This window comes from Hoplias malabaricus, chromosome 7 (assembly GCF_029633855.1).
Source record: "Hoplias malabaricus isolate fHopMal1 chromosome 7, fHopMal1.hap1, whole genome shotgun sequence".
Taxonomy (NCBI): Eukaryota; Metazoa; Chordata; class Actinopteri; order Characiformes; family Erythrinidae; genus Hoplias; species Hoplias malabaricus.
The window spans coordinates 39,096,298-39,239,389 of NC_089806.1; the positions used below are offsets into that span (position 1 = coordinate 39,096,298).

Sequence of the window (143,092 nt, forward strand, 5' to 3'; positions counted from 1 at the left end):
GGGGAAGAGAGCAATGCAGGGAGAGAGTGGAACTGACCACACAACTTTTTTTTGTTTATTATTATTTTTTGGAAAATATACACTCAACTCAATTGGAATGTAACTCAGTTTCCTGTTCATGGCAGAGGGGTACATTGTAAAGCAATATACCGTACCATTTTGCAACACACCCTGTTGAGATATTTGTTTATTATCAACATTATTATATAAACATAAACAGAATTTGATTCACTACTCATTATATAGGTCAGTTATGTTTTGTAAATGTGTCACATCAGTCAACGGTATTGTCTTTGTCACTTCCCACTCCACAGAGTGTAGGAAGTCACCGGGGTTTAGGATAACTCCAACCTTAATGCGTTCTTCATTGTGTTTCGTTGTGTACTCATCTGCTAGCCTCCAATCCCCATCACGTCTCTGCTTGGGTAAATTATCGGGATTTAGAAATCATATACCTGTTAATCCAGGGTGTAAACAGGCTGTAAACGTGCAGGTGGTCTTTGGAGGTATGCAGCGAAGTAGCTTGGATGTTTTTATAGTTAAAGAGCTATTTATTTTATCAATTAAATGCTCCTATTAATAGTTTGAGGAACCTCCACATGATCTGAAGGCACCTTGCTAATTAAAGGCTGTACATTCAAGACAAGGACCAGTTAGAGCTTTGTATCTAAGACTGGAGCCGCTGCTGGAATAGGTGTGGAAGGGCCCTAACCTAAACCCGCAGTGAAACTATGCGCCGTTGAGGCGCGTGAAGAGGAACTTGCGTGATTCTGATGAGCGAGCACGTCTGGAAAACAGCAGTTTAACCAGTCGACTCCAATCCTGTTTGGTGACCCAGAAAATAGCTCCTAAATGAATACAAGGTAGTTGTGACAGCTTGAGGTGCAGATGGTGGATGGCAGTGTGTGTATGAGAGAGATGTGTGTGTGTGTGTGAGAGAGAGAGAGATCTCTGGAAGATGGTCTACACTATCTTTCATCTTCTTGCTTGTTTTTTTTTGCCAGTGCATGCTCCTATTACTGTGCCTTTTTTCCCCCTCCCAGCATGCATCCCGTCACCAGCTGGCCTGCACAGAGGAGCTCCCTCACCGGGGTTCTCCCTCGCTCTCTCTTTCCGTCTGCCTTTCCCTGAGATTTACAGCCCTGCCTCAGAGCCTGTTCATCTTTGAAATGTGGAAGAGGGGGAAAGAGGTCCCCCCCGGCCGTTTTTCAACCACGACTTTATGTGTTCTTTTGAATGGCGGGGGATTCGCAGCAAGGTTTTTAATCCGGTCGCATCTGACTTCTCTGAGGTCTTTTGAAGCTTTCCTATCTCACTGTAAATGATTGAGCTCTGTCCCCGTTCCCGAAAGTGCTGTATGTCTCTGATTTCAGTGAGGGCCTCTCTTAAGTCTTACCCTTATTATTTATTTTTCAAACTCGTCCAAGGTTTTAGACACGGTCTCTTCCAACTTTATCCACCTTAAATGTTGCAGTAGTAAGGTCAGGTGCTAGACTGGACTTCTCTCTCCGTTTAAGGTGGAGCTACTCTAATTCTCAGTGTTTTTAATAGTGGTGTGAAGAAAGAAACAGGCAGACATCAGATATATTTTATTTTATAATATTGTAAACATTCAGAATTTGTGTTGTTGTATAAATTGTGTCATGGTATAAATGAATGGACAAAATATAGGTCACTTGAAACAAAGTTTGAAAAACCCTGGTCTAGAGACTGTACAGTTTTCTGTGAGGATTTGATTGCATTCAGTAGTTGGTGCTGATTTTGATGATATCTGGTACTCTTAGTACTCCAAGTCAAAGTGTCATTGACATTTCTACCTTAATTTGCTTCTCCAATTCAGGGTCGCGGTGGGTCCGGAGCCTACCCAGAATCATTGGGCATAAGGCAGGAACACACCCTGGAGGGGGCGCCAATCCTTCACAGGGCGACACACACTCACACAATTACATCTACAGACACTTTTGAGTCACCAATCAACTACCAACGTGTGTTTTTTGACCGTGGGAGGAAACCCACGCAGACACAGGGAGAACACACCACACTCCTCACAGACAGTCACCCAGAGGAAACCCATGCAGACACAGGGAGAACACACTACACTCCTCACAGACAGTCACCCGGAGGAAACCCACGCAGACACAGGGAGAACACACCACACTCCTCACAGACAGTCACCCGGAGGAAACCCACACAGACACAGGGAGAACACACCACACTCCTCACAGACAGTCACCTGGAGCGGGACTCGAACCCACAACCTCCAGGTCCCTGGAGCTGTGTGACTGCGACACCTACCTGCTGCACCACCGTGCCGCCCTTTTCTATCTTAATGTGTCAGGAACTTTCTCAACACACTTCAGCTCTATTCAGTCTTGTGTTCCCACCTGTTTGCAAGGTGTGCTGGCCACATGCTGCAGATCGTCCATGACTGATTTAGTGCACCTTTGGCATAGGTCGATTGGAACCAGACAGAATGTAGCAAACCTTGAACCCTAACGTAGCTCTTTATTTCATGTTTGCTGAGGCTGAGGGATAGGGGCAGGTGCTTAGGGCTGGTTTACAGATTTAAAGCTTGGCTTTGAAGATTGACCACACACTAAAAAGCTCAAATATTCTTAATTTCAGGCCTTCTTCGGTTTACCTGACGGAGACGTAAATGGAGAGAACACTGCAAAGACACTGAAGAGCTATTACTTTCGTTTTAGTGTATGATTCAAGCATAATTACTTAATTACATTTAATTACACGACATGTTCCTCAGTTAACCACGTATGCTGTTGATCTGTGTTCAATATCTGCAGCTATGACTTGGCAATTCTGGCTTGTCCTATGTTTTTCTCAGTCTCTATTAAAGACAGACATGCATTGCACATTAATGTGGAGAGCCTACCAACCCCCAAACTGTAAAACAAGACCACCCAGTCTGTTTTGTGAGTTGCTTTGGTCAAAAAACATGGGACAAAACAAATATTTGTGATTTTGTTCTTATCTAGGCGATTTAGGATTGCCCCGCCCCCTTGTCTGAGTCTGTCCAATCACAGCTCTGGACCCATGAGCGCAAAGGCAAGGTTAAACAGAGCAAAACACATTCAATGAGGGAGGAGAAATAAGAGTACTGAGTAAGAAGAAAGAGCACCAAGCAAAAATGGCTAAAATCCAGAGCTGCTTCTCCTCGCTCTTCACTCCTGGGCTCTAGTGGTGAAGTCAGCTGTGGCTCGTTCTTTCTTAAAGGCACAGGCACGAAAGCAGTGGCTCTGAACAGGGGTTAGTTTCATTAAGATCCAAGGACTTTAAACGTAATTGTAATAAATGTGTAACATGCTTAATTTAGTGCTGATTATTGAGGCCTGTCAGAAGCTGAACGCTCAAAAACGCTGATTAACCAATTTAATGTTAATTGTAGACGTTGGTTTTACACTTGTTGCATTTATTACGAGAGTTGAAGAGATAAATATCTGGATCCATATTTAGGATGAAACTGTACAATTACCATGATTTAAATGTATCTCTAATTAAAAATAGAGCCCTCAAGGGATTAATGGAGAATTAACTCAGTGTATCATTCCTTCTCCTTTAATGTGTGATATTTTAGCAGTTGATGGCTTTTATTTTGGAGAGTGTTGGGGATTCCCTGTTCTGGGTGGCTGCACATGCGCAGTGAGGAGTGGGTACACAGTCGACACAAGGCAAATTACACCTGGTGTGTGTCTGAGAGAAAGAGAAATGTTAAAATTACACACACACACATTAGCACCCATTAATTATCATGCGACTAGGTGTAGCTTTGTGAAGAGTCATATCCTGGCCCTGCATTTTAACCATTTTATAATGTAAAAAATAGGGGTGTACATATGTTTTACTGTTAACGCTGAGTGGCTGTGGATGAGAGGAGTCAGCAGGTTGAAAAATGAATGGGAAAGCTTGACCTGCATGGTGTCTGTTTACGGGGAAAGCCCGAGATTTCAGTAAAAGGCCGACCTCCTTGTGAAGGTTTAGGTGGAAAAGACCCTTCCTCTCAGGGGAAATATGTGCAGAAGAGAAAAAAATACACATTTTACAATCTCAAAAATACAGAAACACTATTTGTTTCAAAGTTCCCAAAACCGCAGAAGATAAGAATGTAAGTCTTAAGCGGATGTAAGTGCCAGGGGTCTTAGCCAAGGTGACTGAGGGAATAGACTTTCTTTAAAGGACCTAATAAATACATTTCACATATTTAGGATTATTAGTAAATAGTAAAATCATGGATTTTAAAGGGTTAAAGGAACAATAGGTAGTATTTTACTTTAAAGGCTAAGCACCACTTAGTGGACCTCCATGAATATTCCACATTATTGTAGTTACTGACAGATATAAGTATGAATTAAAATGAAAATAGCAGCTTAATTTGCTTTAAAACTGACAATTTTATTAAATTGACGGAAAAACCCGAGTTCGCTACGGAAATTCTCGAACGCAACCGTGACGTCACTGGTGGACAACAGCTGAACAACGCCGCGGTAAAACACCGTTATGACTGACTGTTATGACAGTATCTAGCTAAATAACCAACATTATTCATGACAATAGCCTAGCAATAAGCTAAACTCAAATGTAGAGGTACCGTTATTCTTGTAAATGTGATCGAAGTCGAACTCGAATTCATCCGACACTATAAACCTCCGTAATGCAGCTACGTAGCCGAGTATAATCTGAGACACCGAGTTTAGCGAGTCAAGCTAACGTTAACTAACACCAACTAAAACAGGCGAAGTGAGTGTCCTTACCCTGTTTACCTCCATGTTACAGAGGCTCTTGAACACCTTTCGTTGGTGTCCTTACATGCCCATATTGTTGGAAAAGCGCCAGTGAAATGAGCTACATCAGCTGACTATCAATAAACACAAGTTAGGAACTCAAATTCCACTGTATTTATTTGTTTGACACTTTCATATCGCTGGTGCTTAGCCTTACTTACACTGAGGTGTAATAGTGAGAACAGAGCCTCTATGGTTGCTACTCAGGACACTGCACATCAGAAACTGCACTATAACTTGTGGAGGGAAAGAAATAACCTCCCTCCCCCTCTCCCTCTGCCTCTTATTTTCAGAACAGTGCTGTTAAAGTGAACTACACTCGACAAATATAGGGGGAGCCCAAGAGCAAAAATCTTACCTAGTGTTTTTCTTTAATTTTCAACAAATAAGTCTTCGCTTCTATTCTGAATCATGTTGAGTTTGAGGCATGGTGCCATTTTTTATTTTCACAGTTACTGATATCTGATTAACTATTAACTATTACACCGCAAAATGGATTGCTGCCGGAGCTCATGAGCATTTGGGTTTCATTGTTTGACATCTCTCTCTCTCTCTCTCACTCTCTCTCTCTCACACTCTCTCTCTCTCTCTTCTTTCTCTCTCTCTCTCTCTCTCTCTCTCTCTCTCTTTCTTTCTCTCTCTCTCTCTCTCTCACTCTCTCTCTCTCACTCTCTTTCTCTCTCTCTCACTCTCTCTCTCTCTCTCACTCTCTCTCTCTCACTCTCTCTCTTTCTCTCTCTCTCTCTCTCTCTCTCTCTCTGTCAGGCATGTAAATTAAGAAAAGTAAGTAATGAGGCCATTTATCACGTTCCTGTAATGGACCCCTGTCCTTCCCTCTCTCTCCTGTCAGATCTCATGTTGCCCTCTTCCTGTAGAGTGTCCCATGAATTCCGATGCCTCCACAGATCTCCCCACTACCCTCCGTTACAGGAATCCTGAGTTCAGGGTGTAAATATGTAATCTGATCTGTGGCAGGCGTGGGGCAGGGAGACGACTTCATTCACCCACTGTCATACAGCGTTTCAGTTACTGTTCTGTTACACAATCTGACCTGCTTTAAGCTGCCGCTACATTCACAGGACTTTTTTTTGCTTTACCACAGGCTGAACAGCTCTGTAAGCTTTCCTGCAGGCCCAGCTGGGTCCACTATGGAGATAGCAAAGTGAGGACAGAGACAGCTTTACAGAGAATTTCTGTCCTTCTTTATTTTGTTGTGTTCCACAGATCGAGTTGGATGTACAGGGTGGGCCATTTATATGGATACACCTTAATAAAATGGGAATGGTTGGTGATATTAACTTCCTGTTTGTGGCACAGTAGTATATGGGAGGGGGGAAACTTTTCAAGATGGGTGGTGACCATGGCGGCCATTTTGAAGTCGGCCATTTTGGATCCAACTTTGGTTTTTTCAATTGGAAGAGGGTCATGTGACACATGAAACTTATTTCACAAGAAAAACAATGGTGTGCTTGGTTTTAACGTAACTTTATTCTTTCATGTGTTATTTACAAGTTTCTGACCACTTATAAAATGTGTTCAAAGTGCTGCCCATTGTGTTGGATTCTCAATGCAACCCTCTTCACACACTGATAGCAACACCGCAGGAGAAATGCTAGCACAGGCTTCCAGTATCCGTAGTTTCAGGTGCTGCACATCTCATACCTTCACAGCATTAGTGACAGTTTTCACGCGTCCACATTTTGGCAAATCCAACACTGAACCAGTTTCACAAAACGTGGCAAGCAGTTTGCTAACTGTAGCATGGGAGATGAGTGGTCTCATAGGGTGTCTTGCATTGAAATCTGCTGCAATGACCCGGTTACTGCGTTCACCAGACTTCAACACAATTTCTATCCGCTCCTCACATGTTAACCTCTGTGACATGTCAATTAAATAAAGTAAATAACCCATGAAAGAATAAAGTTATGTTAAAACCAAGCACACCATTGTTTTTCTTGTGAAATTCCCAGTAAGTTTGATGTGTCACATGACCCTCTTCCCATTGAAAATACAAAAATTGGATCTAAAATGGCCGACTTCAAAATGGCCGCCATGTAGAGCGGAACGTGTTCTAAAGGTTTTCATTTTGACATTTCTTTAGTGGTCTGTTCAATCTTTAGGGGGTTTCTTCATGAAATAATTCAAATAAGCGCCATTTTTGACAGTTATTTCTTGAAATATGTCAGTTGCTAAAAATGTAATGTGTCTCTAACTACTAAGGCCTGTCACGATAATCATTTTTGTGGTTGATGTATTGTCCCAGACATAATTGCGATAAACGATATTATTGTCATGTTAAGGCCAATTTATGCCACTGTTATAATGAAAATAAAACAGATTAATAAGGCAGTTCCATCCAATGCGATATTCAAACATTAGAAGTGGAATATAAAAAATTATGAATAAATGTTAAAAATAAATAAAACGTCAATAAAATGAATCCACCGTTTTCAAACAAAACAGCCTCAGAACCGAGGGACCATTGAAAACCAGAGAACAGAACAGAGCTAAAGGATAAAATATTGGTGATGTTCATGCTTGTGTAAAAAAACATTAAAGCTATGTATAGTAACAGGGATGAAGAGTAAAATGCGCCTGCGGGTTGTTTATTTTTTATTCTTATGGCTCATTAGCACCCTCTATGTTTGCTCATGTTTCATTGTTAGTGAATGTCAAGCACAGCTGTGATCTTTCTCTTTCTCTCAAGCCTGTATTTCCTAGAACTATGTGTGTGTGTGTGTGTGTGTGTGTGTGTGTGTGTGTGTGTGTGTGTGTGTGTGTGTGTGTGAGACCAGCACTTCTGCCGAATCCAGAGATTTAGACCAGTGCCTGTAACTGTAGCCTTTAAGTGAGAGATCAGGTAACACTTCCTCACAGGAAGAGCCGAGGACTGATGTCTGTGTGTCAGAGGGGATTATACATTTGCACAACACACACAGACCCAGACTATGGAGTCAAGTGTTTGCTAATGACAGCACAAATCTCTACAACTCTGTTTCCAACACTTACAGCTGAAACACTGACTCGTAAAATAATAAGCTTTAGGTTTAATGGCACCTCTGAAACATATCGTCGCTGTCCAATTAAAGACATGTATCTCCCTAAATTTAACATCCCACACTTTACAGAAGAAGGAAAAAAAGCCTACCTGGAATAATTGGGCGCAAAGTGGGAATACACCCTGGAGGGGGTGCCAGTCCTTCACAGGGCAACACACACTCCTCACAGACAGTCACCCGGAGGAAACCCACGCAGACACAGGGAGAACACGCCACACTCCTCACAGACAGTCACCCGGAGGAAACCCACGCAGACACAGGGAGAACACGCCACACTCCTCACAGACAGTCACCCGGAGGAAACCCACACAGACACAGGGAGAACACACTACACCCCTCATGATATTTATCCTATGTTCTTGGATAATCAATATCATAAAAGATAATAATCTTGAAGGGTGTACGTCTAGCTCTTGTAATCTTATCTAAAAGCTATAGTACATCCAGCTACTGACTCATGGCAGGATGTTATTTTACCTCACTTCAGGTATAGATCAGTTGCCCTGAGCAGGAAAAAAATCTGCGAAACCCCACAATAGCCGCCACAAAGATAGAAAGCCAGTGGCGTGGCTTTCGCCGTCAGGTGTAACATGAAGAGCCCTGTTTGGCGGATGACTCACTTTCTGGACTTTACCTCCGTCTTTTGAAGACAGGCCGTTAAAGACCCACATAATTTGCAGTGCCAATTGATGCTACATTTTGTAGTGTGTTCTTCAGAGCAATGTGTGCATATTAACCCTTGTAAATGATTAAACCGTTTAAAGTCTGTAGAAATTGCATAAAGATTGGGCAGTTAATCAAATATCAATAATCAGAACTTCAGATGGACATAACCATGCCTAAATTGGTTGTATTGATGTTTGTTTTAATTTGTTCCACTGCGTGTTCATGAACTGTCCACTTAAAACCACACTACCAAGTCACATGATTCTGCCCCATCCAATCAGCCACATGGAAGTAATGTGCAGGAGAACCTAAACACTGAAGTCAACCGTGCGACTCGCGCAGCTTTGAAAAATGCTTTGCCGTTTGAATCTGTTTCCCAAGTCAATCCCTGCAGCCTGTTTCAACTTTCGCTGTCTTTTTCACTCACTCCCCCAGAACCCACCCCATGATTTACAAATGAATCACTGTGAAACGCAAATCAGAAGGGATTCCCAGATCACAAAATCTTCCCAGAATCAAACTACAAAGTGAAAAATTGGCCTTTTTCAAGAAGTTAATGCTTTTACTGAAGGTCTTTGACTGTCTCCAAAAGTGTCTCCAAAAGGGAAATTATTAAATGCCCAGAAAAGGAAGTTTAAAAACCCCCAAAAACGTCCTGCTGAGAGGTTTAGCCCCCTGTTGTTTTCTTGTTATACACTATCCACTGCACGGTCTCGAAATCCTCAACTGAAAAAGAGATTAAGATTTAAATTCAGCAGCCGCAGATGGTGAAGGCAGAAGCTGAAATGTTTAAACCTTTCTGACTGTGCGAGCATCCTCAGGCAGTTTCTGCTTTTTCCTCTGACCTCTGACTGACCTCTCTTAATGGCCGCCTACCCACCCAGGCCCACGGCACGGCCACACCTTTCAGAGGAGCTGACACACAGTGATGGAATGGGTGTTAAATATAGACCTCACGTTTGAGTAAATTTAGCCATTTTGTTTAACATAAAACAGAGGTAAAATTTATTCATGATGGAGAGATTAAGTTATTTCTATAGTGCACTATTTCACCATTTCACTTCACTCTCAAGTAGAAGTTGTAATTATGATGGATCACTTAATAAGGCACTTTTCCGAGTGTTTTATGGGTGCTCACAATCCTACACAATTGGATGTTTCATTAAAAAAGAAGTCAAACGCATTAGAGAAGTGTGTGACTCCTATTTAGAGCCATGAGTTGGATCCAAAACCTCATGCTGAATACATGCTGAAATGGTTCTTCAAATTGTTGGAGTATGTATGGTTCTATGTAACCACTTTTAGAAAAATGTGCCTTTCTGAAAAATGGTTCTGTTCTGTGTTCTCCCTGTGTCTGCATGGGTTTCCTCTGGGTGACTGTCTGTGAGGAGTGTGGTGTGTTCTCCCTGTGTCTGTGTGGGTTTCCTCCAGGTGACTGTCTGTGAGGAGTGTGGTGTGTTCTCTCTGTGTCTGTGTGGGTTTCCTCCGGGTGACTGTCTGTGAGGAGTGTGGTGTGTTCTCCCTGTGTCTGTGTGGGTTTCCTCCTGGTGACTGTCTGTGAGGAGTGTGGTGTGTTCTCCCTGTGTCTGTGTGGGTTTCCTCCGGGTGACTGTCTGTGAGGAGTGTGGTGTGTTCTCCCTGTGTCTGTGTGGGTTTCCTCCGGGTGACTGTCTGTGAGGAGTGTGGTGTGTTCTCCCTGTGTCTGTGTGGGTTTCCTCCAGGTGACTGTCTGTGAGGAGTGTGGTGTGTTCTCCCTGTGTCTGCGTGGGTTTCCTCCGGGTGACTGTCTGTGAGGAGTGTGGTGTGTTCTCTCTGTGTCTGCGTGGGTTTCCTCCGGGTGACTGTCTGTGAGGTGTGTGGTGTGTTCTCCCTGTGTCTGTGTGGGTTTCCTCCGGGTGACTGTCTGTGAGGAGTGTGGTGTGTTCTCCCTGTGTCTGTGTGGGTTTCCTCCGGGTGACTGTCTGTGAGGTGTGTGGTGTGTTCTCCCTGTGTCTGTGTGGGTTTCCTCCGGGTGACTGTCTGTGAGGAGTGTGGTGTGTTCTCCCTGTGTCTGTGTGGGTTTCCTCCGGGTGACTGTCTGTGAGGAGTGTGGTGTGTTCTCTCTGTGTCTGCGTAGGTTTCCTCCGGGTGACTGTCTGTGAGGAGTGTGTTGTGTTCTCTCTGTGTCTGCGTAGGTTTCCTCCAGGTGACTGTCTGTGAGGAGTGTGGTGTGTTCTCCCTGTGTCTGCGTGGGTTTCCTCCGGGTGACTGTCTGTGAGGAGTGTGGTGTGTTCTCTCTGTGTCTGCGTGGGTTTCCTCCGGGTGACTGTCTGTGAGGTGTGTGGTGTGTTCTCCCTGTGTCTGTGTGGGTTTCCTCCGGGTGACTGTCTGTGAGGAGTGTGGTGTGTTCTCCCTGTGTCTGTGTGGGTTTCCTCCGGGTGACTGTCTGTGAGGTGTGTGGTGTGTTCTCCCTGTGTCTGTGTGGGTTTCCTCCGGGTGACTGTCTGTGAGGAGTGTGGTGTGTTCTCCCTGTGTCTGTGTGGGTTTCCTCCGGGTGACTGTCTGTGAGGAGTGTGGTGTGTTCTCTCTGTGTCTGCGTAGGTTTCCTCCGGGTGACTGTCTGTGAGGAGTGTGTTGTGTTCTCTCTGTGTCTGCGTAGGTTTCCTCCGGGTGACTGTCTGATTGACATTTGCCATCTCCACGTCATTGCATTCAGTTTTTATTCACAATTTGTTTTGTGTCCCAACTTTTTTGGAATCCGGTTTGTACAATGTCAGAATCTTGGTAAGATACGGTTGTTTACAAAATAAGCAGATGTTTACACATGTATTTATTTTTCTCAAAAATTTCTTCTGAATGTTTGAAATGATTAGATTTGTAGTAAAAATATAATGTTTTTAAATATCATTTAAATAAGAAATTATATATTAGTAATTTAATATAATTAATGTTTATATAACATTTATTTTGTTGCAATATTATGTTCTTGAAATTAATAAATATTCTGAAATATGGTGATATTATTAAAGGGATATATCGCCCCACCCCTAGTGAGTAGGGTTTTTTTTTCATCTCATTCCACTCTGAATAACAGTAATGTTAACTATGAGAAGGTCTTCCTGTGGTGTGATATATGTTTGCCATAAGGATGCTTTCCTTTTCTTTGCATTACATTTAAATAAAAGTAAAATATCACCTCACTTTTGTTACTGACGAATGATGTAGATTTCAGCAGTTTCTTGCTTGTTTATAAGTCGCTTCTTCAACTTAAACATGCTCTAAACGTTAATTCATGGTCAGGGAAAGCGTGGTCAAACCCAGGCAGCTCCTCTGTCTTCACATCGGTCAGTGTCCGGCACTAAAAAGCAGTCCAGAGCTGCGTGTCTCCAGCAGAGAGAGGGCTTTAGCTCTAAAGGGACGGTCTGGGCTCGCTGTGGTTGCTCAGGCAGCTCATTAATTCAGCGCCTGTCAGGATCTGCCACTCAGCCTGTAGATATGCTAATGACGCCCGGCTGGGACTGGACGAGGACTCCGCTGACACGCTGAGCCTCATCATTTCCAGACCTCAGCCAAGGAGGACGCGTTCGTTCTCCGTCTCTTCCCCACAACCACTCACTGAGGAACTTTTGGTGAGACGTTCAGTTAGCCTCAGGCTGACAATAGCCTCAAGACTACCCAAGCAAGTGGGATTACTTTATCCACCGAGGAGCTACTTTGCCCAAGGACTGGGTTTGAGCGAAAAGAGCAGGCCGCCAGCTGTTTCCTCAGGTAGGAACGCACTATTCCTGGAACATACCATTCCTCTTACACTGATTTACTGCTGGTGCATTCTAGAGATTACTTTGAAGGAAAGGGTCTCAGTGATGATGGCATTGAGTTGCATTATGTGATCAGTAATAAAGCACACGTGCAGTCAGTAGATGTATGAGAGAGAACTATAACAGAGGGAGGGAGGGTGTTCCATAAGGAAACAAATAAAACACTTCCCAGAGCTGAAAACAGTTGTATCTGTATCGTGAGTGGTGTTCTGCTCTGTCAGTTTAACAGCAGAATCGTGGGAAGTAGCAGGAATTCTCAGTGGCAGGATTGGAGCCGTTATTGTGGGAGTCAATTGGTCAGGGGTAATTACCACAGTCGGAGCCAGAAGTGAGCTGAAAATCCCCTCAGGTCAAAACCAGACGCCATCTCACTGGACTCTTCTCTAAACTCACAGTGCACTGCATTCTTTGATTGTTTCACGCCCAGCTTTTTATCTGCCAGAAGAGAGAGAGAGAGAGACAGAGAGAGAGAGAGAGAGAGAGACTCAAGGTGTCGGGAGAGTGATATCCTCACTGTCCTATTATGAACATGTATCTGTATTTTTGTGGATTTTTAGTTTGCTACTTCATTTGAACACAACAGTTGTGCTTCACGTCATATAAAAATTTCAAGATGAATCGACCAATAGAAATGCTCCAAAATTAATTAGAATGAAATCTTTTTACATTCACTTCCATTGAAATTTATGACGTTTATTTTCCTGTAAAGTTACAGTTTCTAATTGGACAGCGATGATATAAAACACTAGATTTTTTTTCAGTTAATAATATAATTAGTTATTTTGCAGTCCAGGGACCTGGAGGTTGTGGGTTCGAGTCCCGCTCCGGGTGACTGTCTGTGAGGAATGTGGTGTGTTCTCTCTGTGTCTGCGTGGGTTTCTTCCGGGTGACTGTCTGTGAGGAGTGTGGTGTGTTCTCTCTGTGTCTGCGTGGGTTTCCTCCGGGTGACTGTCTGTGAGGAGTGTGGTGTGTTCTCTCTGTGTCTGTGTGGGTTTCCTCCGGGTGACTGTCTGTGAGGAGTGTGGTGTGTTCTCCCTGTGTCTGCGTGGGTTTCCTCCGGGTGACTGTCTGTGAGGAGTTGGTGTGTTCTCCCTGTGTCTGCGTGGTTTTCCTCCGGGTGCTTCGGTTTCCTCCCAGAGTCCAAAAACACACGTTGGTAGGTGGATTGGCGACCCAAATGTGTTCGTAGGTGTGAGTGTGTGAGTGAATGTGTGAGTGTGTGTCTCCCTGTGATGAAATGGCACCCCCTCCAGGGTGTGTTCCCGCCTTGCGCCCAATGATTCCAGGTAGGCTCCAGACCCACCGCGACCCTGAACTGGATAAAGGTTACAGATAATGAATTAATGAATTTTGTTTAGGGAAAATATTTGTACCTCATTCTGTAATAAAATACTATTTTAAGTTGCATTTTTTTATACGCCCCATTTAATCCACCACCCTGTTCCTCAATGGTCAGGAGCCCCACAGGACCCCCACTCTCAGCAAGCTCTCATCACTCAGCCATTTAAGCATTGTAATCTTTCACTAAACTGCAGTTGTTGAGACATCAGCTGTATTTTGAGCTAAAGCTGGTGTGGAGGATATTTAACCTACTTTTACACCGAGGGAGGATTTGTCATTTTTAGGCCTCCACTTCGAAGAGATGATGTCATTCAGAGGGGGAATTAGATCAGAGAGAACTGTGCCATTCGTGCTTTAGCTCTCCATCATGCTCATGTTTCTCTAATGGAGCAGAGTGGCTTGTTTGAGATAGTGGTGCACTTTATTTGAGCTCCCCCCTGATTTTATTTTATTTTTATTTATTTAATAATAGCGTATTATATTCATATTGTATAATTTATGGGGTCTTAGAACAAACATCTACTTTGTAAATACAGGTGGGTGTCTGTGTATGTCTGCGTCTGCTGTACTCCCTAGGGATTAGTGGGGCAGCGGAGATCAGGGGGCAGCAGGTGTGTAATGGGTTAATGATGGCTGCTAATGGACGCAGGAGCAGAAGGTCTAATGCACTTCTACAGCAGATCCCAGAGCAGATACAAGCTGCTGAGACGACTGCTTTGATTACTGTTGTTAACATGGGGGTGGGGGCCTGGAGGGTTTTGAGAGACACTATACAATGTCTCCTCTACGTAGGGGAGGAGGGGCAGGGCAGCTGGCCAATCAGAAGACATTCACTTTGCTTTCTGGCTGTCTTCACGAGAGCGTGTCTGTTTCTCAGCAGTCGGAGGGGGAATGATAGTTAAATGTAATTGTAGATTATAGGGCAGTCTGATTATAGCCTATGAATTGGTCACAGTGGTATTTGGGAAATACAGACGTCATTGTCAGATGTATTAGTCATTCACTGTCCATCAACAAACTGGAAGCACATTTCGCTCTTCTGCAGTTAGAAATGCTGGGGTTTGGTTTTTACTAATACTTAATAATTATCGCTTCACCTATATATCAGTTGGCAGATAATACCGGCTGATATTGGCGACTTACACCGATCATTTTCTGATCATTACCTTTTTATTTCGGCCAGAAGAATCTGAACTTGATCATTTTCTGAACATTCATTCATTGTCTGTAACCCTTATCCAGTTCAGGGTCGCGGTGGGTCCAGATCCTACCTGGAATCATTGGGCACAAGGCGGAAATACACCATGGAGGGGGCGCCAGTCCTTCACAGGGCAACACAGACACACACACACACACACACACACACACACACTCACACCTACGGACACTTTTGAGTCAACAATCCACCTACCAACGTGTGTTTTTGGACTGTGGGAGGAAACCAGAGCACACGGAGGAAACCCACACAGACACAGAGAGAACACACCACACTCCTCACAGACAGTCACCCGGAGGAAACCCACGCAGACACAGGGAGAACACACCACACTCCTCACAGACAGTCACCCGGAGGAAACCCACGCAGACACAGGGAGAACACACCACACTCCTCACAGACAGTCACCCGGAGCGGGAATCGAACCCACAAACTCCAAGTCCCTGAAGCTGTGTGACTGCGACACCTACCTGCTGCACCACCGTGCCGCCCTCTCAAAATAATAGCTTTATTTATTTATTCTGTTTATAATTTAATGTGATGGAGGTCTCTCTTCAAAGAAACATGACATCACTAACATTTTGGCCACTGTGTGGTAAGTGTTTGTTTAGAGCGTTACCCAGGAACTCCTCATAGTCACAGCTTTTAAAGTACAACCTTTTCTTTTATAGAATAGAAGGAGCTTTTTTCCCCCTGCGTGATTGGTCAGGAACAATGTCCTGAGATCAGTGGTTAAAAACAGATTTAGCCAAACCCCTCTCACACTGTGGATTAGAGACTTTTGAATGCACAGTGGAGCAGTAAACAGCACTGCCTTTGTTTTGATGTGCTAGAAAAAAAGTGTGAAATCCTCTGTAAAGGACCTCGTTCCTCAAAATTGATTTCTCTGTGATTTATAAAGAATGTAAATCCAGAGACCTCTTTTATTGACTGGTGTCTTGAAGATTGAGTCCCTGCACACTACACAGCGCAAGGACAGAGCGGATATACACACGCAGGCAGACGGCATCTGTGTTGTAGGTGGGAGTCTGTCTGGAGCGAGGGTGGAGTTTGAACAGCTTTTCTTTCCTGTTAGTAGAGGTTTATTTGGTTATTATTATCTAACTGTGATGTTTCAGACCTATGTCTCAACTGCGCTGGGTTGTGATTGTGATGTCATAGAACGTGAGCGTGTGGTTACATCTGGTTGGTCGAAATAATCTCCTGGCGTTTCATACATTTTGTTTTATTTGATGACATTCCACAATTTAACACTTTCTTATAATATTAATTTTAGAATACATGTGTGTATGTTTGTGTTTAGGTGTGTGTGTGTGTGTGTGCGCCAATCCATCAGCCGAGAAAACAGCCCTGTGTTCAGAGGCAGCTCATTATTCTGGACTGTGACCCCTCAGTGACCTACGGCTTCAGGGCACATAGAGCAAGGTCACAAATTACACACACCGCAGGCAGAAGGTGTGTGTTCAGATAGAGTTGTATGCAAAGGTGTAAAGGTGTGGGAGTGTAGTCACATTCATTCATTCATTCATTCATTCATTGCCTGTAACACTTATCCAGTTCAGGGTCGCGGTGGGTCCAGAGCCTACCTGGAATCATTGGGCGCAAGGCAGGAACACACCCTGGAGGGGGCGCCAGTCCTTCACAGGGCGACACACACTCACATTCCGAACAGGTAACTGATTTTCTAAGTGAATGAAGTACATAAGCTCATGAGACGTCTTGTCTGTGCCGTCTCTGCTCAGTTACTGTTTATTTGCTGGTGACAAAAAGCACATTTTCGCACATTTTCTGTCTTAGTTCTTTGTTCAGTTTATTGATCATTTATAGTGAATGATGCAATAAAAAATGCGTAGAAACAGTTAAAAGTTGTGTTTTTAAATTTCTTTAGAAACTTGAATTGTGTGTATTTTGATTTTGGTAAATGTTTTAAATAACGTGTTTTAGGTGAGGTGTGTGTGTGAGTGTGTGTGGGTGTGTGTGTGTGTTTGTGTGGGATCTGTTAGTGTGTCACAAAGCTGAAATACATCTGAGGATTAGTGACAGGGAAAGAATTTGATTTGTGATTGCCCCTCGTTCTATGGGAGGCATTGTGTGTGTGTGTGTGTGTGTGCATGAGAGAGAGTGAGGGAAGAAATGAGAGGCAGGCAGATGGCACAGTTGGAATAATCCAAAACTGGGTTCTCTTTCATCCTCCCTCTTCCCATGAATCACTGCACTTTCACCCATCACCATAGTAACCCATCCACCCATAACATGTACACAGGTTATCTCCGGTTATATATTGGTGGTACACTGCTGTACAAGTCATTTCCTTTATTGGTGTAACATCATTAATGTTGATATTGCAACCTGCCGTACTCAAGCTATTGGCTAATGAACCTTGTCCAGGTGTCCACTGGCAAGACACCCAACCCTGGCCTCTTAGCCCCTGAAGCAGACCTAACATTGTGTAACATTAGCGAATGGTTTATGTAAGACATCTCCACTCCTAGTATTCCTGTCAGTCCTGTGAGGGATCATTTACAGTGACGCCCCCAAGCATTTTAAACAAGAGAGATTTGCCATTGGCTTATTCTCAAAGCCCCGCCTCCTCGTCTGAGTCTCTCCAATCACAGCACTGGACCTGTGTTTATGTGACAGCCCACATATGAACAAATCTGTCACACTGAGTGCAGAGAAACAAGATTACTTTAACTGGTCATTTGTTTTGACCGGGAAGAATTCTGCTGAGGTGTTTGATCCTTGCCATATTTTGACCAAATAGTGTATTATACAGATATTACAGTTGCGTCAGATCACATAATTAATAAAATAGCCATCCTCCACAGTGTGTTTATGCCTCTACAGTATCACATTGTTATACCTAGAGTAAAGCACAAAAACTCAAGTAAGATGAAGCGCTATCAGTGCTAGCATGCTAGCCAATGCTTGGCTCAGGTGAGTAACCCATATATAAAGGCAGTTTGTGTAAATATGAAGCAGTAGTTGAATGAAGTTAATGAAGTAACCTTACATAACATACCACTCCTACAGTTAGCTTCTCCCTGTGTAAGCTTCTGATGTGGCTTAATGTGATTTTATGTCTTGTGACTCCTCAGTGACTCAGGATCCACTTAGCGAATAAAGCCGGGACCCTTTGCGCTAGCATTCAACGCTAAATTTAAACCCATCTGCTTCGAGGTGGAAATCCCAGCACGTGAGATAAAGGAGTTTTCTTCTACTCTTTTAATCATCGATCGTCTTCACTGATAACGGGGCTGTGTTGGGCGTGTGCTTGGGTTTTTAAAGAGCCAGGCACTTACAGAGGGATTGCTCGCATAGCTAACATTTTTCTTGGTGTTGTAAGACAGACATCTGCTAAGATATATCACTTGTAGATTCTTGCTGGGTCAAGTTTGTTCTTTTCTTTAAAGGGTCTCTAGGTAAAGTCAGTGAAGCATCACAATGATTTTGAAGCTGTGATTTTAGGGCAAAAACACTGCCTAGTGTTTCTGTACATCTCTCACTCACCATGGACACAAAGTGTCATTGATTCAAAGCACGATAGCACCCCCTTGTGGAGCAGTCTCTAATTGTGAGTTAGCGTATGAGAAACACCGCTCCTGGCTATGGATGTACAGCGATCAGCCATTTGTTTATGACTGCCTCCTTGTTGCTACACTCACTCTGTAATTGTATAACTAGAAGCGCTCCTGTATGGTCAAAAAGGCGGTGGCCTCATAAGGATACAGCTGATAGGTATAAAAGTGTGAGAGAGTAACAAGCCTGTTCCATGAGGTGCTTTGCATTTAAGAACTTTAAAATTTGCCCAGTGTATTTCTAATTAATGTACTGAGGCATGTACATTAATATTAATTTAAAACATAGTGACCATTGCCCATAAAACCTAATATTACGTGTCCTATAGATATTTTGGTGGCTCTTGAATATCCCTGTTATTTTTTTCCAGCCAGAGACTGTTCTTTGACTTTACAGTCGGCCTAAAAGCCAGACGTTTCCCTGGTTCTGAGTGCTCCAAAGTTGTTGGTTTTTTTTTTCAGGTTTTAACAAAAGCCTGGTTGCCTAGCTGCATCTAAGGACTCTAGGCCTTCTGGTTATTGTGTGTGTGTGTGTGGGGCTCTGTCCAAATGAACAGACCTCTTAGAGAGAATACCCAAGAATGTGAAGGGAGGAGGAGGAGGAGGAGGGGAAGGTCCTCTCTTAATCTTATTCATTTTTCTTCTTGTAAGGAGGGGGCCTTTTCAGTGTGTTACCATGGTGAATTTCAATTGATGTAGATGTAAACGGTGTCTCAGATGTGAGAAAAGAAAATTAGCCTTTGAGGTTCTAGACGTTCTGTGTGGCTCTGAGAAACACACACAAGTCGCGAAGCTTTTTAGGGATGTTTTCTGAAATCAGAAGCCGGTTTAGTGAGGAACATCTCTGCTAGTGGCCTGTCTGCTTTTAAGCCTAAATAATGTATTCGACTGGGATCTGACTAGTTTTAGCACTTTACTAGCACCTATTTACTGTGGGCTCCGTGGTGTTCAAGCTAATATTTAACTGTATTTTCAGGAATTAAAGTTTTCATATTGGAAATACAAGTACAATACAGGAGGTCCTGGGGTTACGTCAGTCCAGAGTTACGATGTTTTCGTGGTTACGACACATCTCCCATTTACTGTATACAGCCTTGTTTTGACTTCAGTGGTTTTGCGTGGTAAATGTCGTAACGTGAACTTCGTGTTTGGTGTGCACGGCGGAAGAATACACGGTTTCGCGGCTCGGGACCGAGGAGGATAGGTGTTAGGATAGGATAAGTGCTTACAGTTTGTTATTTACGTACAGTATGTTCCGACTTACACCGAAAATCGGTTTACGACGCGACGTAGGAACGGATCAACGTCGTAAGTCGAGGACCCCCTGAACTCCCACACCAGTTAAGGTGGTATAGCGCTTTTCCACTGCATGGTACCTACTCTACTTGGCTGTACATGCTTTTCCACTACAATGGCTTCCCCCGACAAAATGTAATAAAAAAACAGTCTCAGCTGATGTTGTTTGAGACTGAACACAGCTCTGCACATCAGTTCACACAGATCAGCAGAGTTTATCCATTCCTTGCTGCACCATCCAGCTCTCGCTGGATTATTTTGTCGTGGGGTTTGAACCACTTAAAATCCCACAGAATAATTTTACGAGATACAGTTGTGAGTCGGGTAAAAATAAATGTGACCTCTACTGTAGTTTTGAGATTTTACAAATCGTATGGTTGGTACTGGATGTCTGCATTTCGTCATGTTTGAAAAGTGTCTCTGGCCAATCACAGTTTAGCCCCTGTTCAGCTCACATGGAACCACAAGGTATAAAATTTGCTAATGGAAAAGCAAAAAAATGCCAGTAGACAACTACAGGAGGTCCTCGGGTTACGTGAGTCCTGAGTTACGATGTTTCGTGGTTACGACACATCTCCCATTTACTGTATAAAGCCTTGTTTCGACTTAAGTGGTTTTGCGCCATAAATGTCGTAACGTGAACTTCGTGTGTGTTGTGCGCGGCGGAAGAATATACGGTTACGCGGCTCGGGACCGAGGAGGATAGGTGTTAGGATAGGATCAGTGCTTACAGTATGTTATTTACGTACAGTATGTACGTATGTTCCGACTTACACTGAAAATCGGTTTACGACGCGACGTAGGAACGGATCAAAGTCGTAAGTCTAGGACCCCCTGTATATGTTAGGCTAGGGCTGGACAATAGCTCGGTATCAATATATATCGCAATATATGTTTCAATAACAACAATATGATTTTTAAACACATTTTCAATAGTTGAATATATATTATTTACAGCGTCTGTCACTGACTGACATTAATTACAGAGCCCTGCTGTCAGTTCAAGGCACTCGCATTATGTTTAAAAATATTAATATTGACGAAGCCAAGATGTTTATTTTTGATGGTGATGTCATGATTCTTGATTGTTTTGGCAGTTTTTTAGTGGAAATTGTATTGTTCATATCGATATCGGAAATATATCGACCGAAACTAAGAAGTATATTGTGATATACATTTTGGACATCTATCATGTGTTAGGCTCTGTGTACCACTGTGTATGAAGTGCCTGGGCCTGCCCAGTGTCTAATGAAGTGGTGTTCACTTTGTGACCTTCAGCACAATTAAATTATATCCATCCAATAGTTAAACCTTTTAATGTAGACTCGTTATGAGCAAACGATGCAAATCTTACATGTACCCAGTTATGAATTTGGAGTAGAACAGATGTGGGTCCTCATTAGTACAAAACCCTCCAGGGCTACGTTTATCGGATGTAGTCTTTCCTCCACGGCAGAACCATCAGAGGCTTGGGGAAAAATACGTCTGACTGTTTTCACAGCTCTTCCTTCCTTTAGAGGCACGACCCTGTATCAGAGAAACACAGTTTAGAAAGCTTCATGCTGGACGTGCTCATGATTCTGCACAGTTTGTGTTGGTCGTCCTCTAGTCCTTCATCAGTGGACACAGGTTGGTGGACTGTTCTCAGTCAATGAAATATGACCTTCTTTCTTGTATTTACACTTGTCACTAATTGTTTATGACATCTCATAGTGGCTTTCTAAGGAGTATGGTGGGGTTTAAACAGGTTTTAAGAAAAGTTGGTGTAAGCTCCACGGTGCTGAGTCACCCTCTTGGATCAGGCATGCCCCTGGATTAGGTGCTACTGCAGGGATCCGCTCTCTAATCAGCCCAGAGTATTACATCCCACCAATCAGCATCCTCTAATCCTATTGATCACGGCCAGGCCTCGAGCCCTGAGCTGTGGGAAATGCCATTAGACACATGCTGTGGTGCTCAGTACAGCGAGAATGCCTCTGGACCCTGGGGTGACAGCCGTTAATAGTCAGTAACCCTGACTCAGTATGTGCACATACAAATGACGCTGGTGTAACTGTTTAGAAGCTTCTGCATTTGAGTCTCTGAGTTCCCTTGAAGCATTGAGATGGTGTCTGTTTCTTCTGTTTCTCCTCCACTAAGTTCTGAAGTAAACTGGAGTTGTGTCATAACACTAACACCAGGGGGCAGCCGAGAACTGGGCGTGTAACCGAATGGTTGCCGGTTCGTTCCCCAGAGCTGTCAGGTCATGAATGAAGTGCCTTTGAGCAAATCACCAAACCCCCCCAACTGCTCCCCAGCTCCCATGGCTAGCGCTCGCAGGGTGTGCTCACTGCCCCCCTAGTGTTCACTAGTTTATGTGTAAACGTGTGTTTCACTGCACGGATTGGGTTAAATTCCTCTGTGTGCAAGCACCGTGGCCAATAAAGTGACTCTAATTCTAATTCTTCTAATGCTATCGCATTGTGATCAGTGCCATACCCTGAATACTGAAGTACACTGAACTAGTTTTATAATCGTTTTAATTTACATCAACTCAAATTACAATTACAGTTCAGTATATTTCAGTTTTCACACGGAATCAGACCAAATATAAATAACAAATACTCCAAATAAAATGTTGAATCCTTATTCCAAGTAAAATTTAAGAATAAACAATGCTTTTGAGAAAGTTTACATAATTACAATAAAGTGCCTGATGACTTGTAGTTGCGGTTGACTTCACTGTTTTTCTTCTCTCGCGCCACAATATCGTCAACCCTCCTCCATTCACTGCATTTACCGCTAGCTGATTGGCCCTTTTTGCTGGAGGGTGGGACTTTATCCATAACCAACATCCTGATTGGCTCTTTTTGTTGAGGGTGGGACTTTATCCGTAACCAACATTCTGATTGGCTCTCTTTGTTGGAGGGTGGGATTGATCCATAACCAACATCCTGATTGGCTCTCTTTGTTGGAGGGTGGGATTGATCCATAACCAACATCCTGATTGGCTCTTTTTTTTGGAGGGTGGGACTTTATCCGTAACCAACATTCTGATTGGCTCTCTTTGCTGGAGGGTGGGACTTTATCCATAACCAACATCCTGATTGGCTCTCTTTGTTGGAGGGTGGGATTGATCCATAACCAACATCCTGATTGGCTCTCTTTGTTGGAGGGTGGGATTGATCCATAACCAACATCCTGATTGGCTCTTTTTTTTGGAGGGTGGGACTTTATCCGTAACCAACATCCTGATTGGCTCTTTTTGTTGGAGGGTGGGATTTATCCATAACCAACATCCTGATTGGCTCTTTTTGTTGGAGGGTGGGACTTTATCCGTAACCAACATTCTGATTGGCTCTTTTTTTTGGAGGGTGGGACTTTATCCGTAACCAACATCCTGATTGGCTCTTTTTGTTGGAGGGTGGGATTTATCCATAACCAACATCCTGATTGGCTCTTTTTGTTGGAGGGTGGGACTTTATCCGTAACCAACATTCTGATTGGCCCTTTTTGCTGGAGGGTGGGACTTTATCCGTAACCAACATCCTGATTGGCCCTTTTTGCTCCAGGGTGGGACTTTATCCGTAACCAACATTCTGATTGGCTCTTTTTGTTGGAGGGTGGGATTTTATCCATAATCAACATCCTGATTGGCTCTTTTTGTTGGAGGGTGGGACTTTATCCGTAACCAACATCCTGATTGGCTCTTTTTGTTGGAGGGTGGGACTTTATCCACACCCAACATCCTGATTGGCCCTTTTTGCTCCAGGGTGGGACTTTATCCGTAACCAACATCCTGATTGGCTCTTTTTGCTCCAGGGTGGGACTTTATCCGTAACCAACATCCTGATTGGCTCTCTTTGTTGGAGGGTGGGATTTATCCGTAACCACAAATCTCTTTTGGCCGAAGGGTAGGTGATGGTCTCCTTATTTACAACATTTCTGGATTCACCGTACACAACACGTCTTCCCAAAAGTTCTCCACAAGAGTTTTTATCTCATACGTGGGACAGGACCCGTGTCAGGGGCCCAGCCCTGTGTGTGTCATTCATCATAACGCACAGATCCCATTGGCTGGTTAGAATCACGTGTGATAGTTACAACGGATGTGATCCACCAGTTAATATAAACACTACTTTCAAAATAAAGCAGTTCTCAATAGATTATTATTTACAGGTCCAGGTTCGTACCCAGACAGCAGTCCGCCTGTTAGTGAACCCTGCTCCAGTATATCACTCAGTGCCTCTGTTCATAAGGGGAACTGAACCTCAAGCTCGAGGGAGAACACAGCCAGACCTTTCAGTCCCACCCTTCAGTCATCCAGAGTCTGTGTGATGAGCAGAAAGGAAAGTAAAAGCTAATGCACGTAAGGTATTCTAACTGCAGCTGAACATTCAGTCGTCCGTGGAATGAGCAAAGCAGACTCTGCTAAATATCCTCAGAGCAGTGCTGAGTTTGTGTAGGGGGGGATTAAGGAGGTATGTGGTGGTCTAACCACAAGCTGAAGCCTTATCATCATCCGTATGATTTACAGCTGCCTGTGATTGTGTCTGCGAGAGTACGAGAGGAATTCTGCCCTTCAAAGTATAAGGACTTAGATCACAGAGGAGGGCCCCTAGCGCACACACACACACACACACACACACGGCTCTGTCACATACACACACACACACACTCTCCTGGTGCCTCCTTTGGTATGGTAATATTGCTGAAATAAGCATGAGAGAAATCTTACACCATTGATGTGCACTGGACCGAGGAGTATTTTTCAAATCCTAGATTCAAGTCCGTAATTATGACTCTTTAAATGCTGCCTCAGCTTCCACACAGAAGAAATGATGGGATGAGGCATGATGGGGCTTGGGAGGAGCGGATTAAACATGAAAGACCCCAAACATTCATGGCAACATCTTTGTACTGGTTTGTCCTGTTGTATGACGTCGAGTTGTTTTGCAGTTGGCTGTGATATCAGTCAGTGGTGGCTCACACTTGGCAGAACATGATGATGCCTTACTGTGTTCCTCACAGGAGAAGACCACAGATTTAGATTCATATTTACAGCATTTACCAGACTGTATATTACTGTTAGATAAATTTAATAAAAATATACTGTCCACGGGTGTGTGAGTGACAGGGTGAATGTGTGAGTGACAGGGTGAGTGTGTGAAACTGTTCACAGGTGTGAGTGACTGGGTGAGTGTGTGAAACTGTCCACAGGTGTGAGTGTGTGAGTGACAGGGTGAGTGTGTGAGTGACTGAGTGAGTGTGTGAAACTGTCCACAGGTGTGAGTGTGTGAGTGACAGGGTGAGTGTGTGAAACTGTCCACAGGTGTGAGTGTGTGAGTGACTGGGTGAGTGTGTGAAACTGTCCACAGGTGTGAGTGACTGGGTGAGTGTGTGAGTGACAGGGTGAGTGTGTGAAACTGTTCACAGGTGTGAGTGACTGGGTGAGTGTGTGAAACTGTCCACAGGTGTGAGTGTGTGAGTGACTGGGTGAGTGTGTGAGTGACTGAGTGAGTGTGTGAAACTGTCCACAGGTGTGAGTGTGTGAGTGACAGGGTGAGTGTGTGAAACTGTCCACAGGTGTGAGTGTGTGAGTGACTGGGTGAGTGTGTGAAACTGTCCACAGGTGTGAGTGACTGAGTGAGTGTGTGAAACTGTCCACAGGTGTGAGTGTGTGAGTGACAGGGTGAGTGTGTGAAACTGTCCACAGGTGTGAGTGACAGGGTGAGTGTGTGAGTGACTGAGTGAGTGTGTGAAACTGTCCACAGGTGTGAGTGTGTGAGTGACAGGGTGAGTGTGTGAGTGACAGGGTGAGTGTGTGAAACTGTCCACAGGTGTGAGTGTGTGAGTGACTGGGTGAGGGTGTGAGTGACTGAGTGAGTGTGTGAAACTGTCCACAGGTGTGAGTGTGTGAGTGACAGGGTGAGTGTGTGAGTGACTGAGTGAGTGTGTGAAACTGTCCACAGGTGTGAGTGTGTGAGTGACAGGGTGAGTGTGTGAGCGACTGAGTGAGTGTGTGAAACTGTCCACAGGTGTGAGTGTGTGAGTGACAGGATGAGTGTGTGAGTGACTGAGTGAGTGTGTGAAACTGTCCACAGGTGTGAGTGTGTGAGTGACTGGGTGAGTGTGTGAAACTGTCCACAGGTGTGAGTGACAGGGTGAGTGTGTGAAACTGTCCACAGGTGTGAGTGTGTGAGTGACTGGGTGAGTGTGTGAGTGACTGAGTGAGTGTGTGAAACTGTCCACAGGTGTGAGTGTGTGAAACTGTCCACAGGTGTGAGTGACTGGGTGAGTGTGTGAAACTGTCCACAGGTGTGAGTGACTGAGTGAGTGTGTGAAACTGTCCACAGGTGTGAGTGTGTGAGTGACAGGGTGAGTGTGTGAAACTGTCCACAGGTGTGAGTGTGTGAGTGACAGGGTGAGTGTGTGAAACTGTCCACAGGTGTGAGTGTATGAGTGACAGGGTGAGTGTGTGAAACTGTCCAAAGGTGTGTTTGTGAGTGACTGTGTGAGTGTGTGAAACTGTCCAAAGGTGTGTTTGTGAGTGACTGTGTGAGTGTGTGAAACTGTCCACAGGTGTGAGTGTGTGAGTGACAGGGTGAGTGTGTAAAACGGTCCAAAGGTTTGTTTGTGAGTGACTGGGTGAGTGTGTGAAACTGTCCACAGGTGTGAGTGACAGGGTGAGTGTGTAAAACGGTCCAAAGGTTTGTTTGTGAGTGACTGGGTGAGTGTGTGAAACTGTCCACAGGTGTGAGTGTGTGAGTGACAGGGTGAGTGTGTGAAACTGTCCACAGGTGTGAGTGTGTGAGTGACAGGGTGAGTGTGTGAAACTGTCCACAGGTGTGAGTGTATGAGTGACAGGGTGAGTGTGTGAAACTGTCCAAAGGTGTGTTTGTGAGTGACTGTGTGAGTGTGTGAAACTGTCCACAGGTGTGAGTGTGTGAGTGACAGGGTGAGTGTGTAAAACGGTCCAAAGGTTTGTTTGTGAGTGACTGGGTGAGTGTGTGAAACTGTCCACAGGTGTGAGTGTGTGAGTGACAGGGTGAGTGTGTGAAACTGTCCACAGGTGTGAGTGTGTGAGTGACTGGGTGAGTGTGTGAAACTGTCCACAGGTGTGAGTGACTGGGTGAGTGTGTGAGTGACAGGGTGAGTGTGTGAAACTGTTCACAGGTGTGAGTGACTGGGTGAGTGTGTGAAACTGTCCACAGGTGTGAGTGTGTGAGTGACTGGGTGAGTGTGTGAGTGACTGAGTGAGTGTGTGAAACTGTCCACAGGTGTGAGTGTGTGAGTGACAGGGTGAGTGTGTGAAACTGTCCACAGGTGTGAGTGTGTGAGTGACTGGGTGAGTGTGTGAAACTGTCCACAGGTGTGAGTGACTGAGTGAGTGTGTGAAACTGTCCACAGGTGTGAGTGTGTGAGTGACAGGGTGAGTGTGTGAAACTGTCCACAGGTGTGAGTGACAGGGTGAGTGTGTGAGTGACTGAGTGAGTGTGTGAAACTGTCCACAGGTGTGAGTGTGTGAGTGACAGGGTGAGTGTGTGAGTGACAGGGTGAGTGTGTGAAACTGTCCACAGGTGTGAGTGTGTGAGTGACTGGGTGAGGGTGTGAGTGACTGAGTGAGTGTGTGAAACTGTCCACAGGTGTGAGTGTGTGAGTGACAGAGTGAGTGTGTGAGTGACTGGGTGAGTGTGTGAAACTGTCCACAGGTGTGAGTGACAGGGTGAGTGTGTGAGTGACAGAGTGAGTGTGTGAGTGACTGGGTGAGTGTGTGAAACTGTCCACAGGTGTGAGTGACAGGGTGAGTGTGTGAGTGACAGAGTGAGTGTGTGAGTGACTGGGTGAGTGTGTGAAACTGTCCACAGGTGTGAGTGACAGGGTGAGTGTGAGTGACTTAGTGAGTGTGTGAAACTGTCTACAGGTGTGTTTGTGAGTGACTGAGTGAGTGTGTGAAACTGTCCAAAGGTGTGTTTGTGAGTGACTGAGTGAATGCGTGAAACTGTCCACAGGTGGGAGTGACAGGGTGAGTGTGTGAGTGACTGGGTGAGTGTGTGAAACTTTCCACAGGTCTGAGTGTGTGAGTGACAGGGTGAGTGTGTGAGTGACTGGGTGAGTGTGTGAAACTGTCCACAGGTGTGAGTGACAGGGTGAGTGTGTGAGTGACTGGGTGAGTGTGTGAAACTGTCCACAGGTGTGAGTGACAGGGTGAGTGTGTGAGTGACAGAGTGAGTGTGTGAGTGACTGGGTGAGTGTGTGAAACTGTCCACAGGTGTGAGTGACAGGGTGAGTGTGTGAGTGACAGAGTGAGTGTGTGAGTGACTGGGTGAGTGTGTGAAACTGTCCACAGGTCTGTGTGAGTGACAGGGTGAATGGGGGATATCCAGGTTGTGTTCCTGCCTTGCACCCAGTGATTCACAGTAGACTAACAGACTTTCTGATCTGGATGAAGTGGTTACAGAAGACGAACAAATGAATGAATGAATGAATGATATGTTATTCGTAGCTCCTTAATATCAGCATCTGTATCAACCCCAAAACATTAACGACAGTGCTCTTTAATAAAGTATAAACTGCTGTTGATTTTTAATATAGTCACGAGTATTAGCCTCAACTGCTAAATCTTTAGCATCACCTTCATTTGGAGTTCAGAAAAAGCTGTGTACCTTTTGGATCTTTCTCTGAGATATCACTTTAATTTCATGCACTGCCCTCACCTGGAGCCAGCTTAGGAACCCCTTTGTAATGGTGATTTCATGCCGAGTCCCCAAGCTGTGAACCCCTCTATTATTCCTCCAGAGGTTTGTCTAGATCCAGCATGCCCACCCTTAGCGTGACCACCACTTGGCACAGGGCCTTGTGAGGAAACAGAATACATCTCCACCTCATGTAAACGCAGTAAAAAGCCTTAGAGCCACAATCCTGATGCGCTACAGACTGACTGACACTGTCTTTATTGGCCCCGCTCCGACTGAGTCACCGGAGCCCTCCGTACAGTGTTGACAGCCTTTACCTGTTGATGTGTGGTAATGAGAGAGGATGCTCGGCAGAAACAGCGCCTCGAGCCTGCGGTCGTCTCAAATCTCACTCGTCCGGACCCTGGTATTGTGCTCTCCAGCCTGTGGTTGGATCTGCTTTATCGGCGAGTTCTGAAGTGTTGAGTACGTTGCTGACGGCAGTGATGCGGCCTGTTTGTGTTCAAGCGCATTGTGTTTTGACACGCCGAAAATATATCGCCGTGTCATTTTGCACCTCAGGAAGCCTTGAGGTGTTAAAAGGAAAACTTTACACAACTTTTCCTCTTACCGCAGGTGTACTCGATCCGCCAAGACATGCCTAGTGGCTTTGCTTTTGTGGTTTCGCTTTGGGGTTGTGTTGCTAATGTTTTAAGCAATGAAAGCATTCAGCATCGTGAAGATCACCACACAAACTGCATCCAGATGTTATGTAAACTCAGGTAGACTTGTTTATGTGATTTCTGACACTTTATGACTAGGGAGTACATTAATTCATTCATTCATTGTTTGTAACCCTTATCCAGTTCAGGGCCACGGTGGGTGCAAGGCAGGAACACACCCTGGGGTGGGTGCCAGTCCTTCACAGGGTCCTTCACTCACAAACTCACACCTATGGACACTTTTGAGTTGACAATCCACCTACCAACATGTGTTTTTGGACTGTGGGAGGAAACCGGAGCACCTGGAGGAAACCCACGCCGACACAGGAGAACACACCACACTCCTCATAGACAGTCACTCGGAGGAAACCCACGCAGACACAGGGAGAACACACCACACTCCTCACAGACAGTCACCTGGAGGAAACCCACGCAGACACAGAGAGAACACACCACACTCCTCACAGACAGTCACCTGGAGGAAACCCACGCAGACACAAGGAGAACACACCACACTCCTCACAGACAGTCACTTGGAGGAAACCCACGCAGACACAGGGAGAACACACCACACTCCTCACAGACAGTCACCTGGAGGAAACCCACGCAGACACAGAGAGAACACACCACACTCCTCACAGACAGTCACCTGGAGGAAACCCACGCAGACACAGAGAGAACACACCACACTCCTCACAGACAGTCACTCGGAGGAAACCCACGCAGACACAGAGAGAACACACCACACTCCTCACAGACAGTCACCCGGAGGAAACCCACACAGACACAGAGAGAACACACCACACTCCTCACAGACAGTCACCCGGAGGAAACCCACGCAGACACAGGGAGAACACACCACACTCCTCACAGACAGTCACCCAGAGGAAACCCATGCAGACACAGGGAGAACACACCACAGTCCTCACAGACAGTCACCCGGAGGAAACCCACGCAGACACAGAGAGAACACACCACCCTCCTCACAGACAGTCACTCGGAGGAAACCCACGCAGACACAGGGAGAACACACCACAGTCCTCACAGACAGTCACCCGGAGGAAACCCACGCAGACACAGGGAGAACACACCACACTTCTCACAGACAGTCACCCGGAGGAAACCCACACAGACACAGGGAGAACACACCACACTCCTCACAGACAGTCACCCGGAGGGAACCCACGCAGACACAGGGAGAACACACCACAGTCCTCACAGACAGTCACCCGGAGGAAACCCACGCAGACACAGGGAGAACACACCACACTCCTCACAGACAGTCACCCGGAGGAAACCCACGCAGACACAGGGAGAACACACCACACTCCTCACAGACACAGGGATGGGTGGTATCACCATGTGAAAGGTTCATTTTAGCTGAACGCAGCCTGGCTGCACACACCGAGACACTTGTTGATGATATACGTTGGGCGGCACGGAATGTGTGAGTGTGTGTCACCATGTGAAGAACTGGCGCCCCCTCCAGGGTGTGTTCCCGCCTTGCGCCCAGTGATTCCGGGTAGGCTCCGGACCCACCGCGACCCTAATTCGATTGGATAACAGTTACAGAATGTATGAATGTTACTTAATGCATGTTTTGCAAGGCTGAGCCCAGGCAGGGGCGCTGTTCTCCCGGTTCCAGGTCACTGGAGAGTCACAATGATTTTCAAGCTCTAATTTTAGGGTGAAAAATGTTATCTAGTATTCCTTTAAGTTCCAGGAGAACAACTGATAGTTCCCAGCTCACACACTGTCCACGTCAAACCCGCTTCGTCCTCATATTGACATAATGACTACCCTTTTCCTCCTCCACACACACACACACTCTTCCTGTTTTTACACCTCTTTTACCCTGGCTCACACTTCTGTTCCATGTGTTTCCTGTGGCTGTGCAGGCCTGCTGGAGGACATGCTGGTTCGATCGCTCCAGCGGTGGACAACTCTGGATCTCTTCTCCTCTCTCCTCTCTATCCAGCCCTGCCCTGAGATGAGTTAGTGTGGTCCGACCCCTCCCCTTCTGCCCTCCCCCTCCCCAAGCACTGGACCCTGGACCCCCGCAGGCCTCCGTCTCTGCTTCATGAGCCAGCAGGATGCGGCGTGGGTGCGCACACTCTCCGAGCGGCTCCTCGTAGCCTCACACAAGGGCCAGGCCGACCATGTGGTGCAGCTGATCAACAAGGGAGCCAAAGTAGCCGTCACCAAGGTGAGTCCAGCTGAGCCGCTCCGGCAGGCTGCCTTTAAGCTGTCAGTGGGAAGCTGTAAAGCCTGGAACGAATGGATGAAAGTCTTACAGAGATGTATTCAAACGTGCAAGGCGTGAAATCAGATTATTTTTAAACCACTGTTTTCAGGTACGGGTGGCACAGTAGGGGAGCAGGTAGCGACGCTGCCACAAAGCTCCGGGGTCCTGGTATCATGCTCAAGTTCAATCTCCAGCTCAGGTCACCGTCTACGAGGAATTTTTAGTGTTCTCTCTGTGTCTGTGTGGGTTTACTCCAGGGGCGTCGGTCTCTGCCCAAATTCCAAAAACACATGTTTGGAAGATTGAGTGGCTGTGTGTAAAATTCCTTCTGAATTGAAGGCTGTTATTAAGGAGAGTGACTCCGTTTACTGCTCTTCTGGGAAGCCTTTAGACTACACAGTGGAACACTGCTGTGAGGATCTGATGGCATTCAGCCTCATAAACGCATACCACACAGTTATTCAATGATGCGACTGGACAAGCTGTGAAACCGAGCCATGTGTTCAGAGCAGACACTAGTTAGAATTTAATAGTTGTTTATATTTTAAGGCCTCCTCTAATCAGCTTGAGATTCAAGTCTCCACATAAAGCTTTAGGAAAGCAATAATCTTCCGAGAACGCATTGGGAGGATATTGCACACGAGGTGGAGGAACGTACGAGCGCTTCTCCTCCGTTTGCCAGCGGAGTGACGGGAATAGAATGGGAGAGATTAAAGGCAGAAAAGAGGGAGAAGAAAGTGAAAATGACTCTGAGGAGAAGTTGCTCTGATGAAAGGCAGGAACAAGGCGGAATCCAGGTCAGAGCCTCGGCCCTAAACAGCTTTAATCTTTACGAGGGTGACGAACAATAAGGAAGAGCAATTCTTCAAAGAATAGCCGCTCTTCCTTTGGCGGTTCCTTCCGAGGCAGCTCTGCGTAGAGGGAATGCATTATTCATGCGCTCTGAGCTGCACCAGATGCAATTTTGCTGTTGTAAAGTTGATAGCTGGTGATATAGGGATATATTCCTTAGAAGCATTGGTTCCGTGACAAGTGAAGGATTTGCATTTTGTATCTGAGTCAATAGATGTGTTTCATAGCTTTTATTATGGTATAAATTCTTCCAGACCATTTCAGGTGGCACTAATACACTCAGTGTTCATTCGTTCATGTTCTGTAACTTCCGGGTAGGCTCCGGACCCACCGCGACCCTGAACTGGATAAGCGGTTGCAGATAATGAATGAATGAATGCTCTGTAACTGCTTCATCTTGATCACAGTGGGTTCCAGAGTGTACCCAGAATCCCAGGATTATTGGGTAATAACACACTCTGGGCAAGGTGCACTTAGCCCAGCCTCCACCCCCCCCCCCCCCCCCCCACCCCCTGAACAAACACACACTAATGCTACTAGGGGCAGTGAGCACAAATAAACACACCCTGAGACATGGACAGCCTCCCCCAGCACCTGGGGAGCAGTTAAGGGGGGAGGTTCCTTGCTCAAGGACACTTCAGCTGGTGACGGTGAGGGAGGAGGCAGTGCTCTTCTTTCACGCCCCTCCTTCCCGGTTGGAGGACATCGAACTAGTGGCATTCTGGTCCCAAAGCCGCTGCTCTAAACATTAACATCTGAACACTGTATGCAGCTCATGGCCACTTGAGGTGTCCTTTACGATGCAGGCCCCTGCTCATTCATTCATTCATTATCTGTAAGCGCTTATCCAGTTCAGGGTCACGGAGGGTCGAGAGCCTACCTGGAATCATTGGGCGCAAGGCAGGTACACACCCTGGAGGAAACCTACGCGGACACGGAGAGAACACACCACACTCCTCACAGACAGTCACCCGGAGGAAACCCACGTGGACACAGAGAGAACACACCACACTCCTCACAGACAGTCACCCGGAGGAAACCCACGCAGACACAGGGAGAACACACCACACTCCTCACAGACAGTCACCCGGAGGAAACCTACGCGGACACGGAGAGAACACACCACACTCCTCACAGACAGTCACCCGGAGGAAACCCACGCAGACACAGGGGCAAAACACCACACTCCTCACAGACAGTCACTCGGAGGAAACCCACGCAGACACAGGGAGAACACACCACACTCCTCACAGACAGTCACCCGGAGGAAACCCACGCAGACACAGGGGGAAAACACCACAGTCCTCACAGACAGTCACCCGGAGGAAACCCACGCAGACACAGGGAGAACACACAACACTCCTCACAGACAGTCACCCGGAGGAAACCCACGCAGACACAGGGAGAACACACCACACTCCTCACAGACAGTTACCCGGAGGAAACCCACGCAGACATAGGGAGAACACACCACACTCCTCACAGACAGTCACCCGGAGGAAACCCACGCAGACACAGGGAGAACACACAACACTCCTCACAGACGGTCACCCGGAGGAAACCCATGGGGACACAGGGAGAACACACCACACTCCTCACAGACAGTTACCCGGAGGAAACCCACGCAGACACAGGGAGAACACACCACACTCCTCACAGACAGTCACCCGGAGGAAACCTACGCGGACACGGAGAGAACACACCACACTCTTCACAGACAGTCACCCGGAGGAAACCCACGCAGACACAGGGGCAAAACACCACACTCCTCACAGACAGTCACTCGGAGGAAACCCACGCAGACACAGGGAGAACACACCACACTCCTCACAGACAGTCACCCGGAGGAAACCCACGCAGACACAGGGGGAAAACACCACAGTCCTCACAGACAGTCACCCGGAGGAAACCCACGCAGACGCAGGGAGAACACACCACACTCCTCACAGACGGTCACCCGGAGGAAACCCACGCAGACACAGGGAGAACACACCACACTCCTCACAGACAGTCACCCGGAGGAAACCCACGCAGACACAGGGAGAACACACAACACTCCTCACAGACGGTCACCCGGAGGAAACCCACGGGGACACAGGGAGAACACACAACACTCCTCACAGACGGTCACCCGGAGGAAACCCACACAGACACAGGGAGAACACATCACACTCCTCACAGACAGTCACCCGGAGGAAACCCACGCAGACACAGGGAGAACACACCACACTCCTAGGCCCTATATTATGTTCACTATTTCCGTGCAGTTATCTGTTTATCAGTTTATGGCTGTGTATTTACCCCCGCAGCACTCTCTTGTGCTGTGTTTCTCTTCAGGCAGAGGGAGGGTAAGCCTGCTGTGTGTTTATGTTGGCATAAGTACGTCTGAGAATAGAGATACGAGAACCTACGAAGAAGCAGGGAGAAAAAGCCTTGGCGTGGATGGTTGGGGAGGGTCTAGTGGCTGGGTGCGAGGGCAGACTCAGCTGCAGAGTGAATATAAATGGGGCAGAGATAGTGTTAAGTTTGTAAGGGTCACTCCAGGTCACAGCGCTGTAACTATGGCAACCGTGCGCTTGGAGCTCATGAGAGGCCTTTACCTGAAGTGTGGATGTGGCAGCCCTCCAAACCAGCACCAAACGAAACCCGACCCAGCCGACCGTGTGGAAACCGAACAGCTCCCACGGCTCGCGGACACACCCTGAAACCCCACACAACATGGCCCTCAGCCCATTCACCGCCTTTACACTGAAGCAGTCGGCTTCTGCATCTGAATCCACACACTGGATTCCTTCAGGGAACGTAGCTTCTGAAATACCACGGCTCTGGAAAATGGAGGGAGATAGACAGCGTCCTGAGGAATGAGGGTTCATGATCGTCGCAGTCACCGTCTATAAACCGTCTAAACTAAAACACACGTGTGCCTTTGGGTACAGTATTATCCCCACGGGCAGAACAAATCAGCGCTTTTTCCTGATAGAATCATAACAAACGCAGTAACCAATAAATTCTTCTCACTTGCCATTTTCAAACGACTTAATTTTAGGTTAATTCTTGTTCAGATAAATTGTGATTAAATTACAGTTATATTACAGAGGGGTGGTGAGAGCTAGCAAAGTCAAATTCAACTCCAGTTTCAGATCTGAAAAAAAATCTTCGTCTCTGTGCATTATTTTTCACTGTGACAAGACAACTCAACACTGTGGGTCTGTAAGAATGTGGAGCTGTCAAGAAGAGGATACTGCAGAGAAAGAGACAGAAAAGAATGACATTAACTGATTGACTCCCAGAGTGGGTTGGGTTTACTTGCCACATGAGGAGTAAAAAAAAAGTAATTCATTCATTATCTGTAACCCTTATCCAGTTCAGGGTCGCGGTGGGTCCAGAGCCTACCTGGAATCACTGGGCGCAAGGCGGGAACACAGCCTGGAGGGGGCGTCAGTCCTTCACAGGGCAACACACACACTCACACACACACACGATTTCCTCCGGGTGATTGTCTATGAGGAGTGTGGTGTGTTCTCCCTGTGTCTGCGTGGGTTTCCTCCGGGTGACTGTCTGTGAGGAGCGTGGTGTGTTCTCTCTGTGTCTGCGTGGGTTTCCTCCGGGTGACTGTCTGTGAGGAGTGTGGTGTGTTCTCCCTGTGTCTGAGTGGGTTTCCTCCGGGTGACTGTCTGTGAGGAGTGTGGTGTGTTCTCCCTGTGTCTGCGTGGGTTTCCTCCGGGTGACTGTCTGTGAGGAGCGTGGTGTGTTCTCCCTGTGTCTGCGTGGGTTTCCTCCGGGTGACTGTCTGTGAGGAGTGTGGTGTGTTCTCCCTGTGTCTGCGTGGGTTTCCTCCGGGTGACTGTCTGTGAGGAGTGTGGTGTGTTCTCCCTGTGTCTGAGTGGGTTTCCTCCGGGTGACTGTCTGTGAGGAGTTTGGTGTGTTCTCCCTGTGTCTGCGTGGGTTTCCTCCGGGTGACTGTCTGTGAGGAGCGTGGTGTGTTCTCTCTGTGTCTGCGTGGGTTTCCTCCGGGTGACTGTCTGTGAGGAGTGTGGTTTGTTCTCTCTGTGTCTGCGTGGGTTTCCTCTGGGTGACTGTCTGTGAGGAGTGTGGTGTGTTCTCCCTGTGTCTGCGTGGGTTTCCTCCGGGTGACTGTCTGTGAGGAGTGTGGTGTGTTCTCCCTGTGTCTGAGTGGGTTTCCTCCGGGTGACTGTCTGTGAGGAGTGTGGTTTGTTCTCTCTGTGTCTGCGTGGGTTTCCTCCGGGTGACTGTCTGTGAGGAGTGTGGTGTGTTCTCCCTGTGTCTGCGTGGGTTTCCTCCGGGTGACTGTCTGTGAGGAGTGTGGTGTGTTCTCCCTGTGTCTGAGTGGGTTTCCTCCGGGTGACTGTCTGTGAGGAGCGTGGTGTGTTCTCCCTGTGTCTGAGTGGGTTTCCTCCGGGTGACTGTCTGTGAGGAGTGTGGTATGTTCTCCCTGTGTCTGCGTGGGTTTCCTCCGGGTGACTGTCTGTGAGGAGTGTGGTGTGTTCTCCCTGTGTCTGGGTGGGTTTCCTCCGGGTGACTGTCTGTGAGGAGTGTGGTGTGTTCTCTCTGTGTCTGTGTGGGTTTCCTCCGGGTGACTGTCTGTGAGGAGTGTGGTGTGTTCTCCCTGTGTCTGCGTGGGTTTCCTCCGGGTGACTGTCTGTGAGGAGTGTGGTGTGTTCTCCCTGTGTCTGCGTGGGTTTCCTCCGGGTGACTGTCTGTGAGGAGTGTGGTGTGTTCTCTCTGTGTCTGTGTGGGTTTCCTCCGGGTGACTGTCTGTGAGGAGTGTGGTGTGTTCTCCCTGTGTCTGCGTGGGTTTCCTCCGGGTGACTGTCTGTGAGGAGTGTGGTGTGTTCTCCCTGTGTCTGAGTGGGTTTCCTCCGGGTGACTGTCTGTGAGGAGCGTGGTGTGTTCTCCCTGTGTCTGCGTGGGTTTGATCCGGGTGACTGTCTGTGAGGAGTGTGGTTTGTTCTCTCTGTGTCTGTGTGGGTTTCCTCCGGGTGACTGTCTGTGAGGAGTGTGGTGTGTTCTCCCTGTGTCTGCGTGGGTTTCCTCCGGGTGACTGTCTATGAGGAGTGTGGTATGTTCTCCCTGTGTCTGCGTGGGTTTCCTCCGGGTGACTGTCTGTGAGGAGTGTGGTATGTTCTCCCTGTGTCTGCGTGGGTTTCCTCCGGGTGACTGTCTGTGAGGAGTGTGGTTTGTTCTCTCTGTGTCTGCGTGGGTTTCCTCCGGGTGACTGTCTGTGAGGAGTGTGGTGTGTTCTCCCTGTGTCTGCATGGGTTTCCTCCGGGTGACTGTCTATGAGGAGTGTGGTATGTTCTCCCTGTGTCTGCGTGGGTTTCCTCCGGGTGACTGTCTGTGAGGAGTGTGGTTTGTTCTCTCTGTGTCTGCGTGGGTTTCCTCCGGGTGACTGTCTGTGAGGAGTGTGGTGTGTTCTCCCTGTGTCTGCGTGGGTTTCCTCCGGGTGACTGTCTGTGAGGAGTGTGGTGTGTTCTCCCTGTGTCTGCGTGGGTTTCCTCCGGGTAACTGTCTGTGAGGAGTGTGGGTTTCCTCCCACAGTCCAAAAACACACGTTGGTAGATGGTTCAGTGACTCAAAAGTGTCCGTAGGTGTGAGTGTGTGTGTTGCCCTGTAAAGGACTGGCGCCCCCTCCAGGGTGTATTCCTGCATTGCGCCCAATGATTCCAGATAATGAATGATGGAATTGTATAATGTGGGAGGCTGTTGAAATATTCTACCTTTGTATAGGACTCAGCAAATCTTATCTCAGATCAGCAGTTGAAGGCAGTAATAACAAAAAGGTGCTGGAGTATTATTTTTCCCGCATGTCAACACAGCTAGAGTTTAAAAACACTGGGTGTAAGCTGTTTAAACAGTGGGCAGTAGATGAGTGTGGGGAAACACATTGTGGGCTCATTCACTGGGCTTTAGTTACATAAACCAAAAGCCTCTTATAGCTTTAATTAACAGAGCTTAGAAGTAGTCAGTGATACGGATGGTGAAGCAACCTCCATCTCAACCTCCTTCTCAACCTCCATTGTACTGTGGTTGGGATATTTGAAATAATTTGATGCTTCTATTCCTGTACATGTTACATGGGTCTGAAGGCATTCAAGGATCCACTGCATCTCAGAACAATGGACCGGCCGCTACAGAGCCTCACAGCTCAAACTCACAGCTCTAACACTGGCCTGCTTCGTGTCTAAAAGTATGAACTGAGTTTGTTGATCTTGCTTTTGTGGAAAGGTTTATTATTAACACCAGGATGAATACACAATACAGGCTTCATTAAGAAGATTTTAACAGAGCTAGCATTACAGTGAGGGGCAGAGTGGACCAAGAGGTCACTATTGTGAACTTGCCCACACACTTCTTAAAGGAACAGGAACCCATTTTCCTGGCAATCTGCAGCAAGTCGTTATACATAAAGTCATCAGAGTACACACTGGGGATAAGTAGTATACAGAGTATACACAGTGGGGATAGAATTAGACATTTCAGAACGTGATGGGGACACACACATTTTAAACTTTAAATTAAATTAAACTTTGCTGTCGTTCAAGAATTTGGCAAAATCCAGTTAAAGAAATCCACAGTCTCAAAACATAGTTTTCAAAGATTTATTTTAGTACAAGAACACACACTGTGAGCTTGACCAGTGTTTTATAGCCCTGCTCCGGGTGGCCGTCTGTAAGTATTTGGTATGTTCTCCCTGTGTCTGCGTGGGTTTCCTCCGGGTGACTGTCTGTGAGGAGTGTGGTGTGTTCTCTCTGTGTCTGCGTGGGTTTCCTCCGGGTGACTGTCTGTGAGGAGTGTGGTGTGTTCTCTCTGTGTCTGCGTGGGTTTCCTCCGGGTGACTGTCTGTGAGGAGTGTGGTGTGCTCCCCCTGTGTCTGCATGGGTTTCCTCCGGGTGACCGTCTGTAAGTATTTGGTATGTTCTCCCTGTGTCTGCGTGGGTTTCCTCCGGGTGACCGTCTGTAAGTATTTGGTATGTTCTCCCTGTGTCTGCATGGGTTTCCTCCAGGTGAATGTGGGAGTGTGTGTCGCCCTGCGAAGGACTGGCGCCCAGTGAATAAAAGATATAGTAAAAGTGTCATTACTCTCACCTTTAGTTCAGAAATGAAGACCATATCTTGGCAACTAACCTGACACAAGTAGCATTTCCAGACGGTTCTTGAATGTAATTCATAAATAAATACTAATATGATGTTCGGTTGTACGTCAATCCAGTTTATCCTCCTCATACACACAGATGTGAGAAGCTCTTATCAGTGCCTTCGCAAGCTTACAGAAGCCAGAAGCCTCATAATCTCAGCGCACTGATCCTATCTGTCCCTCGGTGTGTGTTTGGACTGAAGCTGCTTGAGCGCTGGGGTTAGTCCTCCGGAAGATTAGATCCGTCTCTGGTCCTGGAGATGTGTCTCTCATCACCCTTTAGAAGACGTCTTTTTCTCCTCAGCGTTCACAATGAGCTGTGGCTTATGAAGTTCAGTTGGGTTTTAATTCCTGGAATTAAACATTTGTACACAAATGGGGTCTTGTATTTTGCAGCAGATTGCGTTTAACTTGCCGCCTGTGTGAGATTTGGCTTTCGGACACTCGGACAGTTCAACAGATTCTGCCTCGGTTCTCTCTGGTTTCTACGCTTCTCTGATTTCCCTCTAGACTGTGGGAACGAGGGTTTATAACCGCTTTCTGAGAGTGTGTGTTGTGTGTTCACAGTATGGCCGGACTCCTCTGCATTTGGCTGCCTACAAGGGCTACATCGAGGTGGTGAGGATTTTGCTGAAGGCCGGCTGCGACCTGGACATTCAGGATGACGTGAGTAGAGGGTTCACTGTTTATACACAGTACGTATAAATCAGTGGTGAGTTAATAGAAGTTAGCTTTAAGCCCGATTTGTGGAACTGTGTGATGACTGCAGAGTATTTCTAAGCAGTTATGAGTTCCAAATTAGTTTATCAATTTCTTATACTAAGGCAGGTTTTGGCACAGATTTAGCAGCAGCATTCAAGACAGTACAGATGTAATACACCCTGCCGTACGTATTTACAACATAAAATTACAACATAAATCAGACAAAATTGAAAGATTACACTCACCAGTTTCACTCTAAACGATTTGGGGAAATTGTGATTTATTTCAGTGATTTCTATCTAAACTGTGTTTAAATTCTATGAATTAGGGACAAGGCATGTTTTTGTAACTAAGAAGCCCAAGAGGATATTCATTCATTCATTCATTGTCTGTAACCCTTATCCAGTTCAGAGTCGCGGTGGGTCCAGAGCCTACCTGGAATCATTGGGCGCAAGGCGGGAATACACCCTGGAGGGGACGCCAGTCCTTCACAGAGCAACACAGACACACTCACACATTCACTCACACACTCACACCTACGGACACTTTTGAGTCACCAATACACCTCCCAATGTGTGTTTTTGGGCCATGGGAGGAAACCGGAGCACCCGGAGGAAACCCACGCAGACACAGGGAGAACACACCACATTCCTATTTATGGTGTTTTTAAATTAAATTCAATATAAAACAAGAGCTGGGGATATTTATCTCCTGTAACTGAGTTGGAACAATGAGCGGCAACCAAATACCACGCTGTGTTCAAGATAACAACCACAACTGGATGACAATACAGCACTCTATATGCAGCATTTATGATTTAAATATCCTCTTGGGAGCGGCACGGTGGCGCAGCAGGTAGGTGTCGCAGTCACACAGCTCCAGGAACCTGCAGGTTGTGGGTTCGATTCCCGCTCCGGGTGACTGTCTGTGAGGAGTGTGGTGTGTTCTCCCTGTGTCTGCGTGGGTTTCCTCCGAGTGACTGTCTGTGAAGAGTGTGGTGTGTTCTCCCTGTGTCTGCGTGGGTTTCCTCCGAGTGACTGTCTGTGAGGAGTGTGGTGTGTTCTCCCTCTGTCTGTGTGGGTTTCCTCCGGGCGACTGTCTGTGAGGAGTGTGGTGTGTTCTCCCTGTGTTCGCGTGGGTTTCCTCCGGGTGACTGTCTCTGGGGAGTTGGTGTGTTCTCCCTGTGTCCGCGTGGGTTTCTTCCGGGTGCTCCGGTTTCCTCCCATGGTCCAAAAACACACGTTGGTAGGTGTGATTGTGTGTGTGTGTCTGTGTTGCCCTGTGAAGGACTGGTGCCCCCTCCAGGGTGTGTTCCCGCCTTGCGCCCAATGATTCCAGGTAGACTCTGGACCCACCGTGACCCTGAACTGGATATGGGTTACAGATAATGAATGAATGAAGGAATGAACACCATACATTTTCAGCCCTAGTCTTGGCCCATTCCGATCTACCTCCGTAATACACATACAGTGTCTGTTTTTTTTTTTGTTTTTTTAACTCCGATCAGAAATTGCTGAGCACATCAGGCAAAGTATATTCCACTATAAAACAAGATTAAATGTGTTTGTAATTCTATGTCCTGACACATTACTGTGCTGCACAAATCATCCCTGACCTGCTCGGTGTTGTCAGTAATGCTTTTACCGAATCTGTGAGGAGCCTCAGAACTGTTACATCGTGTGGAAATATGATAATAGTTTGTCATTAATGGGAAATGAATAACGATTGGTTTAAAGTCTTCCTTGAATATTGACTGTAGTTTAACAACCACACTGAACTACACCGGACACAGCTCGTGTGGACAGACTGTGTATGTCATGAATGTAGTATTTTGGAGATTAGTGTTCTACAAGTCAAAAGATGCACAAGAAAAACACAGTACTTACCTACACATAGGTCAAAGCCAGATCCACGGCAGTGGAACGTTATAAGCAGTGACGTATCTTCTTTGGTTTGTACAGTGGAGGGATTGCTGCTGCTGTTGCTCGGTTTCCAGTTGTTTAAAAATACCACCAAAACACTGATAAGTCTATTAAGCCCAGTGTGGCCTGTACCAAGGGAACCACACCCCAAATACGAACACACCCTTAGTCTGTGACACTTTTAAACACTGTAATGTTTAATAGATCTGATGTGAATGTTAAGTCTCATGTGAAAACAGAGCTGTAAACAAATTAACAATAATATTTTGAGTTGAATATTTCTCTTACTTTGTGTCTTTTTCTTTCTCAAAGCTGCTTTAGTGGTGTTTCCTTTGTTTACACTGCTCATGACTGCGATACTAACGCTGCAAATAATGATTCTAGTTAACGCTCACTTCCCTCAACACTTTCATGACGTTCAAAGGAAAAACTATCTTCTATTTTTGCACGGCATGCTTTGGCTGGCCATTAGCGAATGTGACCTGCTACTTTTTTCTGCGTGGTTTGTGTCTGCATGGGATCCATTGTGAGCTGAAGGCTGTAATAACACCTTGTAAAACGGCCAGCGCTTAATTACCACCTGCGGGGGATAACACTGCTTTGTAGGGGTTTTCTAAGAGCACCCGACCATTACTAGCACTGCAATGGCGTCCTCCAGTGGCTTGGAGTGGGATTATTACGACTGGCAGGAGGAGGAATCTCTTCCCAACCCTCCACTAGAACCTGAACCAGAGCCAGGGCTAGACACAGGTCCGGGAGCCCAGACACCCGAGCAGCCAGCGCTGGAGGTTTATCTTTCAGCCTGGTCCCTGAGCTCCCCCTCTCTCGGTGGACACACCCTCACACAGCTGAGGCGATTGAGGGAGGGCAGGAGGCCGTGGAGGAGAGCTGGGAGGGAGAGAGGAGAAACAGAGGAGAGGATGAAGGAGGTTAGAGAAAGTTGCTCATTCTTAAAAAGACTTGCTGCACACAGGCTTGGCATTCTCCAGAGACCAATGAATCCCACTTTGGAGCGGTGGAACTCTCAGGGATGGGAAGAACGCAAGCTTTGGTGGTTGGGAAAACGTGGGTCAGTCCAAACAAGACTTAAAGGAATGTTTTGGCGAAAAATCAAGTAGAAAAATATTTTCTTTTTATGAGAAAAATAAGAAAACACGTTCCCCTCTCACTATATGTGTTTGATAGCAATTGTTCACTGATGTGCTACTAGATTAATGTACAGGGGTGGGCCATTTATATGGATACACCTTAATAAAATGGGAATGGTTGATGATAGTTCCTGTTTGTGGCACATTAGTATATGGGAGGGGGGGGGACTTTCAAAGATGGGTGGTGACCATGGCGGCCATTTTGAAGTCGGCTATTTTGGATCCAACTTTTGTTTTTTCAGTGGGAAGAGGGTCATGTGACACATCAAATTACTGTGAATTTCACAAGAAAAGCTTGGTTTTAACGTAACTTTATTCTTTCATGAATTATTTACAAGTTTCTGACCACTTACAAAATGTGTTCAAAGTGCTGCCCATTGTGTTGATTGTCAATGCAACCCTCTTCTCCCACTCTTCACACACTAATAGCAACACCGCAGGAGAAATGCTAGCACAGGCTTCCAGTATCCGTAGCACACCATTGTTTTTCTTGTGAAATTCCCAATAAGTTTGATGTGTCACATGACCCTCTTCCCATTGAAAAAACAAAAGTTGGATCCAAAATGGCTGACTCTTAAAATGACCAGAAAATCACAGTAACTCGAGCTGTTTAGTTTTGTAGCAGTTTTGGTCTGCGTTTGCTTTCATGGAAAGACATCAATCCAAGTCAGTTCCACCTTAAATTATGTAATACGTCTAAAAGAGCCAAAATAGGTCAATATAACCCACCTTTGGAACTGGAATAGAACAACATCCTCAAACCTTTTTGTGCTTTTTTTTTTATCATTTGGAGGTCTCTCCACCACCCTCTTGCCTCCAGGTGCCATTTTTTGGCCGTGGCACACATTTACCAAGCTTTGGGTTTTGTATAACCACAGGACATTTTCCCAGCATACAAACAGACTGGAGAGCTAGCAAAATAGTGAGGAAACATACTCTCATATCACCTTTAATATTTGAAATGTACATATTGATATTTCAGCGGTCACTGAATATTTAAGGGCTTGGATCCGTGGGAAGAGCATAAAATATCAGACGAGGCCATTTTTAAAACTGGATTTTTCGCCTAATGTCACTTTAAGAGAGTCCCATCTATCCTCCACTTCTTCTCCATATTCTCTCTCCTGCTTTGCAGCCTGGCAGCAGCCTTATCTGGCCTCTTCCCCTCAGCTCTACCTCTTTCTGCAGCATGAGCTCACTGACCACATGGTGCCACTGAAATATTCAGACTTCGTCTGGGGTCCCGATAGGTCTGGGTTACATTCAGGGCTTCTGGGAAAATAATTTGTGCAGTTTAAATGAGTACTGTTCTGTTGGCTGTGTGTCTCTGTAGATTCCTAATTCGTTTGTATGCTTAATGCCAGCTAAGGTATGGGGGGACAGCTGGGCTAGTCGACTTAACCAGACTGGGACAAAGGAGCTGTACAGGGGGGTGGATAAAAGTAGTTTGTTCTCATTCATTGTCTTTCATGCCATTTTTGGCCTCATTTGCCATCCTCCTTTCCCATGTTTGGGTCTCGCTGGGAGTCGTTGACCGCTTCTGCTTCAGCAGTATTCCTCTGTGTATTCGCTTTTTCACACACAACTGAAACACAGCAGTTTAAGCTGAAAATCACTGCCTGCATTTTAATTGCACGGTGGCTTAACTGATTCCACTGACCAGCTTTGTGCTCTGCTGCCGTCTCCAGGGCGACCAGACGGCCTTACACCGAGCGGCTGTGGTGGGTAACAGTGATGTCATCTCGGCTCTCATTCAGGAAGGGTGCGCACTGGACAGGCAAGACAAGGTGAACGAACGCATACACACACACACACACACACACAGTATATATTACAAAATATTACACAAATCTATCTATGTTTCATAATGTAAAACATGTAATGTGTGAGTGACTGGGTGAGTGTGTGATGCCCTGTGATTGACGGGCACCATGTGACCACAAAAGGAAGTCAGTTCCAGCCTGTTTCCCTCTAATGGCTGTCCGTGACCTACAATAGAGGTGTCCAATAAAGATTCTGATCGGCGCGGTGTGTCGCAGTCACACAGCTCCAGGGACCTGCAGGTTGTGGGTTCGAGTCCCGCTCCGGGTGACTGTCTGTGAGGAGTGTGGTGTGTTCTCCCTGTGTCTGAGTGGGTTTCCTCCGGGTGCTCCGGTTTCCTCCCACATGTTGGTAGGTGGATTGGCGACTCAAAAGGTGTTCCTAGGTGTGAGTGAATGTGTGAGTGTGTGTTGCCCTGTGAAGGACTGGCGCCCCCTCCACGGTGTATTCCCGCCTTGCGCCCAATGATTCCAGGTAGGCTCTGGACCCACCGTGACCCTGAAATGGATAAGGGTTACAGATAATGAATGAATGAATGAATATGTACAGTGTGATTACTGAGTTTTTTGGTGTCTGTTTGAATTCACAGGATGGAAACACAGCACTTCATGAGGTGTCATGGCATGGATTCAGCCAATCAGTCAAAATTCTGGTTAAGGCAGGGGCCAATGTCCACGCTAAGAACAAGGTAACTTCAATATCCAATAGCCTTAATTAGAACACGACCCTCACTCGTCTGTATCTGTGGTGTAAAATGTGCATGTAAATAATCTGCTTTAATGACTCACTGACCAACGTCTATAACCATGAATTTACACTGATGGCGTTTAACAGATGCTCTCATCCAAACTGACTCTTTCCCAAGGACTCCTAATGTCTTACACTGTATGGTTACTCGAGTGGGGAGTCGAACCTCACTGTGCCCGGTGGAAAGCAGACTCTGCACTGTAACAAATGAAAAACATAGTTGGTAAATGTGTAAAAATGCTGGCCGTCCTTGCAAACCTTTCAGTAGAGCGTTCAGATGGATCTTCTCCCTCGTAGCCCCATGTTATATAATCCCATAAACACCAATCTACATATGGATTCTATTTTCCGTCTTGTTCAAACTTAATGGAGCACCGGACCAGATTATCCTCAACAGTGGCCTACATACAGTGTATGTTCAGCCAGGATGTGACCAGTGGACCATACAGAGCTTCATCTTCTTCAGTGGAAATGTGTTGAATATACGTTGCATGTGTTTTTAAGTCTTATAAAAGGAGGCTGATAGTTACTGACATTCATGTCCACTCTACTATTCAAATGTAGCTAAATACATATTTACATGAATGAAGAGTGTTACATGGCTTTGAAACTGAAGCCCACACCTGACCCATATCTGCAGCTTTGAGACCTGGTCAATCTTGAGTGGTGTGGAAGACTAGAGTGTTTATGATGTAATAAATAAATTAATAAATATATCAATAATCTTATACATTCATACTAAATTAATTGGATTAAACTTTGAAGGGTGGCACAGCAGCTCCAGGGTCCTGGGGTTTTGGGCTCAAACCTGCCTCCAGTAATTCCGTGGGAAGTGTGTGTTCTCCCTGTGTCTGCACTGGTTTCCACTGGACGATCCAAAAGCATGTGTTGGTAGTGTGGATTAGCTCTGTGGAGATTGTCCACAGGTATGAGTGTGAATTACATTTCCCATGTTATATTTTTAATTTCCACTTTTACAGTTGGCATATTTTCAAAGCTATTTACTTCCTAACCACTTTGTATTTCGAAACAGTGCCTTTCAGAATGTGTCCATCATTGATCTCGGGGTGGGCTGGGCTTTGCTTGTTGTTCCTCTGTGGGCCAGACCGAGTGAACAGTCAGTCTCCCTGCTTCTTACAATGGGCTATGAATGTGGAATATTAAAGCCTGATCCTTGTGAGGGATTGTGTGAGAACTCTGTATGAATCCAGAAGACTGGACGCAGTGAGAGGGATCGTAAGGTCCTGGTGAACAAGGCGAATGCAGGTCTCTTCGGCCCGAGGACGCTGGCGGTTTGAGACCGTTCTCTCTCACTGTGTCGGTGTTTCTCAGCATTAAGGCGGATGTGTTAAATGTTAATGTAGAGACAGCGCTGAGGCTCTGGAAGCACTGAGACCGCTCGAGGCTCGGCTCAAACCCGACTGCTTCCTCACAAAGCCCTTTAAAAAATGCATTACGCCACTTTTTTCTTCCCTTTTACGACTGACTGCTGAAACGAATGATACAGACAGAGGAGGAAGGACACTGCTGTTTGAAGTTTTCATCTTGTGTTGGAAACTTGAAAAAAGTGTTGATTAACCCCTCTTCCTCTCTCACACTCTCTCACACTCTCTCTCTCTCTCTCTCTCTCTCTCTCCCTCTGTCTCTCTCTCTCTCTCTCTCTCTCGCTCTCTCTCTCAGGCTGGTAACACAGCTCTACATTTGTCCTGTCAGAACGGTCACGCTCAGAGCTCTAAAGTCCTGCTGCTGGGAGGAGCACGCCCCGACAGCAAAAACAATGTGAGTCTCTCTCTCTCTCTCTCTCTCTCTCTCTCTCTCTCTCTCTCTCTCTCTCTCTCTCCCTCTCTCTCTCTGTCTCTCTCTCTCTCTCTCTCTCTCTCTCTCACACACACACACACACACACACACTTTGCATTCTGTCTAACTCTGTCTGTTTCTCTCTTTTGCTACTCCTGCACCCCCATGTACCCTTCTCTATCTCGCCCAGAGCAAGTACCCCCTCCTACTCTGGGTAAATGTAGTCTGCAAGAAAGCAGACGCTTAATTATGAAACAACATAACAACATACTCCACATTTCAAACACCGTCTTCATGGCTCACTTAGCAGCGTTAAAAAAGGCAGAGAGAGAGGGGGGGAGGGGGGGGGGGGAGAGTGAGAGGGAGAGAGAGAAAGGGAGAGAGTGAGAGAGAGAGAGTGAGGGAAAGAGAGAGAGAGAGAGAGTGAGGGAGAGAGAGAGAGAGGAGGGTAGAGTCTTCAGTAATTGGCTCTTTCTTTATTCTGCATGCTTAAGTGCTCGTGGGTCGGCATGAAGCGGAAATGTTAAATGGAACAGATGACTGTGCAGTGATTCCTGCATCTACTCCAGTGTCACTCTTTCCTCTGTGTGTGTGTGTGTGTGTGACGGTGTGTGTGTTCATCTCAGGTAGGCGACACGTGCCTTCACGTCTCCGCTCGCTACAACCATGTGTGTGTGATCCGTATTCTGCTGGGTGCCTTCTGTTCTGTGAGCGAGAGGAACCAGGTGAGTTTATACTCTCTCTGTAAACAATACACATTTCAATCTGCTTTAAAATCTTTTAAAAAGCTTAAACCAACATCTCCAGCTACCAACATTAGGAGATTTAACAGCCTTACAGCCGTTTATCAGCGAATGTTGAGTGAATTAATGTTAATTAACATTTTCATTGGCACACCTCTGAAGAGGAAGTATGTGTTTGAGAGATGTTTTTGATGTTATGATTGGTTTATTTATTTTAAAAGTCTTTAAAGGGGAATTACACAGCTTTATAACAACTTTCTGCACTTTTGGATCAAGTCTGAAGGGGGTGCAGTTTCTAAAATGTATAGTAAAGGCAATTTAAATAAATTAGTTTTTACATGTTTAGACCAAAATGTTTCCTCAATACAGTGTCAGACACAAAGAAAGTATTTAGAAAAGAGTCAAATTACTCTTCAAGGAAAACTCTCACCCGGAGGAAACCCACGCAGACACAGGGAGAAAACACCACACTCCTCACAGACAGTCACCCGGAGGAAACCCACGCAGACACAGGGAGAACACACCACACTCCTCACAGACAGTCACCCGGAGGAAACCCACGCAGACACAGGGAGAACACACCACACTCCTTACAGACAGTCACCCGGAGGAAACCCACGCGGACACAGGGAGAACACACCACACTCCTCACAGACAGTCACCCGGAAGAAACCCACGCGGACACAGGGAGAAAACACCACACTCCTCACAGACAGTCACCCGGAGGAAACCCACGCAGACACAGGGAGAACACACCACACTCCTCACAGACAGTCACCCGGAGGAAACCCACGCAGACACAGGGAGAACACACCACACTCCTCACAGACAGTCACCCGGAGGAAACCCACGCGGACACAGGGAGAACACACCACACTCCTCACAGACAGTCACCCGGAAGAAACCCACGCGGACACAGGGAGAAAACACCACACTCCTCACAGACAGTCACCCGGAGGAAACCCACGCAGACACAGGGAGAACACACCACACTCCTCACAGACAGTCACCCGGAGGAAACCCACGCAGACACAGGGAGAACACACCACACTCCTCACAGACAATCACCCGGAAGAAACCCACGCGGACACAGGGAGAACACACCACACTCCTCACAGACAGTCACCCGGAGGAAACCCACGCAGACACAGGGAGAACACACCACACTCCTCACAGACAGTCACCTGGAGGAAACCCACGCAGACACAGGGAAAACACACCACACTCCTCACAGACAGTCACCCGGAGCGGGACTTGAACCCACAAACTCCAGGTCCCTGGAGCTGTGTGACTGCGACACTAACCTGCTGCACCACCGTGCCGCTCCATTTAAAAATCAATGAGAATATTAAAATTCTAGTTCCCGTATGGTAAAAGTCTAACCATGCAGATTGAGTTCAATCCCCAGGAATGGCACCACAATCCCTGTCTGGGGGCCCACAGACCTCCCTCGCTTCTGGCATCACTTAGCCCAGTGCCAGTCAGTGAGGGCTTCTCTTAGCTGGTGCTACAGTATTGGTGGTTAGTGTTTTTGAAGCATATTAAGTCTGTAGAGAGTTGTGAAAACACTTCAGATCTTCTCAGTGGAAGCACAGCTGGGCAGCATCAGGCGAGATCTCGCTAGGTGGTGAGAAATGGCCATGACTGACTTGGAGGGGGGGATAAATCTTCTCTTGTTTAGCGCTTGAATATATGATGTGAATGTAAAGTGGCCTGTTTTGTTGGCACTGCAGGCGGGGGATACGGCGCTGCATGTGGCAGCCGTTCTGAATCATAAGAAGACAGCGCGTCTGCTGCTGGAGGCTGGAACTGACAGCAGCATCCGGAACAACGTGAGCTCCACACACACACATACACACACACACACACACACACACACACAGCCTTGCTCGTATACAGATCTTATTCAGTGCTCTGGGATAATGCTTACCCTGGCTAACATTTTTTACTGGCTATTTTGACATGAACAGACACGTGCCCTCCTTGCCTCTAGTACCTCTTCTATCTCTGGGCTTTTACACTCTTTGGGACATTAGGGAGTCTCCCCAACTACCAGCAATGTGCAGCAGCCAATCCACACCAGTAACTCCACACACAAGCGGTTTGGTACAGAGGCAGGAAACACACCCAGGACAGCATCACACACTCTCCCAGTCACTCACATCCTCAGAGCTATGGGCAATTTCACAGAGCAAACCCACTTACCAACGTGTTGTAGGGCAGAACCCCTTATTAATGTATTCGGCTAAGCACCACTTAATGGACCTCCATGAATATTCCACATTATTGTAGTTCCTGACAGATATAAGTATGAATTAAAATGAAAATAGCAGCTTAATTTGCTTTAAAACTGACTATTTTATTAAATTGACGGAAAAACCCGAGCTCGGTACGGAAATTCTCGAATGCAACCGTGACGTCACTGGTGGACAACAGCTGAACAACGCCGCGGTAAAACACCGTTATGACAGACTGTTATGACAGTATCTAGATAAATAACCAACATTATTCATGACAATAGCCGAGCAATAAGCTAAACTCAAATGTAGAGGTACCGTTATTCTTTTAAATGTGATCGAAGTCGAACTCAAATTCATCCGACACTATAAACCTCCGTAATGCAGCTACGTAGCCGAGTATAATCTGAGACACCGAGTTTAGCGAGTCAAGCTAACGTTAACTAACACCGAAGTGAGTGTCCTTACCCTGTTTACCTCCATGTTACAGAGGCTCTTGAACACCTTTCGTTGGTGTCCTTACATGCCCATATTGTTGGAAAAGCGCCAGTGAAATGAGCTACAGATAACGGAGTGAGCGGAGGGTCCTTTCCAAAGTGTCCGTTTAAAGTTGACAAATTTAGTCCATTTTCTGGATATTTTGGGATCTTTGGGCCATTTGTTCACAGATGTCCCACTGTACATTGAATGATTGCAGCCAAAAACAACACACCTTTTCGTCATTGTGCATTAAATTAAGTGCAGCTTCTAGAGTTGTTGTCCACCATCTACGTCACAGACAAGACGCCTATTAGAGTTTCCCAACACCGTGGGGGGGGGGGGGACCAACGGTCTTTTAAACCTTATTCCTTCAATTAGTAAGAAATAACATGTTTTCTGACTCTCAATAAACATAAACACAAGTTAGGAACTCAAACTCCACTGTATTTATTTTGTTTGACACTTTCATATCGCTGGTGCTTAGCCTTTAAGGTGTAGTCATTGCTGCCACAGAAATATAATCTCAGTAGAAAGCACTGCCACTAAAACAGGATGCCATGCCTCATGCCAAGCTTTGACTTGAGTGGTATAAAGCTGGGCTGTAGAGCAGTGGAACTGTTACCTGGAGTGATGGCACAAATTATAGCACAACTGACATCACTCGTAGTCCTTGTAGTCAGCTCCTACACATCAGTTTGCTTTTATTCGAGTAATAACTGTACAACAGCAAATTGTTGAGATGTTTGTTGGGAAAATACACACTCCAGAAGAAGGCCTGCATTTCTCCCTACAAGCCAGAGACATGTATGAACTCATCTGTCATACCTGTGTGTGTCGGTGTGTCTGGAGAGGACTGTGTGTTAATCTGTGTGATACGTATGGTGTGTGTGTCTATCCAGCTGCTGTCATTTGTGTGTGTGATATTATTGATGCGAGCTAAGAGCTGAATTCCATCTGTAGAAAGGTGGTTTCTCTGTGTACACACACACACACACACTTGTCATGCCACAGTATCAGCACCTATAACAGTACCTCTGTCGTTTTGTGTGTTCCTGTGCTGTAGACCGGGCAGACTGCACTGGACCAGGCCAGAGAGCACAACAACCCTGAAGTAGCACTGCTACTGACCAAAGCCCCACAGGTGACCACACACACACCGTGATATCTACATCAGTCATTTCATCCGGTGTTAAACCTAGCGTGTAGCGTGTTCAGTAATTTCCAGATCCATGGCGCCACTATCAGCTTCAGTTCATCAGAACAGTTCTTTATCAGCTCTAGATCTGAGTCTGTGTGGAAAACTGAAATCTAATACAAGTGCAGACAGAGACAGGCAGGGCACGCTGGCATCATAAACCGACCTTAGTGGGTCAAACTGAAACCAGAGAAATGCAGGAAGAACAGTTCCACTTACGTAGTGCAATGGGTTTTACTAAATACAACAATAAATACAGTAGATTAGTCTGTAATCTGCTTTAGATTTGACTTTAAACGTTTAAGGCCTAAATACGTAGCAGGTCGGACAAACCTTTACACATTTACGTCGCTTCTGAGGGCTCCAGACGTAGCGCTGAGATCCGCAGACGTGTTCAAAACAAAACTACAGTGATGTGGGTGGGTCTTAGTTGGTTAATAAACATCGCAGACAACTTCAGAGACATGATTGGCTCAGGTTATTTTCATTGTGTTCTCTACACAAAATAGAGTTGTTTTACTATGCAATTAATTGATGTTATACCATATTTCAAATGGAGTTGTGTAATTCTGTGAACTATTTGAGCTGCATTTATGTGTGTAAGGTTTTAATATAAGAATAATAATTATATTATGGCTATAACCTTATTATATTAATTGTTTATTTGATTTGGCAAATGACAAAACAACAATTCTCAAATTCATTAGACCCTGAGGTTTATTTGAGCTGCAACAGTGAAGAATGGTAACACTATGCCATGGCAGACCTTGGGTATTTAACCCACTGCAGTCGAAGAACTCGCCGACGCATCAACGACCATTCGCGATGTGTCTACGAATATCTTAGCGATAGCACAGCGCAGAAATACCGTTCAAACACTGTGTGAATGTGCAGAAACTGCTCTTTCGATGCATGTTATCGCCACTGTACTTGATATTGTACATCCCGAGTTACGAGCCTATGTAAAAGCCTGAGACACGCCTCCTCTGCCTCTGTCGCTTGTTTTTAAGACTCTGATAAAACTATTTCAGTCACCAAAACAATCCATCCACACGAGTAAAGGTGTCACAATTGAGGCAGGACGCGGACGTACACGTAAGGAATATTTAATTAAGCGAAACCAAATCAAACAGAACTTAACTAGGACAGGAACATAACAACTGTGAACTGGTGGCAGTGTGTAAGACAGTGTGTAAGACAAAGAAACACATCTACACACACAAGAACCGACCAGGGAACACTGAAACACAGAGCACTGACAAGGAACACCTGGGGACAATAACGAGAGGGCGGAGCTAAGGCAGGACTAGAGCAGAGACAAGAACAACAACCAGAGCCATGTGCTACATGAGCACATGGTGAGGAAAACAGACAGGAAGTTACAAAAGGGATGTTTTCATAAGAAATATAAAGATTTACTAAAATCGGATTTAAGTTTTTTCAGGGTTAGAGACCGATCTAACTATCGCTAACGGATCTATCTCTTCATAAAATGCACTAGGTCACATGGGCCTCTCTTAACGGGAGAGCTGAGATTGTTCTGAACATTTTGATATAAAACATGTGGGGAATATATTATAATACAAGTGCTTTAAAGACGAATTTCAGAGAATTCTGAAAAGGGTTAAAAAGGTAAATATGGACATGACGATGTATTTATCATCGCTGAAAATAAGTGCTGTTTGTAAAGGGTTAATTATGGGTTCCATTGTAGCATCTTACTTTCACAAGCTGAGCCCTGGTTGGATATTTTTTGGGGTGGATGCTCCGACAGTGCAGTGGATTAAATTAAAGTCTGTCCGAGTAGAAAAATCAGTAATAATTAATGCATTTGGAAATTATTAATGACTTAAGGAATATGTTAATTCCCTGAGCTAGATTCACGTTCACGTTCGAGCCTTGATTCACATGCGGATGAAAAATTCACTTCACACCGGAGCATCCAGGCAGCTGAGGATTGGTTTGTTTACTGTTTTATTTTGGGTATCAAGCTTTGTACTCGTCCCTCAGTGAGGTTCATCCTCGTGTTAATTGCGTCTGTGTTCAGATTCAGAGCTTCTCCCGCGGGAGGAGTGTAAGGAAGAGGAGGGACAAGCTGAAGGCTGAGGGACGAGCCCAGTCCGTCCCGCGGGATGAGATGCTGCCGAGTAAGGTAGAAAAGAGAGAGACCCCCCCCCCCCCCCCACACACACACACACACACACACACACCTCACCCTTTGTTGTTCCTCTCATCCATAACTTAACACACTCACACACACTCCCAGCCAAGACTGGGACACAGAGAATAGAAAATGAACGAATGAAATGCTCTGAGGGAGGGCTTCACAGACACACACACATCCTCGTTAATCTTTGATCAGTGAGCTGTGCAACAACATCCTGAGGGGTTTCAGGTCATTGATGGTTCAGGAACCTAGTGTAAATGCATGCAGGTAAATCCACGACCTTACACACACACGTTTATCCAAATACATCACATGTACGTATCGACTGGAGGAAGCATTACAATCACAGCAGTACGTCTTTGGTGCTTTTCCACTGCATGGTACCTACACTACTTGGCTATACTCTGTTTTTTCTATTAGGTACATTTCAAAATGAGCCAAGCAGGGGACTAAACCCTGAATTGTAAGGGTTCAGAGCTGATTGGCCAAAAGGTGTTGGCACTCTACATAAGACATGGATGCAGACATCCAGCACAAATAAGCTGTTTATAAAACCTTCAGGCTACAGTTGAGATCTCATTAGTTTTTATCTGACTCGCAGCAGCAGCTCATACAATTATGTCATTCATTCATTCATTATCTGTAACCCTTATCCAATTCAGGGTCGTGGGGGGTCCAGAGCCTACCTGGAATCATTGGGCGCAAGGCAGGAATACACCCTGGAGGGGGCGCCAGGCCTTCATAGGGCAACACAGACATACACACATTCACTCACACCTACGGACACTTTTGAGTCGCCAATCCACCTACCAACGTGTGTTTTTGGACCGTGGGAGGAAACCGGAGCACCTGGAGGAAACCCACGCAGACACAGGGAGAACACACCAACTCCTCACAGACAGTCACCCGGAGGAAACCCACGCAGACACAGGGAGAACACACCAACTCCTCACAGACAGTCACCCGGAGGAAACCCACGCAGACACAGGGATAATACACACCAACTCCTCACAGACAGTCACCCGGAGGAAACCCGCACGGACACGGGGAGAACACACCAACTCCTCACATTCACTCGGAGCGGGAATCGAACCCACAACCTCCAGGCCAGCTACATTTGGGGCGGAGCTGTAGGAGGGGAAACCTAACCAGTTACCAGTATGAGTCGATTATTGTAGGTACCATGCTGCTGAGAAGTGCCAGTCATGTACTGATGCTGCTGTCTCTTTCTGCAGCACTCTCTTGTGGCCACACCGCCAATGTAATGGACATGGAAATGGAAATGTTTCTTTAACGTTGTCATCACATTAACAGGAGCTCTGCTGTTTGGAACTCTGACATAGAGCTGCTAATGAGCAATGAGTGTTGAAAAGGGAGCTGTAAAAGGGACCCCCTGCTTTAAACCATTTCACATCTCTCCATAAAAACTGAAACCCTAAGACAAAACAACTGTAGTGTATCCAGGTGTCACAGTTTAAAAAAGCATTTACCTAGAATACCCTGTAACTCCATTTTCCTTCCAGGAGAGTGTGTCCCCAGCTGAGGACACCCCCAGCAGTGAACAGACAGCACGAAGGAGAGGGGAGCACAGGAGTGAAAGCCCCAACACCAATGAGGAGCGCCCCAAAAAGAGCCACGGCAAGAGCAGAGTCAAAGACAAGGTGAGCCCTGGAATGTTTATTATTAAAAAATCCTAATTCATTTTAGTCTTGTGTTTGACTCAGGCGCTACGCATTGTTAGGATTTCCGTGGCCAGATCTCACCGCTGCTGTGTATGTGTCTCTCATTTCAGCCGTCGCTGTCAGACCCTCTCTCCAGGAGGGAGAATAAGCAAACTGAGCAGAGGAAAAAGAGCAAACTGAGGCCTTCTCCTCCTATAGCCGTCCCTCCACCACACAGCTACAAGGCGTACCAGCTCTACACACTCTACAGGGACAAAGATGGCAAGATCATGCAGGTCATTATCACCCTTATCAGGAACCTCAGTTAATGGGATCAGGGACCAATCCGGTGCTGTAAATAGCCACATCTGTACAAAAGCTCATACTAAACCTTACAGCATACAGTTAATGGTTGTGTTAAGTAGATGTGGGTGGATCGATCCAAATATCGATAATATCACTCGATAATATCACTCAATGCTCGATACCAATGTTGGTATCGATATTGAGCAATACTCGTGTAAAAAGATCGATACCTGCATGCGGATTCATCAAAGCCTACTTCCACCCCCCGGGTATCGATATCAGCGATACTGGCCCTGCATTTACTTGCTATTGCCCACCTCTAGTTTTTTTTTTGTGCTCACTTGATAAACTGATAAGTATGCACTGAACGTAATTACATAACAAATAACTACACTGCTTCATTTTTATAAAAACGATTTTTTGTGTGGTGTGGTGTGTTCTCCCTGTGTCTGCGTGGGTTTCCTCCGGGTGACTGTCTGTGAGGAGTTGGTGTGTTCTCCCTGTGTCTGCGTGGGTTTCCTCCGGGTGACTGTCTGTGAGGAGTGTGGTGTGTTCTCTCTGTGTCTGCGTGGGTTTCCTCCGGGTGACTGTCTGTGAGGAGTGTGGTGTGTTCTCTCTGTGTCTGTGTGGGTTTCCTCCGGGTGACTGTCTGTGAGGAGTGTGGCGTGTTCTCTCTGTGTCTGTGTGGGTTTCCTCCGGGTGATCCGGTTTCCTTCCACAGTCCACAAACACATGTTGGTAGGTGGATTGGTGACTCAAAAGTGTCCGTAGATGTGAGTGTGTGACTGAATGTGTGTCTGTGTTGCCCTGTGAAGGACTGGCGCCCCCTCCAGGGTGTGTTCCTGCCTTGCGCCCAATGATTCCAGGTAGGCTCTGGACCCACCGCGACCCTGAATTGGATAAGCAGTTACAGATAATGAATGAATGAATGAATGAATGATTTTGCCTACGTTTGAATGTCCCCTTGCGGTCATTGATTAAAAGTTTAACAACTCAATTCTGTTCCAAATCTAAGGTTATTTTTCCCTGGTGCTTTCAAACCAGTTCAGATACAGATCTACACATTCGCTTTGATTCAGTACGTGCCCCCGCCTCTATCTGCTCTCACTCCTCTGCTGCTTGCCTGCAGCTGAAAAGTCCTGCCCTGTAAGCTGTCGGGATCGGTTTCTTACGTTTATGACAAAAGGAAACCTGGCTGTCTGAATCTGTTGGATTCTCATGGTGTTGGATTATTTCAAACACCACACGGACAACGAGGTTAACGAGTTTAAACACAAAGACTAACAACGTAGAACACTTGAGTTTCATCGGAGGGGGGTCTTTATTTGTGCTAAATCACTACAACAAACTGACGTTCCTCTCACAGCAGTTTTTTTAAGCAATCTACTGTCGTAGAGTAACAACACTGATGAAATACAAACAAGTATCATTTTTATTATTTTTTGTATTGCACCTTTTTACATAAATGCAACTCAAAAGCACTGTAGAGTTTCTATAAAACTGAAATGATCACACGGTAAACAGTGTAACCACAGTCATCATTTAAAATGAAGGTGAAGTAAAAGTTAAGATAGGATCAAATGTAAATAAACAGGAAATATATATTTTTAAAGCTATTAAGTACGTGATAAAGTTCGTACAGTGTTAAAGTGACCAGAATGACCCAGTTTAAATGATGATTTAAATGTTTTACAGCTCTTTTTGAAGGTGTTTAGAGATTAAATGCCTCTGAGCTCCTCAGGAGTCGACCTTACACTTAAAACTTAGTGAAAAGAATTAAACAGTGAGCTATGAACTTACTCCAATGCCATTATTTGGAAGTGACATTTGTGCTTAGGAGGGATTCTTTATTGCTTCCTGTTTCCAGCGTCCAGTACTGCACCTGACACTATTGTGTAATCCTCTAAAAGAGTGACTTCCTGTTTGTGCTGTAGGCCCCTCTCAACGGCTGCAGGTGTGAACCCCTCATCAATAAATTAGAGAACCAGCTGGAGGCCACCAAAGAGGAGATGAAGTCAGAGATCCACACAGTACAGGAGCTCATGAACAGCAAGATGGGGCAGCTGGACCGCAAGAACAAACACCAGGTGCAGGCACACACACACACACACACACACAGTGTTAGAGCTCATCTTCCATAGACCAGATGTGTATTTCTAAATGAGTATCTTACAGTACTGTTTGCACAGATTTGAGTGTAACAGAGCTTTGAAGATGTGCAGTTTGTTGTAGGAACTGTGGGTGTACTCTGATTTTATCTGTGGCATTTTTTTTCCCTTGTGCTTTCAGATCAAAGCTCTGGATAAGATGACGGTAGAGAGGGTATATGCTGAAAGGACAGAATGTTTACAGCGCATTGACCAGAGAGCCAAACAGGAGCGTGTGGAGGGTGAAAAGAGACAGGTAGACATTCACACTCGTTACATAGACTGAGGAGCTTCTGAAAATTCAATTTCTAAATGAAGGTGATGTTCGTAATTTTAATTAAAACCCCACTTTTTATAAAATTCAGATAATGTTTCCTCACCAGTTCCTAGCTCTCTGGTCTGTTTTCACGCTGGAAAAACCTCCAGTGTTTGTACACAGCCCTAGCTCAGCAAATGGGGGGGGGGGGAATGGTCTGTAAGTTTTATTCACTGCTCAATTCACCACAGAAACTCATTTGTAACTCGAGCTGTTTCAGTTTGTAGCGCTGTCAGTATGTGTTTACATTCATGCAGGTAGCGGTCTCCCAAATTTGGCATCAGTTCCAACTTCAGTAATCTGTAACAGCAAAAGTAAGGGTGTTACCCACAAATGGAGCAGGAATAAAGCAACATCCTCATCCCTTTTCATGCTTTTCAGTGTTCTGAGCTGAACTATAGACTGAGTGAAAATATCAGAGGTCATGCAGACTGACTGGAGAGCTAGCAATTGGTGAGGGAACGTTCTCTAAATTTTATAAAAAGTGTTATTGATTAAAGTCATGAATATCACCTTTAAAAGCTAAGCACCACTTAATGGACCTCCATGAATATTCCACATTATTGTAGTTACTGACATATATAAGTATGAATTAAAATGAAAATAGCAGCTTAATTTGCTTTAAAACTGACAATTTTATTAAATTGACGGAAAAACCCGAGCTCCCTACGGAAATTCTCGAACGCAACCGTGACGTCACTGGTGGACAACAGCTGAACAACGCTGCGGTAAAGCACCGTTATGACTGACCGTTATGACAGTATCTAGCTAAATAACCAACATTATTCATGACAATAGCCTAGCAATAAGCTAAACTCAAATGTAGAGGTACCGTTATTCTTGTAAATGTGATCGAAGTCGAACTCGAATTCATCCGACACTATAAACCTCCGTAATGCAGCTACGTAGCCGAGTATAATCTGAGCCACCGAGTTTAGCAAGTCAAGCTAACGTTAACTAACACCAACTAAAACAGGCGAAGTGAGTGTCCTTACCCTGTTTACCTCCATGTTACAGAGGCTCTTGAACACCTTTCGTTGGTGTCCTTACATGCCCATATTGTTGGAAAAGCGCCAGTGAAATGAGCTACAGATAACGGAGTGAGCGGATGGTCCTTTCCAAAGTGTCCGTTTAAAGTTGACAAATTTAGTCCATTTTCTGGATATTTTGGGATCTTTGGGCCATTTGTTCACAGATGTCCCACTGTACATTGAATGATTGCAGCCAAAAACAACACACCTTTTCGTCATTTTGCATTAAATTAAGTGCAGCTTCTAGAGTGTTGTCCACCATCTACGTCACAGGCAAGACGCCTATTAGAGTTTCCCAACACCGTTGGGGGGGGGGACCAACGGTCTTTTAAACCTTATTCCTTCAATTAGTAAGAAATAACATGTTTTCTGACTATCAATAAACACAAGGTAGGAACTCAAATTCCACTTTATTTATTTGTTTGACACTTTCATATCGCTGGTGCTTAGCCTTTAAGTAATAAGGAAAACGTAGATCCAGGTTTAAATTGGAGATGTTAGTCCTCCTAGAGCAGATTCATCTCCATACAAACCCTGAGTACCTTAGCAACCTTGGTAACTCAACACACACACATCAGGAAAACTGTAATGGCCTCTGTTCTTCATCTGTGGGATCTTTAAGCAGGCCTCAGTGGTGAACGAGCTGAAGAATTGGTGCCTGTCGAAGCTGCAGCGGATGGAGGCGCGTCTGACCTCAGACCCTCGCGGCACCACTCTGCGTCGTTCCTCCTCCCACGCGGAAACACTCTCGGAGTGTGATCCAGACGAGTGCGTGACCTCCGAGGTTCACCAGGGCAGTAGTGGCCACTGCTCTAAGGAACCAGGGGAAGGAGGGGCAGCAAGCGACCTGCGAGAGGAGGGGTCGGCCAATCATTATTTTGTGGTTCAAGTGGACAGCTCTCCAGGTAGGATTCTCACACTGGTAAATATAACAGGCGTTTTGCTTCATCACACACACACACACACACACACACACAGAGTGATTGTACAGTGCCTAAGCCCTTTGCTCAGTCCTCACACAGATGAAGGCTTATGTAAGAGTTATATAATGAGAGTGTATTATTCCCAGGCCACATCTTCTGTGGGGTAAATAAGGGAAAATTACCAAAATAGAACAACAGCTTCACACTCCACCGGCAGCAGCTGTGCTCCCTCTGCCCCCTCAGGACCCCCCACCAAGCCATTGTTTTGGCACAGATCAAGGCTTTAACATTTATAAGTTCATAGTAGTTATTTAATGGCTATATTTTTGTTGTGACCACTGTATTCTGTACATTTTTCTAAAATGCTCCATTCCACACCAAACCTCTTAAAGTAATTAGCAGCATTCACTTTAATGTTAAGAGCTGAAAATATTAAATATAAGCCTTAATTTGGTGGGGTTATATACTACCTTTATTTCTATGGAGTCATGCTTGGTGTTTTCTCATGTTGCTTGTGTTTAACGTGCTGTTCAACTCACATGATCATGTCTTGTAATTATATAAGCTACATATTTTAATAAACCTCCTGAGGAACTCTTGGTAGATTGCCTGCCGTTCGGTTCATTAACTATGCCTCTCCATTTTAAGACGACAAGCGGAACGTCCAAGACACATGCTGCCCCCTGGCTCAGGACAAGTCCGTGCCATCCTCCCCTCTCGTGGTCCGGCCTAAAGAGCGTCCCCTGCTCTCGACTGACCCCCGCAGGACACAGAAGGAACTGGAGGACGGCTGTCAGCAGGAGCCTCGGAGAGCCTCTAAACCAAATCGCGCCTGCAGCCTCTCACCGGCCACGGAGCGGCGCTGCAGCGGCCGGCAGGACCATGACAAGGACAGACCAGCCAAGGAGAGAGGCAGGCATCATAAGAAACATACTCAGGCCAGGACTAAAGGCCGAGGAGGCACTAAGACCCTGGAAGTGTTCGGGGAGCATCTCGCAGAATCTAAGCCCACGTTCCAGCAGGAGCGTGCTAACATGCACGCGGTGGAGGTGACGCAGTACTTCTTCGAGGCAGTGTCCACACAGATGGAGCGCTGGTATGAGAGGAAGATCCACGAGGCGAGGATCCACGCTGACCAGCGAGCCCAGGCCGACCGGGCTGCACTGCTGGAGAGGATCAGCATCCTGGAGGATGAGCTGAAGATGCTTAGGACTAACAACCATGAGGACAGCTAACATAGGCCACAGTGGATCATTGCTATAAAGCCTCAATGATTTTTTTAAGCTCAAGTTTTTAAAAACACTAGCATTCGGAAACCACTTTTGACATCAGTTCTTGAAACTGACCGACCGCCATCTTGTTTTCTCGTGTCAAAAATGAGGTTGACCAGAGCTACAACATTCACTCACACCACACATTCAAAAAAAGCCTTTAAGAACATTTAGAACACTTCATTTGCCTTCTTTATGAAGTAAGGGTATCTGCATGTCTGAGACACACTGAAAAAAAGGAGAGAATGAATCATTGGACTTCTCATTTAACGATTTTAAAAAATAAGTCTTTTCTGTGAAGGTATTGTTGCTTAAAGTTAAATGGCACCATTTTCTTTGTCCGTAGAAATTGGTAAAAGGCTGTAGGCACGCTGGAGTAGCTACTATTATATGAGAGGTAAACTAACACATGCTGCTAACCCTGAAGTAGAGGACGAAAGATAAGCTAACACACATTGACAGAGAAAGGGAACGAGAGAGAGAAAAAAAACTAACACTACGTTCACGTTACAAATCTTATTTTTTGGAGAGCCAAACTGTTAATAATAATATTAATAATACAATTTACTATAACGCACTTTACATTTGAACAAATCTCAAAGTGCTACAAAATAAATCACTAACATTAAAATCAACAAATTAAATTAAGAATCATAAGCCAAATTTTTGACATGTAGAGCATTGTAAGGCAAAATACTTCCTGCGAAACATTTTCTCAGATTTGTCATTGTAAACATTACATTCATTCATTCATTAAATGTCTGTAACCCTTATCCAGTTCAGGGTCACGGTGGGTCCAGAGCCTACCTGGAATCATTGGGTGCAAGGCAGGAACACACCCTGGAGGGGGCACCAGTCCTTCACAGGGCAACACACACACACACCTACGGACACATTTAAGTCACCAATCCACCTACCAACGTGTGTTTTTGGACTGTGGGAGGAAACCGGAGCACCCGGAGGAAACCCACACAGACACAGGGAGAACACACCACACTCCTCACAGACAGTCACCCGGAGGAAACCCACGGAGACACAGGGAGAACACACCACACTCCTCACAGACAGTCACCCGGAGGAAACCCACACAGACACAGGGAGAACACACCACACTCCTCACAGACAGTCACCCGGAGGAAACCCACGGAGACACAAGGAGAACACACCACACTCCTCACAGACAGTCACCCGGAGGAAACCCACACAGACACAGGGAGAACACACCACACTCCTCACAGACAGTCACCCGGAGGAAACCCACGCAGACACAGGGAGAACACACCACACTCCTCACAGACAGTCACCCGGAGGAAACCCACGCAGACACAGGGAGCACACACCACACAGACAGTAACATGGAGGAAACCCACGCAGACACAAGGAGAACACACCACACTTCTCACAGACAGTCACCTGGAGGAAACCCACGCAGACACAGAGAGAACACACCACACTCCTCACAGACAGTCACCCGGAGGAAACCCACGCAGACACAGGGAGAACACACCACACTCCTCACAGACAGTCACCCGGAGGAAACCCACGCAGACACAGGGAGAACACACCACACTCCTCACAGACAGTCACCCGGAGGAAACCCACGCAGACACAGGGAGAACACACCACACTCCTCACAGACAGTCACCCGGAGGAAACCCACGCAGACACAGGGAGAACACACCACACTCCTCACAGACAGTCACCCGGAGCGGGACTCAAACCCACAACCTCCAGGTCCCTGGAGCTGTGTGACTGTGACACCTACCTGCTGCGCCACCGTGCCGCCCTAAAGATTACATAAAAATATTAATTAAATCTGGTCAGTTTGGATATTAAATATGATGGCCATGTGTTCATGTCAAGTTCCCATTTAACGTCCCACTTCTCATTAAATCACTGAATAATTGTAGCCCTGTGGGGACTAGGGTGGTTTATCCAGGGGACTTTTCTGTTTAAATATTTAACACATCTCCTTAGCGATTAAACTCATGGATTCGGACTGCACTAAAATTAGTACACGACAAGCAATTTTCCCACAACCCCCTGCTGCCCCTTCAAACTTACAGCCAGCACCTCGTTGGTATTCTCAAAACTCAAAAGCTTTTTTTTTCTCCAAAACACAATCACACATCCAGCTCCAGAACATGTTCAAACAAGTGCTGAGCTCAGTGTAAAACAGTAAGTAATTTGGCCTGTTATTTTCTCAGGGGCGGAGGGTGATAAACACCAAAAATGTCAGATCCTGATGGAATTAAGAGAGAGAGGAGTGCCTGGGACCCAAGAAATTACAGCAGTACCCTTTAAAAGGTACTCTAATAGTCCTCATTACAGTCAAATGGCCATCTATTATGAGGTAACTAGGAGCTGGGCTGATTTAAAATGATGTGTTCACAGTTTTAAAAGCCTCAGAGTGGTTTGTATCTATGGTGTGTTCATTCCCAATGTGAACACAGAAACAGTTTCATTTGCCACTGATTAATTTACGGCTCTCGTTTTGGACAAACTAAGGGTGAAGGTGTTGTCAGAGATGTGTGTTTACCTTTAAAAAAAAAGTCTTACACTGATAGTCACTCATCTCTATGAAAGAGCATGGGTTTGAGTAGCAGAATCAAAAGCTAACGTTGTGTATAAGCTGTAAAGGGAGTAGGTATGTCTGCTTGCTCGTGTTATGTACAGACACTGCCCTCTTTGGTGGTGGATGTACTTTGTAATATTTTTTTTTACTGACTTTTGGTGCCAGTGTGAAAGATGAAAGTCACAGGTGATGATTTTGGAAACACGCCCAGCCGCTTTACTTCAGATCTGACGTGCCAATGCTCAGCTGTGCCCACCGTGAGACGCTTAAACAATACAAAACCTCCTCAGAGCATCTTCATTCACCTCATCTTATAACAACACAGTCCTTTACCTGTCTCAGTTTATGCACGCAAGGACATAACCCGGGTCAGTAACTCACGGGACTGTGGTCTCATGCAGAAGCTCATTCCTCGATTCCGTGATATGCTTCTGTCTGAGGGTCCATTCCACATCATTTCTCATAATTACAATGACGTTAGACAAATAGAGCAGCTATTCTTAAAGTCTTAAGACCAGGAAGCTGACTGTAGCGTAAATGTTGGAGCAATGTGACAGATGTACGTTGACCCTGGCTGAGTGTAATAAAGAGACTTGAAGGGAGGAGATGAGCAAAAATACTGGCATTTCTTGACTTTAGAAATTAGGCAAGCCTAGTTTAGCCGGACCGCCATTAGGCGTATAGCCATAGTCCCAGAGGTGTTATAAAAACAGGAAAAGCCCAAAATACATCCCTTTGTCATTCGAAGGTTAGGAGCTTTGGTGCCTTATATCTGTCTTTGTTTACAATAATAAGTAATAAATTGAAGTATAAAATTACCTGTTTTTGAACATTTCTAAGAAAATAAAAAATCATAATAATAAGCACCTTAACATTTTATCAGCCTAGTAATCTACACTTGATAAAGGAACAGGGCCTTGTTGGAAATAGATGTTTATTACTGACTTAAATTTCTATAAGGGTCTGATAAAACAGTGCTGTAACAATTTCACAGCCTCGTTTATTCTGAATATGACCTTGCTCTGGTGTTCTGGCGTTAATAAGCCGGGGATTTTGTCCGTTTTCGTGTAAAGTTAAACAAAAAGCTGTGCAGATGTATCAGTCTTTCCCCTAATTCCGGCCACTGCCGTATGTGGTGCAGTTCCACTCTCTCTGTTCGCCAGTCGCATTGGGTAAAAAAAATTAAACATAAGATCAAGCCTTAGTAGGGCATTTAAACATCAGTCTGGCATGAAATCACACATCTAAACAATATTTAAGTATCTCTAACAGTGTTGTAATTCTTTGTGTGCAAAACTGCAAGTGGAACACAACACATTTCCATTTCGCGACAGATATTTACCTCAGTGTAAAAGTTAGCTTAGCGGTTAGCTTCCTTTTCTCTGAGGGGAAAATCTACCGCCACTGTAATCCTTACATGTAGAGTACGGATACCAACACAGGACAAACGTAATCTCATTGTGAACCTCTCAAAACCACTGAATGTGGGAGCAACTGTCACAAACAGGGGAGGTGGCCGAAGTTATCTAATAATCTTAGCAGTATTGGCACCTACTTAAACAAAAGCATTTTTATCGAAAAACATATTTTCTTTCAAAGTCAAGCAAGTCTTGGACATAAATCTACACACATGACTAATGTTGTTGACAAATGTTGATTTGAGTGAGTAACGTACTTCTATTTATTTACAGTTAGGTAAGATTTCCTATATTGTAATTAAAGTGGCCGGAACTTGGGGTAATTATTTTTAGACTTAAAAAAATGTCCAGGCGGAATTTCACAAACGTCTGGGATTTTGTTTTTCTAGAGCTTACATAGAACGTCGAGAAGTTTCGTTCACAAACTAGTCCCGCCCTCCCCTGCTCCGATTGGTTTGCTTGAGTGAGAAGGGGGCGTGGTGAAGTAGCCTAAAATCTTCTGATTGGACGGTCTGACTGTAGAGCTACCGTTATTGGTCGATAACCTTCCTGTAAACATTTAATTGGTCAGTCTGCCTCTTCACACATATGCCTCTTCTAGGGCGGTCCGGCAAGTACTACCAAGATTCAGTAAGCTACAGACCGTTTTAGTTTTCCCCGACTGGTCTGCCAAACCATGTGTAATGGAAGCCTTTAACGCAGCAGTTCTTAATGTGTGAAGTGAACACCTAGATTATTAAACTCCTCTGTTAAGGAATCTCACATAGGCTCACTTTAATGATTTCTGACACTGTGATACACTATTCTCTGCTGAAAGTGACCATAATCTTATACTTTTTATATAAATTAGCTGGTCTTACAGCACCACGTCTCTTATTTCACAGATCTACACAAATGTAAATCAGTTTTGTAACAGTTATTAAGCATTTTAACTGCATCATGAAATGTTTAAATCATATAAAAAGAGCCACTGGAATTTTCCAGCTTTGTCAAAAGAGGGAAACCCCCGATGATAAGGAAGTTAACAGACTATGTTTTCTATAAATGAAATTCTTAAAGAATTCTGTTTTCCTTGTTTCTAAACCATCACCTCGGCGTGGATCCTAGTGGATGAAGACATTAAAGATCTGTTTAAATGTGGGACTTGTGGTGGGGATGAGAATGAGAATCTGTTTCGAGTCGTTTGACGAAGGGAATCATTTTGCAAAGGTTTTCTGGACAAGGAAACGCAGACAAGTATTAATCATGTGGAGGTGTGAATAACTGCTGTGACGTGGCATTCGTGTTTTTTTAAGATTGTTCATTGTTGTGACACTTGTCTGTGGAAGGTCAGTGTTGTATGGGATTGTGCTGAATTTTAAGAAATAACTTGCTCTGTTCAATTCAATGAAATCCATATTTTATAAAGAAACTGAAAATGTGTTTTTTTTCCCCACTCCATCTCCTCATTATTGGGGTGAAGTCTCAAGACTGTAGACTGTAGACATGAGGCAAGACATAACGAATGAATGATTATTACACAGTCTGTACTTTCCTAGACGAAGGGGTTTCCAGAAGTGACCACAGTTGCAGATTAAAAGGACATCAGGGTCACAACCTGAATGACCTTATAAAGGAAATACTCTGGGGTCTCAGACCTGAGAGAGTCAGGACCTTGACGGACGACCTCATTTGTTCACATTAGCTTTGGGAGCCATATAGCCCACAGGAACAGTGCCCCCTTTTGGCCCAACAGCACCACTTGCAGCAGGCACCCTGAGGTCTCCGAGTCCAGCCCCAAATGTGCTGAGCTTCTGTGGATTTCCAAGTTCCGGAGTTCAGGTGTTTATGCTGCTGACCCAAGCCGTGACCTCTAGACTTGTAAAATGCTTCATATTTTAAGGACATCAGGGAGGAGCCTCAACCACCACCAACATGCAGCAATCACCTGGATGAAGCCCAGAGGCTTCAGAACAGAGGGTCTGTTCTGTTGAGGAACATGTGTAGCGTGCTGTACAGCAACATAGGCCTCAAAGAAAGGGTCTTTATTGATTGATATTACTACGTACTACTACTATTTACATCAGAATTTTGAGATCTTTGTGGAACTGCCCTGAGGAAGTTTAATGAAATGAATATACAGTGATCAAAGCAATCAAACAGACCTGAATTTGATCTTAGACGTGATCAATTGTTGACAGATATAGTGCAGACATAAGGTAATGTTTCAGTAATAATCCAGAAGATGTGTGGAGGGGGGGGGGTGTCCATTAAATGGTCAAATCAAGTCCAACTAAAGTCCCTGCAGCAGGGAAAGTGTTAACTTTGAGCCAAAGCGAGAGATCTCCTCAGCTCCTCGAGATGATTCTTGGCTTGTGTGATCATCATGCGAATAGCATCCTGCAGGAAACATGGAGAAAGGGTGAATTTGACAGAAAAAAAGTGCATTTTCTTTTTTATAGCATATTGCCTGACAAAATTAAATTATATATATATATATATATATACACACACACACACAGGGGTTGGACAATGAAAGTGAAACACCTGGTTTTATACCACAGTAATTTATTAGTATGGTGTAGGGCCTCCTTTTGCGGCCAATACAGCGTCAGTTCGTCTTGAGAATGACATACACAAGTCCTGCACAGTGGTCAGAGGGATTTGAAGCCATTCTTCTTGCAGGATAGTGGCCAGGTCTCTACGTGATGCTGGTGGAGGAAAACGTTTCCTGACTCGCTCCTCCAAAACACCCCAAAGTGGCTCAATAATATTTAGATCTGGTGACTGTGCAGGCCATGGGAGATGTTCAACTTCACTTTCATGTTCATCAAACCAGTCTTTCACCAGTCTCGCTGTGTGTATTGGTGCGTTGTCGTCCTGATACACGGCACCGCCTTCAGGACACAATGTTTAAACTACTGGATGCACATGGTCTTCCAGAATGGTTCGGTAGTCCTTGGCAGTGACGCGCCCATCTAGCACAAGTATTGGGCCATGGGAACGCCATGATACGGCAGCCCAAACCATCACTGATCCACCCCCCATGGTTCACTCTGGGCGTGCAACAGTCTGGGTGGTACGCTTCTTTGGGGCTTCTCCACACCGTAACTCTCCCAGATGTGGGGAAAACAGTAACGGTGGACTCATCAGAGAACGATACATGTTTCACATTGTCCACAGCCCAAGATTTGCGCTCCTTGCACCAGTGAAACAGACGTTAGGCATTAGCATGAGTGACCAACGGTTTGGCTGTAGCAGCCCGGCCGTGTGTATTGACCCTGTGGAGCTCCCCACGGACAGTTCTGGTGGAAACAGGAGAGTTGAGGTGCACATTTAATTCAGCCGTGGTTTTATGTTTTTTGGATACAATCCGGGTCAGCACCCGAACATCTCTTTCAGACAGCGTCCTCTTGCGTCCACAGTTAATCCTGTTGGATGTGTTTCGTCCTTCTTGGTGGTACGCTGACGTTACCCTGGATACCGTGGCTCTTGATACATCACAAAGACTTGCTCTCTTGGTCACAGATGCAGCGGCAAGACGTGCACCAACAGTTTGTCATGTTTTGAACTCTGGTGTGTCACCCATAATGTTGTGTCTGTTGCAATATTTTGAGCAAAACTCTGCTCTTACTGGTGCAATGTGCAGTTAATGAAGACTGGCCACCAGGCTGCTCCAATTTAGCCATGAGACCTCCCACACTAAAATGACAGGTGTTTCAGTTTCACTGCCCAACCCCTGTACTTATATATATATATAAATATAAACACACACACACTCGTTCACCTTTAAGCCAAAATGGAGAAATAAATTAGGCAGACACCATATAACATTACCCTCCATTACTCTCCACAGGTCTCTTACAAGACAGAGGGGTCCCTGCAGGACAACAGGACAATGCTGGGACACTGGTACCTGGTTGGTGGCCTCCTTGTTGCGTCTGAACTCCTCTCTCGCCCAGTCTCTCAGGTATTTACGATCTGCTTCATCTGGAACCTGGCGGATGGTCCTCAGCATGCTGCGATACAGCCCTAATATCCTCTGTCTCTGTAAAAACTGAACAAAACAGCGTACTGAACTTCAAACCCCTGAACACCAGGCGGTCCACTATCTCTGAAGTGTGCTGAGGACGTCGTTACAGCTGCAGTGTGATGGAGCACTTAATTTACAGCCCACACTCAGAGAGCTACAATCGTTTCTAGAGCGGTTTTAACGTCCTACACAAACATACAGCGGCATTGGTGCCTCACAGCTCTAATAGGCTCTTCAAAGGTGTGTGTGTGTGTGTGTGTGTGTGTACCTGTCTGAGGGTCAGCGCAGTGGTCGGTATTTTAGAGACACCCATCTCAGAGGCATGTTTTGACCCAAAGCGTTCGCTTACTCGTCACTTCTGTGTGTCCTCGACTCCTGGAGGTCCTCTGCTGCCCCCTTCTGTTCCGGAGTGGACTGAACTCCAGCAGGCACCAGTCCCCCCGCATGTACAACTGATAGCATTTAGGTTCATCTTCATGAGAGTTACACCGAGCAATACATGCGCTCCAAACGATAACCTACGTTCCTATCAGCTTCTGAAAGTAAATATATTTTTTTATTTATTTATTTAAGACACCACTCACTGATTAACCAATCACCTTCTGGTCTTAACAATTTCTGAAAAAATAAAATAATAAATAAATAGCAAATGGAAAAACAATTAGATTATTATTCTTCAGAAAATTATTTAATAAACTAAAACATGGATACATTTATGAATATATCAAACATTTCCCCTCGCTGAACCTATGTTTGCTTTTAGGTCCTTTACACCTTTATTTGCTCCACAAAACATGGGAATTTCTTTTTTAATTCATCCGAGAACTTACATTTACGTTTCGGCATAGCTGCTCGAGATGAGGGTAGGTACATGAGCTTTGTCTGAAGTAAACAAGGACTACTGACGTGCAGACTGACCAATTAAATGTTTACAGAGAAGGTTATCGACCAATAACGGTAGCTCTACAGTCAGACCGTCCAATCAGAAGATTTTAGGCTCCTTCACCACGCCCCCTTCTCACTCAAGCGAACCAATCGGAGTAGGGGAGGGCGGGACTAGTTTGTGAACGAAGCTTCTCGAAGTTCTATGTAAGCTCTAGAAAAACAAAATGCCGGGCGTTTGTGAAACATTTTTTTTAAGTCTAAAGAAGAGGACATGTCCGGGTAAAAGAGGACGTCTGGTCAGCCTAATATACTCACACTGAATAGAAAACAATGGGGTATTTAAGTTGTAACAGTGTGTAATTTTGAATATCTGTGTAAGTGTCAGCAGAAAGAGATATTAAAAAAAAATGTATAAATTAACCAGTAAGATAAAGTAAATAGTAACGTAGCGATAGCTAATTTTCTAAATTACTCTTGGGGCTAGCATACATCTTTAACTGAATAAAAAGGCCAGTAAGAATGTGACGAATGAACTAATGTCAAGTTTGGGACAGTTTCTTATTATTGTAAGTGTAAAACATATCCTTTAAAATACATGTTGGTTTTTTTTATTAAATAGCACATATTTGTGTATAGCAATGTTCACTGTACCACAAATAAATAAATAAATAACGTTTTAAAAAGGTAATGACACATTTCTCAGCTAGGAAAGATGTATTTCAGTATTTTAAAAGCTATATTGAAGTTTTTTTTTAATATCATCGTACTGTATATGAGCTTGGGGCCAGTGGACTACAGAGTGATGTACCAGTGCAGAACTACAGGGACGTCCATAAGCGAGGTGTGATGACATCACAGATCAGCCTGATGACAGTTAGATTGTTATTTAAACGCTGAGGAGGGTGTTTGGGACAGTTTTGTTCTCGACCAGTTCGAAACAAAGCGCTTTTTTCACTCAGTGATAAACTTTGGAGTATTTCATCATGAGCGACTACGTTTGGAGCGACGAAGATTCCTCGTTGGATCGGGAGCAGCTGTCCGGCCCGAGTTATATTTATATTTATGTCTGTATCTCAATATTTAAACAAAAATATGCTAATACGTTTGATTCTGCATGAATTCAATTGTGTTTGGGTTTCATAGATATATCACAATTTTATGGGGAAATAAATACATTTGTTTAAATTTACACTGAATATATTTGTAAAGTCAAAGTCTCGAATTTAAAATTTATTTGTAAATTGTTGAATCTGCGTTTGTGAATCGAGTCACTCGCGTTTTTCGTGACGTGCATTTGTCGCGGGTTTTTGGATTTTGAGACTTTCCTCTCGCATTTCACCCGCTCCAAACACAAACGGAGCCTGATCCACAAATGTGGCCAGCAGGCGAACAAGCCTCCGCTAGGGGGCACTGTTGTTTTAGGACGTGGGGGGACAACTTAAATGGAGACGCATTTGCGCAATATTTAATGTGGAAGTTCGAACAAAATGCCCCCAAGCCGCTGAATTCAGCTTCATATCACAGACAGTTAGGAGGGGGATCACTGGGGAACGCTTTTGAAGGTGCCTTAAATTTAACGTGTTTCGTATTTTTGCGATTGGACTGTTAAAACTAGTGATTTGTTTCAGACAGACCCCCTCGGACGGAGGGAGGGGCGGGTACCCCACGGCTCCTAAACAGAATACGCGCTTCTCATTGGTCACTTTTATTCAGCCAATCAGCAGCCAGAGTTAGCTGTCTACGGCAGCCAATGGAGTCACAGTCCCGCCCACAGAGGGTTGTTTTGCTGCGGCCCTGAGAGCAATTGGTCAGTTCTGAGACACTGGGGAAACAACAGGGCCCCCTAGCGGTGGCTTGTTTGCCTGCTGGCCACAGTGAAACATATTTGTGACTTGTGTTTCATTTGTGGATTAACATTTACGCATTTGTAAAGTATCTACTGAATGTGTCCAATGTTATAAAGGGCTCCTCAGATTAACCTCTGTGAACTTTACAGGTCTGTTCCACCATCAGCAGATCCACCACGACGGTCACTCACACACACTCACCCAGTCATTTACACACACACCTGTGGCTCATTTCTCACCACCAGTTCACTAAGAATAAGTGTTTTTATAGCAGGAGGAACCCAGAGGATCCCACGCAGACACAGGGAGAAGACCCCACACCCGTCATGGGGAGTGACCCGAGGCGTGGACTGAACCCAGGACCCTGGAGCTGTGTGACAGCGATAACGGCTACGACACCATGCCGCCACATATTATTTTATTTTGTTTTTTTATCTTTTTTTCTTCTTATTAGTCTTAAATATTTTGCGTTGAATTTATTTGGTTTTTATTATTTTATTATAAAGATTATTAGAATTAACCGCAGTAGTTTCTGTAGAGTAGAGTTTTCTGTTAATTTTGTTTCACCTTCATTAGTTTTATTATATTGTTTTGTTAGTATCTTGTGTGTCATATTCATTTCTTTCTTTTTTTTATTAATTTGGACGTTGGTGTGTTCTGCTGTGGATTTAAGACACAAACGTCATCAATGGAATTTACTGTTATATATTAATTTAATGTTATTGTTATTAATATGATTTTTAATACTTACATTTTTCTTTTTTAAAAGTCATTGACGTCGTTTAATCCTCAAACTATTATTTTGTCAGTTTTCTGTTGCTATTTCATCTCATGTCCACATTTTCTTTTATTTATTTTAACCACTTGTATCTACTGTTTTACATTTAAGACACTTGTATGATTTATTATTATTATTATTATCAATAAATCAGTGTTTTATTATTGTTATTACTGTGTGAAGATCTTGGTCCTTATCTCACACTTCCTCTGAAATTAAGGTCCTATGGTATAAGTGACCACTAACCAACACAGTCCCCCCCAGTCCTAGAACCCCTGCAATAACGCTGTTGCACCTGCAGAGGGAGCTGTCCACTTCTCACACAGTAACGCTATATTCCTCAGCATGATTCAGCGCATCAGATACAGTGCAAATGCAATAAGTAAAATAAAATAAGTGATGCACAACAGGTGGAGTCGCTGTCTCACAGCTGCAGGGTTCTGGGGTTGTGGGTTCAATCCCTGTGAGGAGTTTGGTGTGTTCTCTATGTGTCTGTGTGGGTTTCCTCCCCGGTCCAAAAAGACACGTTGATAGGAGTCTGAAATCGTCCTCAGGTGTGTGAGTGACCGGAGGAGTGTGTGAAAATCTGGGTACATGATTTACATGAAACTTTATTTCAATTGATGGTACCCTGATTACCTCGTATCTGGCTGCTGCACTCTGCATATTAAACACCCCTACACCTTCCACTGTGTATGCACGTGTTCATATGTGTGTGTGAGAGACAGAAACTACAGAGAACACACTATGTAAATAATAGCTGATGGACTTGGAGCATGTAGGCAGTGTAAAACAGATATGGGGTCACCGACGGCTATGGTCTTACTCATACAACCTTTAAACAAACTAGCCCCTAAAGATTAGTGACAGCTGCCAGAAAAACCGAAAAGACAAGGCCCCTGCTCCACTCCCGAAACTCAAGGTCTTGCTTGATTCGAGCCAAATCTGCACCTTTAGGGAGCACTGAGCTATAAGAGCAACTGAAGCCCAAATAGAACTTAGCCTCAGGAGACTCTGGAATGAGAGGCAGGCAAAAACAATCAAACAATGAGCTTAGTGAAACAAGAGAGAGGAAGGGAGCTTGCCCTTGGGTTTATTTCCTACACCAAATGAACTGAGAATGAAAAACAAAACCAAAAATAAATGTACAAAAATGTACACTGCATAATTTATAAATACAATTTTGAGTGTATAAATTAGGAAATACACAGGAGGCTAAAACACAACTCACTCAACTCTCTCTATGAATAAATCTCGCTCAAACTACGTGTCAGTTCAATAAACGGCTAACGATGCTGCTTCCCCTCGTGTGTGTGCGTGTGTGTGTATATATTTGTTTGTGAAAGTGTACAAGGCACAGCAATAAGGAGTTAATCAATCAACCAATCCCTGTGAAGCCCTATTGAGGCCAGTTCAGAACGAGAAGAGACCTAACCTCAATCATAAATTAACATGTCATTCGTGAAGGCTAATTCCCCCCCCCCCCCCCACTAGTGTCCTCTATAACAACAGTTTAAATAAATTAATGCTCAGAACGACTCGGAATAGTGTTGGAAAAGTAGAACGTCATCATTAAAATTCTCATTCTCTCAGACTGCACCGATACAGAGAGCAGTTTGAACGGCAAATAAATTATACGCTCACATGTAGTGTAAAAGCAGACTTAAAAATCGTACCAATAAACGAGTGGGAGGCTGTACACACGTGTAGTGACTAGGTTTTGTTTTACGGAACTAAACGTAGACCAAGTCTCGCCCCTGCCCCGCCCCCTGTCCCTGAGCGGGGTTCTCAGGCTCCTCCCCCTGCTCGTCGTACTCGTACTCGATGGGTTTGGGGGAGCTGTACGGATGGCCGTTATCGTCGAAGAAGCGTCGGAAGGTGAACTCGTAGAAGGCGTGCTCCGGGTGCTTGCCGTTTTTGAACCAGCCGTTCAGCGTGTCGTTGTGGTTGCCGTCGTCGTCGCTCCACAGCTTGTCGGGGTCGACGGGGTCGAAGTTGGACGTGTCCGTGCAGTGTGTGATTTTGGGGATGTAGGGGGCGGGTTGGTGCTGCTGCCGCAAGTCAACGGAAAAGTCAATGCTTTTGAAGAAGGGGTGGGCTTTAATTTCGTCTGCTCCGTTTTTGCCCAGTCGGTCCTCCGGCCCGCGACACAGCTTCACGATCAGGTCCGACGCCACCGGACTCAGCTTGGCCTGCGGAGGGATGTGCAGCGTTGTCTGCCAATTGATGACCTGAGGAGGGAGGGACACGTATCACAGGACTGTCGTTATAAAAACAGACTTTTCTATCGATGAGAGTTCTCACTCTACATCAACACACACTGGATATAAATCAGCAGCTCATTCTCATAAACCAGCCATACACCAATAGTCCTACTCCAGTTTGAAAACGTAAACACACAGCTCCGCCTACGAACCTTCATCTGGGTCTCCAAGGGAGTTGTGGCCAGGAAAGGAGGCTGACCCACCAGCATCTCGTACAGAATCACCCCTACACTCCACCAATCACACAACTGTGTGTAGCCTGCCACAAGACAAACAAAGATACAAATCAGCTCAGAGAGAACGGATTATCACGTGACAACCTGCAATAGAGGCATGATGGTTAAACTAAAAGAAGTGTGTGTGAGGTACTGAGTGAATGTGTGTGTACTGAGTGTATACAGGCATACCTGTCCGTAGCAGCACCTCTGGGGCAATGTAGTTGGGAGTGCCCACTAAGGAGTGAGCCAGGCAGCGCTGGTGTTGCCTGGCTGCTCGCCGTTCCAGCGGTTTGAGCCGGTCTCCACAGCGGCAGTTTGCCGAGTCCTCCCACTCCTTACTGAAATCCATACTGTCCTGTCGCACGTGATCACCTGGAAGACCATGAGAAGGTCACTGTGGCAATTACACAGCTCTGATATTAAAGCAACACATTGTAATAAGGAGAATAGAACCTTGCTCTAGAGTCTACTCTGGGCTCAGCACTACAGAAAATGCACTGTGTGTTGCTTTAAAGAAACAGTGTACTTAAGTCCACAACACTCACCGCTCTGGTAGTACTTGGAGTCATGTGTCCAGCGGAAGCCTGTACATAAGCCAAAGTCGGTGAGCTTAATATGCCCATCGCGGTCTATCAGGATGTTGTCTGGCTTTATGTCGCGATGAATGAAGCCCATCTTGTGCACGCTCTCTACGGCGCAGGTGAGCTCTGCGATGTAAAACTGTGCCAGCTCCTCTCCGAAGATGCCCAATCGAATCAATAAGCTCATCATGTCACCGCCAGGGATGTAGTCCATAACAAAATACAAGTTGTCTTTGTCTTGGAACGAATAGTAGAGCTTGACCACCCATTCGTTATCCGCTTCAGCCAAGATGTCTCTTTCAGCCTTCACGTGGGCCACCTGGTTCCTCAGGAGCACGTCCTTCTTACGCAGTGTTTTCATAGCGTAGAGCGCTCCCGTGTCCACCTTCCGCGCCAAGCAGACCTCCCCAAACGCCCCGATGCCCAGCGTCTTTATCTTCTCAAACATCGACTTGTCCATCTTGGCGCGTTTGAGGCGGATGTAGTTGGACTCTTTCTGAGACAGCATCATGCGCATCTGCTCCTGGGCGTCCTCGGACAGTCCCACCTGTAGAGGAGTTACAAACATTGCTGAGCACTATAGAGAATCTCCTACTCACAAAGAAACTCCGTTTTTACAACACACAGCACAGGAAAAATGGAAACTCCACAGTGACAAATCCTCTTACATGCCACAAAAGTGCATACATCACACACAAATTTGGATCATAACTCGTGCACAACAAAACGAAGTACGCCACTAACGGTCATTCCAATGACCTGCAGAAACTGCACTGGAAACCACACTCAAAAGTGTCCGTAGGTGTGAATGTGTGTGTGGGTCTGTTTTGCCCTGTGAAGGACTGGCGCCCCCTCCAGGGTGTATTCCCGCCTTGTGCCCAATGATTCCAGGTAGGCTCTGGACCCACCGTGACCCTGATTTGGATAAGGGTTACAGATAATGAATGAATGAATGAATGAACTCTAAGGGGAGCTCAGGAGCAAAGAAATACAAATAATCTTATCTAATGTTCCTTTAATATCAAAAAGGTAATAAGGCAACAGCCACAAGTGTTTAATTGGAGCAAAGCATGCATCATGCATCTCAGTTTCCTGCAACATCTGAACAGCATAAGAACACTGTAAGCCGTGTGTATTCATGCTGCAACATTCGCATGCTGTTCAGTCACCGCTTTTCTATTTTACAGTGCCTTACTTTGTCAGCTGTGTGTGCAGACTATTCCGCTGCCAGATGAAACCTTAAACTCTCAAAACCAGCTGAGAAAAGAGAGAGACAGAGAGAAAAGAAGCACACCAGAGTAGAACCTCCCATTGATAGCATGAGGACGGAAAAAAGGGAAAACCCCAAGGGAGGTTTGAGAATATAAGGAGAAACAGGAGGCGTGCTAACCCGTTGCATCTCACTCTCCAGCTGTTTCTTGCGTCGGATCCTTTGCTGGTGATTGTTCAGGATGTTCTCCACATGCTGCTCCATGAAGAACTTGAAGGCCTGTGGTGAATAAACTTGCACCCTGCCATCTCCTCGCCGCTCCTCGTCTCGTTTGTTCCTCCTCACTGGAACCGGAGACGTGTTGATCAGTTTCTTTTCCCGCTCTGTGCTCACAGCCGCCTCTGGGCCCTCGGCACGCTCGCTGGAGCAGGTGCTCGCATTGTCTGTATCATCCTCACCCCCCTCATCTTCTTTCCTGCCGTTGGGGTTGGACTCGCACGTTGGACAAGGAGGGGGTGGCTGCTGCGGCAGGAGGTGCTTGGGGTAAGGAGGTGGAGGTCCCTGATAGCTGGGGACTTCAGAGACAGCTGGCATTTGGGTCACGGCAGGCCCAGGTCCTGAAGCCTCCTGATAAGAAGAGAGAGGAGGAGGAGGCTGTTGTTGTTGCTGAAGCCAAGGTGGATGAGTTGGGGCCACAGCTGTGTGGAGCTCTGGTTTTTGTACTCGCATACTCTTCACCGGCTGCAGAATGGGAGCCTGTGTGATGGCAGTCACAGTGGTGGCAGAGGGTTGGGAGCTGGGCGGAGGGGGACATGAGCGTCCACCTGACGGTGTGTTAGTGAATGAATTAGAGCGTGCTGGGATGCTGTGAGGCCAAGAGGGTGGAGGGACTTCTTGGTTACTGCTGTTTCCAGGGGAGGAGCCAGCTTGCTGAGGCGAAGGTCTGGACTGGGGCAGCATCCCCAGGTACATGTCCAAGTTGTGACTGTTACGGTTGGGCACCAGCATGGATGGTGGCAAGTTACCTCCGTTAGAATACGGCGGAGAAGGCGCAGGGCCACTGGCCTGCATCTGTTGAGCGGTAGGGCTGTGCCTGCTCGTTTGACCCAGTGGATATGGAGGAGGAGGCTGCCTTCCGCCACCAGCAATGCTCATGTATTCTGCCTGAGCGGAACCATTTTGGGGCCACGCTGGGGGAAAGTTGAACTTGTTTCCCCCTGAGCCCTGCATGATAATGGGCTGGCGGCCCACGGGCACCGGGCTGATGCCTCTCTGAGCCTGGGCCGGTGGAGTCACAAAACTATCAGGCCACGGTCCCTGGGGGACAGGAGAAATGCGATGCCCGAGGTAGTCCATGTTTCCAGAGTACCGCTTGGTGGCAGGGTTTGAATCCCAGGAGGAAGGGGGGGGCGTGACACTACGCACCTGAGGTGGGAGCGGTGGATTTGCCCGTTGGCTGCTCACCACAGGCGCATGGCTCTGGGGGTAGTTGGAAGGTCGGGGCAAGTCAGCTTGAGGACCAGGGCTGTTTGAACGATATATAATGCCATCAGACATAAGAGCCCCGTGCCACTGCGGAGCCAGAGATTCCTTGGAGCCCTTCCAGCTTGGCCTCCGAAGAACTGGCTGTTGGATGTGAGAGGGGCCTGCGCAGGAAACACACAAAAACACATTATTAACGCATTAAAACAAGCCTTTTTGGAAAAAGTACAAGATGCATAGCTACTGCTTCCATACAAAATTAACAATCCATGAATACAAATCTAAAATGCAGATTCTCTAAATTGGACAAGGCACGCTGAGGGAGTCACACCCACCAGATGATTTGATGGCTGCGTTAGTTGGACGCGCTGCTGCTGCTGCCATCTGCTCTCTCACCGGGTCCTGGTAGCTCATCTTACTGATATATTCTATAGCTGCCCCCACACTGCGATTGTTGGTATGCTTCAAAGCACTGATCACCATCTCCTACACACACATTTAAAACAGGCATGATTTTAACAAATCAATCAATATGAAATAATTCAGTTCTGCATTCCACAGCCATAGGCTCTCACACGTATCAGCAGGGGTGTGTCAGTAGAGCCTGAAGCCGTCTGAAGTTACATCTTTCAATAACTGTATAAACCTAGAGCTCACATTACTAAACTAATGATTTACAGGCTTTTATATGTAAATGTGCAAAGGATGTTAAATTCAAATGCAGCTTCTTATCACCATTTTGTTGCCGTTTAAAAACATGCGTCTCCAAAAGAGCTAACTTTACAGGAGGAGGTAAAAACTAGCCCAACTTTCAACAGAAGTCAATGTAAAATGATTTAATACCAAATCATTTCATGGTGCATTCACCACAACATTTCTGAAGGGCAGCTGCTGTGTTTAAACGATTCAAACTAAAAACAGATACATGTTTTTCTTTGGACAATTTACCGCATGACAGTGATTTGTCCTCTCTCAAGTGATATACGACAACATCCAGACCCCAGCAAGAGAAGTATATAGTGTAACACGTGGCCAAATGCTCAAAACGAGCAGTGAATATGACCATTTACTGAGAAAATACTTAGACAAAAACAGGCTTTGTCATATTTAATTACCTTCTGTGGAGCCATCTATATAAGAAGATTGTCTCATAGGCCCTGAACAGTGCTATGTACCGTGTCATGTAATTACAGAACTATTCCTCCAATGCAAAACATCTCTACAGTGTTTTCACTAAGTGAGCAGTAATTTCTATGAAAACAAACAAAAAAAAAAATACATGAAATGCATAACTGCGGTTAAAAACAAGTGAGCGCAGCATTACACCAAGCCCTGAACTACAGCTAAAACTCGTCTGTCCACATGCCATTGCTGTCATACCTAAACTATGCGAGAAGATCACCTGATGAGGGAACGTTCTCATGTCTGCCAACACAGAGACTATGTATTTACATTAACGTGCAAAAACACGCACTCAAAACCCATGTACAAGCATAATTCACACATACATGCTTTCAAAACATATGAACAAGAATTATTTGCGAAGCCGTTTTTTCATACCTCTTCAAAGCCTGCAGCCACAAGCTCCTGAAACATCTGCATGTTGACTTCAGGTGTGCGGTTATTGCTAGTGGACTCGTTGGCAAACGGTAACAATGACTTGCGAATCTCCTGCAGGGCTTTGTGGTAGGGGTTTTTGGGGTTGGTGCTGCGGCTTTGCTGCCGGGGGTCTTCTTGAACGCTCTTGCCCCCACCCGTGTCCACCTTGGCAGCATCAGAGGGCCGGGTGAGGTTCCTTAAACTCTCCCGGATCTCCTGCAACATCTGCTGGCTGTTGCCGCTGTAGTTGCTGGCGGGAAACGTCTTGGGCCGCATCTGCCTGTATCCTTCGGGCTTGTCGCTTCTCTTCATGAACTACCATGTATCTTGCCAACCACAGAGGTGAAGGAGGTATGCAGGGCGCACAGCGACACTGTGAAAGTTAAAGACGAGCAGTGGGTTTCCCCTACATACCACAGCAAATGAGCTATGCCTATACACCAGGACAAAGAGGAGGGGAAAAAAAGCAAGTGAAGAAACACATTAGAGGGCAACACACATATGATTTGAAACCATTTCAAAGCTACAGCAGCTGGAGAAGTTACACAATGAAAGCAGCTTCCCTGGAAAGCATTTGTGCATGTGGAAATACTATGTAAGCACTGCTCTTAGCGTGTATCCTTGCTAAGAAAAAGCATCCAGATTAAGAAGTACCAGATTCATTATAGCAAGCACTTACTTTATCATTGTTATTCTTCCTACTGGAGCCTGCCACACTACAGAATGATACTGGTTCTGATCTTACTTTCTTTAAGAGCCCAATTCGAATAGTGTGTGTAAGGCACGTAAACGTAGAGGTGTCCAGTCTAACTCTAATTATCTGTAACTGTAATCTCAAAAAGCATGTGTGGATATCATCAGTGCTATTTGAATGGATTTCGTTGTTAAATAAAGACCAGAGTACCAGGACGTTTTTGATGTGGCAGGAATGTTGGTTAAACGTAGGACTAAAAAGGTGACTGTGTTTTTGTGTCTTTAAGTTTCGTGATGTGGCATTTTCCTCATTTAACCATCCTTTAACGTTAGTTTAATTTATTAAGATGTCAAATCATTTACATCTTTAAATCTAACCGCAGATAAAGTTAACAGCTTGTGTTGGCCAATTAATTAACGTTTGACCAACACTGAGCTTTTGTTAGATGCCAAGTACTGAAACAATACAATCAGCTGAATGATAAAACTAACGTTAGAACTTCAGTGTATGAAGATCTAAATATTCATCCAGCGAAGAATTCTGCGTTCCACCTTAAACGGCACAGGCTCCATAAACACTGCTACGGCGCCACAATGCAAGTACTGCTGCACTTAAGGTGGATCAGAAAATTCGACCTAAGAAGCTACATTTTAAGCCCGTTTAACGCTATGGATTTACACAGCCTCGCTAAATAACTTTACTTTTGTAAGTTTGAGTTTGTTATTTTATTTCTGAAGCCTACGTTATTATCGTTTCCTTTTAAAAGAGGCTTCAGCAGTAAAAAAAAAACTGTGTTTATACCGAGAGGACTTCAAACCTGTTGAACAGCGAGGCCTAAACAAGTCCACAATTCGAAGCAGTTAGCCGTTAGCTCTTACGAGTTAAAGGAGCGTTGAAGTAACCCACCTTCGTCTAAAGTATGTCCATCGTGTACAGAAGAGGGTTTATCGAGTAGCAGAGTCTTGAGAACCTTAAAAATAAAAATAAAAACAGAGCAAATAAGCCCTGAAAACTCGACTTCGCTTTTGTATTGACACCGTCGCCGTAGCGCTGAGTCTGTCAGTGCGGCGTTAGTGGCCCGGATGTGGGAATACCTCTCTCTCCCAGAAAAAGCGGAGCATCACACAGACCTCTAATTTACTGATTAACTCAAGCTTTAGAGCTTCTAATATAATAAATTAATTCATACGCATATTATCATATTATTTTCCGATCTGTAGGGAACATTACAACCTGTAACCAACAGATAGTAGACTGAAGAAATGTTAAATAATGTGTGTCCTCTAAGTGGGTCCCCAGATGTTTATGTAGAAAAATAAACGTTCAGATTTAAAACACAGTGTCTTCAATTTTACAAATAATTCCTTGAGAGTTTCTAAACTGCGGGAATCATTAGTAATAATTGAACTGAACCCCTCAGTTCTTTTTATTAATTCTTATTTTATTGAATCATGGGAAAACATTACAAGAGCCCAATATATTCAAATCACAATTCAGCAATCAATTTATTAAAAATATAATTAAGAGAATGTTTCAGTAAATACATATTTTAAGCCTCTTAATATTTTCCTTGGGGCGGCACGGTGGCGCAGCAGGTAGTGTCGCAGTCACACAGCTCCAGGGACCTGGAGGTTGTGGGTTCGATTCCTGCTCCGGGTGACTGTTTCTGAGGAGTGTGGTGTGTTCTCCCTGTGTCCGCGTGGGTTTCCTCCGGGTGACTGTCTGTGAGGAGTGTGGTGTGTTCTCCCTGTGTCCGTGTGGGTTTCCTCCGGGTGACTGTCTGTGAGGAGTGTGGTGTGTTCTCCCTGTGTCTGCGTGGGTTTCCTCCGGGTGACTGTCTGTGAGGAGTGTGGTGTGTTCTCCCTGTGTCCGCGTGGGTTTCCTCCGGGTGACTGTCTGTGAGGAGTGTGGTGTGTTCTCCCTGTGTCCGCGTGGGTTTCCTCCGGGTGACTGTCTGTGAGGAGTGTGGTGTGTTCTCCCTGTGTCCGCGTGGGTTTCCTCCGGGTGACTGTCTGTGAGGAGTGTGGTGTGTTCTCCCTGTGTCCGCGTGGGTTTCCTCCGGGTGACTGTCTGTGAGGAGTGTGGTGTGTTCTCCCTGTGTCCGCGTGGGTTTCCTCCGGGTGACTGTCTGTGAGGAGTGTGGTGTGTTCTCCCTGTGTCCGCGTGGGTTTCCTCCGGGTGACTGTCTGTGAGGAGTGTGGTGTGTTCTCCCTGTGTCCGCCTGGGTTTCCTCTGGTGCTCCGGTTTCCACCCACAGTCCAAAAACACACGTTGGTAGGTGGAATGGCGACTCAAAAGTGTCCGTAGGTGTGAGTGTGTGTTGCCCTGTAAAGGCTGGCGCCCCCTCCAGGGTGTATTCCCATCTTGCGCCCAATGATTCCAGGTAGGGTCTGGACCCACCGCGACCCTGAACTGGATAAGGGTTACAGATAATGAATGAATGAATATTTTCCTCCATAGTCTATTAAATAAACTACATTTTATCCATTTGTATTCGCTTTTAGTTATAAATCGCCATCAATAATGTGGATATATTCCAAAATTTCAATTTTGTTAATTACTAAAAGGGTCTGTTTTGTTTTTGTTAATCGTTTCATTTCAGGTCAAAAAGACCCCCCCCCCCCCAAAAAAAAAAAAAAAAAAAAAATAAAGAGAATATGGTTTAACCAGCTTTCAGTGTCGAGGCTCTGATAAAGTACATGATCAAAGCATAGAGCAGTTATGTAATTTTACTGCCCTGCCAAAGGTTTTGATATATCCAGATTATAAAAAGCTACCTGGATATGGCCCATTATTTGTTACATCACTTCAAATTACTTGTGCTCACCTTATCCCTAACCCTAGAACTGACACACGATGATGTTTTTCATATGCTACAATTACCAGTGCACTCACAAACAAACACGGGTACAAAGAATAGATCATGGTTTAATTTTCAAGTGCATTAGCCAGAGAAAGAGCATATTTTAAAAACAAACGAAACCTGCTTTTCAAAAGAACAATTCCTGGGTATTATTAAACTTTCCTGAGCCCTCTCATCACACAGGAACCCGTCTGTTTATGTACACTGCCTCTCCGTCTGTGCCGCACACTAAGCACTGCCCGAGTATGTCCAAGCTGTTGACGGACAGTGTCTGGCTGGGCAGCATGTGAGTCGTCTCCAGTCTGCCCTTGCTGGAGTCTCCATTAAGCCAGGCATTGATGAGAGACTGGTTTCCTCCCGCTGGAGCCGCAGCGCTGCGGGACATCAGGCTGGTGTTACGCCCTAAAGCCAGAGACCAAAACAAAATAAAAGTTTAACCATTTTAAAGTTGTATAGAGGTCCCTTCTCAATTCTGTTTCAGATTCATCTTACCCTGGAGGAATGAGGGTGCGTCCGACCCAGATGAAGTCTCCCAGTGCAGCAGAGAGCCATCTTCTGAGCAGGTGAACAGGTGGTCTGGGTTTGATGGGTGAAAATGGACCTCCCACACTACAGGAAAAACAACAAAATAAATGCGTTCGAGATCATAGGGCCATATCAAATATAACATTCTGAGAACTAAAACAAACAGAAGTAGTCTGCCTTAACTGAAAGCATGTATCAAGCATTTATCAATTACTATCATGAAGAACGCACAGCTAGAAACGCTCCAAAATGACTTGAAATAAATCTGTTTACATTAGCGTACAGTTTAAGTAATGTAATCCCAATTTTTCCTTGCTATTTTTTATGTGGACAGCATCAAAACGAATACAAGCACAGACACAGTACATGTCTACACTAACACACGAGACACTCACTTTCAGCAGAGTGAGCCTCCATGAGAGAGAAGGGCATGTTGCCCTGCCTCACGTCCCAGATACAGAGCATACCATCCTGCCCTCCAGTGGCCACTATATGCTGCTGGTTCGGGTGTCTGTCCACACAGTGCAGGGGCACCCTGTCCCCAGTGCTGAAGAAAAGAAATGGACAGGTAACTGTCATCAATACACATCTACAGTGCAAACCAAATACATTTCTCTGATGGCACAGATTTTAAGAAGCAATCACTGTGTAAGGACAACTACATTAAATAACACTCAAATAGATAAAAGCTGGGCGGCACAGTGGTGCAGCAGGTAGTGTCGCAGTCACACAGCTCCAGGGACCTGGAGGTTGTGGGTTCGATTTCCGCTCTGGGTGACTGTCTGTGAGGAGTGTGGTGTGTTCTTGTGTTCTCCCTGTGTCTGTGTGGGTTTTCTCTGGGTGACTGTCTTTGAGGAGTGTGGTGTGTTCTCCCTGTGTCTGCGTGGGTTTCCTCTGGGTGACTGTCTGTGAGGAGTGTGGTGTGTTCTCCCTGTGTCTGTGTGGGTTTCCTCCGGGTGACTGTCTGTGAGGAGTGTGGTGTGTTCTCCCTGTGTCTGCGTGGGTTTCCTCTGGGTGACTGTCTGTGAGGAGTGTGGTGTGTTCTCCCTGTGTCTGCGTGGGTTTCCTCTGGGTGACTGTCTGTGAGGAGTGTGGTGTGTTCTCCCTGTGTCTGTGTGGGTTTCCTCCGGGTGACTGTCTGTGAGGAGTGTGGTGTGTTCTCCCTGTGTCTGCGTGGGTTTCCTCTGGGTGACTGTCTGTGAGGAGTGTGGTGTGTTCTCCCTGTGTCTGCGTGGGTTTCCTCTGGGTGACTGTCTGTGAGGAGTGTGGTGTGTTCTCCCTGTGTCTGCGTGGGTTTCCTCTGGGTGACTGTCTGTGAGGAGTGTGGTGTGTTCTCCCTGTGTCTGCATGGGTTTCCTCCAGGTGACTGTCTGTGAGGAGTTGGTGTGTTCTCCCTGTGTCTGCGTGGGTTTCCTCCGGGTGCTCCGGTTTCCTCCGGGTGCTCCGGTTTCCTATCACAGTCCAAAAACACACGTTGCTAGGTGGATTGGTGACTCAAAAGTGTCCGTAGGTGTGAGTGTGTGAGTGAATGTGTGTTGCCATGTGAAGAACTGGGGCCCCCTCCAGGGTGTGTTCCCGCCTTGCGCCCAATGATTCCAGGTATGCTTTGGACCCACCGAGTCCCTGAACTGGATAAGGGTTACAGATAATGAATGGATAGATAAAAGCTACTGAGTCCTCGCAGCCTTAAAGATTTGGTTATTGGTTGGCAGTATGTAAGCAAAACCAATACTAAGTGAAGTGATGAAGGATGGATATACGAATTGAGCAATGTCCAAAGATCTGTAGCAAAAATGCACGCTACGAGATGATGATTCCAGACATACAGCCATAACAAGAAGAGGGGTTTGTCTGTGATTTGGCCTAGCCAACCTTCTGAGAAAGACTCCAATGAAAATCCTAATAAAAATAATGGTGATTTAGAAACAGCAGGTCCTCAAAAACCCTACATAACTTACAGCCATCAAAGACTTCGTCAAGAGGGTTGGGCCAAACCTGAACCACAATGCTACAAACAGCTTATTTCTTCATACTGTAGACTTACAAAGATGCGATTTCTAACAACTGCTAAGCAACAGGGTAGTAATGCTAATATCTGTGGTGTCTATTCTTTTCCCCTATCAATTCTTTCTTCATAATGAATGCATACTTTTTCATATTCATTGGTACAGCTTCAAAAATGCATCATATGTGTGTAAAATGAAGTGCTTCGACTGTTCTGCTTCATGCATGAGCGAATCTTACAGAGAGAGGATCTGTGCCGGCTCGCTGCCCTGCTGCCTGAAGTCCCAGAGCTTCAGCTGCCCAATGGAGTTGACGGTCAGCACTTCGGTCGTCCGAAGAAAAGTCACTGCATGGATTGTGCTGCTGTCTGCATTTTCTGTGGGGGAAAACGGCATTGTGGAAACAATAACAAAAAACAGTCCAAATCCTCTCAATAGATCAGTACATACGGGTTTATGATATATTCCTTAGTCAACATTCCGACTCTTGTGCTGATCCAATAACTGTTCATTTCCAACTCTGGCTTTTACTTGATATCGAATTTGAGTTCAGCAAAACAGAGGGAGAACACTGTAACTCAGATGCCCTTCGGTACCGGACAAACAGAGCAATACACAGTACAGTGAATGATAATCAACTAAATAAACTGAATCAATTCAGTCAACGCCATGAGCATTAAAAATTACTGTGATGGACAGATTCAAATGTGACAGCGTTCCATACATTGACTTTGGAATGTCAGATTTTAGTATAACTGATTATGAGTAAATATAATTCTCAATAAGGGACGATGAGGCAGCAGGTAGGTGTCGCAGTCACACAGCTCCAGGGGCCTGGAGGTTGTGGGTTCGAATCCCGCTCCGGGTGACTGTCTGTGAGGAGTGTGGTGTGTTCTCCCTGTGTCTGTGTGGGTTTCCTCCGGGTGACTGTCTGTGAGAAGTGTGGTGTGTTCTCCCTGTGTCTGTGTGGGTTTCCTCCGGGTGACTGTCTGTGAGGAGTGTGGTGTGTTCTCCCTGTGTCTGCGTGGGTTTCCTCCGGGTGACTGTCTGTGAGGAGTGTGGTGTGTTCTCCCTGTGTCTGTGTGGGTTTCCTCCGGGTGACTGTCTGTGAGAAGTGTGGTGTGTTCTCCCTGTGTCTGTGTGGGTTTCCTCCGGGTGACTGTCTGTGAGAAGTGTGGTGTGTTCTCCCTGTGTCTGCGTGGGTTTCCCTCTGGGTGACTGTCTGTGAGGAGTGTGGTGTGTTCTCCCTGTGTCTGCGTGGGTTTCCTGCGGGTGACTGTCTGTGAGAAGTGTGGTGTGTTCTCCCTGTGTCTGCGTGGGTTTCCTGCGGGTGACTGTCTGTGAGACGTGTGGTGTGTTCTCCCTGTGTCTGTGTGGGTTTCCTCCGGGTGACTGTCTGTGAGGAGTGTGGTATGTTCTCCCTGTGTCTGCGTGGGTTTCCTGCGGGTGACTGTCTGTGAGAAGTGTGGTGTGTTCTCCCTGTGTCTGCGTGGGTTTCCTCCGGGTGACTGTCTGTGAGGAGTGTGGTGTGTTCTCCGTGTCTGCGTGGGTTTCCCTCTGGGTGACTGTCTGTGAGGAGTGTGGTGTGTTCTCCCTGTGTCTGTGTGGGTTTCCTCCAGGTGACTGTCTGTGAGGAGCTGGTGTGTTCTCCCTGTGTCTGCGTGGGTTTCCCTCTGGGTGACTGTCTGTGAGGAGTGTGGTGTGTTCTCCCTGTGTCTGCGTGGGTTTCCCTCTGGGTGACTGTCTGTGAGGAGTGTGGTGTGTTCTCCCTGTGTCTGCGTGGGTTTCCCTCTGGGTGACTGTCTGTGAGGAGTGTGGTATGTTCTCCCTGTGTCTGCGTGGGTTTCCTGCGGGTGACTGTCTGTGAGAAGTGTGGTGTGTTCTCCCTGTGTCTGCGTGGGTTTCCTCCGGGTGACTGTCTGTGAGGAGTGTGGTGTGTTCTCCGTGTCTGCGTGGGTTTCCCTCTGGGTGACTGTCTGTGAGGAGTGTGGTGTGTTCTCCCTGTGTCTGCGTGGGTTTCCCTCTGGGTGACTGTCTGTGAGGAGTGTGGTGTGTTCTCCCTGTGTCTGTGTGGGTTTCCTCCAGGTGACTGTCTGTGAGGAGCTGGTGTGTTCTCCCTGTGTCTGCGTGGGTTTCCCTCTGGGTGACTGTCTGTGAGGAGTGTGGTGTGTTCTCCCTGTGTCTGTGTGGGTTTCCTCCAGGTGACTGTCTGTGAGGAGCTGGTGTGTTCTCCCTGTGTCTGTGTGGGTTTCCTCCAGGTGACTGTCTGTTAGGAGTGTGGTGTGTTCTCCCTGTGTCTGCGTGGGTTTCCTGCGGGTGACTGTCTGTGAGGTGTGTGGTGTGTTCTCCCTGTGTCTGCGTGGGTTTCCTCCGGGTGACTGTCTGTGAGGAGCGTGGTGTGTTCTCCCTGTGTCTGCGTGGGTTTCCTCCGGGTGACTGTCTGTGAGGAGTGTGGTGTGTTCTCCCTGTGTCTGCGTGGGTTTCCTCCGGGTGACTGTCTGTGAGGAGCGTGGTGTGTTCTCCCTGTGTCTGCGTGGGTTTCCTCCGGGTGACTGTCTGTGAGGAGTGTGGTGTGTTCTCCCTGTGTCTGCGTGGGTTTCCTCCAGGTGACTGTCTGTGAGGAGCTGGTGTGTTCTCCCTGTGTCTGCGTGGGTTTCCTCCGGGTGACTGTCTGTGAGGAGTGTGGTGTGTTCTCCCTGTGTCTGCATGGGTTTCCTCCGGGTGACTGTCTGTGAGGAGTGTGGTGTGTTCTCCCTGTGTCTGCGTGGGTTTCCTCCAGGTGACTGTCTGTGAGGAGTGTGGTGTGTTCTCCCTGTGTCTGCATGGGTTTCCTCCAGGTGACTGTCTGTGAGGAGTGTGGTGTGTTCTCCCTGTGTCTGCGTGGGTTTCCTCCGGGTGACTGTCTGTGAGGAGTGTGGTGTGTTCTCCCTGTGTCTGTGTGGGTTTCCTCCAGGTGACTGTCTGTGAGGAGTGTGGTGTGTTCTCCCTGTGTCTGCGTGGGTTTCCTCCGGGTGACTGTCTGTGAGGAGCTGGTGTGTTCTCCCTGTCTGTGTGGGTTTCCTCCGGGTGCTCCGGTTTCCTCCCACATTCCAAAAACAGACGTTGGTAGGTGGATTGGCAACTCAAAAGTGTCCGTAGGTGTGAGTGAATATGTGTGTTGCCCTGTGAAGGACTAGCGCCCCCTCCAGGGTGTATTCCCGCCTTGCGGCCAATGATTCCAGGTAGGCTCTGGACCCACCACGACCCTGAACTGGATAAGGGTTACAGATAATGAATGAATGAATAATATTCAATAAATTACACACATTTGGAGAAAGCCACTTCCACTCTTTTATAGCCCAGTGCCAGGGAGGATTTTAAACCTTCTGGCTGAAGCTTAGCACTTAGCTTGGGTAACGTGAGCTCATGTGTAGCTACTCTGGAGCATCCAGTTCTGTTACATGGCGTAACATCACAAGTCTACACAACGTGTGCATCACTGTGCACAATCCGAGTACCTTAAAGTAACTAAATTAACTAATAAATAAGGGGTATCTACACATATTTGTGCCTTTACCCTGTATTCTAGTTCTTAACTGTGGCAAAAAAATGATTCCCTAATAAATAACCAATCAATAATCAATTGAAATCTTTGTAATATCAAACCCTTAACCCCCTGCTTATAACATCCAGGACTGAACATGATGAAAAGAGCAGTTAAAAGCAAGTCATAGAAAACTAACCGATGATGCGCACGATTCCTTTGTGGTCAGCTTTGTAGAGAACAACTCTTCCGTCCTCGCCCACTGACACCACATCTGGACTACTGCACACCAACCCTGTGCACGGGGCACTGGCTTGCTTATAGTGATGAGCTCTGTCCCATACGTGAGCCACTGAAAGGGCCTGGAGAGCACAGAACATATCATTCATATTCTCATGTACAAGCTACATATCATTGAGTGCTGCACATTTTTAAACATTCTTGATTAAACAGATATCTGAAACATGTAAAACACAAATGAGTAGCTTAGCAATTAAAAACACGTTAATCTTTCAATCTATGACTCACATTCATTGTAAACTGAGATAAACAGGCTGCAGAAATGATTAATACCTGACGGTCAGCATGAAGTTTGTAGATAGTCACTGCTCCTGTAGATGACGCTGTAACGAGTCTGTCTTGATCCAGAAACTGAAAGAGACACAGTCATGGCTTCATTAACCTCTTGAACCATAAGCTTATTTAGTTATATGCCTTAAAATCTTTGATTCAGTTACCTGTATGAGTGAGTTTAATAACTATGAGTGTTGTTTAAGCTACTAAAACCTAGACCTGCATTTGTTCCCGTGGGATTAAACAATGAAAAATATGGACATGAGTCGCACATTAAGTAAAAGACAATCATGACAAACCCTGACTAGTCTGGCTCACCTGCATGTCCAGCACATCTCCCGCATGTTTACATTCGCACAGTAACTGTGGATCTCCCTCCAACTCATCATCATCTCCCATTCCGTTGTCTCCAACACTCCAGACGCAAACCTGATTGGCCTGCGAACACAACAGGAAGGTGACACATTACACAAAGGAATTGTGTGTGTGTTTATACATTTCTGTTGTTTATCCATCCATTATCCACCGCTTATCCGGGTCTGGGTCGCGGGGGAAGCAGTCGGAGCAAAGAAACCCAGACCTCCCTCCCCCCAGCCATCGTGTCCAGGGGTATACAGAGGCGTTCCCAGGCCAGTCGAGACATGTAGTCTCTCCAGCGTGTTCTTGGTCTGCCCCGGGGCCTCCTCCCTGTTGGACATGCCCGGAACACCTCACCAGGAAGGCGTCCAGAAGGCATCCGAACCAGACGCCTGATCCACCTCAACTGGCTCCTCTCGACGTGGAGGAGCAGCGGCTTCCTGTTGTGTAATATGAGTTAAACTTGATTGGACCCTGTTTATTAACTGTATACTGTTCAGAGTCATTAGGTGCAAGGCAGGAACAAGGTCTGCGTGGTGTGCCAGTCCATCACAGATCACCACACATTCATACGCACTTGCACTGATGGACACTTTTGATTGGCTAACCCATCTATCAACATGTGTGTTTTGATTGTGTCAGGAAGCTGGAGCACCAGGAGGCAACCTATGCAGACACAGGGAGAACACACCTCACATCTCACAGACAGTGACCCGAGGCTTAGCTTCAACCCACAACCCCAAGACCCTGGAGCTGTATAATAGAAACAACCTGTCGTGCCTCCGTGTGGGAACTGTGTATATTTTGTGTGTGTCTAGTGTGTGATAGTGTGTAAGTGTATATTGTATATGTGGTGTTTATTTGAATGTGTGTGTGCTCTATTTGTATTCTAGACGTCTGGTTCCCATCACCTCCACTGTATATCATATATGTACGGTGTAGTACACTGTATAGCTCCTCCTCAGCTCGGAGACTGAATGAGAGAGATGTTGAGGGATCAGTGCAGTTCCCCTTTAACCAAGTCCTCAGTACCTCGTTGTCCCAGGAGCCGGTGGTGAAGACTTGCGGCTGCTGTAAAGACTGCGCGGATTCAGGCCTCCAGCGCGTTTTGCTGATCTTCTGAGAGACATATTTCGCGTTTATACACTCCATTTGTTTTATTTAAACCGCGTTTTCAATCAGTTTTTCCTCCTTAAACCGACTTCACTTCACAAACGAGCTCCAAATTCACCCAGTCCCGCCAGCTCCTCCTTTCACTACGGCGGCTCTCCTAGGACAAATATTTGCGCTTCGCTTTTTGAAGCCAACATGTCCTAAGTTTGTAGACATCCTTTTATTACACTGAACACTTACCTTCTATCTACAGTAATTGCCCGTTTTATCAGCTCCAGTGAACACACAGGAGCACTTTGTATTTCCACAGTGACAGATTGTAGTCTACCTGTTACTCTGCATACTTTCTTATCCCCATTTCACCCTGCTCTTCAGTGGTCAGGACCCCCACAGAGCATTGTATGATTTTGGTGGTGGATCATTCTCAGTGCTGAAGTGACACGCACGTGGTGATGTGTTAGTGGTACGAGGGGATCAGACACAGCAGTGCTGCTGGAGTTGTGGACTCATTTGTATAACCTCCAAGGTATGAAACACAAGAAACACAAGGCCACACTCTGGAGTTCACTTCACCAAGCATTGGCCAGAGAAGAATAATCTCTCCAGAACTCGGCTTCAGAGCAATACAAACGGAGCTCCATATCCTATAATTCTGCAGTGTTATAGAGTGGTGCTTGTTTGTGATCCATCCCATATCTCATGGCTGAAAGCCATCAAATGCTCACTAAAATGTTTCTGCATCTATTCTAAAGCCTTCTAAGAATTATACCCTCCACTGCAGAACTATTTGATGAACAGTTGTCCACAATTTTTTGGCCATACAGTGTGTAAACACATCATTCATTCATTCATTATCTGTAAGTGCTTATCCAGTTCAGGGTTGCGGTGGGTCCAGAGCCTACCTGGGCGCAAGATGGAAATACACCCTGGAGGGGGCGCCAGTCCTTCACAGGGCAACACACACTCACACACTCACTCACACCTACGGACACTTTTGAGTCGCCAATCCACCTACCAACGTGTGTTTTTGGACTGTGGGAGGAAACCGGAGCACCGGAGGAAACCCACGCGGACACAGGGAGAACACACCACACCCCTCACAGACAGTCACCCGGAGGAAACCCACGCGGACACAGGGAGAACACACCACACCCCTCACAGACAGTCACCCGGAGGAAACCCACGCGGACACAGGGAGAACACACCACACCCCTCACAGACAGTCACCCGGAGGAAACCCACGCGGACACAGGGAGAACACACCACACCCCTCACAGACAGTCACCCGGAGGAAACCCACGCGGACACAGGGAGAACACACCACACCCCTCACAGACAGTCACCCGGAGGAAACCCACGCGGACACAGGGAGAACACACCACACCCCTCACAGACAGTCACCCGGAGGAAACCCACGCGGACACAGGGAGAACTCACCACACCCCTCACAGACAGTAACCCGGAGGAAACCCACGCGGACACAGGGAGAACACACCACACCCCTCACAGACAGTCACCCGGAGGAAACCCACGCGGACACAGGGAGAACACACCACACCCCTCACAGACAGTCACCCGGAGGAAACCCACGCGGACACAGGGAGAACACACCACACCCCTCACAGACAGTCACCCGGAGGAAACCCACGCGGACACAGGGAGAACACACCACACCCCTCACAGACAGTCACCCGGAGGAAACCCACGCGGACACAGGGAGAACACACCACACCCCTCACAGACAGTCACCCGGAGGAAACCCACGCGGACACAGGGAGAACACACCACACTCCTCACAGACAGTCACCCGGAGGAAACCCACGCGGACACAGGGAGAACACAGCACACTCCTCACAGACAGTCACCCGGAGGAAACCCACGCGGACACAGGGAGAACTCACCACACTCCTCACAGACAGTCACCCGGAGGAAACCCACGCGGACACAGGGAGAACACACCACACTCCTCACAGACAGTCACCCGGAGGAAACCCACGCGGACACAGGGAGAACTCACCACACTCCTCACAGACAGTCACCCGGAGGAAACCCACGCGGACACAGGGAGAACACACCACACTCCTCACAGACAGTCACCCGGAGGAAACCCACGCGGACACAGGGAGAACACACCACACTCCTCACAGACAGTCACCCGGAGGAAACCCATGCGGACACAGGGAGAACACACCACACTCCTCACAGACAGTCACCCGGAGGAAACCCATGCGGACACAGGGAGAACACACCACACTCCTCACAGACAGTCACCCTGAGGAAACCCACGCAGACACAGGGAGAACACACCAAACTCCTCACAGACAGTCACCCGGAGCAGGAGTCGAACATGTGTGAAATAATGTTATACATGAATTAAATCCTACCCTCCTTGAAAATTTCCATAGTGCAGCTTCTGCAGTGTCGAGCCCAGAGTACCAATGAGGCTCTATATTCTCTAGTAAAGGACAGTGACACTGTAAATGTAATTTTAACAAGGTATATGAACAACTTAATAATGTGCAGGGATAATATACTTAAGGTGAACGTATGGGGAAAAAAAATCAACACAAGATGTGAACGAAATAACTAACGACTGTGAATTACACAATAAATCATTGGAATAATGCATAAGAAAGACTTACTGAGACATTGGAATAAGACATTTATTACATGAGAATGACCTAATAAGAGAACAACAACATTGGGTCTGGGAAGAAGTTTTCTAATGATTGGAAATGACATAATAAGGCACTGGAATGACATAAAATGGGTGGGCACTACTTAATAATGAATGAAAAAGACTTGTTAAAGTGTGTGGCAGCAGGTTGTATCGCTGTCACACAGCTCCAGGGTCCTGGTGTTGTGGGTTCGAGACTTGCTCCGGGTGACAGTCCAAAAACACACGTTGGTAGGTGGATTGGTGACTCAGAAGTGTCCATAGGTGTGAGGTGTGAATAACAATGCATGGAAACAACTAAATAATGCATGGGTAAGAGCTATTTAATGCAGGGAACAACTATTAAGGTGCAGGGATAACTTAATAAAGTGTGGGAACAATATACTTAATGTGTGGTAAGTATATAAGCTGTGGGTACAAGATATTTAATGACTAGGACAGACTTATTAAAGTGTGGGAACAAATTAGAAACGAGTGGATAAATAAGGTTTGAAACTGACTAATGCATGGGAATGCCTTGAAAATATAAGTTTATAAAAAGGTGTGGGAAAATGTTTTCAATTTGTGGGAACAACTTTAAGTGTGGGAAGAAATATTTAATGAATGACCATTGGAATGACCTATGGGTGGGAACTATTTAAAATTGCACGAGAAAGACTTATTAAGTTGTGGGCACAAGATATTTAATGCATGGTACAGACTTAATAACATGTGGGAACAACTTAAAATTATTAAGGCTTGGAAATTACCTTGTAGTGCCTGGGAATTACTAATAATAAGGCGTGGGAACGAGATCTTAAAATATATTGTTCCCGGGACATTTTTAAGGGACTCCTACACATTAAGTTGTTCCCACACTTTAATTATTTTTTAAGGGACATCCCCAGCAAGATTCCGCAAAGAAACAGACGTACAAGACACCAAGGTCCGTGAAGAGTTCATCTGAGGTGCGCCAAATCTTGTTTGCACGCAAAAGTCTGCAGGTCACGTGCCTCGGATTAGCCCGAGCTCGCGTTCTCCTCCTGCTGGCCGCGAGCGCGCACGGGGGAGATAGAAAGAGAGAGCGCGAATCAGTGCACTGCAGAGTTTTAATCATCATCAACAACAACAACAACAACAACGAAACATAATAAACCCTAGCTCCGTAAACGAGCCACAGGTCGGAGGGGCTCTAGGCAACATCGCGGTGACGGCGGGCGGGCGCGCGGGCATGTCTGGTGACGCGTCGCGCGCGGGCATGTCTGGTGACGCGTCGCGCGCGTCCGCACTGGAGGCGGCGGCTGCGCTGGGGAAGGCGGTGTGCGCAGGCGCGGCGCTGACGGCCGCTCTCTACCTCATCCGCAGAGTGTGTTTAATAATGGCCTGGAAATCAGGAGGAACCAGCCAAGCAGAGCTCGTCAACAACCTCCGCAGTGAGTGTGCTGCTCTTTCGCCTTCTCTCTCACTCTTTCGCGGAGAGCAGAGAGGATCAGAAATCACCTTTTGTCTCCCGTGGCGCGGGGATTTAAGTAAACGAGCGCCCTTGTTGTTATGGCGTGCGAAACGACAACTGAGGGTCTGTTCCAAACTGCTGCGTGCTCCCTATCTAGGGCACTGCGTAGCTGAACAATTGTGGGTTCGGAACCTATATCTGCAGATAGATATCTGTGCTAGGTAGAGCTGAATATAACTGGCTTTTTAAAAACAGATAATGCTTTAATTTGGCATTAATAATTTAATTATTCCCACCAACTCCATTTGCGCTACGTAGGGAGTAGGGAGGGATTCGAGATGCAGCCTGAATTGTTAAGTTTCTGCATATAGGCGGCTACCACATATTTCAGTACGCGTTTAACATATGTTACGTGAATTAATCATTATTTTCTGGTCTTCTGTGGCGCTGTGTTGCGTTTATTGTAAATAAACAAGTTACCTACAACCGTTTTCTAAACTCTGCGTCATTTAACGTATTTTTAGTATCCCCGTCCAACGTTACGCTGCGTTCGCTGTTAATTTAATGTTGTGTCATGCGCACACCGAACAAAACCCGCACAAATATCTTATACAAACAATAATAAGTCCGCGTTTAAATGAGTTACATGTGTAACTTGTATACGGTGTTCGTTATAGCCGTTGGTGTGTGTGGTGGGCGTGTTAGTCCGTGGCCAAACGGACGGTTGAATTTTAAAAACGTTGCTCGTCTACGCGGGCCGCTACATTTCCAACGTATTTTTCAGTGGTTGGATAGAAGTAACGTTAGGTATACGTAGAAATGTTTAAACAACAGTAGAAACCAACCTCAAAAGCCTTTAAAAAAAAAAAGACAGCAAATCTAGCTAACGTTATTCAACACCTCCTCTGTGGTATTCAAAACTTGGCGAGCACGCCCCTGATTCTGACAGGGTTTAGCTCTGGGAGCTAGCTGCCTTCACTAACTGAACTCTCTATGTCAAAACATTCACTCTGTATAGTAATTGAGTCTCTGCATCTTCTGATGTTACCCTGGAAAATATGTTCTTGTTAATATGTCAATTTGGTGTGTGCGTGTGTGTTCATCAAGCTGATGGTTTCAGACATCCAGGTTTTCTTATGTCAGAATCCAAAGGAACCAATTGTGTCAGCTTGCAGGGTGGTGTGGGGCGGGGCTTTTGAACTGCAAATGAGTGAGAGGAAACTGAGATGGGACAATTTGCTTAGTCATAGATGAGGAATGTGTAGAGATACAGGGACACTGGATTTAAGGGGTTTTAAATCTGTAGTTTTGTTGAAATGGTATGAGTTTTAAATGGTTTTATCAATGACCAATGACTTAGACTGTTAATCCTGAAAAAAAAAAATTGCTCAGAGTGCTCCGGTTTCCTCCCACGGTCCAAAAACACACATTGGTAGGTGGATTGTCTACTCAGAAGTTTCCCTAGGTGTGAGTGAATGTGTGAGTGTTTGTCGCCCTGTGAAGGACTTGCGCCCCCTCCAGGGTGTGTTCCTGCCTTGCGCCCAGTGATTCCGGGTAGGCTCCGGACTCACCGCGACCCTGAACTGGATAATATTGTGTTTGATTTTGCTTTGAAATGCATAGTATTTTTTTATTTTTCTTATTCCTTCTGTCTACTAAAATAAAGGAAGTAAAGTGTGTCTAATCAAAGGGAGATCCATGGACATTCATTGTCGTTTAACTTGGAGAAAAGCAACCCTTCCATTCAATCCATTCAATATCCATCTCTCACTAAAAGCTCATTACAACCAAGTCTTCCCAGAAACAAAAGGCCTAATGCGCACTGGTTGAGAACATATGCCACAATGGGGTGTGGTAATACTTTCAATAAATGCCTTTATCGATTTATTGTTTGCGCATAGTTCAGCGGAGCAGTGCAGGGTCACATTCTGGTCAGAGGTCTTGTGTTGAAGTTGACTATCTGACCCTTCGTTGGAGGTTGTTCCTGGTTTGGAAACCATATGTTAAAAAGCGTCAGAATACAAGGACATTATTAGTCATGCTTTGACCACTATTTTACTTCAATGAAGTGGACTGTAGTTCAGTGCTTAGGGACATATTTGTGCTGTCTGACCACGTATTTCCGTACAGAATGCTAGTGTAGATAAGTGGGTTTGCTCTTGATCACCCTGGGATTATCTTTTATGGCAGACGCCTAATAATATTTTCTACCGAGTCCAGTATGAAACCCATCCTGCTAGGCTTCTGTCTCCATTCTGGGGACAGTGTCCAGCACACTATATTTAGGACGAATGACCAGCTGAAGAGTGCAGGACATGAGAAACCTAGCTCTGGCTTGATTTAGTGACCAAGCCAATGGTCTTTTTAGCAGATAGCTTTTGGATAGATTCAAGGATAGCTCTGATGCAGAGTTTACATAATTTTTTTTTAAAACGACTTAAACACTCAAGTGCGGTGCAGTATGTCTAATACAAATCCATTGATATTCAGCTCTCACCTACACAGATCCTTTTCTAACATTCGGGGCATTATTATGGTGCAGGAGCTGTAGTTTCGTCCACGCAATCCACTATGTAGGAAGCACTGAGCTATTTGAGACACAGTCTGCCTTAAAATATGTATCCAGTCTAGAACGACACATGCGTAAACCAAATCTGATTTCACATGTTCACACAGCCCACAAAAGATCAGATCTGTGTCACATTAAGATAAAATGAATCGGATTTGATTGATTCCTTACTGTAAAAAGGAAATAGATAGAAAAGAAGAAACTCAAGCGCTGGTGAACTGGCAACCCCAGAACCCTGACCTCATCATCCTTGAATGTAATTAATTTGGTGTTTTTCATGGATATAACAATGTGGTTTCAGTGTACACAGGGCCGTACACACCTGACTGAAACACACGTGGTTGAATTTGGGGTCTCTCTCTCCACATTAAAAGCAATGGGAGTGTTCACTGCATTCATCTTTTCTGTTTTACAGATGCTTAGGTGGGAAATAGGTCTGTTATGAAGTATGGGCTTTTGGAGGGGAATGTCCAAACAGATTGAGGCTGAGTGCGTGGATATTGCACTGTCATCTCCAGCACTGGTCCTCTAGCAGCACACTTTGCTTAGTTTAATGGGAAAATGACTGAATATTTCATGTATGAAAGTTCAGAGCCTGTTTCTACCCCTCCACTTTCAGACTCATATCTGACACTTTTTCACTTCCAGCCTGCGGTACTTAAACTGTCTTAATCCGGATTTGAACTTCTCCTATGTCACTTCTAACTGTCTTGCTGTCCATCTGTATTTAGTACAACAGCATACTGAAAAAGGCTGAGTGTGTTGAGTGTTAATTCTATTAGTTTGGATTAGTTGAGCCTATGCTAAAATATGTGTCTAGACCCTATTAAATAACAGTGATCTCGTATGATGACATCCTTTGCGAGCGCTCTGAGTACATCATGGGTGTCCTATGTACTCCTTGAACAATAAAGAATGTATCAGAACAAGAAATATTTAAAGCCTTTGTATACTACTCATATTTCCACAAGCTATGCAGTTCATCTGCTCACAGAGCTCGGTGTGTTGGCTTGCTGGCCCTCACCTCTGCTCCCTCAGAGCTCTAGCATAGCTTCTGGAAATAGACAAATGTCCATGCAGACTTGACCTGACTGTGAATCACATAAGGTCAATTACAGAGCTTAATGCCTGGGCAAATAACATGAGGGAGATATATGACAAATTTATGTTATTGCTCTTAGAATTAACAAAAAAATATATGTTTTCCAAAATAATAGCTTTACGAGGGAAGGAATAAACACTGGGAACTTGTTAAAAAACCTCAGGTTATTTGAGCATTTCTGTTGCTCTAGTTTTTATTACATTTTAACACAGTATAAAGGACAACTAGAGTTCAGGGAGTTATGAGTATCATACATTGTGTCATTGAGCTGCTTGGTTTTAATCAGCCTGACAGCAACAGTACTTAATATATACACACACACACACAGGGGGTCCTAGACTTACGACGTTGATCCGTTCCTATGTCACGTCGTAAACCGATTTTCGGTGTAAGTCGGAACATACGTACATACTGTACGTAAATAACAAACTGTAAGCACTTATCCTATCCTAACACCTATCCTCCTCGGTCCCGAGCCGCGTAACCGTGTATTCTTCCGCCGCGCACACCACACACGAAGTTCACGTTACAACGTTTACGATGCAAAACCACTTAAGTCGAAACAAGGCTTTATACAGTAAACGGGAGATGTGTCGTAACCACGAAAACATCGTAACTCAGGACTGACGTAACCCGAGGACCTCCTGTATGTGTGTGTGTTGCCCTGTGTGGCGCCCCCTCCAGGGTGTGTTCCCGCCTTGCGCCCAATGATTCCAGGTAGGCTCTGGACCCACCGCGACCCTGAACTGGATAAGGGTTACAGATAATGAATGAATGAATGAGTTAATTTTGTGTGTTCACACTGAGCCCATGTTTGTATTATTTATCGTTTCTCCAGAAAATGGCATCATTAAATCGGACCGTGTGTACGAAGTTATGCTGGCGACAGACCGTGCCCATTTCTCCAGATGTAACCCTTATATGGACTCTCCACAGTCTATAGGTATGCAGGTTCTTTTAAACATAATTACAAGGTAATGTAATCTGTGATCTGTGAAAGATGTGCCTGGGCAGTCTGTGTATGTAAAGTATGTTATTTCCCAGTCAGAACTGCCTCACTCAGTGACAACAGACGACGGCTGTTAGCTGGTTTAGTTTTTGCAGTAACTGCAGTTTAAACAGGAATACTATTACAGAGGGATCACCAGTTCTAGCCAATCACAGAAAGGCATTCACTGAACCATTAAAACCATTCCACAACTATTAGGAGGACTACTTGCTAAACAATATATTTTCTTTCCTCTGCAGGCTACCAGGCTACTATCAGTGCACCACACATGGTACGTTCCAAGTCTTTCGGGCCTTCGTTGAAGTCCAGTTGGTGTCCAGTTGCCGTGGGCCCACTGCTGTGAAAACAGGTGCTGATTAAAGTGTGTGTTTCTGTGTGTATCTGTGTCTGTGTGTCTAGCACGCGTACGCACTGGAGCTCCTTCACGATCAACTGTATGAGGGCGCCAAAGCTCTGGACGTGGGCTCAGGCAGCGGCATCCTGTCTGTCTGTTTTGCCAGAATGGTGAGTCATGGCCAGCCTCTTTGGCCAGGGTGTGGTTATGCCAACATGCAGATATCAGAACCTTTCCTTAACCCAGTGTTTGAATAAAGCATTTACAGTTTTCAAATATAACAAAATGCGAATGCTGTAAACTGCTCTAAACGTCAAATCATAGTATGTTAAAGTAGCAATCAGTCGTTTTCTACGTTGCTGCGTTGCTTGCTACGTTGGGAATTAAATTACCATTAAATTCCCAGGGACAATCATGTGTGAGAGAGGAGCTTTGCGTTTGCTGGTCATACAACATTCGTTTTGACTTGCAGGTGGGGCCAAAGGGAAAAGTGATTGGGATCGATCACATAAAGGAACTGGTGGACGACTCCGTCAATAACGTAAAGAAAGACGATCCCACTTTGATATCGTCAGGACGCATCAAACTGATTGGTTGGTTGTGTGAATTTACAGCACTCCACGAAGCATTTCACATGATGTTTACACTGCAGAAGGTGTTGAAGCGCAGGCTTAATTTCAATCAGATAATTTAGCACAAGAACTTTACCTGTTTATAAGTGATCTGTAAAGTAAAGGTGTTGTGTAGACTCCAGTGATTCGGCTGTAAATATAAAGACTAAGTGCTTGTTTGTTGAAGGTGTGCCACATTGAAAAAAGGCATCACAGCCAGACTGGCATTGCTACAGCAACCTGCCCTTCTGTTCAGGGATGGAGTTGGCACCGAGGATGCTTCGGTCACGCTGGCGTGGACTAATGCGCTCTCTCTTTGTGTGTGTGTGTGTTTTAGTTGGAGACGGAAGGTTGGGATATACGGAGGAGGCACCCTATGATGCTATTCACGTAGGAGCTGCAGCTCCCTCTGTGCCACAGGCTGTAAGTTTGCTTCTGGAACACAAGCTTCGCTTCGTTAGCTATTTACCCACTGATTGCAATGCAAATTATGTTTAACATTTCCATGCGACAAACACTAGCCAAACACTAAATTCTTTAGCTCCCAGACCTACTTTTATGTACGTATTGAAATTAATAGAACAATGATTCTGAACTGAGCAGCACCATTCCTAGCTGTCTAGAGCTTCACACTGTTTGATTGACAGGTTTAATATAATAAAATACTAGGTTTGGAAGGCTTTTAAATGAACACTATGTAAGATCTTACCTAGTGCTGCTTTAAGTCATGCAACCCTGTGTTGTTGTTGTGTATTGTAAATACTTTTCTAACACTGTGTGTATGTGTGTGTGTGTGTGTGTGTGTAGCTATTGGACCAGCTGAAGCCAGGTGGGCGTCTGATCCTGCCGGTGGGGCCCGCAGGAGGGAACCAGATGCTGGAGCAGCACGACAAGATGGAGGACGGCAGCACCAAAATGAAGCCCCTCATGGGGGTGATTTACGTGCCTTTAACAGACAAAGACAAGCAGTGGTCCAGGTGGAAGTGACTTCCTCTCCCCTCTTCCCCTTCTCCCTCCCCCAGGGCACAGGTGAAATGGTGTGGTCCGGAGCAGACGAGGCTGCCTTTTGCTGCTTGTCGTCTTTTTTATTTTGCTTCCCCCATACCATGATGAAACGCCTGCACGGTTTTTGTTTCTAACGCCCCCTTCCCCTCAAAAAAACGAAAAAAACCAAGTTTTTCAGTTATTTAATTTAGTTTTAATTAATTGTATTTTTTTTAATTTACGATTGCACAAGTTTTCCAAGGTATGAGATTGAGTTTGAGTGACGATGTTACACGAGACTCACTGAATGTTTAGTAAGAGAAGCATGGCACCCTTCGGATGATAAGGAAGCGGTTATTTAGCCTTGTCACAAACCGTGTCTTGTACTGACAAGTTTGAAATTTGGGAATGTTTAATTCTGTGACGGACAATGAGCGTGTGAAGACAAGCATGCTCTGAAAACACATCACTCATCCACTGGGATGGTGTATATATAAATGTGTGTTGCATGATTTGTGACTGAATGTGCGTTAGAAATCTGCTGCCTGATCCAAGCCCGACGAGACCCAGTAAATTGGGATGTTGAGCCAGTTCCTCATTTACGCTGCGAAAAAAAAGGCTGTACGTTGCACCAACACGGCTGCTTAGGGACATACACTTTCTCAATCGTGATTTAATACGTTTGTGTAGTGTACATATCACCGTATGGATATTTGTGCACTGGTCAGTGTTTGTGTTATTGTAGTTCACCTACCCCACTGCCAGGAGTTGCGCATCGGTCAACAGCCTCCAGAGGCCAAGCAGGTGAACTACAACAACAGACAGCCCCCGTGGTTTTATTAGGTACAGAAGGCCTTAAATAACTTAAGTTTTTCTAGTTTATTTATTTATTTAATTTTTATTTAGTGAAAAATAAAACTCAAGTGCACCTTTAACTTAATCTTCTGTGTAAGCTTATCTTGCTACATGATGTGCATTATCATTCCCCCAGCCTGAATCACTTCCTCTGCGTAGTCATGCACATTTACGTTCTAGTGTTAATGGCAATTACAGTCTGTAGTTATGTATAAATTAAGCCCAGACTCAGATCGATAACTATAACAGACTATTTTGCTTTGAGTTCCAGATCTCCAAAATTAGCCACACACAAAATCCTGCTGGTGTGGGTTCTCTCAGACGCAGGTCTGTTTCTTCTCTTTTAATGATGCACCACAATGCTACTTGTGATATACTAACACCCCCTTGTGGCGAACCGGAATTATTGCTCGGAAAATAAATCTGTATAATTCGCAAAAATTATACCACAGTCCAATATCCGTGCTGTCTTTCCCTATCTTATTTTATTTCTTAATAAACTCAGGCACTTCAAAGCAAAGCAGTGTAAAAACTAGCTTAGTATTTCCCTGGCGTTAAAGTCAGCAGTGTCTCGTTGGTCTCAAAGCCAGGCTTCGGGCCGGTTTCGGGCTTTAATACCATGCAGACCTCTAATGCACGTATAAAGAGATGTATCAAAAGTAACACTTTTCTCTTTGTCTCCCATAGGGATGAACTTTGAAACGACAGTCTGGCAGTATTCACCCATCCACATGTACAAACACACACACACTCATAACACACAGCATTCATCAGGACTTAACAACTAACTACGAGATGGTAACACCCACAGTGACGGAAAATCCACACTGATTGCGCACTCGCTCTCGGGACAGTCCGACTGCTGTGTGGCCAAAGAGCCCTCAGGATGGATGGAACCGACTGATCTCTCTTAAAATAGAAAAAAAAAACACGAAAAAAAAAAGCGTGGGGCTTTGTCTTGACATTATCATGCCTGCAGTTTGCTTTGAGGTTGTGAACTTTCTCTTTTTTGATTTGTTGATTTGCAGGTGCACATTTTTGTGATAACTACAGTATTGCAATTATTATTATTTTTTGTTTATGTGCATTTCAGCTTGTTTTGGAGCTGAGTTTAAGGGGGTGCTTTTTTTTGCATATGGACTGTAGGTATGGGACGGAATGTTCCTAGAAGATCCACACACCACTAATGCGCTCCATGCTGATATTAAAAAAACTTCCCACACCAAAGCTGCAGCCACACTGAAGACATCTAGGCTCAGCTCTAGTCATGATTTCAGAATATTGTAGAAACCCTAAGGACATACCTTTAGTCATTGGCTGATTGCTCTTGACCAGAGCTTCCCAAATGTTCTTGTAAAAATTAGTTCTTCAATGAGGACCCCCATTCCCACAAAGTGTAGAAGCTGGAAGATATTTTGGTTGTTGCTAATAGGCTAATTGTCATATCAAGGCAGTTCTTTAAACGGCTATTAAAGTTGAATCTGCTTTACAAATATGGACATTTTCTGAAATTCATCAACAACAATAATAATAAAATAATAATAATTTAAAAACCAACTGCGGGGTGGGGTATAAACAGTCACTGAAAATATAACACTTTTGAATGACCTGTTTTCCCATGTTCAAAGAGTTTGCAAAGACTCGCTCTCTAAACTATTTTACATTTATGTAAAGACATCAGTGGTTCAGTAGGAGTTTAATACTCTAATGTGCTTCATTATACAGGAAAGTAAAAGTTCTTATTCTCAATAGTTTTTTTTTTTCAGTGCATAAAAGGGACAGCTAACAATAAGCCTAGCTAGCTAGCTTATCTTTTTTCTGTGAAGCAAAAGACCGTATTCTGTGGGTGTCAATTGGAATATAGTACTCTAATGGGCTTCAAACACAAGGAAAAGTGTTAAATCTTAGACAGTTCCACAGTTTAAAAGGAGCTGGCTAATATTTAGACTAGCTAGTCAGCTAATCTTAGTTTTAAACAGGCCTCAATATTTCAGTCTTTTTTTCCCTCAGAGAAACCAAAAAATGAGACTAGCCGGCTAGCTAATTTAGCTAAATATTGTAACACTAATTAGCTTAATTAGACATCTCAGTCTTAGTTTTTCTCTTTCCAGTAAGTTTTTATTTCAAGAAAATGAAGTGGCTAACAGCTGGGTATTTTTACGGCACCGTCTCTGACTTCAATCCCTGGGGGTCCACCATACAGTTTGAGAAAATCATTTAACAACATATACAGCTACAGCTGAGTTTAGTGTAGATTTGCTCTGTCTGGTCCTTGACAGTATTTTAATCCCTGCTCTCTTTAGCCGATTGACCTGCAGCTCTTGTTAACATTAGACAGGCTGATGCTAACATGCTAACACTGGAAGTTCACATCGTGTACAACGAGCACAAAGCCAGCTTGCGCGCACACTCTCACACTTCACTAACGCATATATGCAGGGCTGAGCTTGTGTCCCCCCTCCACTGTGGAAGTGCTCACTGGTCTCATGCTGACTCTGCGCAGGTGGTGTGTTGCCTGCATTCGCACAACCGTGGCTTTGTACAAATAAAACTCGATGCAGTGTAAAAAACTCCTGTCTGTCTTTCTTCACAAGAACGAGTGAAGAGTTGGGGTCACACCATTTGACCTAATGTTTTTAAAGCTTCCTTTTTTCCAGTGTTTGCTGTTTTATATATGAAACTCATACTGGCATCAATATGGCCATTTTGTGTTCCTGAAACCGTCAAGAGTGCCCTTGAGCAAGACACCTAACCTTCAAACTGCTTCCCAGGCCCCCAAGGTGGTTGGCAGCCCCCTGCTCCAGTTGTGTGTGTGTGTGTGTGTGTGTGTGTGTGTGTGTGTGTTCACTGCCCCTAGCATGCGAGAGGAACTACTCACTAGTGTGTGTTTTTGGGGGTTCACTACCACAGATGGATCAAATGCAGGGAAGATACTTCCTTAAGGGGATCAATAAAGTTTTTTTTTTTTCTAAAATGAAAACCCCTTATTTCTTCTTTAGTAAAAGCATGGCTATAAATAGGACATTTCTGGCCTAAAATTAGCATTTATTTTTTCATTCATTCATTATCTGTAACCCTTATCCAGTTCAGGGTCGCAGTGGGTCCAGAGTCTACCTGGAATCATTGGGCGCAAGGCAGGAATACACCCTGAAGGGGGCGCCAGTCCTTTACAGGGCAACACAGACACACACATTCACATTCACTCACACCTACGGACACTTGAGTCACCAATCCACCTACCAACGTGTGTTTTTGGACTGTGGGAGGAAACCCACGCAGACACAGGGAGAACACACCACACTCCTCACAGACAGTCACCCGGAGGAAACCCACGCAGACACAGGGAGAACACACCACACTCCTCACGGACAGTCACCCGGAGGAAACCCACGCAGACACGGAGAACACACCACACTCCTCTCGGACAGTCACCCGGAGGAAATCCATGCCGACACAGGGAGAACACACCACACTCCTCACGGACAGTCACCCGGAGGAAACCCACGCAGACACAGGGAAAACACACCACACTCCTCACAGACAGTCACCCGGAGCGGGAATCGAACCCACAACCTCCAAGCCCCTGGAGCTGTGTGCCTGTGACACCTACCTGCTGCACCACCGTGCTGCCCCATTTATTTTTTCAGTTTTTTAATATTCTGTAATTTGTTCATGATTATAGATCATAAACAGACTCTGTGTGTAGTCAGTTCTTACTGTTCTGGATTCTAATATCAAAGAGCAGGCGGAAGGAAACATACCAAACAACAAACTGAACTGAACTGAGGCCCATTGTTAAGAAGAAGACGAGAAAAAAAACCCTCAACATCACTGTAGCATTAATAAAATCATATATATATATTTTATTTTGAAATATCTCACATTTCCACAGATATGCATACAGTTTACAGCTCAGAAGAAAAGCAACACATCGTACAGTACATTAAGAGCTACAGAAAGCAGATGACACAAGAGTAGCATCGGTATCACAACTGGCCGCTGAAAATGAGCTTGGACAGTCACAAGGAAATGGGATCAGATTTCCCATAGCACTCGCTGATGAGAAAATACATTCCCAATCCTGGCTCTATTCAGTCTCCGGTTTTTAATACGTAGCAGCATCCAATGAATGACTGGAAAGCCTGCTTGTCTCCACCACTCGAAATATATATATATTCCAAATGATAGAGATGGACTTTCCATGTGACATTTACATATGACACATTGACAACCCCAGGTTTGGTTTTAAAAACTGACCTAGCAGCAGTGGTCAGGGAACGCAGGGGCCCCACTAAACTCTACTGATTCGTTTGTGTCCATTACTGCATCATCATGCTTTTGGCCAATGTGAACTGCAAGAGACTTATCTTTGATTTATCTGACCAGTGTTTTAGGAAGTGAAGCTACAAGTGGAGCGTCTCTGTTGCTACTGCTCAGAGCTGTGTTTTAGACCCAGGAGTCTAAGTCAGGCACATTCCTCGGACAGAAAATCACAGAGCAGAAGGATACATTCTTAAAACTATATTTTAACGTAACAACGTTAAGAAATGTAACTTTATGGCATGCTTGATTCTGGGAAAAGAAAAAAAGAAAAACCCCAACAACAACGTGGTGAAGAGGGGAAGGCAAATTGAATAGAGTCATAAACAACAGCAGCCCTCTAGCGCCCCTAGAGGTGTGATTTGGAACAGCTCAAAAATCCAAATGACATCATCAACACAAAGTAACATGAATAACAGTTTACGAAAAATAAAAGACTAATACCACAGCTTTATTGGAAAAATACAATCTTCTGCTTGGGATTTGAACATTTTAACTTTTATTTTGATATTAATACTTCAAATTTAGCGCAAAAGCCTGCAGATGACTATATTGGGACTTTTATTATGTGTCTTTGAAATTCACTGGGCCTTTATTGGAAACTGTACCCTGTTTTCTATATAGTGCACTACTCTAGGGTTCTGCCATTTTGTAATGGTGTCCAAAATTATAGAGCGCTCAGTTTTCAGTGCACTCAAACTTTCCCACAATGCATTGCAATAAGTAGCTCGCAACCGCACCAGAGGGAGTGTCCGAAATCATTCACTACCCTCCAGAATTCAGTTCCCTGTAATAGTGTACTATATAGAGAGGAATGCTGTGAACAGTGAGTAGGTGGACATTTAGGAATGGAATCATTTTAAAGCGCCCATATCATGAAAATCTAATCTTTCATGTAATACGTAAACATATTTTATGTCTTTACATTCCATAGATGGAGGTACGATTTTAACTTTGAGTGATAAACAGAGGTGGTCAGGGTGTAAAATACATTTTTCTGTTTTTAAACCCTCAGGGAAAGGATATTTCTTCAAAACATCTTGAAATATGTATTAATTTAAGCATCTTCCGATGTGTATCAGACTAGATCTGACTTATGCTAATCGGAATATGGTTATTTGAATGGCAAGTGTTTGCCAAGCGAAAAAAAAAAAGCAAACCTTTTCTCACACCATTAAAAGCTATATACTGAAGTCAGTACAAAGTCCAAGATCATGTTTGTGACACTTTGATATTAAAACAAAGCCCAATCTAAACTTGGACGGTATGGTATGAGTGTTGTCCAGTGTTTTCCAAAGCAATTACTCCATGACCTTCAGAATACACACATAGACATTCAGAAAAGTGTGTGCGAGTTTAATGGGGAGAGGTGTGTGTTCTGCTACAGGTACATGCCGTTAATGAGGTAATCGGACTCTTCTGTGGTCAGTGGGCGAGCTTTCTTCATCCTGTGACGAACCAGACGCAATCTGCAGGCCACCATCAGCAACAGCAGAGCACTGATAATCACCCCCAGGACCAGGGGCAGGATGGCTCCTATAAAGGCAGATAAAAACACACAGTTGATCATCTGCCAAATGCCATGAATGTAAACGTGAGGCGTATTCAACGAACCTGACTCTGGAGGTGGATGTCCTCCCAGCACTGTATGAGCTTTAGCCACTGGTTGAGGGTTCTGAGGAAGTGATGCAGGATTCTGGGGTTTGGCTTCAGAGCTGGGAGACTTGGCAGCTACAGACAAAAAAACACTATCCTATATCAGTAAATACTTCACAAATTTAGAGGAAAACTTTCTGACACTTACAGCATGTGGATGTGGTCAATAAGGAGACAATATATACATTTAATCAGTCATTGTTATTGCAACTTTCATCAGATCAAATCAAATTACTTGGTAGGGCTTGGATGAATAAGATTATGCTTCATAGAGCGGGTCCTCTAAAGGAGTGCAGCCATGTTTAAAACAGATCTTAGTAATCAGACTCTGAGACACATCCAGGCCACAAGGTGGCAGTATAAGGGCTGTTTGAGAACATGAATAAGAAATGTTGGAGAAAATGGTTGCTCGTTCCTTGATGATTTTAGCTCGGTATATGCAAAGATTTGCATGGTCAAATGACCTGTTTTGTTGATTTTCTTAGTGAAAACAATTTAATGCATCTGGTACAGGGATCTACATTTGCTAATTTTAATGCACAATATGTGTCTGTAATTAAATTTGTAAAATTTTGTTAATTTTTTTCCATGTTAAAGGCTAAGCACCACTTAATGGACCTCCATGAATATTCCACATTATTGTAGTTACTGACAGATATAAGTATGAATTAAAATGAAAATAGCAGCTTAATTTGCTTTAAAACTGACAACTTTATTAAATTGACGGAAAAACCCGAGCTCGCTACGGAAATTCTTGAACGCAACCGTGACGTCACTGGTGGACAACAGCTGAACAACGCCGCGGTAAAACACCGTTATGACTGACTGTTATGACAGTATCTAGCTAAATAACCAACATTATTCATGACGATAGCCGAGCAATAAGCTAAACTCAAATGTAGAGGTACCGTTATTCTTGTAAATGTGATCGAAGTCGAACTCGAATTCATCCGACACTATAAACCTCCGTAATGCAGCTACGTAGCCGAGTATAATCTGAGCACCGAGTTTAGCGAGTCAAGCTAACGTTAACTAACACCAACTAAAACAGGCGAAGTGAGTGTCCTTACCCTGTTTACCTCCATGTTACAGAGGCTCTTGAACACCTTTCGTTGGTGTCCTTACATGCCCATATTGTTGGAAAAGCGCCAGTGAAATGAGCTACAGATAACGGAGTGAGCGGAGGGTCCTTTCCAAAGTGTCCGTTTAAAGTTGACAAATTTAGTCCATTTTCTGGATATTTTGGGATCTTTGGGCCATTTGTTCACAGATGTCCCACTGTACATTGAATGATTGCAGCCAAAAACAACACACCTTTTCGTCATTTTGCATTAAATTAAGTGCAGCTTCTAGAGTTGTTGTCCACCGTCTACGTCACAGGCAAGACGCCTATTAGAGTTTCCCAACACCGTTGGGGGGGGGGACCAACGGTCTTTTAAACCTTATTCCTTCAATTAGTGAGAAATAACATGTTTTCTGACTATCAATAAACACAAGTTAGGAACTCAAATTCCACTGTGTTTAGTTGTTCGACACTTTCATATCGCTGGTGCTTAGCCTTTAAGGATGTGTTCACTTACTTTGAAACAGAAATTCAACACGTCATGTGACCAGCAGTGATTAAACTTTTGCCCACAGCATACAGCACCCTCAATACAGTTTGAAGCTTGTTTACACTTGGCCACTTCATGTGTCTCATATCCAAATAATGTCCAGATAACATTCCTTCATATTCCTTTGACCATTTGACTATATAAAGACTGATTTGCATTCATGATGATTTTCCCATTGAAACTGCTAGGAAAGCATAATGTACATTTTCACTGTGTTGCATTTAATTATGAATTTTGTAAAGAGTCACAATGATAATAATGTTATGCAAATGAATGTAATTCAAATATGAAATGTGCACAACAACAAGGAGGTAAAGTGTCGATTCAAATCAGAGGAGGAAGATTCTGTGGGGGTGTAATACCTGTGTTCGCCTGTGTGGTGGAAGGAGGCGCTGCAGTGGCTTGTTGATTGACTGGAGCTGTAAGATATTGACATTTCCATCAGTCACACTAAAAAAAGGAGGCCTCTCAACTTTTTACAATATTTATTTTGCCCAGTACAGTGTAATGCATGACTTATATAGTACATTTCAAGAGCCAAAAAATGCTTCCAATCAATAATACAGTGAAGATAAACACACAGCAATACAGGAGACACAGACTAACAAGTCCATGGAAAACTAGAGCAGCTAACTTCAGAGCTAATGTGGCAGACATCTGCACTGTATTTGTGTGCCATTGTGTGGGCACCGTGCCCATGTGGGCTGGCGTATATGAAAATGGGCACATTCCTCTGTTGAGCAAGGCACAGCAGTGGAATCAACAGCAGGTATTTTCCACAAGCATGGCATGTTAGTGGTGCCCCTGTTTGCATTGTACTGTACTTCATGGTTTGTAACTCACTCGCTCACATTTAGCAACACAAAAATGTGTCCACCAGGTGGTGCCATTGTTTGAAATTATTATTATTATTTTTTAAAATGTAAGTACATCTAGGGTCTTGTATTATTTTTTTTTTTTAATGATTCCTCACCTGGTTTCTGGATGCACTTGTTCACACAGTCGGATTGTTGCAGGAAGTTGTTGCGGTTCCCTTTGCAGCCACCATACAAGAAGTGTTTGCACTCTCCGGCTTGTGGGTCATAAAACCAGCGTGGGAACACACCTCTACAGGGGCCCACCACCGGGGGCTCTACACAGGGGTCTGAGAAAGGGAGGAGAAAGAGTGGAGCGAATGAATGAATGAATGCATGTGTGTGTTAGAGAGCATAAAGGGCAAGAGAAAAAAGGAGGAGAAAGAAAAGAACTGACCAAAAACAAGGGCTAGAGAAAAGCTCTAATGCATACAGCACTTAATATAATAATACACTTGATATTAGACGTAGCTACAATATTGATACATTTATTTTCAAAAGAGATTATTTATCCTATCTTACTTTGAATGAGTAATTAATTTTGATCATAAAAATATGCACAGAAATTATGTATGAATATTATTTAATATTTATTTATATGTATTTTTAGTCTTGTCAATTGATTAAAAGAAATTGCAAAATTAGCTATGATTAATCATACTGTCACATCTGTTAAATGTTAAATACACTATGATCACCCAAAACATTGCCAAAACATCACTTTATCAGCTCCACTGAATATAGAGGAGCAATTTGTAGTTCTACAATTACAGCTGGGAGTCCGTCTGTTGCTCTGCATACTTCATTAGCCCACTTTTTACTTTGTTCTTCAAAGACCAGGACCCCCACAGAGCCAACACAGAGCAGGTATGATTTGGGAGGTGGTGCACTGCAGTGGTACTGACTTGATGGGGATGCATTCATTTGTGTTGCACTTAATATGAGTGGATCAGACACAGCAGTGCTGCTGGAGTTTTTAAACCATCGAGAGTTCTGTGACGACTGACGAAGGACTAGAGGACGACCAACACAAACTGTGCAGCAACAGATGAGCTAATATTTGTGACTCTACGCCTACAAGGTGGACCAACGAAGTAGGGTGTGTCTAACAGAGCTGCAATAGAAAAAGCCTGGCAATGAACAGTACCAGAAATACCCAAATACCCACTATATAAATGAATGGAAAAAGCAAAGGAGGGTGTTAGAGTCAGTCCCAGACTCTCCAGAAGCCTTTCGAATGTGTGTCGGCTGTAAGCTCTGCTCCGGATCAGGTAACGGAATACAGAGGAGCTTTGTTTTGATGGAAGAGGGAGCTGGAAACTCCACCATCTAATTACAGAGTTCTCTCTCCAGATTGAGTTCCCCCAGCCCACGTCTTAGTCAACAGTCTGTTATATAGTGAGTGTGCTACATTTTCAATACCCAGCTGTAATGCTACTGCTTCATATTTATGGCTGTATGTGTTGTGTTCGCTTGCTAACTATTGACATGGCTTTTAATTCAGCATATGTCCCTCAGGTTGGGTTGCTTTGGCAGTGCTGTAAAGTTCCTGTGTTCTGGAAGGTGTTCTGAGACTTTTTATGCTTTATAGACTAGGGTTGTTTTGTGGTGGTGGACTGTGTGCCCTTCAACATATCGTTGCTGTCCAATAAAAAGCATGTATCTCCAAAAATAGCAATTGTACGGCACAAGGAAAAATCCTTCTAATTTTTCAGAGGAATATTTAAAAGCCATTTTTGAGCATTTCTATTGGTCCAATCATCATGAAATTTACACACAATGTGAAGGACATCTGCTGTGTTCAAAAAAATTGAGATACAAAAGGGAACAAAAATGGAGATACATGTTTTACATTGGACAGCCATATTAAAGTGTTTATAATTATAACCCCAACTAATAATTCCAAACATTCATTCATTATCTGTAACCCAGTTCAGGGTCGTGGTGGGTCCAGAGCCTTCAATCATTGGGCGCAAGGCAGGAATACACCCTGGAGGTGACGCCAGTCCTTCACAGGGCAATGCAGACACACACACACACTCAGACCTACGGACACTTTTGAGTCGCCAATCCACCTACCAACGTGTGTTTTTGGACTGTGGGAGGAAACCGGAGCACCCGGAGGAAACCCACGCAGACACAGAGAGAACACACCACACTTCTCAGACAGTCACCCGGAGGAAACCCACGCAGACACAGAGAGAACACACCACACTTCTCACAGACAGTCACCTGGAGGAAACCCACACAGACACAGGGAGAACACGACACACTCCTCACAGACAGCCACCCGGAATGGGAATTGAACCCACAACCTCCAGGCCCCTGGAGATGTGTGACTGCGACACCACCTGCTGCGCCACCGTGCCGCCCCTAATTCCAAACAATGATTCTAAATATGTTGGATATGTGTTTGTTTGCTTTGAACACAATGTGAACTGGGAGAACTGTAATCTGTTGGATTGTGGCAAAGGGAGCAGCTGCAGATGAGCCGAAATGCACCATGCCCAAAGCCAAATGTTGGATAGAAGTAAATGCCCCAGAATTAGGTTGTGGAGCAATGGAAGTGTGTTCTCTGGAGTGATGGAGTACCAGTCTGATACCACAGCAGGCAAAACGGCTTCACAACCGTTCATGTGGCAATCAAATCCTCACAGCCATGTTAGTGTAAAGTCTTCCTGGGAGAGTAAAAGCTGGTGAGCAGGGGTCCACATAATGTATGAGGCTAGTGTTGTTACCTTGGCTCAGCGAAGGCTGTTTTTGTTGTATGGCCGGGATGGGGGTCTCTGTATTGCGTGGTTCTGTAGGGGTCATGACCCGTCCTTGTGACTCTCGTGCTTCTCCGATCTGATAGGGGGCGCTGGACGTGTGAGTCACTGCCTTGCGACCTCCATCAACTTCCGCGCAGAGAAAAAACAAAAAAACAAAATAGCATTCATCACATGCTGCGGTCACATTGTGAGCCATATCTACAGTAAACATCACGGCACTTAGGCCAAGCTCCAAAGTACACAGCTTAGGCGAAGTGATTTTAGCTTTAAGCTTGCTTACAGGGGCATTAAAGTGTATGTAAACTCTTAATTTGAGCAACAGGGAGAAGCTGAGGAGCAGCCAGGGAGAGTGCAGTGAGGTCCTCTGGCTTTTCTCCGATGTCTGTGGCCGGCAGAGACTAATGTAGCTGATGGTCGTGTTAGGAGTCTTGCCCAAGGATTTGCAGTGTCCAAAATTATATATTTTATATATAATTATATATATATATATATATATATATATATATATAGTGCATATAGTTTGCCCTATTCACTATATAGTGCACTATTTTGGGCTTCAGCCATTTTGTATTAGTGTCTGAAACCATAGTGGATCGTTTTCAGTACACTCAAACAGTCCCACAATGCACTGCAAAAGATACTCTAGCGGACACCCATAATGCACTGCATTGTTGGGTTAAAAACATGCATAGGGTTAGCGAATTCTCCTGTATTCAATTCCCTACAACAGTGCACTTATATAGTGAGTCTAGGGAATAATGAATAGGCAGCCATTTTGAGCACAGCACTTGCCTGAGCAGGGAGTTATGGAGTCCCTAAAGTGACACAGTCGTAGCATTTAATAAGGTGAGGCCACAAAATAATATTGTGAGGCTACAAGATAATATTTTTTGTTATTTTTACAAAATAACATTAACTTGTGGCCTTAGTGCATTATTTTGTGGTCTCATTATATTATCTTGTGGCCTTATGAAAAACACCCCGCCCTAGGGGCTCCATACTGTGAGGTACTCACAGTTCTGGCAGAAGTCTTCGTCCGAGCGGTCAGGGCACTGCTGCTTGCCGTCACACGCGTAGCTAATGTCAATACAGCAGCCGTCATCGCACATGAACTGATAGCGGGTGCAGTGACGTGTGCACACTTCAGCATGATGCTCAGGGGCCAGTACAGTGATGGAGACATTGTCCGAGCTCTTCTGGCCGATGGTATCAGTGACGGTCATCTGGAAGATGTAGGTGCCCTCTCTCAGTCCACTCAGCTTTAGCAGTCCTGGGTGGGTCACCTGTGGAGATCAAACCACAAAGTCACTGAGCAGCTCAAGAGGCTTGGAGGAGAACACTGACCGCCTGTGTGTCTTTGTGTTAGCATTATGCTAGCATTGTTTGAGTGATGAGTCATTTAATCATTGTTCGTCAAAGAAACTAATCCTTAATGGTCGTCTCTTAATATTTCCATCTGTTCTACAACAGAAACAAACCCACGGTGTGTTCGTGTATTAAGCTAATTAGCTCATTTGTACTTTCATACGTCTGTTGCAGTGTGCCATGTGCTCTCTCTCTCTCTCTCTTTGTACTCACTGAAGCTACAAAATAGCTACAACAATACTCTTTTTGTTCTGCTGAACAGGTGGACAGGAAAGTGATATCTCCTCTCTCTCTCTCTCTCTCTCGCTCTCTAAAACACACACACACACACACACACACACACACACACACACACACACACACACACACACACTCCAATTTACCACTTTTCCTAAAATGGCTGGAGGGTAGAATATCTGTGTGTGTTTGTGTGTTTACCTTAAGGCTTTATTCTCTAATTCAGACTCTTATAATAACCCCCATCCAATAAACACAACAATCAGTCCTCCTCTCTTTACGCTCTGCTGCTGCTGTACCAGGTAAATTCAGCCTTTGTTATGACACAAAGAACATCGTGTCACAGGCCATGGCTCTTCTGCCTTATAATAAACAAATAATTCATTCATTTCCTGTGACTGGCTCGTCCTCATAATGGGTAGGCTCTGGTGGCTCCATGACATTCTGACGGCTCGCATTTCACACATTCACCCAGTCCCTCACACACTCACACCTGTGGGCCAGTTCTCACAGCCAATCCGCACCTAACAACATGTGTATTTGGAATGTTAGAGGAAACCCACTATATAACTATAGTAACTATATAACTAACTATAACTCGGCGGCTTTTTAGTGCCGGGCTCAAAAAGGACAGTGATGTATTCTGGTGTAGCCCTGGGTTTGCCACGTACTGACCACTCAAAGACTGTCTGTGAGGAGTGTGGTGTGTTCTCTCTGTGTCTGCGTGGGTTTCCTCCGGGTGACTGTCTGTGAGGAGTGTGGTGTGTTCTCTCTGTGTCTGTGTGGGTTTCCTCCGGGTGAATGTCTGTGAGGAGTGTGGTGTGTTCTCCCTGTGTCTGTGTGGGTTTCCTCCGGGTGAATGTCTGTGAGGAGTGTGGTGTGAAATGTGTAAAACTGCAAGCAAAGATACACATGGATAAAGAAACTCCACCTGTGTGTTTCTTACATCTTACACACCTGTTACTGCATTTCTCTCATTATAAAGCACTGTTTTTATTTAAACTGTGTGATTGTCTCACTTGACTCTGACTCACTTGATTCATTTGACACTCATTTGAGTGTTGATTCCTTGACTCTGACGTGTCTGGATGCATGTGTCGTCTCTGAGAGTCAAAAGGTTAAATATGAGTGAACTATGTTACGGAAGGTTGACTGAAACAGCCTATAGCTGTGGTGCTGTCTTGGTAAAATCAAGTGATTCAAGGATTCAATTCTGATGACTTCAGCAGCAGGGCCTAAGAGTCAATATTGACTCCAGAAAAGCCAGTCATGTCAATAAAGTAAAAGACGGTGACGTGTAATAATAGCAACAGCACACAAAGTTAGAATGAAAAGTAAGAAGGACTTGAGCAGCGTGACACTGTTAATACTTGGCTCATTCATTCACATTTTCTGTAACTGCTTTATATTTTGAGGGTTGCAGTGGGTCCGGAGCTTACCCAGAAAGAGTGGCAGTCTGTTATAGGACATCACCCACTCACCCAGTCGCTTTTGAACAGTCAGTCCACCTACAAACATGTGTTTTTCGTTATTGTGGGAGGTAACCCAAGCTGACACAGAGAGAACACACAGAGCTTTGCTTGCATTCAGTGCTTAGAGACGGTTGCTATGCAGGGATTTGCTGAGTGTCAAGTTGATCATTACCTTATAATGTACTGCCTACATTTTTATGTGCCCCCTACACCTCTGGACTTATGTGTTTACCTTTATGTTCACAGAGGCATCTCCTTTGACCAGGGCCCATTCATAACGTATGATACCATGGTCATCGATGCTGTCCCTGCCGTCCAGTATGGCCCAGTCTGTTGGCAGCTGGACCACCACGTCCTGTCCAGCATCACAGCGGGGGGGCTCGTCCAGCTCTGTCGGAAAAAACAAAGAAGTCTGTCACAAGCTTAAACAGGAATGTCCAGTGATAAAGTTGCTGGTAATAAACCTGTACTTGAGCAGTACCCAATGATATCCTTAGCCAGTTCCATTATCGGGACTCTAAGTTAGTGCTGGACGATACGACCATTCACCAATATCACGATTAACTGAACATTTTACCTCGATTATGATAATGAACGTTTATTTTGTTGCTGTTAATTTGCCTCATAGTTCACTGCCAAGGCGTGTACTGATAAATACACAGAATTAAAAGAAAGATCCATTTCAGTGGTATAGCCAAGATTACAATGATTAGAAGAATTAGATTTTGATTAAGTGCCCTGGACTCCTTTGAGTGCATAGAAATCACATTACAACTCCCTGTAGTGCTGTGGTAGTAATGATTAACCACTGGATAAACACCAGGTCAGCTGCGGAAGAGTGAGAGGTACTGTAATGACCAACCTTGACTGCCCACCTGCTCTGTGATACTGTGTTATGTGGGTCCAGATACTTCTGGCGGGTATTTATTGGGCGATGTATACAAAGTAATACTGACAATCAGAGCAGTGGCTGCATAAGACCCTTAAGTGTCCAACACAACTAGCACAGGCCTCAGTGAACACCATGGCCCCCTAATCACCATTCATTCATTATCTGTAACCCTTAGCCAGTTCAGGATCGCGGTGGGCCCAGAGCCTACCTGGAATCACTGGGCATGAGGCGGGAATACACACTGGAGGGGGCACCAGTCCTTCACAGGGCAACACACACACTCACACATTCACACCTACGCGGACACAGGGAGAACACACCACACTCCTCACAGACAGTCACCCGGAGGAAACCCACACAGACACAGAGAGAACACACCACACTCCTCACAGACAGTCACCCGGAGAAAACCCACACAGACACAGAGAGAACACACCACACTCCTCACAGACAGTCACCCGGAGAAAACCCATGCAGACACAGGGAGAACACACCACACTCCTCACAGACAGTCACCCGGAGGAAACCCACGCAGACACAGAGAGAACACACCACACTCCTCACAGACAGTCACCCGGAGAAAACCCACACAGACACAGAGAGAACACACCACACTCCTCACAGACAGTCACCCGGAGAAAACCCATGCAGACACAGAGAGAACACACCACACTCCTCACAGACAGTCACCCGGAGAAAACCCACGCAGACACAGGGAGAACACACCACACTCCTCACAGACAGTCACCCGGAGAAAACCCATGCAGACACAGGGAGAACACACCACACTCTTCACAGACAGTCACCCGGAGGAAACCCACGCAGACACAGGGAGAACACACCACACTCCTCACAGACAGTCACCCGGAGCGGGACTGGAACCCACAACCTCCAGGTCTCAGGTTCCTGCTGCGCCACCGTGCCGCCCTCCCTAATCAATAATAGGGAACTGAATTTAGGGGGGTGAGTGGTTTCAAACATTAAAGCTGTGTCCGAAACTTTGCCGTATTCACTATATGGTGCACTATTCTGGGGTTCCGCCATTTTGTAGTAGTGTCCAAAAACATAGTGGAACATTTTCAGTGCACTCTAACAATCCCACAATGCACTGCAAAAAGTACTGTACAACCCATGTACACTAGCAGATATCAGATTACCCATAATCCAATGCATTGTTTGGTGAGAACCGCATGAGGTAGTGTCCAAAATCATTCACTTCAGTTCCCTATAATAGTGCACTTAATAGTGAATAATATAGGGATTAGTGAGTAGGGAGCCATTTAGGACTAACTCTTGCAGTGCATTATGGGTATTCACTATCCATTTTTGTGGTGCATTCTGGGATTGTTTGAGTGCCTTAAATCATGTTCACTATTTTTGGACACTACAAAATGGAGGAACCCCAAAATAGTGCACTTTATAGTGAACAGAGACACAGTGTGTATATGATTTTGATCAACCACAAGGTTAGAACCACTGGGGCTAAGTGAATAACACTAATGACCGGGTTAGGGCCGCTGTGGGGTTGGAGGGGTAGATCACTTTGGCAGGTACTAACCCCCTGGATTCTCTGACCATCACCCTATTGGTCAATTCGGTTTATACTGACAGTGACTGGTTCTCCCTTTACCTCGCATCCACGCTTCTCCTTCATCCTCTTCCTCCTCCTCCTCGGCGGGTCTCCTGAGCGCGCTGACGGTGCCGTTCCCGATGCGGTTGTAGGCGGTGAAGCCCCGCTGCGGCGAGAACGCGCACACACTCACGCCGCGATGCGTGCAGTTGAAAAGGTAGCAGCGTGGGCCGTGCCGCGGCTCCTCGCGCTCCTCCGTCACCGTCACCGCCACCGTACAGCGCGGCTCGGCGCAGCAGGCTTGTAGGCAGGCGGCTGGGTCGCGCGCATCTGCCGGGGCAGACACGAAAACTGCGCCACGTGCGAGGGAGGCAGCCGCGCGGATGATGCGCGACTCGGCGGCTTGGAACCGGCCGAGGCACGCGCCCTGCCCTTCATCGCGTTCGTGCTCGTCATTAGCGTCCTCTTCCTCCTCCTCCTCCACCTGCTCGTTCACGTAAGGCCGCGGCTCGTGCTCATGCTCGTGCTGTAGCTGCTCGCGGAACTCCTCGAGCAGCTCCTCCACGCCGCTGATCTTGCTCTTCAGCTCCGAGAGCGGGGACGAGGCTGGCGAGGAGGAGCGCGCGCTCGCCGCACGCGATGAAAGCGCCACGCACAGCGCGAGCAGCAGTAACGTGGCCAGGCCGGGAGCGCGCGCGACCATTATCCTCCCCCTCTCCGTCACTGCGCGGCCGAAGAGAACACGACGACGACAACGACTAGGGCGGCCTTCAGCATCAGCATCGCGTCCGCGCGCGCGCACACTCACGCGCGATTAACATTAACATCTGCTACACACCGACAAGCAAGTAAACAAACAAATAAACAAACCACACAAATAAACAAACACAGGTGGTCTCCCCCTCGCGGCGTCCGGCTTCGCAGGTAAACGAGCTCGAGACTGTGGTACTCGGAGGAGGGGGATGCGGGAGAGCGCACGCGCATGCGCAGAATGTGAAAGGGATGGAGGGTGCTTGAAAGAGAGGGAGAGAGAGTAAGAAAGAGGGGAGAGGGTGACAGTGAGAAAGTGAAGAGGAAAATGGAGAGAAAGAAGGAAAATAAGGGAGAGAGAGAGGGAGAAGGAGAGATGGATGGGTCACAGGAAAGAGAGAGAGAGAGAGATAGGAAGAGAATATTTCCTGAGGTTTGTATACCATTATAACTACCACGCAATGGCCTTAAATGACATGGGAGCCTCTGGAGCAGCTCCAGAGCACGTCGGCTATGAGCTGGAGTTTGTGATCCACAACTGATCCCACGACATCAGCACCTGACCTCGCGAAAGGAGGCTGAATGCCACGAGATCCTCACAGCAATGCACAGCACTGCAGCACTAACGTGGGACCAATTCACTATGAATTTAACTGAGAAGAAGGGACACTAGGTGAACAGTTGTCCGTATAAAGCAGTATCAGACAGAGTGAGAGAGAGAACACGATTGTGACGTCACATTCTCGGTCGCGGTAGTCCTGCCGAGCGCAAAACAAACCCCAGCAAATAAAAAGTGATGTCACCTCAAAACATCTGCCCATCCTTTCCCATGTGATGTGGACATTAGAGAGAGAGAGAAAGAGAGAGAAAACCCGATTGTGACGTCACATTCTCGGTCGCGGTAGTCCTGCCGAGCGCAAAACAAACAAACCCACAGCAAATAAAATGTGACGTCACCTCAAAACATCTGCCCATCTACCCCCCCCCCTGTGGTGTGGAGATTGGAGAGAGAGAGAGAGAGAGAGAGAGGCGTGGACTTCAGGTTGTTTCTTTGTACTTGTGCTATCAGGGATAGACCACTAGGGGTCAGCACCGTATCTTACAAGACGGATATCAGCCCTGAGGTCATTCTGTACACCTCCCAACAGTCCATTCCTATCAACGACAAAGGACGTGATCTAAGACCTTTACAGACTCCGGGTCTCTGTGCCCTGGGTTCCACCACCACCTCAGGTCTGTGAGGAGCTTTGGTGTGTTCTCCCCGTGTCTGTGAGGGGTACTTCCGGTGTCCTCCCACAGTCCAACCCCAGGTGGATTAACTGTGGGAAACTTTATCAACCATAATATTAAAACCTCATTTTTATTAAAGGTCCACTGACCTTATAGCAGCATTTTGTGGTTCTACAATTACACCGTGTAGTTCAACCTTTGCTCTGCACACTTTATTAGCCCCTTTTCACTGTGTCCTGCAGTGGTCAGCATCCCTGTGGGCCACCACAGAGCAGGGATGATTTGGGTGGTGGATCATTGTCAGCGCTGTATTCAACACTGACGTGGTGGCGGTGGTGTGGTTGTGTGTGTTTTGCTGGCACGACTGGATCAGACACAGCAGTGCTGCTGTAGTTTTTAAACCCCTCAGTGTCACTGCTGGACTGAGAATCGTCCATCAACCAAAAGTAGGTGTGTCTAACATGGTGGGCAGTGAGTGGACATAGTGTGTAAAAACTCCAGCAACACTGCTGTGTCTGATCCAACACACACTGTCAGTGTCACTGCAGCTGAGAATGATCCACCACCCAAATTATACCTGCCCTGTGGGTCCGGTAGGGGTCCCTCTTCAAACCCACTACCCAAACACAAACACGGCGTATCTTTTTAAGAGGCGTTCCTTCATATGCAAAGATCTCCTCCGACGCCCCGCCCCCTTTTCCGCATGAGTGTGCGTGTGTGTGAGCGATAACATTGAAGAGGTAGGGCAGGGTTCACACGAGCGCAGCAGGGGCGCGAGCGAGCGCGTTTTCGACAACTTGTTTTCGTTTTTGTTTCGCGATAATGCAGGAACCTCGTGCAGACACCGTTGAACTGTTCCCGTGAGAATGGTCTCGCGCTCCACACGCAGAGAAAGCTCGAGGACTTCCCCGTTTCCACCTCCTCCTCCACACCGGCGCTGCGTGCGCCAAACTCAACACGTCGTCATCGGCGCCGCGGTGCACGGAGAGGCGCGCGGCGGGGACCGCGAGCTGCAGCGTCTCGAGAGCGCTCGCGTCTGAAGAGGAGCTCGCGCTGACAGGAGAGCGAGGTCGTGTCGTGACCCGATCGAGCGCGTGGCTGCCACGAGCCACAACAACAACAACAGCACAAGCTCGCGGTTGTGTTTCAGCACGCTTGGACACGTTATTTTTACTAGAACAGAAACTGCAGTTTGAAGGAAGGGAAATATAGTTTTGTTTACGTTCCGCACGGAGGAATGTCCGCGCGCGAGCCTCGTCCTGGTTTAACGGAGCTCAGCCGGAGGTAACCGGAGGAGTTCTGGGACTCTTCTCTCAGTGTATCCCTCGCTTTTCACCCTCTTCGTGTTTATCACCCGTTCCCGAGGATGAACCTGGAGCACGAGGGCGTATCTCTCCCGGTGCCTTGTCGCGAGGAGGGCTCACGCACCGTTCCCGCCGCTGGCTCCTTCTGGCATGAGGCGACAGCGACGGTGGTGAACGCCGGATGCCCCGCGGAGGGCGCGCTGCTGGCGGCGGGTGGCTGCCGGAGCCGCGCGCCGAGCGTAGTCTACGTGTTGAACTCGGAGACGGGCGCCGAGAACCCCGCGCTGCAGTGCCTGAGGGACGCGTGCGAGGCCGCGGGCAGTACGCTGGAGGTCGTGCTCTTCGGAAAGCTGGACTTCGGGGAGACCGCCGTGCTCGACCTCTTCTACAACGCAGGTAGAGCCTACGTCACGTGTCATCGTGGGACACGACTAGCCCCACGAGCTAGCACAGACTACTTTTCCGGCATAAACAGACACTAGTTCATGGAAGCTTAGGGGTTAACCAGTTAATTTGATCTTAATGTAGCTGGCTAACTGAGAAATCCTGCTTTGGTTGGATAACCCCCAAGCATGTACTAGATAGTTAGGCGGTTAACTTAAGCCCAAAGTCAACTCTGTCCAATAAGAGGAGAGTTCAGGGCCAGCTTCTGTTGGATAGTCCTCATTTGCTAATTAGTTTAATAAAAGAGACAAATCTGGTTGTTTTTTTGTGCTACAAAGTTGAAAACTGCTGATAACTAATCAGTGGAACTTACTTCATTTAAACAATATCCCAAAAGATGTTAAATTAGCAGAATATAAATTTAACTAGATAACTTAAGCCTGAAGTCAAGATTGTCCAATAGGAGGAGAGTTCAGGGACCACTTCGATGGTAAAGTGCTACGTAGTTCAAAAATGTTGTTTATTTGTGCAGACCTTTAGGGTATTAATTAAAGCAGGATTTCTCAGTTAGCCAGCTAACTTAAGCCCAAAGTTGAAGTCCGTCCAATAATCTGTCCCTCAGCTCTGTTCCTATTGGATTAACCTCCAGTTGAAAACATACCCTGTCTCTAGCAACTAGACTTATTTGTTACCATGGTGTCCCAAAAGATGCTGAATTAGCAGACTTAAATTTAGCTTGATAACTTAAGCCTAAGTTTAGCCTGTTCACTAAGAGCAAATAGCCTTAACTTTTTCAGAGTTTGGCTTGTGCAGAAGGTCCAAAACCAACCTAAAAACACAAACACTAGCTTCTTTTAACAAGCCACAAGCTAAAATCAGATGCTGGATTTGGTCAGATTCTCTCAACAGACCTTAGACCTGTTGAAATCAGAGACTTGTCCAGTAGGAGCAGAGGCTGTTTCTCTTGGAAAACCCTCACTATGGGCTTAGATTTGTATTCCTGCTCGGTAAATGAATGACCATGTGCAGACATTTCCAAAACAAACTCAAACCACAGTCTCAAACATGGGTCTTGGCACCAAAGCTGAAAACAAATGCTATTTGTAGTAACTACAATTTTTTGATTCAAATTATTATTCAAGACATTTAGCCAATGGTCAAGTTTGTCCAGCACGAGCAGAGACCATGGGCCAGTACGGCTGGACAGTCCACACATAAGTTTAGCTCAGCAGGCTTTGTGAATTCCCTCCTGGGCGCAGATGTGTCCAACAACCTCATGAACACACCCAAGACCTTGAGAAGAGTGCTTGTTACCAAGCTGATAGCTAGTCATCTAGACCTCTTTCAGGTAAATAACGACTCAAGATGATGCAAAAGCCAATATTAAGTTTTCAAAGGTCGGGTTTGTCCAATAGAGAATTCAATGAGGGGACATTCCTATTGGACAGTTATCTCTAAGTACCTAAGGTGTCCAGTTTATCTTGATTTGTGAAATAACCCTGCAGTTAAGATTGCATGCAGACATTCCAAAACTCAGGAACACACACACAAAGGTCTTCTGAACACACATTTACATTGATTTCTCACTGTGAAGCTGTAAACAAATGTGGGTTGTAGTGATTAAACTTGTTTTAATGAAATGGTGGCTCAAGAAAACATGATACTGAAAGTGCAGGAAGCTTTCCCAAAGAGCTTTGGACCTTGAGTCTACACCCATCCAGTCCAAACACAGCCATTTCTGTTTATTTTCTTCTTCTGACCGTACATGAACTGCGTTTATGGTCACTGAAAACAGACCTTTAGCAAAAGGTTAAGATTTGTTAAGCTCTGTTTTCAATGTTGTGGTATGGACAAGAAAACAGTTCCTGGCTTGTAATGTCGAGTGGCCGCCGTCATCCCATTTGTTTGACGTCCGAGTGTGCGCTATTGTCTCTTTAGTTTACGTGAGGGGATTTTTTTTTTGCGGTGGTGGACATAGTGAGAATAGTGCTTGTTATTACATGGTTAACAGAGTTTAAGTTTCGTCATAAGCATCCTGTTACTCTTAAAATGTACTGAAAAGGGCATGTGTCATTGTGCACTACGTACGGCATTGCTACACCCAGTGCTTCTGGAATTGACAAACACGGTCCACTCACTGTCCACTCTATTAGACACACATTCCTTGTGATTCAGTCATAGACAGCAGCTTATGTGTTGCTGCACAGTTTGTGTTGGTCTACCTCTTGGACACAGGACACTTCCCACAGGACACTGTCGTCTGGATATGTTTGGTTGGTGGGTTATTCTCATTTCATTGCTGACACCGTTGACTTTGAAAACTCCTGCTGTGTCTGGTCCATTTGTACCGGCACAGAACACACTAACACACCAGCACAATGTTGCAGCGCTGAGAATGATCCACAACCCAAATTCAACCTCAACTGTGGTGGTCCTGTAGAGGTAAAGAGGACAGAGGGCTAACAGACTATGTAGAGCAACAGCTGGACTACAGTGTGTAATTGTAGAACAACATATACACTCCTGTATGGTCAATGGAGACGAGAGAATGGACAATGAGCTTCGAAACAAGGAGGTGATAATATGGCTGACCAGTGTATTCACACAGTATATAGATATATACATCAGGGCTTGGAGAAACTACTGTCTGGGGGGTTGTATTCCTGCGCAAACACATTTGGTACTACTCATCTGTTAATTGGCAGGTGTGTCAGAGCATAAAACTGCCAAAATATTCTCAAATTCCCAACCCAGTCTACTGTATATTATTGTAAACTACTGCCTATTCACATCTACACACTGTGTCTCTACTACTGTAGCAGCCTTGCACTCAATGAACTGCCTGACCCTTTAGTAAATGCTCAGTTAGAGACCTAGATGTAGGAGTGAGTGATGCAGGCTCACCACATTGCACTTGTCATTTGACTGATGGTGAAACTTGCACCACGCATGTTATTTATTCATTTCTGAAAGTTGAAATGTCATGTGTCATGACAAAGTATATCTCATAGGAAGTAGAGTTTCATAGGGCCTTGCATTGTGGTCAAAATGCGGGTATCGGCTCATTAACAGTCCTCACCTGACCTAGCCCTGACCTGATCTGGCTAAAAGCATCAAGTTTGGTCTCTGAACCTAAGTAAATCCCCACTAAATTCTGTTCTAAACTGATATGAATCAGTCCATCATCCCTCAGAGTGCTGAATAAAACCTGTTGAGCTTGTCACATACTTGGGAACTGAACCCATGAATCTAGTAGGAATCAGATTAGCCAATTAGAGGTACTGGTGCTGTCAGTAAGTTGACCTGGACCTTGGGACATTTTAGCTTGAAGCCTGCATGAGATCAGGGAGGCACAGTGGTGAAGTATTGGCTGTAGTTTTTCCAACTCAACCCAGTACAAACTTGGCAAGAGTTCAGTCTTGGAACTCTCCCCCACAGATGATATGCAATGGTCTATTTGCTGTTGGAAGAGATTCAGCTAGAAAACAAAAAGACAGTCTCATTTTTTCCTACAATTTTGCCTGGAGTTCCACAAAGCTTCCAGCCTCTTTCCAACCTGTTCCCGTGCCAGAATGAAGTGGAACCCCTCTCCTCCTTTTTTCCACACACTGTCCGATCCCTTCGGACCTAAAGTATTCAAGGCTTGTTCTGAAATCAGCAGGGTTGAATTACAAGCAGTGATTAGAATAGTTGCCAGGACAGTTTTCTTTGGGGTTCTTCCACCACAAATTTTTTTTATATCGCAATCTGACTTCTACAACAATGCACAATTATTTAGACATTTCTAATTGCCCACTCTAATTATACACTTTGGAAACATTGCAGTTGTATTTGACTAATACCATAGCTCATTGCAGCTGGTGCGCAAGCATGTGATTCCACTCTTGCTTATTTCACCCATGCCAAGGATTTATTTGGAGACCCCCCTCTGAGGGGTGTTTGTGCCCATTTAGTTGCTGTGGTTGTGTCACTGGAAGGTTTTACTCTAGATACTAGAACGATGCTGTGAGGACTTGATTGCATTTAACCTTAAGGGCAGATTGCATTTAACCTCTGGAGAACTACTCTGAGAGTGTCTGAGCCAGTTTGAGCCACTTGGTTTATTTCCCATTTACAGAACCAGGGCTGTATACAAACAGTGAAGTTTTTTCCCCGTGCACAAACAGTCCAGAGAGGCAACATTCTCTGATTATTATAAAAGGTTTATTGGATTAAAATCGCAAGCATCACTTTTAAGCGCATTGCAGAATACAGTTTCATCATTGCTTTTCAAACTCAACCCAGAATCTTTGGACAAAGCTTCATCTTTCCAGAGAACGCAGTTCTACTGCTATAAAGCGCAATGGTGGGAAGCTTTCTACCCCTTTAGTTCACATTGTAGCATTGGGCAAAGTGATCTTAATCTCATGTCTTTCTTTAGAGACAATCATTTGAGATTGTTTCTACAAATATCTGGAGATACTGCGTGTATCTAACATTGAATCAGTGATATCAGAGCTGGGAAAGTACAACTACATCCCTCCAGAGCATGACAAGTGCCTCTACAGCCTCTGTGTTGTTACATAACTTGCCAAACAGGTTTGGAAATAGCTGAATATGTCACATGAGAGAGCAACCCATGAAAAAAAAAAAAGAAAGGGATTATAAAAATGCCACAGTGGCCCTCCTTCTCCCCCTCCTCAAACGCTTCCCACTCACCGGCAGCAGTAAAGGTCAGAGTAGGTGCGAGAAATGTCACACAGCGGCATTCGGGGTGAACTCTCAGTTGTGTTTGAGTGAAGGAGAGGCATGAGAAAGCTAAGGGTGGAAGGAGAGCAGAGGTAAAGAAGAATAAAGAGGTGATCAGAGGGGGAAAAAAAGGATGAGGGTGGGAGAGCAGTCTTCCATCAAAAGTTTCCTGCCGAGTCCCAGACTTCAAAAGTTCCAGGATGACATGGCGGAAACATTGTGTGGTGTTATCTCTGAGGGAAAATGATCTTCAGCAGCGCTGATATGACTGTGGAAAGATGAAGGGATTGATGACGTCAACTTGGGTTGGGTATCAAAAACACGGGTTCAGAACAGGTTCCAAAATTCCTAGAACCAGGTCCCTGTTAAAACAAATTTGTGCTGTTGATCACTTAAAAAAATGTAATCACACAATTTGCTGCAATTAAAAGAGATTAATCTAATTGTTCCGCTTCTTAAGACTGAGTACTTTTAATGATGGATTTTTAAATGTAAAACAAATCAATGTAATGTCAACACAATTGGATTTTAATTATATCAGTAGTTTTTCTGGATTAAAGAAATGTAATCCCAACAAAGTTAAAATGCTAGTACTTCTGTGTGTAGTTTTGATGTTTTTTGAGTTCGAGTCTCTTAATTTGCTGCATATGAGTTTCAGGGAGGTCTTGAGCATCAGACACAGACCTTTAAATGGAGAATATTAATGCTTCAGCACAGCTCCTGGCTCATAAAGGAGATGAGGAAGGAGGTGTGTGTGTGTGTGTGAGAGCTCCACAGTAATGTGAATTAAAAGTTGTAGTTTCTGTTTCCAGTTGAGTCAGTCTTCCTGTACACATTCTGCACATTTTTTTTCACAGAAATTGTGTCAACTCCTATGTGTGAGACTACTTTTTTGGCAACAGTTTTAACAATAAATGCCCTACCTTTAGACTCTATGCAAGCTCCAGTAATTGTGTTGTTTCACTCGTGATTCGTTTTGTATTTCATCATTGTTTTCACTCTGTCGGTCATAAATTAACAGCATCTGCTCACAAATAGTGCATGGTATGGAGGATAATCAATGTTTATATTCGTAGGGAGTAGGGTGCTGTTTGGGATGGAGATGTTAGTAAACTTTAACCCTCCTTTTCACCCCAGTTTTCTTCTGGCCATTTCCCACACATTAACAGCTTAACACACAATAAGTATAAGCTGTTAATTCCAGAGAATGCAGTTCCACAGCTTCACAGCCCAATGCTGGGGGCTTTATACCCCTCTAGCTAGTGCTAAACTTTGAGCTTGATATCAGTTAGCGATAAATCCCTTAGTTCCTTAGGTGAGGACTATTTTGAGGTCATTGTAAAAATCTTGTGTCACTACTGGCTCAGGTTTTTGTCGGCTTACGTGCAGCAGGTGCGTCATCTTGTGCTCTGAATTCCATATTATGTAATCATGGGAAATTGTAGTTAGATCTGCTCTCATTTCTGCTGGACCATGAAAAACGATGATTGCAGCAAGTCTGTTCCATTCCAGCTATTATTGGTCTGTTTATTTTTGGTGAGGACACAGTGGAGTAAGTGATAAAGGACAGGAATGCACCACACAAAGACACACGCAAGACAACATGCAAACGAATTCCACATAGCTTGCAGCTGGGTGTATTTATAGGATCTGAGTTCAGTGCGAAGGCATGGACAAAGGCAGGAGTTCAGTTTTGACAGCATCAAGTTTCGTGTGGGGTTGTGAGACAGACAGGTTTTTTGATGTCTTTCACCCTTCTGGTGATAATGGAGTTCCACTCTCTGCCCACTCAGATCTGTCATCTAGCAGCATTTCGCTAGAACAACCCACTCACTCGATACAGACATTCAAAAAAGCACTGGACTGGTTAACCTCCCAATTCTCACAACTATGATACCTCTAAAATTGCAAAGACATTCCGATGACTAGCCTTGATTTCAGAAGACATTTTTTTTATTGGAGTGATTTTCTTGTCTTAAAATGGCTGTTAAAGCAAACCCTACAAAGTGTTGTAAACATGAACCAAACACATCACAGTTGTGAATCAATGTTGAAATGAAATGTGCTAGCATATGAAAATGTTGTTTTATCCATTTTTCCAAGCTCAGGAGATGACACACAAGAATTGGTAATGGTCAGTATTAGTTGACTTGTATTTAGTTCGGGGTAGGTGTGGGCGATATGGCCCTAAATTAATATCATGAGATTTCAGGGTGTTTTGGCGATAACGATATTCTTGGCGATATGAACTAAACACTGAAAAAAACTTTTATTAATCTCAAGAACACACTAATGCAACAAAATAAATGTTATATTAATTGTATTCAATTAAATAGATTTAATATACATTAATAGCATTAAATGGTTTTATGTTTAAGTTTTCTTTCACTACAAATGTAACAGTTTCAAATATTCAAATATAAAAAAGTGACAAAAGAAATCAGTCAACTTTTACTTATTTTGTAAACATCAGTAATTTACCAAAATTCAGACTTTGTATAAAATAAAGCAAAATAAATATGTACCACACAGCCAAAGTGAGTGCGTATAAACAGCAAAAAGAAAGCAAATAAACAAAAAGGTAACCTTAATGCTTCACAGAAAACGACAAAAAAACCCCCAGAATATTTGTTGCGCTGAGTCATCATGCAAACAAGTCAGAAATCACGATTATCACGATATAGATTTTTTTTATTGTTTTAAAAAATATGACAATATTATTGTGAATGATATGATATGGCACAGCCCTAGTTGGAGGATGCCATATGGAAAAATAATCAAGGTTTCAGTGCATTAGCATATTAATCCGTGGAATAGAATTCTACAAACCCACACTGTGAAACAAGACCACTCAGTCAGCAAGCCTTCTGAGTCTGTCCAATCACACCACTGGACCCGGGCATATTTGAGAGCATAAAGACAATGTTAAATAGAGCAAAGCAAACACAACGATGGCAGAGAAATAAGAGAACTGAGTAAAAACAAACAAACAAAAAAGGGAATGGAGGAGAAAGACAACAGAGTAAAAATGCCTAAAAAAACCAGAGCTTCTGTTCCTTGCTCCTCACTGCTCTGCACTCGGGTCGGGGTTAACAGTGTGTGCCTCATTATCATATAAAGTAACAGGTGCTGAAACCGCCGTTCAGAACGTGGCAATTTCGACAGGGTGAGACACTGCTGCCGTGTTTGAGTCTTGTGGTATCTTGACCAAATCGGGCCACAGGTGATTTTTAAGAGCCCAGAGCTATGTACAGTTGTGAATAAGGAACAGAATACATCACCTTTTAAATACAAGAGTCTCAGCTCTTACTGATGGAGTCCCCGACATGAAAGACCATGAGTCCGTGTCTGGGAACAGTCCTGGAGTTGTGAGAATTAGTTTACGTTAGGGCGAGGTGCACTTATTTAGGCTGGAAATCTAAAACCAGAGAGAAGCTGTTTGTCTGGGAGAAAGGAAGCAGTGCATTTTTCTTCCAGGCGTCTCCACTTAAAAACATCCAGAGCATTCAAAGCATTTGTCTGTTGTCTGAGGTTCCTGCAGCAGGACAGAGGGATGGTCAGGACAAGCTGAGGCATGCCAGAGTGTGCAGAGCCACTTGGATTCGTTCCCTCGCACGCTCTCGTGACTCGGCACACAGCTGTGCTCACCATGGCAACACATACCATTAGGTGCAGTGAAGTGCAAGAGGAATGTCGGTTCATTACATGTGAGTTATTACATGTCATTGGCACTCTTTTATAATATATATATATTTAAAGCACCGACCAGTAGAATGGGACCCTTCAGAGCAGATGCACATGACTATGTGGTCATCATGGTCAATGCCAAGTGTGGGCAATCTCCCAGTGAGTTAGTTATTCAGTAATCTCGCTGTTGCAATTTGCACACAAGACATTGTTTGCATTAGCCACTCCTCCGGCTGAGAGCGGGTTTAACATCAGATTTCACATGTGGTCAGTATGGTCACGGTGGGCAGTGAAGAATCTCGTGGGTTCACTTGGTTGATGACGCTGATACTTGGCTAAAATCACCCACTTCTCGAAATAAGTTCTGCAAACTACTGCGATTAATTACGGACACCAAGAGGACAGAAGAGACCCCATGCAATGTTTGTTCATGCTTAAAAGTACTTGTTAAGTGCATGTGTACATTAATTTGGGGCTCAAGAGCCTATCAACCCACCCACACACACACACACACACACACACACTGTGAAACCAGACCACCCTGTCTTCTGTGGGCTGGAAAATGTGGGAGTCAGAAAACTGATTTTGCACGGGTTATTATTTAAAGTGAACAGCCTTTAGGCCTTTAGAGTTTGTCCAATCACAGCGCTGGACCTGCGCTTATGTCAAAGCTCAACGATGAGCTTAAATGGAGTAAAACAGACACAAGAAGACGCAGGGAAGTAAGAGAACTGAGCGAAAATGGCCCAAAACCAGAGCTTCTGTTCCTCGCTCATCACTGCTGTGCACTCAGGGTTGGGGTGAGCAGGGTGTGGCTCGTTCTTGTTAAAAGGAACAGGCACTGAAACTGGCTGTTCTGAACAGTTGGGGGAGGGGGCTGTGGTGTTGTATCCTTGTGGTGTTTTAACCAAAGCTCGTCACAGATATTTCATTAAGACTCAGAACTGTCTTCACTTGTGGAAAAGCTATGATTAAAAAGCACTGTTTGTGATTTTAAAAATCCCATTGCAGGGCTCCCAACACTACGACTAAACTGCATTGTTTTATACCACTGCAAAGCCAGTGTAGACCCTTCAAACAGTTTCATACCAGCAGCTAATATTGACACTCCCCCACCCCCCCTCCAAGTGTTCACCAAACCAGTTCAGTTTCCTCTTACACTCTATTCTTACTGTGGTTTTGCTGCATGCACCGCTGCAGATTTGCAATGTCAGTGCATGCTATTATTCTGATGACATCATGAAATCCCAGGAAGGGATCTGAATGCTGCACTGGTGACCCGACCATATGATTAGCACGGCATATGTGGGGGTCCATTTTGTTTGTTTTGTTTGCTACTAGACCCCTGACTAAGTGAGTGTATTCCAAGGCTGATGCAGACGTTGTCAGAGTGTGGATCAGTGTCACTGCTGCTCTGAAGCTGCCGTATCAGTGCGTGATGATCTCAGTGGTCTCCCAGAAGACCGGCAGGAAAGAGGAAACTGCCACAGAAGGTGAGGTCACCAGAATCGTGGCACCAAAGGCCCATTTGACTGAGTCTGTATTGTTCAGAGTGTTTCATTTTGTTCAGAGTCAGAGAAACGGAAACATGGAACACAACCTCACACAACCTCGACAGCCCGTGCCGCTAAAACACGTCAGAGCTGTTCTTTATCTGAGCCCTAACTGCAGTGGCCTAAATCAAAATACCACCACACGCCAAATCCCTTCCCTTTCAGGGCTAATCTGCATCCCATTTGCATCAGAGAGAGTGAGAGAGTCGTTGTCTTTGTTGCTCAACAACTTGAAGAGAGAGACGTAGAGGAAGAGAAGCTCTGAGCAAGGATTATTCAAAGCAAAAGCACATGAACAGGACATCTTAAAGGTGACACAATGAATGGTGAGGTTAGAATATGACGATGCAAATACATGGTAATTCACAAATCGGTTGTGAATGATTTATAATAGGTTGGTCTCTTTGTATATATTTTACTCAATGACCATTGCCAGGTTTCATAAAATGTGTACTAGGTATAACCAGCAATTGTACAGTGTGTACTAAATATAACTGGCACTAATTAAATGTGTAGTAAATATAACCAGTGTCGCAGTCAAAACAGCTCCAGGGACCTGGAGGTTGTGGGTTCGATTCCCGCTCCGGGTGACTGTCTGTGAGGAGTGTGGTGTGTTCTCCCTGTGTCTGTGTGGGTTTCCTCCGGGTGACTGTCTGTGAGGAGTGTGGTGTGTTCTCCCTGTGTCTGCGTAGGTTTCCTCCGGGTGACTGTCTGTGAGGAGTGTGGTGTGTTCTCCCTGTGTCCGCGTGGGTTTCCTCCGGGTGACCGTCTGTGAGGAGTGTGGTGTGTTCTCCCTGTGTCTGTGTGGGTTTCCTCCGGGTGACTGTTTGTGAGGGGTGTGGTGTGTTCTCCCTGTGTCTGCATAGGTTTCCTCCCACAGTCCAAAAACACACGCTGGTAGGTGAATTGGCGACACAAAAGTGTCCGTAGGCGTGAGTGTGTGTGTGTTGCCCTGTGAAGGACTGGCGCCCCCTCCAGGGTGTGTTCCCGCCTTGCGCCCAATGATTCCAGGTAGGCTCTGTACTAAATATAACTTGCACGTGTAAAATATGTCCTAAATAAAATTGGCACTTGTAAAATGGGTGCTAAATAGAACTGTCAATTGTACAGTGTGTACTGAATATAACTGGCACTAGTAAAATGTGTAGTAAATGTAACTGGCACCCCTAGATTAGTTACAATGTTCACCAAGTGTTTTTGTGGATGTTTTAAGTGAATTTTTGGCAACCCAGCTTAAACCAATTAGCCCTAAACCTAACCCCTAAACTTTAATCTTCTCCTTAAACTAACTATAAAACTAACTACTCCAAAATGTAAACAACAGCAGTGTAGTGTTTGTGGAAAGCTAACGCTAACAGATTATAGCACTGCAGCTGTAGCTCTTCTTCAGGTACATCAGTGTTTGAGTGTATTTAGTGCAACAGCGCCACCAGTGGACGGGATTTCACTGTTGCAGTCCCCCATTTTGCTGTGGAGTGACGGAGCCCCATCCAGTACGTTTGAGAAGGTCTTTGTGGCTGAATGATGACAAATGGTCACAGCAATGACACATGGTTGCGACTGCTGGGTCTCAGTATGAGACAGGTTTAAAGTGAATTACATGAGGCTTTACGTTATGCAAGGTGTTTCCTGCAAATTTCAGACAATTACAGTTGCATGAATATTGCACCATGTAAAGAAAGCCTTGTGTTAAAACACACACACACACACACACACACACACCCAGCGGGAGTTTCTCATGTGATGTGTTGGCGGATGCTGGCTGTTTGGTTTACTCTGGCTGGACTGGGCCGGACTTGGCAGGACAGTGAGTGCAGGGTCAGGAGGATCAGCAGCATGAGCTGGGCTGCTTTCTAGAGAAAGAGGCTGAAGCTAGTAGCAGTGTGTCACTGTAGAAATGTCCAGATTCACACAGTGGTGGTACTGTGTTACGGTTTAAAGCAGGACGGACGCTCATGAGGTCACCACTCCCGGGGCCAAGTGTCTTTTTAAAAGGGGTTCTGAAGGTTGGTCTGTGAAGCAGTGTTTATGTGACTGAATGCAATCAAATCCTCACAGCAGTAGTGTGACACCTTTCTCAGCATCCTCATCTACTTCCAGAGAGAGAGAGAGGTGTGAGGTGAGAAAATGCAAGAGGGAGAAAGCGAGAGACTGTGTGTGTGTGTGTGTATGTGTGTGTGTGTGTAAGAGGGAGAGAGCGAGAGATTGTGTGTGTGTGTGTGTGTCAGGAGAGTGTGTGTAAGAGAGAGAGCGAGTGTGTGTGTGTGTGTCTAAGAGGGAGAGAGCAAGAGACTGTGTGTGTGTGTCAGGAGAGTGTGTGTGTGTGTGCAAGAGGGAGAGAGCGAGATATTGTGTATGTGTGTGTGTGTCAGGAGAGAGTGTGTGTGTCAGGAGAGAGAGTGTGTGTAAGAGAGGGAGAGCGAGTGTGTGTGTGTAAGAGGGAGAGAGCGAGAGACTGTGTGTGTCAGGAGAGAGAGTGTGTGTGTGTGTGTAAGAGGGAGAGAGCGAGAGACTGTGGGTGTCAAAGAGAGAGAAAGAGGTGGAGAGTTTGTTTGTGTCAGGAGAGAGAATGTGAGCATGAGAGAGAGAGCAAGGCAGATTGTGTGTGTGTCAGGAGAGAGAGAGTGTGTGTGTGTGTGTGTGTGTGTGTGTGTGTGTGTAAGAGAGAGAGAGAGCTGTAAGTGCTTGGCAGAGGGAAGTCAGATTGAGTGTGCAGATGAAGGCTTACTCTCTACTAAATGTGGCAGCTCCAGTTTCCTGAACAGCAGCAGGCCTCGGTGTGTGTGTATGTGTTTCTGAGTGTGTGTGTGTGTGCGCTCACTAGTGTTAAACCCTGTCTCAGAAGCTCTGAGTCTTCCTGCTGTAAGAAGAAAGGAAGTGAAAGTGATGTGTGAAGACTGACAGTGGCAGCGTCATTGGACTATAGTCTGTCTAAATACAAAATGCCTACCTTCTGATCAGTGTCTGATCACATGGACAGTGAGGACATCTGTGTGTGTTTGGTTATATGTTGCACACAAGCATACTTGCTTACTTTTTTCATGATGCGGACCACTCATTTGTCTCAGCTTTACAGCCCTGTGTCCACTTACTGAACTGCATACACCCGGCAGGAACTCTGTCCACTCAAGGAGCGTTGGCAGCTTCCTGCTGGATATTAATGTCCTGTTGTGGTCTCCATTGTAAGGTCACTTTGGAAATAATCAGCGAGCCTCTCAACGTCAGGTTTCAGACGTAAATAAGCTCAGAAGTGCTTGTGGAGAGAGGTGAGTCGAAAGGAGTTGAAGCAGTTAGAGAGATCATGCTGATGGTGCAAGGCATTTTTTAACCCTTTAAAACTCTAATCACATTTCACCCCTTTGCCCCTAACACTTAACCCCTTTGCCTAGGGGTGGGGTGTCTCAGTTCTTGATCTGAAGGACCATTTCACCATGGGGTCAGATTCCGCTGCTTCGAGGTGGACACTCTGCTGACGTAGACGCAGTTCTGCAAGTGTTTTAAAGGTTAAAGACATGTATGGCTCTTTGCGTGGTGGAATGGTTCTTTAGGCCTATGAAGAACCTTCTGAATTTGGTTCTAATAGCATCAAATGGGTTCTTCTATTGTTACAGTGTCTGGTGTAAGGAACCGTGTCAAATCAATCTGGTTCCAAGCCTCCTATGAGCAAGCCAAGGGTGACAGCGGCAAGGGAAAACTCCCTCGGCACATGAGGAAGAAACTTTCAGAGGAACCAGGACTAATAAGTGGGACCCATCCTCCTTTGGGCTACACAGAGCACAACAGATAGCACACCAGCAGTAAAGAGGTAGAGATAATGAGTGACGGGTAATCTAAGTTGTGAAGACGTATGAGTAAGCAGGAGGTGATCAGTGGTTCTGTGGGGGAGTAGAAGCAGGTGCAGAGTCGATTTTGGTTAAAACAGTTCCTAGCACGGCCATGCATGATGCTACACGTCAAACAAGGCCAAGATGTCGAACAGGATGCATAGGGACCGGGGCTGGGGTTAGCAGGTTCATGGCAAAGCAGGGGAAAAATTAAACTGGTCCAGGGGCCAGGCGAGAGAACTCAGTAATAGACAACAGACATGAGAGAGAGTGAGCATGCATGCAGTCTGGTTGCTGGTTACCAGAAGAGCTGTAACTATGGTAGTGGGGTGGCGCAGCAGGTAGGAGTGTGGTGTGTTCTCCCTGTGTCTGCGTGTGTTTCCTCCGGGTGACTGTGAGGAGTGTGGTGTGTTCTCTCTGTGTCTGCATGGGTTTCCTCCGGGTGACTGTCTGTGAGGAGTGTGGTGTGTTCTCCCTGTGTCTGTGTGGGTTTCCTCCGGATGCTCCGGGTTCCTCCCACGGTCCAAAAACACACGTTGGTAGGTGGATTGGCGACTCAGAGGTGTGAGTGTGTGTCGCCCTGTGAAGGATTGGCGCCCCCTCCAGAGCATGTTCCCGCCTTGCGCCCAGTGATTCTGTGTAGGCTCCGGACCCACCACAACCCTGCAGCTACGTCAGAACAGTGATGTGGTCAGAAATTAAATTAATACACAGTTGTTGTTTTTTTTTTTTTGCACCTGTGGCCACACCCATGAGACAGTTTAAAAATTATGGCCGTTTACTGCCTAAGTGTGTGTGTTGGCTGCTTTTTATTTTTCACTTTTAGATTGGGTTTACTTCAATATTTACATGTGTTTTAAAGGGTGACCTGATCGGAAAAAAGCTGGCGAAACACTGCTGTATAGAACTCATGAAAATAAAGAGGTGGAACCACTTCTTTAATCCACGATGCTTAAAGAATGGGGTGTCTACAACTCTGTTTATCCCACTAAGTAATTTCAAGAACTTAAAGGCAGTAAACACGAGGGAGGAAGAACAAGTCGTTCTGGTTTACTCAGTGATAATGGCAGCGTTGAATTCTTGATGTTCTTCCCTCGAGGCTGTGTGTCCAGTTCTAGGAACCGGCTCAGAGAAGTGCTGGTGCGGAGGAAGTGTGTGTGTGTGTTATTGCTTTAGTTATCGTCCCTCCCCTTCCTTTCCAGACCCCTTGGTTCTCAGGGTGACTATTGTACAGCCTCTGTATGAGCTTTGTTTTGTATTTTTTCATTAATTTATGCCTCAGCCCCTGGAGAACCCGCTTCTGAGGGTCAATAATGCCCAGAATTGTTTTCGCAGATGGAGGCTGATGCAGGCGTCCAAATTTAGCAGCCCGGAGCGAGTGGGAGTTAATACCGCCGAGCTTGTCTGGCGAGCTGAGTTATGCTTTGTTATTGGGACACCTGCCACAGGCAGGATTTCATTTAATTTGTCTTCTAGGCAGGAGGAAGAGGGGGATTCGAGTGCAGCCAGTTGAGTGAAACCCAAGTTAAATGAAGCATCTGTTTTTGTGGAAAACATACAGAGCGTGAAGCACATTGTTCGGCCTGTGTTCATTGAAGGGAAGGTCACAGTGGAGGCTGTGTTGTTAGCCGTAAAGGGACAAGGACGCTCTCCTGCAGCCGAGCTCTGTGACTCATTTGGAAGTCTGGTGCGGAAACTGATCTTGGAGGTATTAGTTAGGGCTTCATCACTCCAAAGAACAGAGCGCCACTGCTGCACAGAGCAGTGAGGAGGACTTATGCCACACTAGCCAACATTTGGCATTGATCATGATGGCTTTAAACTCATTGTTGGCTGCTCCAGTGCGTCCCAATTTGCCACCAATGCTTTACTCTAACTACGCGTTACTGAATGCTTATGTAAAGGTAGAAGACGACGAGGTCTCAGGGAGTGTAGAGTTGGAGCAGCCTGGACTCAAGTTGAATTTATAAATATTTTACTAAAGATCCACTCCGCACTGGATTTGTACACTGTGTACTCAACATATTTGGGGATGTTCACATGAATATCTGGCAACCTGGCCAGTTAAGAAACATTGCTAGCATGATCTCACTGCGCGTATCTGTAACACTAGATAGTAACTTATCTGGGGTTCATTTTTGGGTGCACAGAATATTTGGGAACAGAAAGTATGCATCTGAAAAAAAGGAAAAAACTCACCCGCTTTTGGTGTTCGGGCGAATAATTGGAAAATGTAATAGTTTTTAATGACGCTGTTAATTTTTCTGGTTCCAGGCCATAGAGGAGCACCAGATGAATCTTTACTCGGCTTTAGGGCTAGATACAGCTGCTCCCGGGTCATACACACTTTAACCCATTATCTTTTGTTAGCGAGTGTCACCAGAACACATTGAAGTTTCTCAAGCATTTGAGGCAAACACCAGAAAGACTGAAGTACAGAACAGAGCTGTTATTTTACAGTTTTTAAACAGATCTCCCTGCACACGCACACACACACACACACTTTTCTTTGGTATAGAGAGATGTATGTTACATTCTTTAACTCGTTTATGTTTTGGTATGATTTACTCCAGAGAACATCATGCCACTGAATCACAGCCCAGTGCTGGTATGGATTTTAAACACCTCTGGCCCACACTTGGCCTTAATTTGACTACTTTAATTCATATCACACGTGTTTATGCCGTACTTACGCAACTAGACGTAGAGAGAACAGTCACCTCACTATTTATGGAAGTTTATTGTGCTTAAGTTTGAACAATGCTATGTGTTCTTCAGGAAATAAAGGTTACATTACAGATGAGATAAGAACATCACGCAAGGCGGGTTGTATGATTGTACCATGTTGTGTCGTAAGGATCACTGAACGCACTGTGGGCCACGTGAGGTCTGTTCCAGTTTCTTAATACTTTCTGTGATGATTAGACAGACACTGAATTCAAAAATCATGGGTTTTTTTTGGTGTGGCTTTCCCTTTTTTTGTGCTGTTTTTCAAGTACCATTAATGTCAAGCATCAATCACGGATGGTGATAATAGGAAAGGGCTGTAAAAATTGATCCACAAAGAATTTTTTTTAACCAATATCTGCCAAAGCGACACAGTAGCGCAGCAGGTAGGTGTCGCAGTCACACAGCTCCAGGGGCCTGGTGGTTGTTGGTTCGATTACCGCCTCCGGGTGACTGTCTGTGAGGAGTGTGGTGTGTTCTCCCTGTGTCTGCGTGGGTTTCCTCCGGGTGACTGTCTGTGAGGAGTGTGGTGTGTTCTCTCTGTGTCTGCGTGGGTTTCCTCCGGGTGACTGTCTGTGAGGAGTGTGGTGTGTATGTATACCCAGCACAAGTTTTTATAATTTTCTTTTTTTTTTTTTTATTGTTTTTAATGACTTTGTTTACTATTTTGTATGTATTTATGTAAAAAAACTGTAACTACCATTTGAATATAAGGTGAGGAACACGCAGACACAACTTACCATTGTTTCTTATGAGAAAATTAGATGTTTGTCTGAGAAAATTACATTATGATGCGTTTTATAACATAAATTTCATGTAAAAAAAAAAGGGAACTGATTGTAATATCTTTGACATTTTGAGGTTGTTTTCAAGGAAGTCTGCCTCACCTGAATCCCCACTTGAAGGAAGGCAATAAAAGCATGAAACACACACACACACACACACACACACACACAATCAGCCTAATGGACAGAGCTTATTCGGAATCCTTTGATCTGTAGCTAATAGCTTGTGAAGAAAAGCAAGACAGCGAGTGATGTTTAGCCTCTGTGTGGAAATGACCTTCCCACTAATGCACCTCCTTCTCATCTTTTTTAGTACATACAGTCTTCAGTAAAAATTAGAGCAGCTTTAGTCACGTGACATACCCCTCTAAACTACATAAGGGCATTGACCATGATGATCCGAAGCCCAGTTCGGTTCTGTCAGTTACATGATACCTTCCCCCGGCTAGCGTCATGAGTGATTTGGGCCGAGGGATCAACCAGGGACAGAACTGTTAATGAAAGTCTGCTGCACCACTAGGGACCCCATAAACATTATTATAACAGTTGTTCCTTGTTGCACCTTCCAGCTCTCACTGAATTCTTTGGTCAGTAACCGATCCGAGGAGCGTTTGAACCTCTTCAAAAGGACACTGTGTATTGACGATCTGCCGTTGTAAGTCGGATACAAACTAATGGTTTTTAAAGTAATTTTATTTAAATGGCTATGGCGTGATAGACAAGTCTCTCTGGCCAATCAGTGTTCTGCCAATTTACTCATCACTCAATTTTAGTCTCTACTTTTTTTGTGGAACCAAGAGTGAGCAAGTACTAAAAAAGAACCCAGGCACCAATTGTACCTAATGGAAAAGCATTAAAGCACCATAAATGTGTGTGTATGTGTTGAGGTGGTGGTGCCGATAGTGATCTAATAAATGGGGGAGGTGAGGGTCTGTATCTGGTGAGAGACAAGTAAATTAGATTATCAGTGAGCAGTTCATGTTCCTAGAAAACAGAGTGAAAGAGACAGGAACTGGCGAATAGGAGACAGCTAAGGAACAAACAGAAAGGTAGTTGTGAAATCTGGTACGTCCGGCCATGGATGGCTGTGGCATGATCAGCTAAACTCATCTCTACAAACCGTAGTTTTGCCTGGTGTTGATGGAGGCGACGTGCTGCTGTGGAGTCATTCGATGTACCACGTGGACCAGTGATGTGTTGGTCTGTTTGTAAGGGTTTGATTTAGTGATGGTCTTTGAGATTGTAGCGCACTGTGTAACGTCTCCATCCCTTTGTGTTAAAAGTG

The 143,092-nt window shown here is 45.4% G+C and overlaps 7 protein-coding genes across 10 annotated transcripts in view; 3 read left to right on the forward strand and 4 right to left on the reverse strand.

The window, feature by feature from the left end:
- The first annotated feature begins 31,168 nt into the window (after positions 1-31,168).
- On the forward strand, positions 31,169-67,231 carry ankrd6b (ankyrin repeat domain 6b). Of its 2 annotated transcripts, none has more exons than XM_066676623.1 (15): positions 31,169-31,331; positions 39,946-40,044; positions 44,839-44,937; positions 45,561-45,659; positions 47,399-47,497; positions 48,142-48,240; positions 49,992-50,090; positions 52,039-52,116; positions 54,218-54,322; positions 55,861-55,998; positions 56,130-56,294; positions 58,239-58,391; positions 58,594-58,707; positions 60,421-60,703; positions 61,370-67,231. In XM_066676623.1, the coding sequence occupies exons 1-15, from the start codon at positions 31,206-31,208 to the stop codon at positions 61,954-61,956; spliced, it is 2,343 nt and encodes a 780-aa protein (XP_066532720.1). In that variant the 5' UTR covers positions 31,169-31,205; the 3' UTR covers positions 61,957-67,231. The 2 variants fall into 2 exon arrangements, with proteins under 2 accessions (XP_066532720.1, XP_066532721.1); XM_066676624.1 differs by having other exon boundaries at positions 60,424-60,703.
- Positions 67,232-67,410: 179 nt separating this feature from the next.
- On the reverse strand, positions 67,411-70,870 carry lyrm2 (LYR motif containing 2). Its single transcript, XM_066676625.1, has 4 exons — positions 70,828-70,870; positions 70,266-70,533; positions 69,881-70,021; positions 67,411-68,364 (listed from the first exon to the last, which is right to left on the reverse strand). Exons 2-4 carry the CDS (start codon positions 70,308-70,310, stop codon positions 68,284-68,286), a joined length of 267 nt encoding a protein of 88 aa, XP_066532722.1. The 5' UTR covers positions 70,311-70,533; positions 70,828-70,870; the 3' UTR covers positions 67,411-68,283.
- A 3,694-nt stretch (positions 70,871-74,564) lies between these two features.
- On the reverse strand, positions 74,565-82,663 carry lats1 (large tumor suppressor kinase 1). The gene is made up of 8 exons (XM_066676885.1): positions 82,462-82,663; positions 80,823-81,294; positions 79,598-79,748; positions 77,961-79,426; positions 76,535-77,117; positions 76,179-76,361; positions 75,924-76,030; positions 74,565-75,738 (listed from the first exon to the last, which is right to left on the reverse strand). Exons 2-8 carry the CDS (start codon positions 81,171-81,173, stop codon positions 75,241-75,243), a joined length of 3,339 nt encoding a protein of 1,112 aa, XP_066532982.1. The 5' UTR covers positions 81,174-81,294; positions 82,462-82,663; the 3' UTR covers positions 74,565-75,240.
- Positions 82,664-84,371: 1,708 nt separating this feature from the next.
- On the reverse strand, positions 84,372-92,669 carry nup43 (nucleoporin 43). Its single transcript, XM_066677491.1, has 8 exons — positions 92,432-92,669; positions 91,361-91,480; positions 91,043-91,120; positions 90,669-90,831; positions 87,188-87,323; positions 85,339-85,490; positions 84,911-85,027; positions 84,372-84,820 (listed from the first exon to the last, which is right to left on the reverse strand). The coding sequence occupies exons 1-8, from the start codon at positions 92,549-92,551 to the stop codon at positions 84,594-84,596; spliced, it is 1,113 nt and encodes a 370-aa protein (XP_066533588.1). The 5' UTR covers positions 92,552-92,669; the 3' UTR covers positions 84,372-84,593.
- Positions 92,670-96,417: 3,748 nt separating this feature from the next.
- pcmt (protein-L-isoaspartate (D-aspartate) O-methyltransferase) lies at positions 96,418-106,642 on the forward strand. 3 transcript variants are annotated; one of them, XM_066677330.1, is made up of 8 exons: positions 96,418-96,601; positions 101,131-101,235; positions 101,541-101,572; positions 101,701-101,805; positions 102,108-102,228; positions 102,584-102,669; positions 103,054-103,275; positions 104,773-106,642. In XM_066677330.1, exons 1-7 carry the CDS (start codon positions 96,427-96,429, stop codon positions 103,231-103,233), a joined length of 804 nt encoding a protein of 267 aa, XP_066533427.1. In that variant the 5' UTR covers positions 96,418-96,426; the 3' UTR covers positions 103,234-103,275; positions 104,773-106,642. The 3 variants fall into 3 exon arrangements, with proteins under 3 accessions (XP_066533427.1, XP_066533428.1, XP_066533426.1); XM_066677331.1 differs by having other exon boundaries at positions 103,054-103,179; XM_066677329.1 differs by having other exon boundaries at positions 96,431-96,601; positions 103,054-103,223.
- A 1,298-nt stretch (positions 106,643-107,940) lies between these two features.
- lrp11 (low density lipoprotein receptor-related protein 11) lies at positions 107,941-121,775 on the reverse strand. The gene is made up of 8 exons (XM_066677045.1): positions 120,896-121,775; positions 118,606-118,763; positions 116,315-116,582; positions 115,267-115,425; positions 112,648-112,818; positions 112,037-112,093; positions 110,020-110,136; positions 107,941-109,941 (listed from the first exon to the last, which is right to left on the reverse strand). Exons 1-8 carry the CDS (start codon positions 121,536-121,538, stop codon positions 109,787-109,789), a joined length of 1,728 nt encoding a protein of 575 aa, XP_066533142.1. The 5' UTR covers positions 121,539-121,775; the 3' UTR covers positions 107,941-109,786.
- Positions 121,776-123,560: 1,785 nt separating this feature from the next.
- The window catches only part of map3k5 (mitogen-activated protein kinase kinase kinase 5), a 59,235-nt gene continuing 39,703 nt past the window's right edge, over positions 123,561-143,092 (forward strand). Inside the window, exon 1 of the mRNA XM_066676777.1 lies at positions 123,561-124,515. Within this exon, the coding sequence (XP_066532874.1) occupies positions 124,182-124,515 (334 nt within the window). The 5' untranslated portion in view covers positions 123,561-124,181. The remainder of the gene's footprint in view (positions 124,516-143,092) is intronic.

Coding starts and splice junctions, on each gene's coding strand:
- ankrd6b (XM_066676623.1), top strand. CDS start 31,206: ATGAGCCAGCAGGATGCGGCGTGGGTGCGCACACTCTCCGAGCGGCTC. Junction 44,938..45,560: donor CACTGGACAGGCAAGACAAG/GTGAACGAACGC, acceptor TTGAATTCACAG/GATGGAAACACAGCACTTCA. Junction 60,704..61,369: donor TCAAGTGGACAGCTCTCCAG/GTAGGATTCTCA, acceptor CTCCATTTTAAG/ACGACAAGCGGAACGTCCAA.
- lyrm2 (XM_066676625.1), bottom strand. CDS start 70,310: ATGGGTGTCTCTAAAATACCGACCACTGCGCTGACCCTCAGACAG. Junction 70,022..70,265: donor CTGCGCTGACCCTCAGACAG/GTACACACACAC, acceptor TGTTTTGTTCAG/TTTTTACAGAGACAGAGGAT. Junction 68,365..69,880: donor ACAAGGAGGCCACCAACCAG/GTACCAGTGTCC, acceptor TGTTTCCTGCAG/GATGCTATTCGCATGATGAT.
- lats1 (XM_066676885.1), bottom strand. CDS start 81,173: ATGAAGAGAAGCGACAAGCCCGAAGGATACAGGCAGATGCGGCCCAAG. Junction 77,118..77,960: donor TGGAGAGTGAGATGCAACGG/GTTAGCACGCCT, acceptor ACTCCTCTACAG/GTGGGACTGTCCGAGGACGC. Junction 76,362..76,534: donor CTCCAAGTACTACCAGAGCG/GTGAGTGTTGTG, acceptor ATGGTCTTCCAG/GTGATCACGTGCGACAGGAC.
- nup43 (XM_066677491.1), bottom strand. CDS start 92,551: ATGGAGTGTATAAACGCGAAATATGTCTCTCAGAAGATCAGCAAAACG. Junction 91,481..92,431: donor CCGGCTCCTGGGACAACGAG/GTACTGAGGACT, acceptor TTGTGTTCGCAG/GCCAATCAGGTTTGCGTCTG. Junction 84,821..84,910: donor CGCACCCTCATTCCTCCAGG/GTAAGATGAATC, acceptor CTCTGGCTTTAG/GGCGTAACACCAGCCTGATG.
- pcmt (XM_066677330.1), top strand. CDS start 96,427: ATGTCTGGTGACGCGTCGCGCGCGTCCGCACTGGAGGCGGCGGCTGCG. Junction 96,602..101,130: donor GCTCGTCAACAACCTCCGCA/GTGAGTGTGCTG, acceptor TCGTTTCTCCAG/AAAATGGCATCATTAAATCG. Junction 102,229..102,583: donor AGGACGCATCAAACTGATTG/GTTGGTTGTGTG, acceptor TGTGTGTTTTAG/TTGGAGACGGAAGGTTGGGA.
- lrp11 (XM_066677045.1), bottom strand. CDS start 121,538: ATGGTCGCGCGCGCTCCCGGCCTGGCCACGTTACTGCTGCTCGCGCTG. Junction 115,426..116,314: donor CGAAGACTTCTGCCAGAACT/GTGAGTACCTCA, acceptor TCTGCGCGGAAG/TTGATGGAGGTCGCAAGGCA. Junction 109,942..110,019: donor ACATCCACCTCCAGAGTCAG/GTTCGTTGAATA, acceptor CTGCCTTTATAG/GAGCCATCCTGCCCCTGGTC.